Genomic DNA, 134,439 nt, shown 5'->3' on the forward strand with positions numbered 1-134,439 from the left:
TATTCATTAAATTCTTATAGGGTCGAGGAGTGTTTTTGTAAAAAATCATCAAAATCGGAGCTCAAATTACCGTTAAATTGTGATTTTTCGTTTATAACCGTTGAAAACTTTTGTTCCGTTACGTAATCTCTGAATGTTTGTTTTTTATGATTTTTTACGTATGCGATCTCGGAATGTGTACAAATAATTTTGACGGTTGGATCGTTGAAAAAAGTTTGGTATAATGCATATTGCGTCAAAAAGGTAGATGAAACAAACACTTAGAGTTAATATTATACTTCTATTAAGTATAAAATAAGTTTTTGTGGTATCCACTAGTGTAAATACTTTAAATTAAAGATCAAATTTATTCATTACATTCTTATAGGGTCGAGGAGTGTATTTGTAAAAAATCATCAAGATCGGAGCTAAAATAACCGTTAAATTGTGATTTTTCGTTTATAACCGTCGAAAACTTTTGTTCCATTACGTAATCTCTGAATGTTTGTTTTTTAAAGATTTTTTACGTATGCAATCTTGGAATGTGTACAAATAAGTTTGACGGTTGGATCATTGAAAAAAGTTTTTGGACCGCCAGCAATAGATAATTTTGTAGTAGTGAAACCTTAAATTTATTTAACCATTAATTGTTATTTACACTTTATTCTTCTGACTGAATTTCATTTTTAAAATTTTATTTTTTGAAAACATGATCATCTGGTGGATGTAAGAAGATGATATCACGTTTCGATATTTACGATTAACTGAAATATGAGTCAATGTCATATAATTTGTAGAAACTTTATAAACATCAAGCAATATTTTCACTAACCATAGAACTCTAAATATAATATCAACGATCCAAACCGTTCATCTACCTGCACCCTCTAATAGATCATGTTTTCAAAAAAGAAAATCTAAAAAAACGAAATTTGATGAGAACAATGAAGCATAAATGTAAACAACAATCAACGGTTAAATTTTTATCTATGATTTATATGATTATAGTGGCGAATTTCGAAGTTAAGCTCTTCATGAAAGTTATAAAGCTTGTCATTACGAGTGTTTATATATTTTTTTCTATATTTTTTTACACTTCTACATTAATTAAAAAACTATTAAAGACTTTAGGTAAGCGAAAATATACTTAAAACAAAATTGCGTTTTTATGTTTTGGATGTGATAATATGAAATGTATATACTTATTTAGTATTATGTTTTTCATTTGATTATTTATTGGTTTAAAATATATTTTCCTTAACGGGTAACGGGTCGGGTCATATTACCTGTTAATATTATCGGGTCGATTTCGGGTCGGGTCATTTTACCCGTTTATTTTAACGGGTGTTACACGACACGACCCGTTAAGATATCGGGTATGACACGAAAACGACACGAACACGGAAAACACGACACGAATGCCAAGTCTAATTGAAGTTAAGGAGGGTTGCTTTTTTTTTTTTTTTTGAAATAAGATTTTGTAGACTTTATATTTAATTTAATTAATAAATTTATGTTATGTGGATGAGTATTAATATTTACATTAATTATAATTTGTATTTGGGATAATAAATTAGTTTTGTTAATTAATTTAATGTTTAATTAGGTTTGATTTTTTTATTTATAATAAAATAAAATTTTACATTACATACAAATAAAATGGAAAAACATAATAAAAAAAATTAAAAAATATGCATTTTGCGTGATGAATGTTTGTGTCATAGCGCACTTTGTTTAAAATAATAAATTATAAAGTAAATGAAAAAAATTGTAACCTTGCGCAACGATACATTGTTTTTGTCGCTCAAAGGGTATGTGCGCGACAAACACGTTTTTGGTTGTGCAAACTGTATTTGAGCAACGAAGACGGTTGTTCGTCACACAAAATCAATCTTCCAAAAGTTAACTTTATAATCTGGATTCAAGTGTGTAGAGGCAAACTACTGTAAAACTGTAGATTTAGCCTATGCACTCATCCCTTTCGTTTTTCTTCACTCTGACATCCGTTATTTTCATTTTCTCTCAATTTCATCATCTAATGCTCCCTCCATCTTGTCTAGGTTGATCGAGTTGTCTCAGTGTGTCTAGTAAGTTTTTTTTTTCTTTTCTAGGTAAAAGTATTAATGTCAATTCATACTAACGCCATGAATTTCATTGTTTATAGGGATATTGTGTGTGATTAGCGATTACTGGAGAACGATTGAGAAGGTATTTTCTTCGTTTTATTTAAAAAAATTAATTAAATTATGTTGAACATACGTTGTTATGTTTATATTGTGTTGTGAAATTATATTTATATTATGTTGTTAAATTTGTACGTGAAGTACAAATATGTGTTGTGACATATGGAGTTAATTGTAATTAACTTCGTACTTGTTTTTTCTTTTAAGTAAAACTTAGTTTCCCATTCTAGGATTAGTTGGATTTCGCACATGGATGTGAAAGCATGACTGTGGTCCAATTGATTCTTGAATTGTCCCATTATTTGGACAGTTTGGGAATGCATAGTTATCTCTCATAGTTTATGGTTGAAGGATTAGGTTTCCGTTGTGGAGATTTATGTGTCATCTATGTACGTTCTTCGGGTGGCTCATAGGTATTTCATATCTAGAATCCGGTGTCCTTGTAGGAGGTGTAACAACACTATGGGTGCAAAAATTAAGGCTCAAGCAATGAGCCAGTTCCCATGAATCCTAAATTTAGGGGAGTGGAGCTAAAATAAAGGAGCATGAATGTGAACATGGAGAAATACAAGGAGAGTGGAACTTGGAGTCCAAGCATTTTATGCCTATAAAAAGGCTAATAAACAACAAGAACAGGGAAGAGGGTGGTGAGAGATCATTCTATATTTTACAAGTATCCTGAACAAACACTAACTTGAGCGTCAAAGTGTTTTATTCCAGGTCCCCCTCCTCTCTCAATGATGGCGAGCGAAGATGGTGTCTAAAGTTTCTCAACGTGTTCAAAATTACTTGTTGGTGGAGAATTAAAGTACTTGAAATTTTCCGCTCCAACAGTTGGCACAGTCTGTGGGAATTTGTACAAAAGCCATATTTGAGAAGTCATGGTTTCACCCACGCCACAAGGGGGCATAGGCCAAAAACTTGAATAAGTTTTTCTATTCTTCTCTTTGCCCAATTCAAAACCGTCGACTGTCTCTATCCTCTGTTCTCATTGGACTGGATGAAGGAAAGCATAATCACCGTACGTCGTCGTAACCGAGAGCAACGGTAAAACATGGAAAATTCTTCAGAGGGTAAAACATGGGAAATTTTTCAGAGGCGAAGACGACTCTTAACCTCCATCACCGTTGTCGTTGTTCTCTTCCTTGCCCTTGCGATCGATGACGGGTCCCCCGAAGTTGATACGGCTCGTTTACTGCGACAAGAATGGGAAGTTCCGAAGGGATCAAGAGGCTGTCTCCGTTGGTATCATTGGTCATGCCTTCCAGGGAAAGAGCTTTATTCTTAACCAGCTTTTCGAATTTTAAGTGGCATTTACACATCGCCCATGTACAAAAGGGTTATGGTGTTGGAATGCACCATTTAAGAGAACTGCACTAGATGAGACTGAATACAATCTATCACTATTGGATAATGATGCTTTTGATAGGACAGAAACAGGATAATGGAAGGATAACGCCTTGTGAATATCAAGAGCTTGCTTTGAAGCCAGTTGAGGACAAAAAAAGATATAGTTGCTAAAAATGAGGCATGGATGAAAAAAGGAAAGCCCAAGAGTGGGGAATAAAGGAAAGAACACTGCATTCAATCCTATCTTGAGAAAGACAATTGCATGAAGTGACAATAAGTTCCTACAAAGCCAAACAGGACAACCAAGCAAGCACCTATGGGAGATCCATTGTGGAGTAGGGGCACGGAAGCAACTCCTAGCAGATTGAATTATTAAAGTCGGGGATAAGATGAATTATGCTCTTTGCTCACTTGACATGCATGATGCTGATTACTACAATCAAAGATAAGTTGGTTTTTAAATTAAATTACATTTCTTCTGAAGATTCTTTTATTATAGACAATGAATAATCCCCCTGCAAGGATTTTGGATCAGTAACTTGGAAAGAAAAGTCTTATTTATAGAGGGCAAGTTTATCCTAATAATTAAGATAACATCTTGAAATGATATTTTATAGAATGAGCACAAAGATCATGTTTTAGAGAAATTTGTTGGAGACATCTTCCCACGTCATTAAAATAGGGATTGTACATGAAGAAGATCGAAAACCAACGTATACAACATGTGTTCAAGGTTGCAAAGCAAGGAAACATGCTTAAGGTTCACTCTTGCGACACGAATGGCAATGAAATTGCCCAACAGATAAGAACTATCACATTGATTTATAATCAGTTTCATATTCGTCCAATTCATGGTTTTTGTTTGGCAAAGAAAGCTGAGAACACTGAATCACTAACATTGTATCTCAACTTATTTATCATTTACTTTATATATCACTTATGTCAATGAATAATATGAGCATTTCACTATTAATGTTGTGGCCTCATGTTGACAAGGCTAATGAGGATTTCTTGAAATTGTATTGGCAGTGAATCGTTCCAATTTATGAGAATATGGAGAGAAAGTAGAAATGCTTATATTACACATCGTTTGGTTGCATATTGAAAAGGAAATTGTTTGGCAAGCACTTATGGCCTAGGGCATGCTAATACTACATAAATTCTTAATCGAAGATCATAAGACCGTCGGTTGTAGACCAAGAACAAATTAGGACTGTGGGAACATACAAAAAGTTGCCTTGAGAAGACATGAATGCCCTCCAAGCAACAATGGGGGCACGAATTTATATCCCAAACATAGAGAAGAATTTCTTTCCTCTAGCTCTTTTACGATTTTCCATGAAAATATGAATTCTATCATTACATATTTTCGTCATAACATGTTAAAGGATTTGCGTACCAATCCTCTATCGCTTTACAATTTTTCAAAGAAAAATCTTTTATTGGGTTTAAATTCTGCATGAAGATTAATCTTATGTGGGCTCATACTAGATGTGTGTAGTCCATGTTATGTTTTAGACAGAGCTTCAAAACTCTTTCTATTTCTTGAATTGGTCAGGAAATAAATTACATGTCAGTCACTCTTGAATCAGATTCTTTGGAACTTGTCAAAGGATTGAATATCTAGCTTACGTTAACTAGACTATCTTTCCATACTTGAATGTTATAAGATCTAAATCTTTTCAGGTGCTTTTATTTGGAGATGAGTTTCACGATAAGTGAATCGTGTGGAGTACGCACACGGATAGTTGGGTCTGGAGACCCCTATCCTCAAACCATAATTGGCGATGAGACTTTGCATTCAAATGGGATAGATTTACAGTGGTCAAACTACATTGGGTGAAGTTGCAACCTAGGACCATCCTGAATCGTCCCTTTATCCTACTATAAGGAACCAAACAGAGGAAGAAACACTATCCCAAAAAGAGAACGTTGAGCAACATGTGGGGACCATGACAAGCTTGGACCAGGGGCAATTCTACAAGGAAAGTTTGCATGGTGAGACAAGCCACGATTTACTTAGGATGTTGGATTAATTAAGAGAAGTCAGCATGCAAATGTTCAAGGCACGACAACTACGGATGCCGCACCAACCTGCGTATATACTACGGTCCATTTTTTTCTACTATTATTAGAATGCTTGCTTATGAATTGCATGATTTATTATGAACTGATGTTTATTAATTTGAGACCAAACATTGAAAATATAAAATTAAGCTAAGGTTTATGAATTAAGATCGAAAACTCATGATCGAATAAGTTAAGACCGAATTAAGATCGCAAACCCATGATCAAATGGGTCAAGACCGAATTAAATTAAGCTAAGGTTTATGAATTAAGATCGAAAACTCATGATCGAATAAGTTAAGACTGAATTAAGATTGAGAACCCAAGATCCAATGGGTTCAGACCGAATTAAGATCGAGAACCTAAGATCCAATGGGTTAAGACTGAATTAAGATCGAGAACCCAAGATCGAATGGGTTAAGACTGAGTTAAGATCGAAAACCCAATATCAAATGGGTTAAGACCGAATTAAGATCGAAAACCCAAGATCAAATGGATTAAGATTGAATTAAGATCGAAAGCCCAAGATCGAGTGGGTTAAGATCGAGAAACCAAGATCAAATGGGTTAAGACCGAATTAAAATCGAACTCCAAGAAAAAATGAGGTCAAAAGGCTTGAGACAGAACATAAATATAGGTTGCAAAACCCAAAGATCAAAAAGGCCGAAGACCGAAGGTTCAAGTCCCTAGACCAAATTATGGCCAAAGCCCAAGATTGACTGCGAAGACCCTAGATTGAATTGTGGCCGAAGGTTAAATTATCATATAAGCATAGCCAAAGGCTAAACTATATTGTAGCGAAGGCTAAACTCGTGTTTGGTGGTATCATACCAATGACGTCACTTGAATTTTTGTAAAAGAAATATTTTTCCTCTACAAACTAAGATGATATGAGTTTGCAAAGAAAAAAATGGGCATTTGTGGGTGCAAAAATTAAGGTTCAAGCAATGAGCCAGTTCCCATGAATCCTAAATTTGGGGGACTGGAGCTAAAATAAAGAGCCATGAATGTGAACATGGAGAAATACAAGGAGAGTGAAACTTGGAGTCCAACCATTTTATGCCTATAAAAAGGCTAATAAACAACAAGAGCAAGGGAGAGGGTGGTGGGAGATCGCTCTATATTTTACAAGTATCCTAAATAAACACTAACTTGAGGGTCAGGGTGTTTTATTGTAGGTCCCCCTCCTCCCTCATTGATGGCAAGTGAAGATGGTGTCTAAAGTTTCTCAACGTGTTCAAAATTACTTGTTGGTGGAGAATTGAAATACCTGAAATTTTTCGCTCCAACAAACACGTTAGGGGAGACTTTTGAAAATGTTTGATTTCATTTAGTAAGGAATGGAATGGTTGAGACCTATAATACTTGGAACCATCATGGGAAACAATTAGACAATGCTTCATCTTCCAACACCACAAGAGTGGACAATGTTGAACCTATTGTGGATCCTAATGAACAAGTCATGGATATTATAAATGATGCTTTTCCATTTGCATTGACAAACACCAACTAGGAAAGGGAAGATGACATGCCTACACCAATGGACAGTGTAGCGTTCGAACAATATGAAAAACTATTAAAAAATACCAACCAAGAGTTATACCTGGGGTGCGAGAGCTTTTCGGTTCTCACGGCCATTGTGGAACTAATGCACGGAAAAATAAAGTATCGTATGTCGAACAAATGTTTTGATTACTTTTTAGGGGTTTTCAAGAGAATGCTTCCAAAGGACAATTGTTTGCCGAAAGATCATAGACATGCGTAGAAGGTGTTGAATGATCTTGGATTGCGTTATGAAAAAATTCACGCTTGCAAAAACAATTGTATTTTATTCTACAAAGAGAATAAAGCATTGGATAAATGCCCTATATGCAATAAGTCGAGGCTCAAAATGACATCTCAGAATAGAACGACTAAGATCCCACAAAAAGTCATGTGTTATCTACCCCTGAAACCTAGGTTGTAATGATTGTATATGTCAACGCATATAGCCACCGACATGAGATGGCATTCGGAAAAACAGGTAGACAAATATGTAATGAGGCATCCTGTAAATTGGGAGTCATGGAAAAAGTTTGATCGAACGTTCCCTGAGTTTGTTACTGATCCCCAGAATGTTAGACTAAGACTTGCCATTGACAGATTCAATTCGTGCAGGGTTTTAAACCAACACCACAGCATTTGGCCGATTTTCGTATTCCCATATAATTTGCCGCTTTGGAAATGCATGAAAAAAGAATACATGTTGATGACTCTTTTGATAACTGAGGATCTTGGTAAGTCAATCAATGTTTACTTAAGGTCCTTGGTTGATGAGCTAAAGGATTTATGGACAAATGTTGTGTGCATGTACGATAAGTGCACTGGGAAGATGTTCACTTTGCGGGCAGCAGTTGTGTGGACTGTCAACGATTTTCCCACATATGCAATGGTTTCTGGGTTGAGCACTAAGGGTTATATGGCATGCTCTGTATGCAAGGATGATGTAACATCTGGTTGGCACGCTGGAAAAGTTTGTTACCTTGGTCATCAGAGATGGTTGCAATGGCATCATGAGTGGCGGGAAAAGGATAAAGAGTTCGATAGGAAAACATAGTATTACCTCAGACCTAAAGAATGGTGTGATCAAATTTTGGAACAACTTAACTGTTTAGATTTTGCTCCGTTCGGGAAAACAGTGAGTAGGACCAGACCTTCTACACATATGAACTGGACGCACAAGTTTATGTTTTTTAAGCTCCCGTATTGGTCAAAACTAAAATTAAGGTACAACCTATATGTTATGCATGTTGAGAAAAATGTATTTGACACATTGGTGGGCTCCATTCTAGATATCGAGGGCAAGACAAAGGACACGATCAAAGCTCAACTTGATTTGGAAAGAATGGGCATATGGATGGGTTTATGGATGAATAGGGACAATGATAAAGCCATAAGGGATCTTGCATTTTGTTTCCATGAAACCGAATGACAAAAAAAAGTTTTTAAAGTTTGTATCATCTGTAAAGTTTCCCCGATGGGTATGCTTCTAATATCGCGTGTTGTGTGAATGTTGACAGTGGTAAATTTGCTGGACTAAAGAACCATGACTGCCATGTGTTTATGCAACGCTTACTTCCTATAGGTATTTGACACCTATTGCTGGAAGATGTAGTGAAGCCAATCATGTTGTTGTCCAGATTGTTTTTCCCAACTGACGGGTTGTTGTCCAGATTTTTTTTCCCAACTGATGGCAAGAATGTTGCGAAAGATGGATATTAATCAATTGTGCCATGACATTGTCTAAGTCCTATATAAGTTTGAGATGATATTCCCTCCAACTTTCTTCACAAGTATGATCCACGTGATGGTTCACTTGCCTGAAAAAACATTGATTGCTAGTCTTGTCAACTATCGCTGGATGCATCCAATAGAAAGGTATATAATCCTCATCATTTGTTTATGCATCATTAATCAACGCTTACTAATTTGTATCATATCGTTTTATTTAGGTAAACTTCTCGAGGAGTTGAAAAAAAGTGTATGCAACATGGTGAAGCCCGAAGGATCAATTATGGAGGCTTGGGTTCAATATGAGTTGCTTACTTTCAGTGAAATGTATTTAAAAGATGTGGAGACAACTTTCAATCGTCCTCAGCACAATAATGACGGGGGTGTGAGAAAGGATAAACTTTCTGTTTTTGCCCAATACGCACGACCTTTTGGAGATCCTGTATTTAGTGAGTCGTTTTCCAAAAATGACATGGAGGTAGCGCATTGGTTCACACTGAACAATTGTGATGATAAAGCCATACCTAGATGAGCATGAAGAATGATGAAGTGAGAACATCCATCACATTTGTATGCCAAAAAACACTGAGAATTGTTTCCATTGTGGTTTCTCGAATATGTAAGTTATAAGTGTTTTGTATTTGTGATATGTATTGTAGTATTTAATTTTCTCAATTTAACAATGTATGTTTTTGTATAATATTAGTTGAATAAATTGAAAGCATCGAATTCCCCCACTTATAGTGAAGAGTTATATAACTTGGTGTTCGGCCTGATTCACGCTGAATTGTTCTTAGGTTGCCATGTTAATGACGTCAAGTTTTTGGGGATTGCACGAGATGACAAGTTGTGTGTGCAAAACAACGGTGTCTATGTCCCCGATGAAAGCGAAAGTACGGATATTGATTTCTATGGCAAACTAACAACTATCGTGCAATTGCTTTTCAAAGATCGATACCAAGTGATCATGTTTAAGTGTTGATGGTTTGATACAAACCCAAATAGGTAGGGAAGTGTTAAAATTGACTATAGCTTACTATCTGTGAACACTACTAGAACTTGGTACGATGACGACCTTTACATTTTGGCAAACATGGCAAAATAGATTGTTCAAAAGATGGATCAGATGAATGTGTATGCTATACAAAACAAGACCCTACTGACGATGATGTCGATAACGTCACTGACCAACGTTTAGAATCTTCAATAGAAAATGATGCAGAAACACTTCGAGATACAAATCTTATCTAAGAACCGTTTCAGATACAAAGAGTGGCTTCAATCGAAATACTGATTCAGTCAATTACAATTGATCACGGTAATATTCCGCGATACAATGGTGCAGTGGGCTTGAACGACAACAGTGACATACATATCGAAGAGGAGGATTGGGAGACCAAAGGTGATGATAGCGAAAGTTATTATAGTTCGGATGATGAATAATGCAATTTATTTGTGACTTGCCATGTAAAACATAGTAAATGAAATTTTTTGTAATTTAATTATATTATGTTATAAATAAATTGTTTTTATTTGAATAAATATAAATTTAAAAAAATTACCTGGGTAAATTAAATTTTTAGGTCATTGCACGACGAACAAAATATTATTCATCGCATGAATGGCATTTGCACGACAATTAATTACTCTTTGTCGCGCAACGAGCTGAAAATTTGACTTTCTGGGCACGCATGAAAATAATTTCGTGAAATTTTGAATTTATTGCTTGATGAATATCTTCTGTTCGTCGCGTAATAATCTTGGGATTAAATTGAAATTGCAAACACTTTCCCCTCACCTCTCCTCTCTGTAAACTCTCCCTCCGACATCCATCTCCCTCAGCTCTCCCTCGCACTCTTTCTTCCTCCTCCGGCAACCCTCTCTCTTCCTTCTCTGACAGCCCTCTCTCTTCCTCTTCCGACAGCACTCTCTCTGAGCTAAATTTCAATTGACTTAACTCTAGTAAAATTAGGAATTAGGGTTCTACAATTAGGGTTCTAATGTTTTGAATAATTGCTTTGATTTGATAATTGCTTTGAATTAGGGTTCTAATCTGCTTTCGGGTTCTAATATGACCATAAAGAATGGGTTCTAAAATTCACATCTACAACGCATATGCAAACACAAAGTGAAGTTTAAAACTCCAATTTAAAAAAAAATTAAAAACCTCAATTCCAGTCATAAAACCCTAACTTCAGAACATCTAATTCCAAACAATAACATTGATATTAGAAAGATACACATGCTAATTGTATATGATTAAACCTCTGTGTATAATTGAATGTATGTATGCCAGGGCAGTTTTTTGGTGCGTGTTCTTAGTTACAGACAGATCCGTATACATGTAATCATTTAGGTGTTTACAATTTCGGGTCTTTTGGAAAATATTTCATAAATTTACGATGTTGTGACTTTGTTGGTTTCTTATATTGTATGGAATGCAGATTGCAATAATGCAATATCTGCATGCACATTTGTCAGTTTTTCTTGTTCTCTTTCGTTCGGTTAGTGTTAGAGCTTGTGTTGTCATGTAATAGAGGCTATTTTTAGGTTCAGTTTTCATCGTAGTAGGAAGAATAGGAAATTTGCTTCAAATTCGATTTAATATTCTTATTAACTTGATTTCTCTTAAGTGGTATTAGAAGTGGAGAACACAAAGCCTTATTTGACTGATTTTTATGATCTCAAGCTTTATAAGAAAAAAGTTCAAATCCCAAAACCTATATTTGTGGCAGAATAGTAGATCAAAATGGTTGGGATTCTGGAACTTGTTATTTTTAAAGTTATTAAAACGCCCAAGAGTGTTTTAGGGTTCATGATTTCCAATGCTCAAAACATGAATTAGTGGTTCAACTTTGCCTGAGTGAACAACATAATTGATATTTTATGGAATTTGATAACACCACATGTTATAACATTGCTTGAGTTAATTGATATTTTGTGTGCTTCACTTTGATGCCAAGTTATTGGCATAACATGTTTTCTTTTCTTTTTTTAATCAGAAAGATATGCTAAAAAGGGATGGATGGTAAACAAACAAAGAGCTTCGGGCAAGATTTCACCTTGTATGGCAAGGTTGAACTTCTTGCAGTTACTTTTCTGTGAAATTACAGGGTTTATATGCTAAAAAGGGATGGATGGTAAACAATTTTACATGAGGGAATCGATACTACACCACTGAGGGAGATAGCAGAGCTTTTAAACTAGACAAGAGATAGCTTGTTGCTAAAAAGAAATGGGATCTAGGTTGATTACAGCTTTTGGATGCAAAACTGGCTTGGGAGCATAGTTTGTATGTTTGTTTGTTTGATTGGTTGAGTGTCCTTGTCTATGGGGCCTCTTCCTCCTTTTATAGGCAAATTACCCGACTGTTGTAACTTTGTTCTTGCCCGAAAGCAGTTGGGGGGTAGTGAGTCATTAGCTTTTTACTTGGAATGCCACTAAAAAGTGTTCTTTGGCTGGCAGTAGGTTAGTCTTCATCACTTGTCACTTCAATAGTAAGCACGTGGCTTGCATTTTGGTTGAGAATGCTTCAATTTGCCTCTGGGCTTGATACTAGGCTTCATGCAAATCTTCTTTAATTTGGCACCCCTGGCTTTCCTTCATCTAAGTCCAATGTTCAAATATTAACTCAAACAGTTACAATCAATTACAAGTCATAATCCTACCAAATATAGGACTCCTAGAATATTTACAATTCAAGACTCAAGTCAAAACAATCCTCAGTAGGATTAGAGGGGACAAATTTTCTCCCTGGCTAATCCCTTCCAATCATTGTTTAATTAGGTTATTAATCGATGGTTATTGATGATTAGGTTGTGCATAGTAAACATGTGTTTGCAAACGAAAAAGAACAATGCACATGCACCTTCATCCTATCATGAAAGCACGGTTTGTTCACCATCACGCTGACAAACGAACAATGCACATGCACCTTCATCCTCTCATGAAAGCACGGTTTGCTCTCTGTACGCTGTAAATGGCTATTAAGGCATGCATTGTGTTGAAATTCTTGTATTAATTGTAAATATTCATTTATTGATGTTATGATTATTTTCCTAGTATAGGACGTTGATTGTAGGACTTGATTATAGGATCTTGTCTGCTGTTGTAATTTGTCAAACTTGCCTTGTAAAGGTTGTTGCTAGTTTGTATATTAGGGTTGTACTATCTTCATATTTGATATTCAATATTAGAGTATAATCTCTTTGCACATACATACGTACATACGTTCTGCCATTTTTCTTGGCATTAGAGCACCTTCCTGGTGCCTGAAACGCTTCCGCTCAATCTCGTCGTTCAACATGAGTGATGAAGAAACTCCTAAACAAAAACCAAACAAGTCACAACCCACAACAACAATGGACATCACTGATCCATTCTACATCCATCACTCGGATCATCCGGGTCTACACCTTGTCTCCAAACCATTGAATGGTGACAATTATTCCACATGGAGCCGTGCAATGACAATCAGTCTAAACGCCAAGAACAAGCTCAGTTTTATGGATGGTTCGATTGAAGCTCCACCAGAAACTGACGCCAAATATTCCCTTTGGAAACGATGCAACGACATGGTCCTCTCATGGATGGTCAGCTCTGTCGGCAACATTTTGATGAGTAGCGTCCTATATACGAATTCTCCCGCTGAGATATGGGAGGATTTGAAGGAATATTTCTCGCAAGGAAATGTTTCTCGCATATTTCAAATCAAAAGAGAGATCATCGAACACCGACAACGCCAACAGTCCATATCGGTATATTATACCAAACTCAAAGGACTTTGGGACGAACTAGCATCCTATAACACAATTTCAGCTTGCACATGTGGGACGATGAAAGCGGTCAATGAAAAGGAACAGCAAGAACAGGTCATTCAGTTTCTCATGGGGTTGAATGATTCTTATTCGGCGATTCGATGACAGATCATCTTAATGCAGCCACTACCAAGCATTCGTAAGGCATACTCTCTACTTTTACAAGAAGAGAAACAAAGAGAAGTGGTTGAAGGTGGTGAGAGCAGCACTGCACATGCCATGAACGTATCTAAGACCACTGGGAACAAGCCTCTCAAGACAAACAACGGTGGAGGTAAAGATTTTCATTGCACTTATTGTGATGGCAATACTCATACAGTTGATTATTGCTTCTACCTTCATGGCTTTCCTCCTGGACACAAATTCCACGGGAAGGACGTAAAGCCTCCAAACAAAAATAGGCGTGCAGCGGCCAATAATATCAACAAAGAAGAAGCAAAGTCGACCACCACCAAAGTCCCTAATGATTTGAAATTCACAGCGGACGAACTCAACCAAATCAAATCCATTCTCCGAGGTGATGGTATAAATCAGGTTTTTGCAAATGCAACAGGTATTCCTAATGCCCGATGTTATTCTTTTTCCACAAATAATCCAAATTCTTAGATTATTGATAGTGGTGCTACAGACCTCATTTCTTTCTCTTCCAACTTAAATGAAAAAAGGAACCCACATTATTCCTCCGTCAATATGCCAAATGGGTCACAAGCAACAATTTCTTGTCTTGGGTCAATCAAGATCACTCCTAATTTAGAACTAAAAGATGTGCTTTGTGTTCCTGGTTTTCGAGTGAACTTGATGTCAGTTAGCAAAGTTACTCGGGGTTTGAATTGTTTGATCATTTTATTTCCCACCTTTTGTATCCTACAGGATTTGGCAACGAAGAAGATGATTGGATTGGGGAAGGAGCGTGATGGCCTGTATTACCTTGTACCAGTCAATGAAGACGTTATATTTCGACAGAATAAGCTTGGGGTAGATGTTGCCTCTGCATCCACATCAGCCAATATATGGCACCAACGGCTCGGGCACCTTTCCAATGGTCCAGCCCATTTTTTATCTAGTTTCATTCCTTCAATTTCTTTTAACTTTGATTCTCATTGTGATGTCTGTCCAATAGCCAAGCAAACAAGGTTACCATTTTCCTTAAGTTCTACTTCTAGTTCAAAACTATTTGAGTTGATACATTGTGACATTTGGGGTCCGCACCGTTTGCCCTCTTCCTCAGGTGCACGATATTTCTTAACCATTGTTGATGATTACTCCCGATTCACTTGGCTATTTCTCATGCATTTAAAATCTGAAACACAAGAGAAAATAAAACTATTTTTTGCATATGTCAACACCCAATTTCAGTGTCAAGTCAAGCAAATTCGAACCGACAATGGCGCATAATTTCTATCCATGCGCCCCTTCTTTGACAAATCAGGGACACTTTTTCAACATACTTGCACACACACACCACAACAAAATGGGGTGGTGGAGCGTAAACATCGTCACCTCCTTAATGTTGGTCGAGTACTTCGTTTCCAGGCAAATCTTCCACTCAAATTTTGGGGAGAAAGCATTCTCACTGCCACTTACCTAATAAATCGCACACCCACCATAGTTTTATCCAAAAAAACTCCCTATGAAATGCTCTACAAACACACACCAACATATATGCACTTACGGGTCTTTGGGTGTCTTTGCTATGCAACACAAACATCACCTAAACATAAATTTGATGCTCGGGCTCGTAGATGTCTTTTTGTTGGATATCCTTCTAGTCAAAAGGGGTATCGTCTTTACGACCTTCAACATAACCAATTTTTTACTAGTCGCGATGTGGTATTTCATGAACACATTTTCCCTTTCTCTCACCTTACTCAAGACACCCAACCTGATGAACTTGTGCCTGTCTTGCCACTAACCACATCCGAAATCACTTCATTAGGCCCAAACCTGCCTATATTTCATCCAAATCCACCACAAACAAATTTACCTAGCCCCACTGAGTCTCCTATTTCTCCCTTTACCCTTCAACAACCACCAAACACCTTACTTGACCATTCTCCACTCACGGTCTCCCATGATCAACCATAAAACACTCCACCTGAAATATCTTTTCCATCGTCGACCATGTCCCAACCGAATTCTTTTAATCTCCCTAGCCCAGCAGACAACGTCACACCACCACCTATTTTTGGTTGCGGTTTACGCCCCAAGCAACCTTCTGTTTTATTAAAGGATTATGACTGCTCACAGGTCACCACGTCAACTTCCAAATCCACTTCTTCTTCGCGGTCAGGTACTAGATATCCACTATCCACTTACCTCTCATCTTCTCATTTATCACAATCTCACCAAATATTTGTGAACAACATAACCCGTTGTGTAGAACCTACTTCCTTTGCACAGGCCAATCTTGATTCTCATTGGCAGGAAGCAATGAAGTCTGAACTTGCTGCACTTGAACACAATAACACATGGACGCTCACTCCTCTGCCGCCTGAAAAACGTGCTATTGGCAGTAAATGGGTTTACAAGATCAAGCATTGCTCTAACGGTTCCATCGAGCGCTATAAAGCACGATTGGTTGCCAAAGGTTACACGCAGATTGAGGGTCTGAACTATTCTGAAACGTTTGCACCTGTGGCTAAACTTACTACTGTTCGGTGTTTATTAGTCGTGTCTGCACAACGCAACTAGACTCTCCACCAGCTTGATGTACAAAATGCATTCCTCCATGGTGATTTGGAGGAAGAGGTTTACATGTCACCTCCTCTCGGTCTTAGTCGACAGGGGGAGAACTTGGTTTGTCGACTCCATAAATCACTTTATGGCCTGAAGCAGGCTTCTCGCCAATGGTTCTCTAAGTTTTCTCAGGCCATTCAACTTATAGGTTTCAAACAGTCGAGAGCAGATTACTCATTGTTTACATGCATAACTGGGCATTCTATTACAGTTGTGCTTATATATGTTGATGACATGATCATTACAGGGAATGATCATGAGGCTATACAACGATTGAAACATTTTCTTCATCGTCAGTTCCGCATTAAGGACTTGGACCTCTCAAATATTTCCTTGGAATCGAGGTGGATCGCTCACAACGAGGTATTTCTATCTCACAAAGGAAATATATTTTAGACATACTGGATGATGTTGGATTGTTAGGGGCATGTCCGGTTGATTTTCCCATGGAGCAAGATTTGAAATTAAGGCCAACGGATGGTGAATTGTTGAAGAATCCAACACGATATAGAATGATCGTGGGACGACTTATTTATCTCACCATAACAAGGCCAGATATCACATTTTCTATTCAAACTCTTAGTCAGTTCATGAACCAACCTCGCAAGCCTCATCTTGCAGCTGCTATACAAGTCTTAAAATACCTCAAAGGGACTCTAGGACAAGGGTTGTTTTTTCCATCTGAAGATGCATTGCAATTGAGGGGTTACTGTGATGCTTCATGGGCATCATGTTTGACAACTAGAAGATCTGTGACAGGTTATTGTGTTTTTTTGGGAAACTCACTCATCTCCTAGAAGACTAAAAAGCAACATACGGTTTCACGTTCGTCTGCAGAGGCAGAGTATAGATCAATGGCTGCAATCACTTGTGAACTTACATGGCTTCGTTATTTGTTACAAGACTTAAAAGTGCCTCATGCAGCTCTAGCTCATGTTTACTGTGACAATAAGGCTGCTTTACATATTGCAGCCAATCCGGTATTTCACGAGCGAACCAAACACATTGAATTGGATTGTCATTTGGTTCGAGAAAAGCTACAATCAGGAATGATCGCAACAAGGTTTACACCTTCAAGGCACCAATTGGCTGACATATTTACAAAAGCATTGGGGAATGCAACATTTCATTCTCTTCTCAGCAAGTTGAGCATTCACAACATACATGCTTCAACTTGAGGGGGAGTGTTGAAATTCTTGTATTAATTGTAAATATTCATTTATTGATGTTATGATTATTTTCCTAGTATAGGACGTTGATTGTAGGACTTGATTATATGATCTTGTTTGCTGTTGTAATTTGTCAAACTTGCCTTGTAAAGGTTGTTGCTAGTTTGTATATTAGGGTTGTACTATCTTCATATTTGATATTCAATATTGGAGTATAATCTCTTTGCACATACATACATACATACGTTCTGCCATTTTTCTATGCATTGTGCGCCGTAAAAGACTAATTCTGATGTAGTGTTTATAAGGTTATTACCTAATAAAAGAGTACTTTAAAAAATTAATTTTTTACTTAGTTATGGTTAATGAAAGTTGTATTGATACAAACTGCATTAATAGTGGATCATGTGATTTTCAAGATGTAACATTGGATAAGAGAAGACACCTAATTTTTAAAAGCTAGTGCATGCATGCGGTGCTGTTGATACCTCTGCTTTCTAAGTAAATTTTAGGGTAAATTACATGTTACCACCTCAACTCTGGGTCACATAACAAACTCATATCTCATCTTTTGAACATTGCAATGTCATTGCAACGAATTCATAAGTTGATGTATGACATTGCCATGTTCAAAAGATGAGGTATGGGTTTGTTATGTGATCCAAAATTGAGGTGGTAAAACATAATTTACCCCTTTTCTTATCCAAAGACAGACGTCGTTCATCCATACATGTAGCATTACCATGGATTCAAGTGAACCAAGATTGATACAAGGACAAGGAGGAATGTGGCACTAAAACAGGTAAAACCAAGAGTCACGCCCACTAAACGTATGAGCTCAAAGAACGTCGATACATCTCTTGCTCTTCTGAGTTTGTAATTATATCCCGGTGAATAATTCCAACCATTTTGTTGACGTTTGCAGCAATATTTCTCAAGTCTCTCCCTCATCTTCACGACTTCCATCTTCTCTCTTAAAACACTCAAATTTGCATCCACAATATTCCTTGATCTACCTGAGGACAAAAAAAGAATCAAACATATAACATGCAAGTTAACTTTTTTGATATAGGAAGCTAGTTACTGTAGTGTATCACTATAACACGTTTATAAGCATTATTGGAAACTAGTTAGTAGTGTATTATGTTAAGAGTGAATTCAACAATGGGGAGAAGAAGGATCTGCATGTGCTTATAAGGAAGTTGAGCTACTACCCATATTGTCAATTGGATTTATGGGAATCTAAACTTTTTCATGGTATCAGAGCAGGTTTTTGCATGTGTGAAGCCCAACGGCAACACATGCTCCACCTCACCCGATTTGTGTTATCCATGTGTTAGGCTTGAAAATTCACCACACGTGACGTGTTGAGAGTGAATCCCAAATCAGAAAATGAGGGATCTTGCATGTGCTTATTAAATAAATTGTGCTACACCCCATATTGCGAATTGAATTTATGTTGAAACCTCAAGTTATTTATTTTCTTCATTCACAAATATGTATATATACATATACGTATAATTAAAAATAATAATTTTGGTGTGTTCTTATTTAGATTTGTTAAAAGTATACTAGAATATAATACTATATATTATCTTCATGTACAATATTTCTTGATCCAAATTAACAACGTCAAACATATACTATCGAGTTAAATTACTTGAATTTATAACGTAAGGAGAAAAATAAATAATATATAAGTGGATATTATAATAAACATTGAAACAAATTAATTATATGTATACACTGCATGCGTCAAAAACTAAAATGATAAAGGGGATTTCGGATCCAGATCCAAAAACATAGATTGTTTTTAGGAGTGAGTCCAATTATCTAATTATATGTTTTTATTTCTTTTATACTCATTGTATATTTTCTAAAAATATTAAAAATCAATTAAAATCTTCTAATATTATGCATTTTCCAACTCCAAAAAATCTAATTAATATCTTACAACAGAATTCTAACATAAATCTATCTGCAAAACATTCTACCCTAACTCAAGTAACAAATATTAGAATGTATGTTATACCTATAAGCAAGATATGAAACCTAACTAAAAGGTAGAAAAAACATAATATACCCACAAGTAAGACACATTAATTTATGACAGATTGATTATAAAAAAAGAATCTATCATATAGGTAGATAAATAAAATTAAGCTATGATACACGTTGATTATAAAAATTAAAAATAAAATCTATAAATGGGGTTTAAAGCAGGAGGAAGAACAAGAAATAACCACAAAAAAAAAAAAACCAAAGAGATAATTAGGAGGAAATTTGATTTTTATAATAAATCTTATCATTGAAGAGATAATTAAATTTAAGGAATTAGACTTATTTTAATAAACTGGACTATTCCTACTATTGACTCAAAAAAATTGACTTATATCAAGTTTCCCCAATAATAAATTATAAACAAAGGAATACTTTGATTGATGCGTTAGACTATAGCTAAAACTACTTGAAGCAAATATATTCCAGAAGCAAACTGGAAATAGGAAACTAAATTAAGGCAATGAAAGTCCATCCTGCGCATGCATGCATCCCGAAATCATTAACAAAACTGGGGACTGAGAATTTGATAGTTACCTTCTTCATCTAAGCTCTGAGCTCTTACTTGCATGATCCTACGAAGACGAGTACTACAACGGATCTTTATGGTAGATGGCTGTACAAGGTTACACAGAGAAGGTAGAGAAGAAGAAGCCTTCGCCATGCTGCTTCTGTTTATCTATCATCTCATGATCGTGCGTGATTGGGGGATTTAATCCAATTCTTTCGAACTTTCTCTCTTTTGGAATGAAATTTTTATACAAACAAATATTAAAAGAACAACAAAAAAGGAGAATGCACGTGGTCCATGAAGGTTTTGTGAACCAACAGAAAAAGAACAACAAATATTAGTGATATCATGATATCATGCTAGCTAGAATTGATAAAGTAGTAAATCATACTAACATGGAGTTGTGTACGTGGTCCATTGTAGTAAATCATACTAACATGGAGTTGTGTACGTGGTCCATTAAAATGGAGAGTGCTGCATGCAGGCAGATAAATGTACATATCATCACTAAACTTTATTAGCCGTGTAAAGTTTGATGATATTTCTCAAAATGGGATCCCACATTTTGAAGGTCAGGAAGTACCGTATGAACCCAGAACTAGTTTGGTCTGTAGGATTAGATTGATAAATACAAGTCTCTAATTTAAAAGTATGTGGAGGAGAGAAATGTAAAAATTATGTCCAACTAGAAGGTGGAACATCTTTGATAAAAAAGTGAGTGTGGAAGATTGATTACTTAAGAAGGAACAGGCTCTTTAACACTACTGCAGTTTCTTGCAGAGACACTATTGCCCCAATTTTATTATTTTCGTCAACACGTGCTCCCCCTGAAGTACGTATCACATCTTATGGTATCTCTAACCACCTAAGATCACCCTGATTACCACTAGTGTTCTTCCCCTGGTGATCTGAAGGTAATGGGATCGGAGAATAAAAATACTCTGATTCAGAATAAGTAACATCCATGGTCACATACATATGTCGAGTTTCAAGATGATACCACTTATAACCTTTCTGTTGGGAGGCAAAACCAACAAAGGCACATCAACGGGCACATAGATCCAGTTTACTACGATGAATATTGTGAATATGAACATACGCTACACATCCAAACACACAAGGAGTAAGGGTATTGATAGATACTATGGGAACATGTTTCGTCAATACTTGAAGAGGTGTACGAAATTCCACAACCCAAGATGGCATACGGTTAATCACATATATGGCATAAGTAACGGCTTCAGGCCAAAATCGTTTAGGCATGGACGCATCAATAAGCAAGGCATGAGCAGTTTCCAAGATATGACAATTCTTTCTCTCAACAACCCCATTTTGTTGCGCAATATGGGGACAAGTAGTTCCTTGATCCCGAAGAAAAACAGACAATTCGGAACTAATATATCCACCTCCATTATCAGAGTGGAGAGCTTTAATAACATAAGAATATTATGTTGTAATGATTTGAGAGAAGGACCGAAACACCATACCCCTTAAATAACCAAACAAAGCATGTCCTAACCAACGATGCAATAACCAAACTTCTTGCAAATTATTGGTACGGGATGGTCGAACTGCATTAGCTCTACCAGGAATGACGTCATCCACATAATACAACCCCTCTCTCTTAGTACCACGCCCAATTATCTCCTTGGTCTGAATATCCTGAAGTAAATAAAAGAGTGGATACATAAGTACAACACAATGTAATTGCTTAGTAACTTGAGGAATAGATAACAAATTATAAGACAATGACGAAACAAGCAAGCAATGATGAAGGGAGAGGGCCGGTGTGAGGTCCATGGTACTGACCCCAATAACCGGTGCAGTGGTGACATTCGCCATTACTACACACTTTCGATAAGTCATTGTCGTTCAAGTAAACAAATTTTTATCAAAGGTCATATGGTCTGCTGTACCAGAGTCCAGAATCCAACCTGTATGATGTTCAATATCGGAGGCTAAAAGAACACGCCCCATAATACCTGTATTGGATGGTGATTCACTAGGATTAGTCCTAGTTAACAAGCTTTGACTTGGATCTCCAAGGGTAGGCACGACCTCATTGATACTAAGTGCAGCAGTGGCAATGGATGCACGGCTCTCACATGCTCCATTAGCAGCTTGCTCATTTACACGTAACTTGTTCTTCAATTCAGGGAACCATTCAAGGACTCCATGCTTTTGAAAACAAGTATCCTCAGGATGACAGTTTTGACCGTAGAAAGTACATTTTAAATCATCTTTATTTTCCCGAGTAAAAGGATGAGAAGTTGTCGACGAAGGTGAGACATACGATCGGTCAATAGAGAGTGGTTGTGACATCATGGCCTCAAACGGTGTCGGGATTCCTCCTTGGATGCTGACACTACTTCCTTCCATCCTGGTAGCATGACGTTGGACTTCATGCCTAACAACAAAAAACACCCCATCAACAGATGGTGGGGGTTGAGTTCTTAAAATATCACTACGTACTTTATCAAATACGTCATCAAGTCCTAACAGAAAGGCGTAAACCCAGTCCAATTGGATCTCTTCTTGAAGCGTTTTCAAGTCAATAACACACTCTATCTTAATCGGTCTTCTTTAATCTAGTTATTGCCATACTTCTTTGAGATCGGCATAGTACACGCCAATAAGATGCCCTTTCTGACGAAGTAGAAATGACTTTACCTTCAACTCATAAATCTGAGAAATATCATAACCATCATAATATGTCTAAGCAACTTCTTCCCATACTTCTTTAACGGTACGAAAATGGATGAAAAAACCCACGATGGTAGGATCCATGGAATTAATCAACCACCATTTCGCAATTGCACTCCTAGTTTCCCAAGTTTCATACTCGGCATTTTCTTCCTTGGGTTCCTTGATACTCCCTTTCATGAACACTTTCTTACCACACCCAGCGATATGCATCTCCAATACTTTGGAGCAAAGAGGATAATTTGATCCATTGAGTTTTACGGTATTCGATACGTTTGAAGCATCATTCTGTATCACTACAAGGCTCACAACTGAATTGTTAGTGGTTGTACGTGAACCACCTTCCAACTTTAGCTGTGAGTTTTCTTTAACACTAGCCATCGCGACATCACACATAAACAGCAAAAAACACAACTGCAATCCCGGCTTGCTGCAGGGATGCAGCAAAGAACACAAGACTTGTTGATTTTTGCATGACAGTAGTAGCATGGTGGGTTAGACATCTAAAAGGTACCATTCTCTTATCTCGTTAAGAAGTATGATTTTTGTTTTTGAATCACTTGATTTCATTGAGTATTGAAGAAATTATGAACGTTTAAAGTTTACCCAGTTTTCGGCGAGTTTTCCAATTTTCTCTCGGACCAGTCAACTTTGAGGCTATTTTCCGACCACTTATGGCAACCATTAGGCTTCCAAATAGGTATAATCTTATTCTACACTTTCCTATCTTCATTTCGATATATTATAGGTCGAATTTGGTTAAGAAACGATTGAGTTACGAAGCTTTGAAAATTGCCCAAACTTCCGGCCAAGAGCTCCGGGACACTTAACGGAGTTTTTAACGGAATGACCAAAATGATGGATGGTGGACACTCTCAGGGACCACTTTGATTGATTTGAAATGTTAGGGACCAAAGTGATGAGTTATGCAAATCTCAGGGACCATTTTGGCTATTTAGCCATTTTTTTCATAGGGTTACAACTCGGTTCGGATGCCAAATAGAAATATACAGCTTAATTTTCATGTTTTCCATAATTCTGAATATAAGTACATACAATCCTTGTTGTGGAGCCAAAAATAATCACAAGGCGACACGTGGATCTTTGGACAAAAGAGGACAAAAATACCCTTGAGGTACAACGGGATTTCGACGCGCGAACAGCGGGCAATCATCCTTCAACTAAATCAAAAGTGTCCAAAATAGGTAACAATTCAAAACCTATCTCATCAAATCCCTTCTACAAGGTAACTCCCAAAACCTATTTCATTCCATATATTTTTTACCTCACTTTCCCTTTTTTAATCAATTAGCTATTTATTTCATTCATTCCATAACCTCCCAAAAACATTCCTTTTATTATGTTAATTAGCCAATTAATATATTTATTCCTAATCAATATGTTAATGGCTAATTAAATCACCAAATAACACCCAAAAAACAACCCAAAGGCCGGCCACCTTTTCTCCAAAGGGGACCTGCCATATCTCTATAAAAAGCTCTCCATTCTCTCCCAAAATGGACTTCCAACTCTTGCTAAAATTCTCTAGAATTTTCAAACACTTTTTCTCTCTAAATTCTAACTTTGGCATCGAAGGTTCTTCGGCTAAAGCCCCCCCATTCATCATGGACGCGTGAGGCTCTTGGCCTTGACCTAAGGTGTTAATTGTTTTATAGGTGCAATTTTGTCCAAGATCAAGAAGGAAGAAATTTGCAGCCACAAATTGGTGCCTTCATTGAGAGAAGAAATCCACACTCGTAGAAGACTCTCACATAAAAAAGGTTTTTCTCTATTTTCTAGTCTACTTGTATTTTTTTCGTACGTTCTTATTATTAGAATTTTTTATTTGCAAAGATTCTTTGATAAAACATAAAAGAAGAATACAATGGCTAGAAATTTAGAAAATTCCACGAGTGAAAATTCCAATATCCAAGGAATGGGACCACGGCGATCCACGAGGCCAAATGCGACAATAAATGGAGCAACACCACCACCACGAGTTTCCACCATGGGAACCACTGCGGTGGCTACTTCGGTAGTCACCTGTGGCGAGGTCCATGGTGCCTTCACCACGGCTCGAGCAGTGTCATCCAAGACGGCTCACTGTACTAAGGCCACAGCCTAAGCTTCACTATTGCATGCATCACGCACTGAGCAGCCCACTCTCGTGGTCTAGCCTGCTCCCACCAAGCAGCCTGCTCTCACCAAGCAGCCTGCTCCGCTGAGTAACCCACTCTTATGGCCCAGCCTGCTCCAGCTGAGCAGTCCACTCTCGTGGCACAGCCTGCTCCCGTGGCCCAGCCTGCTCCATTCGAGCAACCTACTCTCGTGGCCCAACCTGCTCCAGCCGAGCAGCCTACTCTCGTGGTCCAGCCTGCTCCTGCTGAGCAGCCCACTCTCGTGGCCCAGCCTGCTCCCGAGGCATTCCAAGCAGCCCAAATCAATCCAAGATTAGTTCAACTATCCAAGCTCCAAATTTCCAGACTAATGATCAAACCAGAAGCATTTTCACCACATTTTTCTGCAGATTTGGCATTTCCCAACTCAAATCTCACACCCGAAGTCTACTACACTTCCACTGCTCAAGAAGACGCATTCCTTCCAAGTTATTCCAACCCAAATGGAGAACAACACTTGTCTCGACAAGTCATAGAGTTGACGAGCGCCCCCGCACAGCAAACGACCTTGGTGAACCAGCTCTTGTAGCGCACCGAGATGCAAGGTGCCCCAGATGAGGTGTCTCTAAGTAAGACAAGGGCAGACAAAGAACCTCTCCAGCAACATCTCAGCAAGCAGCCACTCGACCAGCCATGAACCTAGTATTCAGGCAGTGTACACTCCCAATTGGGCCCCCGAGATAGCGTATACTCCTGTCTTAGAGCGCGGAGAAGCATGCACTCTCAACTAGGCCCACAGACAAGTATACATTCACGGTTGGGGTCACACTCTGATAGTCAACATGAGCAACCTTCCAGGAGAAGTGTTCATTCGCGGCTAAGCCCGCAAGAAGCATCATCCACCTCACATCGAAGTAGGCAGCACGACGAACGAAGAAAAGTTATCACTCAATCTAGCTCAAGTTCAACCAACAGCCTGCGAAGAACTCGCTCGCCTACTAGGAACACACTACACGCACCGCATCCGCGACATAGACGAGCCAAAGGCCAAACACATGGAAGAGCAGCCTAGACCAGCAAGTCACGATTGGAGGCAGCCGAGAGCTCCACTACCTTAACAAAGGCAAATTTAAGAAAAAGTAGAGAGACTTTTGACCAAGCGATTGCACAATTTCCAACGCAACGAGGTCACTGACGAGACACTACGATGGAACATGACCAACATAAGCAGGTCACCCTTCACGGACGAGATTAAGCAGGCAGAGCCTCCACACGAGTTCAGCATGCCCATTTCATATATTTCAAAAGAGATGAAGACCCGAAGAGACACTTAAAGCACTACCGAAGCAAAATGATCTTTTGTCGAAACAACGACTATCTCATGTGCAAGATATTCGCCACTACTTTACAAGGCGAGGCGCAACATTGGTTTTACACCCTGCTGCCATAATCCATCTGGAGTTTCAATGAACTTTCTTTGATTTTCACCAAAGAATATTCATCCTATCGCTCGATCAAGAAGAAGTCCGACCATTTGTTCAACGTCAAGAAGAACCCAAAAGAGTCCCTTTGCAACTATATGAAGAGGTTCATAGCAAAAAAGGCAAGGATAGTCAGATGCAACGACTCGATATCTAGAGCAGCCTTCCAAAAAAGACTTCCAGCAGACCACCCATTATTCAGAAAATTGATCATGAAAGAAGATCTAACTCTGGCAAACTCTTTCGCTCTGGCAGAAAAGCGTGCACTTTGGGACGAGGTTCATTAATGCACATTCAAGGACTTGAAGAAGTATCCAACATCACATTCCTACTATCCAAACCGGAAGCAGCAGAGGACTTAGTCGTATGTTTGACGGTATCTAAAGCAACAATAAGCTATACCATCATACGAGAAGAGCTGAGGGCTCGACTACCTATATTCCACAGTTCAAAAGCTCTCATCGATGCTATCAGAAATTCAAAAGCTAACTTTGGCAATAGTTGTTACAACCCGAAAGCTCAAGTTTTACCTTCAAACACACACAGTAATTCTCATGACGCACTATGCCACCCAATCCAAACGCGCGACGATAAAGGTGTAGACCCTGGCGGATGCAAAGTTTTCTGACGAACGTAACAACTCGGCCCAAAAGACATGCCAAGGGCAGACGAACACTGGAATAACACATTTGAAAGCAAGTTTTATCTTCGTCGTCCCAAAAGATTCTACATAGGAGCAACATGTACCGGCAGTTGAGCATCTCCTGCTACGTGTAACATGGTCATAGCTCCACAACTCCCTACCAAGCATTCACGATGCAACAGAGCGGCCCAACGACACCCCGAAAGTAGCTGAGCACGCCCTAGCCGCGCCTACTCCACCCGACGAAAACTTCTAGCATTTGCATGTTGACGGGGCATCCAACTACAAAGGCTCAAAAGCAGGCGTAGTTCTTGTCACCCCAAACAATTCAATACCCGAACAGGCGATCACTCTAGGCTTCAAAGCATCCAACAATCGAGCAGAGTACGAAACCCTACTAGCAGTCCTCTTAATAGCAAAAAGACTTGGCTGTGAAAAAGCTCGCAATTCATTCTGATTCCCAACTAATCACTAGCCAGATTACTTGAGGCATTTCAGATTTACACCATCACTCAAGTTTCATAAGCAGACAATGTTCACGTGGACGCACTAGCCGGCCTAGGCTCTACCCTTGACCACCAACTCAAACGCTCTATTTCGGTAGAGTATCTAGACTAGTCGAGCATAAAGGCGAAGCCAGCAGCCGAGGTGTCACAGGTTAGTATAACTCCAAACTAACAAGATTCCATCGTAGATTGCCTGATCAATGGCACATTCCCCACAAAAAGATTGGAGTCTAAGAAGCTCCAAATCAAGGCAACACGCTACTACAAGTGGAATGGCATTCTCATTCGAAAAATCCTACACCGGAACACATCTCTGCTGCCTAGCGCCTCCCGATGACTTGAATGTCCTAAGCTCAATCCACGAAGGCGTTTATGGAAATCACTCCGAATGTCGATCCTTAGCACAAAAGACTCATAATGCAGGCTACTACTGGTCTACCATGCACCAAGACGCTAAGGAGTTAGTACAAAAGTACGACCGTTGCCAACGCTACAAGCCAGTACTAGCACTGCCTGTCAGCGAGCTACACCCGTAGACGAGTCCTTAGCCGTTCATGTAGTGGGCAATCAACCTGGTAGAACCTTTGCCGCTTGCTATTGGGGGTAGAGGCATGATGATTATGGCAACCGACTACTTCACCAAATGGGTAGGAGCAGAGCCCAAGATGGCCACAATTCAGACGGACATAGAGCACTTCATATGGAGGAACATCATTTGCCAATTTGGCGTCCCTCAGTCCATCATCACCGACAATAGCCCGCAATTCGTGGGCTAAGATGTGGCGAAGTTCTTTCAAAAGTATAGCATCAAGCAGCACATGTCCATGCCAAGATATCCTCAAGGTAGTGGCGGGCCGAAACATCGAACAAGATGATCCTCAACTGCTTCAAGAAATCCCTTACCAACAAGAAGGGAAAATGGCCAGATGAACTCCCCAGATGTCTATGGGCATATCGCACCACCAAAAGATGAGCAGCCGGTGAAACTCCTTTCTCTTTGGCATTTGGCTCGGAAGCAATCATTCATCTCAATGTCATCAAGCCAAGTATCACCACACTACTACTAAGCATTGAGCAGAATAGTAAGGAGGTGACCACAAGCTTAGATCTGGTAAAGAACAAGCGCGAGCAGACCATCACTTGCATCACAGCCTACCAGCAACAACTCATTTCCAACTACAATAAAAAGGCCAAGATCCGGCAGTTCCGGCCCGAATATCTAGTCTTAAGAAAAGCCTTCATCACTGCCCGCAGAGAAGGCTCCAAAATGATGGATCTTATCTGGGAAGGTCCGTACAAGATCAGCAGAGTAGGCGGTAAGAGTAATTACACCCTCGCCACCATGAAACGATAAAAAGATCAAAAAGAAATGAAACACCTACAATCTGAAGAAGTACCATGTGTGACCTCCCGCTACATCAAAGCCTGAAGACTCAAGAAGCTTGACGGGCACCACCTCACAACCCGAGGACTATCCAGTTGTTATGCAGTTCCTACCTTATAGCTAAGTTCTCGTTCGTTTCACTCCTTTTTCAATGGGAAATTCAAAAGTAATCACAACTTGGCTCGGCTATGCTTACAACAACTAATCACTCATGCACTTCAAAAAAAGATTGTGCCCTTCTTAAGGACTCATGGCAAGAATTACGCCCTCCGAGTGACTAACCATGCTCTCCAGTGCGATAGGGTAAATTAATTGATCTCCAGTGCGAGAGGGTAAACCAATTCCCCGACACCCACATAGGTCAGCTCTTTAAGACGGGAGGATAAACTTTACACTCCGAATATACAGACGTGGATAAGCCTGGATGCCCTAGTATAACTAGATGCACGATGGCTTGCGCCGGGATTCCTAGCAGTAGCCACAATGGTCTTTTTCAAGGCTTAGCTAACTGAAGGATTTTGGGTCCTTTGGCCTAATCCGTGAGGAACTGGGCCCTAGAGACAGAGGGGGCACATTATGCAGTACGCCTTGCAGACGGCTGCCGTGGAACCCTAAAGCTGTTACCAAGTGCACTAAGGTAGCCTATGGTATCCAGAAGACTGCCTATAGCTTGCCCTTTGAGCAATAAAGCCGCGCTAGCCTTATACAACCGCACATTCTAGTGAAAGGTTAAACAAGCTAGCGCACATATACGAAGCTTTATCCACTGTCGACATGTTACGTAGTCGATAAGCTTCACCTCTGCCAAGCACGGAACAACCTACTCCAAGTCCTAAAGTGTTGTGATACATGCTACGCAACCTACGGAATTGGAGAAAGTCAAGGTTAACAGCCTAATGGTTACACAGACTTGTCTGCTTCTGTAAGTAAGGTATCCGGCTGCCAACCCTATGGCTAACAACTTTGCAAAGTTCAACACAAACACCTACGGCTGCATAGGCTACGCGAACTTGTCTGCTTATAAAAAAGTAGCATGCCTGCCACTGGTCTATTAAGTCTAAAGGTTAGGGCATAAACAAAAGAAGCAAAGATGAAGAAAAGTGAAGGAAGCATGTTTATAAACAATTAGCAAATGCCGAAAGAGTTCAAGCAAAACAAGAGCTACAAGGAAAAACAAATAAAATCCTAAAGGCTACCTAGAAGACTACAGCAGCTTAGACATCCCACGACTACTCAGTCGCTACACCTTCAGCAGCCACGACACTCTTAGCAGCGGCATCATCCGACGCTTAACCCTCGGCTGCCCCAGCCTGGGCACTAACTTCTCCAACTACGTCACCAATGGAAGCCTCAAAAGTAAAAGCAAGCAAGTCTTCAGGAGAAATAGAGAAGGTCTCGAAACCTCAAGCCCATCATTCTCACCCTTCAGCTACTCATTCTTCTCAAGCAAACCAACACGGACGTGCTGCAGCTCATCCATTTCCTTCTTCAAACTTTCGTTGATCTTCAGTACACCTTGAAGTTCTAACACTTGAGTTTCAAGCCTATCAACGATTCTCTTGAAGTGGATCACTTGATTATAAGCAGCAATCAACTCTTCATCCTTTGCATAAGCAGCGAAATGAAGCTCAGAAACTGCAAACTCAAGATCTTGAATCTGAGGTATGCAACATCCAATCTCCTTCTCTGCACTTTCATACTTAACTTGGATTGCATCAAGCCTAGTCTTCAAGTCAATGATCTCGTGGCAAGTGGTCTCAAGTTACAGAGAAGTAGAGGCAGAAATATTAGACCTCTTCAAAGCAACAAGCTCAAAATCCAACCTCTTGATTTTCTCGGTTGAAAAATAAGCTTCAGCTGCCATAGTCTTCGCCACCTCCTTGGCAGCCTTGTTATATATGCATCATAGCAAGCATAACAGTCCTTCAATATTGGGTCGTATGCTTAGCAAAGGAACTTGGGCAAACAACCTTTCTACTGTCATCAACAAACTTGGCATAAGCATTCATGTCTTCAAGCAGATCTAGTTTCAAAAGCACATAGATCTCAGCAACCTCCCCAGAAGCAGACTTAGTGGATTTCTCACAGCTGACCACGCGAGCAGTCTCCTCCTTCCTAGCAGGCGAATCAGTTTCAGCAGTAAAGGGAGTGGGCCTTCGTGCCACTTTAGCAACAAAGTCCACCTTATCGATATTCATAGTAGCAAGCCTCTCCAAAGGTGAACCAGACTTAGCTTCTAACAGACATCTTAGTACAGACTTCGGCACTAGGGGCATGACAAAACCTTTACGCTGAGCAATCCTATCAGCAATCGTACTAGCCATTCTCGACATGGCAGGCACAACAGGCTCAGATCTAGCAGCCTTATTTTTTCTTCCCATTGGAAGAAGTTATGTTAATCACTGGCATCTCGGTAGCAGGTAGACCCTCATGAACAGTGGAAGAAGTCTTCAATTTTTCTCAACCGGCATCTCTTGAGCAGGCAGGGAAGATCTCTTCTTTCCACCTTCATTCATAGTAGGCTCCACGACAGCGATTAGACGAGCCAATGCATCCGCCTTGATCCTCTTTACCTCATCTTTCAAGAGTAGTCCGCATTTCTCTCGGCGAAGAGAACTAAGCAGCCAACATCATTCACGGTACTCAGCAGAGGAGCTCAACCTAGCATTCTAGCAAGCAGGAGGCATACATACCTAGCATTCCAGCAGCCCATGAGGCCTACGACCTCCTCATTTCTTTCAGTCACCAACTTGGCTCAAGTCAGGTCCAAGAGCTAAAGGACATGAGCCATACGGCTCGCCTAGCACTGCGCCTCAGTGCCACAATCCATGGCCCCAACCGCACAAGCTACCCTTGGCTCTAGGCAAGCCAAGCAGCCTAAGCAGTGGTTCCTGCCACGACACATCCTCGGTCCATGCCGAGCCGGCTTCTGGCCCTTGCTAGTCGACGTGCCACACCATCCCGACGACTGCCCCGCAATAGCACTATCCAAGAAAAAGACAAGAAAAAATTAAATTTTTCATACATCGGTGCGACACGGAGAAGACAAAGAAATCAATGAAAGACGGTCCTTTGCACGGGCAAGATGTAAAAGATTGCTAAAGGAGGGGGAACAAATATCCTCTAAGCTCTCTCTCTTATAGGGTAGAATAAATTGCTCTCCAAAGTTGATTTAATAACCCACTTAAGGTGGACTTAAATACGTCTTGAGAGAAATTTATTTCCCTTTCCTAGAATGACCTAATTTCCTATTAAAGAGGGAATCTACATCAAAATATGAAACAATTCAAAGTTTCCTAATGCAAGAAAATCTCTACACCTGTTGCCCATTTCTACGAGCAACCCAACAGGTGTGGGGGCATTTGTGGAGCAAAAAATAATCACAAGGCGACACGTGGATCTTTGGACAAAAGAGGACAAAAATACCCTTGAGGTACAACGGGATTTCTATGCGCGAGCAGCGGGCAATCATCCTTCAACTAAATCAAAAGTGTCCAAAATAGGTAACAATTCAAAACTTATCTCATCAAATCCCTTCTACAAGGTAACTCCCAAAACCTATTTCATTCCATATATTTTTTACCTCACTTTCCCTTTTTTAGCTAATCAATTAGCTATTTATTTCATTCATTCCATAACCTCCCAAAAACATTCCTTTTATTATGTTAATTAGCCAATTAATATATTTATTCCTAATCAATATGTTAATGGCTAATTAAATCACCACATAACACCAAAAAAAACAACCCAAAGGCCGGCCACCTTTTCTCCAAAGGGGACCGGCCATATCTCTATAAAAAGCTCTCCATTCTCTCCCAAAAGGAAACTTCCAACCCTTGCTAAAATTCTCTAGAATTCTCAAACACTTTTTCTCTCTAAATTCTAACTTTGGCATCAAAGGTTCTTCGGCCAAACCCCCCCCCCCCAATTCATCATGGGCGCGTGAGGCTCTTGGCCTTGACCTAAGATGTTAATTGTTTTGTAGGTGCCATTTTGTCCAAGATCAAGGAGGAAGAAATTTGCATCCATACTTGTTCCATAAGGAAACAATAAAGGACACAAATATATTCTTCCTAAAACATGACTCTAATATTTACACAATATTTACATTCATTTTCTCCTAAATATTGACTCACACCAATAGAACCCATTCCACATCAAATTTCAACGATCTTTACCGTCTATTTTGTAAGCTTCGGTTCATAGATCATCCTTGTAAAAATTCAACTCAATCTGGAACCATTTGACCATTTAATTATCACGATGAAATTTCAATGTTTATTAGACCATAGTGTTTGTCAATTTCTTTGAACTCAAGTACATGCCTCAAATATTTCCGATTTAGCTAATATTTTGCAAGAATGATCTATGAGATGCAACTTAAAACATAAGTGGTTTGGATCATTGAAATTCGATATGGTATGGGACCCACAACTAATCCTCATATTTTTTAAAAATAAAAATTGAGATCCATTCCCTTAAAGGTAGGCTCTCTATGAAGGAAACTCATCAATTTCAATCCTTCTCAAGATGGTCGGATTAGAAGGGATGAGTTTTCTTCCAATCTAATCCCCTCAAAATGAAAAAAGTCATAAAAACTCATTTCTTCTAATCCTACCATCTTGAGAAGGATTGAAATTTATAAGTTTCCTTCATAGAAAGGGGATTGTAGTATTACAATCCCACAATGCCCTCCGAACATTTATGTTATTGTTAGGCCCTCTTCTCTTCTTTGAGTACTCTTTTCACTTTTTTTCTCTTAAGCACAACGCTCACCTGGCTAGCACAAGCACCACAATAATGAAAACCATAATCCACCCACGCCACATTTTAAGGTCATCAAGGGCGTTTTAGTACTTTAACATCAAACTTTGGCTAATCTAGCAGGAAAAAAAATTATGGAGTTATTCATTCTAATCCAATCCATCCAATATATCAAAAGAGCCCAGACAATGAGATCAACAATTTTTTTTTCTTAAATGTTAAACGATCATTGTGTTCTAGGCTAAATATATTAAGGTCATGTGTTTTTGTTGTTGAAATTTTAAGATTTGGCAACAATACTTACATATATTTGATATAATTACCATCTCGATAATCAGATGGTGATTGTATTAAATAAATCTAATCACATGAATTATTTATAACCGTGATTGTATAAATACATATAAATATTGTATTCAGTCTAAAATCTCAAGTTTTAACTAAAATGGATGAACGAAAGTGTTGTTGTTGGGCCTAATAAGCCCAATGGAAATATTACGAAGTCCAATTTCAATAGGCCCAATGTAAGTATTAAAATAGGCACAATACAATTGAAAGTAGGAGGAGGTTTCTATTTGATTCACGATCATTCAACAGAATCAACAGCTGCCGTCGATTAATAAGAATCCAACGCTCCTAAGAACACAAATAAAATTGGATTACCAGCAAACTAAAACTGGTCAATGCAACACGTGATAATTCCTCTCGGTCGCCCTCAACCGTATATATATAACACACAAACCACAAGAGATAACAAAAGCCCACCTCTTTTTCATCCTGGTCAATGTAAGCAAGTCTTCAGGAGAAATAGAGAAGGTCTCGAAACCTCAAGCTCATTATTCTCACCCTTTAGCTACTCATTCTTCTCAAGCAGACCAACATGGACGTGCTGCAGCTCATCCATTTCCTTCTTCAAACTTTCGTTGATCTTCAGTACACCTTGAAGTTCTAACACTTGAGTTTCAAGCCTATCAATGATTCTCTTGAAGTGGATCACTTGATTATAAGCAGCAATCAACTCTTCATCCTTTGCATAAGCAGCGAAATGAAGCTCAGAAACTGCAAACTCAAGATCTTGAATCTGAGGTATGTAACATCCAATCTCCTTCTCTGCACTTTCATACTTAACTTGGATTGCATCAAGCCTAGTCTTCAAGTCAATGATCTCGTGGCAAGCGGTCTCAAGTTACAGAGAAGTGGAGGCAAAAATATTAGACCCCTTCAAAGCAACAAGCTCAAAATCCAACCTCTTGATTTTCTCGGTTGAGAAATAAGCTTCAGCTGCCATAGTCTTCACCACCTCCTTGGCAACCTTGTTATATATGCATCATAGCAAGTATAGCAGTCATTCTATATTGGGTCGTATGCTTAGCAAAGAAACTTGGGCAAACAACCTTTCTACTGTCATCAACAAACTTGGCATAAGCATTCATGTCTTCAAGCAGATCTAGTTTCAAAAGCACATAGATCTCAGCAACCTCCCCAGAAGCAGGCTTAGTGGATTTCTCACAGCTGACCACGCGAGCAGTCTCCTCCTTCCTAGCAGGCGAATCAGTTTCAACAGCAAAGGGAGTGGGCCTTTGTGCCACTTTAGCAACAAAGTCCACATTATAGCTATTCATAGTAGCAAGCCTCTCCAAAGGTGAACCGGACTTAGCTTCTAACAGACATCTTAGTACAGACTTTGGCACTAGGGGCATGACAAAACATTTACGCTGAGCAATCCTATCAGCAATCGTACTAGCCATTCATAACATGGCAGGCGCAACAGGCTCAGATCTAGCAGCCTTATTTTTTCTTCCCATTGGAAGAAGTTATGTTAATCACTGGCATCTCGGTAACAGGTAGACCCTCATGAATAGTGGAAGAAGTCTTTAATTTTTCTCAACCGGCATCTCTTGAGCAGGCAGGGAAGATCTCTTCTTTCCACCTTCATTCATAGTAGGCTCTACGACAGCGATTAGACGAGCCAATGCATCCGCTTTGATCCTCTTTACCTCATCTTTCGGGAGTAGTCTACCTTTCTCTCGGCGAAGAGAACTAAGCAGCCAACATCATTCACAGTACTCAACATATGAGCTCAACCTAGCATTCTAGCAAGCAGAAAGCATACATACCTAGCATTCCAGCAGCCCATGAGGCCCACGACCTCCTCATTTCCCTCAGTCGCCAACTTGGCCCGAGTCAGGTCCAAGAGCTAAAGGACATGAGCCATACGGCTCGCCTAGCACTGCGCCTCAGCGCCACAATCCATGGCCCCAACCGCACAAGCTACCCTTTGCTCTAGGCAAGCAAAGCAGCCCAAGCAATGGTTCCTACCACGACACATCTTCGGTCCATGCCGAGCCAGCTCCTGGCCCCTGCCAGTCGACGTGCCACACCATCCCGACGGTTGCCCCGCAATAGCACTATCCAAGAAAAAGAAAAGAAAAAATTAAATTTTTCATACATCGGTGCGACACGGAGAAGACGAAGAAATCAATGAAAGACGGTCCTTTGCACGGGCAAGATCAAGGAGGAAGAAATTTGCATCCATACTTGTTCCATAAGGAAACAATAAAGGATACAAATATATTCTTCCTAAAACATGACTCTAATATTTACACAATATTTATATTCATTTTCTCCTAAATATTGACTCACGCCAATAGAACCCATTCCACATCAAATTTCAACGATCTTAACCGTCTATTTTGTAAGCTTCGGTTCATAGATCATCCTTGTAAAAATTCAACTCAATCTGGAACCATTTGACCATTTAATTATCACGATGAAATTTCAATGTTTATTAGAACATAGTGTTTGTCAATTTCTTTGAACTCAAGTACATGCCTCAAATATTTCCGATTTAGCTAATATTTTGCAAGAATGATCTATGAGATGCAACTTAAAACATAGGTGGTTTGGATCATTGAAATTTGATATGGTCTGGGACCCACAACTAATCCTCATATTTTTGAAAAATAAAAATTGGGATCCATTCCCTTAAAGGTAGGCTCTCTATGAAGGAAACTCATCAATTTCAATCCTTCTCAAGATGGTCGGATTAGAAGGGATGAGTTTTCTTCCAATCTAATCCCCTCAAAATGAAAAAAGTCATGAAAACTCATCTCTTCTAATCCTACCATCTTGAGAAGGATTGAAATTTATAAGTTTCCTTCATAGAAAGGGACAATGCCCTCCGAACATTTATGTTATTGTTAGGCCCTCTTCTCTTCTTTGAGTACTCTTTTCACTTTTTTTCTCTTAAGCACAACGCTCACCTGGCTAGCACAAGTACCACAATAATGAAAACCATAATCCACCCACGCCACATTTTAAGGTCATCAAGGGCGTTTTAGTACTTTAACATCAAACTTTGGCTAATCTAGCAGGAAAAAAAATTATGGAGTTATTCATTCTAATCCAATCCATCCAATATATCAAAAGAGCCCAGACAATGAGATCAACATTTTTTTTTTCTTAAATGTTATACGATTATTGTGTTCTGGGCTAAATATATTAAGGTCATGTGTTTTTGTTGTTGAAATTTTAAGATTTGGCAACAATACTTACATATATTTGATATAATTACCATCTCGACAGTCAGATAGTTATTGTATTAAATAAATCTAATCACATGAATTATATATAACCGTGATTGTATAAATACATATAAATATTGTATTCAGTCTAAAATCTTAAGTTTTAACTAAAATGGATGAACGAAAGTGTTGTTGTTGGGCCTAATAAGCCCAATGGAAATATTACGAAGTCCAATTTCAATAGGCCCAATGTAAGTATTAAAATAGGCACAATACAATTGAAAGTAGGAGGAGGTTTATATTTGATTCACGATCATTCAACAGAATCAACAGCTGCCGTCGATTAATAAGAATCCAACGCTCCTAAGAAATCAAACAAAATTGGATTACCACCAAACTAAAACTGGTCAATGCAACACGTGATAATTCCTCTCGGTCGCCCTCAACCGTATATATATAACACACAAACCACAAGAGATAACAAAAGCCCACCTCTTTTGAGCCACACTCCCTCCGCGTTGAAACCCTAAATCCCCAAATCTTCTACCTCGCAAACCTCTTCGTTTTCTCCACTCAGAAAGCATCGATCTCGATTGGATTTCAGGTACGAGCATTCATCTTCGATTGTATTTTTCGTTTGATTTTGAATTTTTTTTTTTTTTGTATATTTTATTTACGATTCCAAGTGTTTTGCATCTTATTTATTTTCGATTGTTCATATATTTAAGAAATCTCAGTTATTTGTGTTTTAGGGTTAGTGGAAAGATATTGGATTGATTGATATTTTTGAATTGGATTATGGATTTTTAATTATTATTCCGGTTTTGTTGAGCTGCGGTGATTATTAATGTTAAAAATTTACCGATGGATATTTACTTCAAAGATGATTATATAAACCGTAAGCTCCCAAGGCAGTGGGAGGAGCCCAGGGCTCTGACCGCGTGCCTGTTGAAGAATGAGCCGGCGACTCATAGGCAGTGGTTTGGTTAAGGGAACCCACTGGAGCCTTAGCGAAAGCGAGTCTTGATAGGGCAATTGTCACTGAACCTGGGTGATCTATCCATGATCAGGATGAAGCTTGGGTGAAACTAAGTGGAGGTCCGAACCAACTGATGATACTTACCCGATGATACTTTTGGGTTTTCGTATAAAGTTTGTTGCTTTGAAGTATACGTATAGAGTACTTTCCCTTGTATATGATTCGTATAATCGTGTGCCAATCCGATTGTCGGTCTTTTAACATGTGAGAATCGCAGTAAGAGTGCATTACTTAGTGTAGCTATAACCAGCTAAAGTGCTATTTTTTATATCTTCTGCAAACAGTGAGTTGACAATCAAAGTGATTGAGAAACTTTGGTGGATTTATCAATAGTAATTTCAAATTTTCGTAGAAAGTTTGTTACTTTGAAGTTGATGCATGGAGTATATTCCCTTACATATTTGAACATCTCTCAACGTGTGAAAGTTGCAAGAGCGCATTACTCTGCATAGTTTTATGGTTATACCGAACCAATGAACTTTTTTATATATTTTTGTGAACAGTGAGTTGACAATAGGAGTGAGTGACAAAGTTTGGTGAACTGACTGGTTTATGTTATTCTTTGTAATTATTTATGATCTCCATTGGCATAAATCATCAAGTCATGTTGTTTGAGATGTGGAAAATTATGTGACATGCTGACAATGACACTCTTAAATCTTTAGAATTTAAATTTTCAGTATTCTTGATTCAGGAACACTGCACATTATCTGCTACTTTCAGATTTTCAAGGAAGTTCAACGGTGAAGCTTCTTTTATGTCCGAGAAGGCCATTTTCCATTTGGGATCAATTGGGTTGCTTGGAGAGTACTTTCCTTGGTCAAGGAAGAAGAACAGACCCTTGTTAAAAGGAAATAGCTGTATGCATCAGTTGCCATATCAGGAATATTCTGAGTTTCATGGTTGCTACTGGGTGCAGCCTTCCATAACTGCAGAACATCAATCTTCTCTCGAGTTAGAGGACGATATCGCAGCTGTGTACACTTTGACTTCCGGCATTTCCTTCTCGAGATACCTTTGATATTTGCTTTCTGATTTCTTTGTTCAAGACAAGATGGCTTTACTGAACATTGGTGCTGGGAACAGCGACGATGCCTTCTACAGGTATAAGATGCCCAGGATGGTTACCAAAATTGAGGGCCGTGGAAATGGCATCAAGACAAATATAGTCAACATGGTGGACATCGCAAAGGCCTTGGCAAGGCCCCCTGCATATACTACAAAGTATTTTGGTTGTGAACTTGGAGCCCAATCCAAATTTGATGAGAAAACTGGGACTTCTATTGTTAATGGGTCCCATGACACCGCTAAGCTAGCTGGCCTTCTTGAAAATTTTATTAAGAAATACGTCCAGTGTTATGGATGTGGCAATCCAGAAACAGAGATCTTGATTACGAAGACTCAAATGATTCAACTGAAATGTGCTGCGTGTGGTTTTGTGTCTGATGTCGACATGAGAGACAAGCTCACTACCTTCATTATTAAGAACCCACCCGAGCAGAAAAAGGGATCCAAAGACAAGAAAGCAATGAGGAGGGCTGAAAAGGAACGGTTGAAAGAAGGTGAAGCTGCTGATGAGGAGCTGAAGAAACAAAAGAAAGAGGCAAAGAAGAAGGGCACTTCTTCCTCTGCTAAGGAGGGCCCTGTGAAAGCCAGCTCTTCGAAAAAAAAAACAAGTGGATCTGATGAGGACCGCACATCACCTACTCACAGCCAGGCTGATGAGGAGGAGGCCAATGATGTTGATGATGATGATGATGATGTTCAGTGGCAAACTGATACATCACTAGAGGCAGCTCGTCAACGGATTCAAGAACAATTGAGTGCTGCGACAGCTGATATGGTAATGCTTTCAACCAATGAACCAGAGAAGCCCAAGGAAGCAACAAAGGCTGTGGAGAATGGAAACTCCACTGCTCGAGTAACACTTACTGATGAGTTGAAAAAGAATCTAGATAAAGGTATCTCAGCCAAACAGTTACAATCCCTTCTGCCGTCACTTTCAGGGTCTGCTAAGGAAAAGATGACTGCTCTTTTTGAAGCGCTATTTGGGGGTATAGAGAAAGGGTTTGCAAAGGAGGTGTCGAAGAAGATAAAGTACCTTGCTGTAGCTGCTGCACAGGATGAGGGATCCCAGTTGCTCGTGCTTCAAGCAATTGAAGGCTTCTGTGGGAAGTCAAGCTCAAGTGCATTGAAGGAGGTTGCCCTGGTTTTAAAAGCTCTCTATGATGCTGATATCTTGGAAGAAGAAACTATAGTGCAGTGGTATCAAGGTGGACTGAAGGGAGCCGGCAGGGGCTCTCAGATTTGGAAGAACACTAAACCCTTCATTGACTGGCTCCAGAGTGCTGAGTCTGAAACTGAGGAGGAATAAGGTTTTCTACTCTTTATTTATTGTCATCATCGCATGTGTTTTTAGTTCGTTGTTCGTTTTGCTGTCGTTGCCAACGTCGTGCATCCGCTGAAGGGAATAAACGGGTTTTCTGAGGCCTCTCGCGTAGTCCACTAGTGTCAAGATTTTCAACTTTGTCCTGCATTACCTAGAAATGTCTGTATGTGTGTTATCCGGGATTGATTTTAGTATTGAGTATTATTTTCGGCATATTTTTGCCCCTGGATAGTTTCAAAATTTTAAGGGATATTGTTTGTTTTACTATCTAAATTTCCATTTACTGATGAGATGATTATGCCTCGCGATCCTTAATTGATCTGATGTGTGCCTATGTTGTTATTTCCAGGATGTTTCATTGAAGGGTTAACTCTAAAGGAAAACTAATGAAAAATGTTTCAAAACTTTGAGCTTTAACGATAAGCACAAAACAAAGGGTAAAGTGAATTGTATCAAGATTGATTTTATAGTGTAAAAATATGAATTTTAGTTAAAGTGAATAGTATTAGGAACTTTTCGTTAAAGCTTCCTAACTTTAATCCCTCTTTCGAGCCGGTTATTCTGAACCTATGCTTCGGTTGTTCTTGCAACATTTTCACCTTCAAACTCCCTTTTTTCTTAGCCATTGACTTGAATGTCAAAAGAAAGGAAGAGCCCATTGAATTGAATATCTCAGAAAGGGATTGGGCTATCTCTAGTCACGGGCTATGGGCTACTTGTAGCTCTCGAGCTGACCACATTTAGCCTCTGTACAGACGCGGGATAGGAATTGAGAGACACGACGATGCAGCAAATCTTTCAAAAAATAAAAAAGAACAGACACAGATAAAACATGACGATTAAAATATAATAATTTATAACAAATATTACATATACTTCAAATTAGTAATATCACAAAGAATTCGTGCTTATCAAATTATTCGTTATACATAATAATTAAATCACAAATATAATAATTAATATAACACAAGATTCAAGTCTTAATGATCTTCAAGTCTCTCTTTCTATTTCCTTCTGAACTCCATTGTCGTCTTAATGATCTTCAAGTCTCTCTTTCTATTTCCTTCTGAACTCCATTGTCGTCAGTAAAAATCACGGCCTCTAAATGGAGAGAAAGATGACTGAAGAGGAGGTTGGCAAACTTTTAGGTTTTAGAAGTTTCAATATTTACAAAATTGCCGCAAATTGTGTCTTGACTGTGTTTAAACCGTTTCCGAGGCATATTTGAGATGTAACAGCGTGTTCGAATGGAGAGATTTTTCAGTGTAACCGTCACACAAGACGGTACACCACGTGTCTCTATGTAAATGGTTGGATATGTGTGTTAAAAGGTTAACTTAAAAATTAAAAAATTTCACCACTTACATAAAAACACGTGGTGTACCATCCGTGTTCCCGTCACAATTAAAAATTTTCCGTTCAAATGCCCAACACTTTGACACTTCGAGATTTCAGAATGCCCGTGGAACATTGCATTGATCCCTCCATTAAGTTTTTTGTGTACCCCGCGTTTGTTTCATAGCTTTTTCTCTCTGAAGTCTGAACACAATAAAGTATTAGTGTGCAGTGTATCGTTGGAGATGGAAAAAATATAGTCGAGACTACACATTAAAATATAATATTCTAGAGGGTTAAATTATTAGTTTTTTTTTTTTATCAAAAAGGAATGGAGGATTAAAATATAATGAAAACTAATTAAAATAACTTGAAAACTTTGAGTTTTAATCAAAATGACAAAAAGGTGTTGTATGTGAATAGTATCATGAGTGACTTTTTAGAGTAAAAATGTCATTTTCGTTAAAAGTAAACAATACCATGAGTGTTTCGTTAAAACTTCCTAAAATATAACTCACCACTTTTGTCTCTCCACTGCTAAAGATGGCCTAAGAGACTGCATCTTCCCTTGTTTTATATGAGCATTGGCATAAGAAACAACAAAAACCATAAACAAACTCGCACAAACGGCCAAACCACAGTTAGCCAAGTTGGCTAGAACAATATTCTCTATAGTCAAGTTTAAATCTTCAACTCTGTAGTATTAAGTTATATTTAAATATTCCAAGGCGAATGGGGTTTGGATTGGCCCTTGGTCGGCCAATTCCAAATCATTTGGTTTCACGTCATTGCAAAGAAGAGCATCGCCTCCACAAGCTCATGAGAAAATAGCAAGTTACACCTTTTTTTTGGGGTAATTTGTATATTAACGGTGAAAGCAGGTGAGAAGGATGAGGTAGAAATTGAGTTGCATAAAGCATGTTTTGTTGCTTGCACTGCCAAGTGCAAACTGCTCTCCTTCATAGGATCATTGAATCATGTTCTGGGTCCCCTTTTTGGATGGAAATTCATCGAATTACGGTATTAACATTTACATGTACACTTAAAGTATAGGTTCCTAGTTTTCATATGAAAGTACTTGAAAAAATAAAGGCTAATACCCAATGCTGTCATATACACAGGTTTCCGAATCACGGCAAGCAAGGGGTTTGCGTATGCTTCTGGCACATTGTCCTGAACTGACGATGTAAGAACATTGCCTTCGGCCACAACTTTCATCTGCATTACAAACAACTGGAGAACTTGATTCTCGAGCCCTTTTTCAGGATATTGCAGCAACAGCAAATGATTCTCCGGCCAAGACTAGTGGCTGAATCAGTTATCGAATTTGAATAAAACGTGATGGATATGCAAAGTCATTCTCTTCGTCTGATGTGGCAGGGGAAATCTGAGGATCCTAATGCATAGACACATGAAACAGAACAAGTTCTACTGTTTCAGTAAGAGCAAAAGCAAGGCATTCACAGCTCAACTATGTACCAAATACATGGTCAATGAATTTCTTATATGACTGACCTGTTGATGCCGCCGACGTTGGATGACAGTGAATACTCTAACCATGATATAGATTGGAAAAAGAATTCCAATCGTTCTCAACACCATTAGCTACAGCATAATGAAAATATTAGTACGTTCTTTTTACATTTGCCTGAAGAGCATTTCATCCTTTAAATAAAAAATGGGGTTAGCAAAACTCACTGTGAATAACGTCAATGAGTACTCTCCTGCTCCACTTATTAAGATTGGAAGAGTATGGCGTAAAACCAGAAGAACCATGAACTGAAAACAAACAAAAAATGCTGTAAAATATGACTGAAGTAGTAATGTCCACAAGACCAATTAATTCTTGCTAGACAGGATTGACATATTCGAAAACATGTGTATTCAATTTCATTTATAACTTTAAAACAGAATAATTCCCCCATAGGTTGAAAAAATTCAACAACTAAACCACTTCATCATGTGAACATCTGCATGTTACTAGGTTTTGTAGTTTTTTCTTTTCTTACGTCACCCCTTCTTCCAGTTCTTTCTCTGCCATCATGGCATATTTTTTCTTGTTAAAACTCTTGCTTAATGGGTATTCACAAGTCTCCACTTGTTTTGTGTGTGTGTGTGTGTGTGTGTGTGTGTGTGTGTGTGTGTGTGTGTGTGTGTGAGAGAGAGAGAGAGAGAGAGTACGATGATAGCAACTATACGACAACATAGCAAGCTTCTTGAAGAGGGAGCTGAGTATTCATCAGCAAAGTCTGTATTCAGGTATCCGTGATCAGTAGTAACCATTGCTATAAATCCAGGATTCTGCAGGTCCCTTCTGGAAATCTCCCAGTTCCCCCTAATATGGTAACACCAAATTGAGTATATAATGTTTTTGGTTCTGAAAAGTGAAATTAGATCTTTTGTTGAAAACAGAAAACCATGAGAATATGGATAGGTAGAAAGTACCGGAAGTTCATTGGGATACCACTATAATGATATAGAGGAGGCGGTGCTGTATAATCTGGCTTGAATTGCTGCAATTTCACATTCAACAGGGAAAATGAAAATTCTTAATTCTCCCAAATTAATAATCATCATAAAACACAACTAAAGTCAGAAACATGTTCTGTAAAGGAATGGCATACCTGGTGGCAAATTTCACAAATTGTATCACCCTTCTCATTGCACCACTTCTGAACACATTTGCGGTGAGCGTACTACAAATATGTGAAGATTAAATAAATAAATAACTCCATTCTAAAGCCAGTGGAATTACTTGACATGGACAGAAAGCAGGGGACAGAGAAAGGGAAAGCCAAAGACAATGGTTGTTGTTGTCATCTTATTTTGAGAAAGAAGCAACATTTTACTGCAGAAGACAATAAACATACACAAAGTGGACAAGAAGTCCACAAAAATTCAAAAGCAAACAATGAAACAAACAGAAAACCCAACAAGCTAAGATATCTCAAAGAGCTAACTAATAGCAGCTTTCCAATCAACCCAAATATACGAAGGGGGCAAATTTTAAAATCTGACGACACCGAAGCCCATAGTGAAGACCAGAAACAAACTTTCTCCCACAAATCCCCACCGCTGCTACCTACACAATCCTCAAAGGTATCATCCTGTTCCTTCTGTCCAGGTTTCTCATTACACAGCCAAAACTATACTTCCCCTTAAGTCTTAGCTTTCTTCCCCTTCCCTGATAACTTATGCTCCTCTGACAAGGACAATAGTTGTTTTTGCCATATGATACATAATTGTACCATATGGAATGAATAAATAAGCTACTAAGACAACTTGACATGATCATCGGTAACAAAGTCAGGGACTGATGGCCACAAGGAGTCCAGATTTGGTCTACAGTCTTTACTTACGCAAAAGACTTTCAACCTTTTTTGATCTGGAGTAAACATATTATTGAGAAATTTATCCAATGGCTTTAAGATTCTAAGTGTTAGGAAATCATGAATAATAAACTCCACTAAAGCTCAGAATGCAGTTTTACCTGCTACTATGAAATATCGAACTGACTATTTAACTCTCATTAAAAGTGATGTTCTGCTTCAAACTTGATTTTTTTTTTTTTTTTTTTTTTTGTTAAACTATACTACAATATCCATAAGGAATGATATAGCCAATTGTTCCATTCAACTCGTAGAAACATCACCTTCTCAAAATTTTCCATTTCCCATTTTCCGTGTTCCCAACTTCTAATTTTGTAACATTAACCACTAATTTAAGACAGGTATTTGTAGTGAGGGAACTGTAATTCTGAAGTAGGAGCACAACTAATGAATTTTGGCATACAACGTCGACATCATCAATAAAGTGGGACATAGGCATTTCAGTTTTGTAGCATTGGATGCAATAGAAAGGAATATTTATGAGTTTGATTGAACTGAAAACATAAGAACTTACTGAAAAAGAAGACACAAGACTGAAACTTTGAACATCAAATAGCAGAAGTTTCAAAAAGAAAAGACAATGCACAAACTAAAGTGCAGCGTACCTTCAAGCTGCCACAGCAAGAACATGGTGCTTCCATGTTTGAATCATCGTCCTCATCGTGGCAAATCCTACACTGTACAAATTTACTAGGAGATGACAGGGTATTCATATCTATTTGATGGGAAGATTCCATGATATCTTGGATTGTTGTGGGTGTTGGGTGCTGCAACTGATATGTGCTCTCTATAACAGCTTCCAGGGTAGATTCAGTAATCAACCGATCCACGAACAACACAAAATGATCCCCCATCCTTTAAATGATAAAAACGAAAAGTTCAGTTAAAAATCTTCCACGCAGCCTAACTTGGATTTCAAATTTAATCTCCACCGAATAATAGCAACTAAAATACACCATAACATTGCATAATTTCAAAATGACAACCACTCAAAAGATCCATTAATGAAGTATATGAATCAAACATTGTCAAAAAATGGTGAAATTGAAAAGCCAAATGCTCTGTTCTAATTGATAGCACAAATTAGGACATCAAGGGTCAACAAAACAATCAACCTTAAAGTTCATACAATTAGGTCATTTAATAAATTAATCTATCAAGCGGATAATTTTCTCAGAGCAAAAGAAGAGGAACTCCCATTTGTGAGAGAATGCAATTATCAGAACATGAAAACCCTGCTAGCAGGTAAAAAGCAATTATCATATAAAGACCAAAAAATTGTCAAAGTACAACAACTAAGAACCAACAAAGGTTTGTGAACATCACCTGTACCTCAGTCAAACGGATGTACGCATCACAATAAAAATGAACCCTATTCATCAAAAGAAAAGATGTGAGACGTACATAATTGTGGGACAATAATGAAACCCTAACGATCTTCTAAATTCTAGAAAGAAGGCAAATTTCTTACATTACAAAAGTAAAACAAGATCTAACAGAAAAACCCAAATTCCTATTTTCCTCCATTTCACTCAAATTTTCTCACGGATGAAAGGGATGTTCTGGAAACATTGAGCAGCAATTAACACAGTACAATGAAATCTAATTATCAATGCAACAGATAATATCCATACATTTTCAAAACAAAATAAAAGTGGTGAGAAGAAGAATCCCAAAAAAGGAGGTGTGGGCAAAAGAACAAGCAATCAAGCTGCATCAAGATCAATAAAGGACCATCAGGCAGGAGAGGGAAAAAAAAGGTAAATAGGGGAGAAAAAGCTGAGCAAAAAAACACAAAAGGGGGAAAATATCAAAAGTGAATGTACCTTTTTGTGAAAAATCAGAAGCAGAAAATGCAACTCTAGCAACTTTTACAGAATATTAGTTAAAAACAAAGAATTAACAGCATTGAAATGGCACAAAGAAAACCCAATTTTGAAAATGCAAAACTAAAACCATCCAATGAAAAAAGATTAGTTCTTTTGATAATATGGAAAACAAAAAGAAAACCCAGAATCCAAAAACTCGAAAGAATTGCCCCAAATCAAAATACGCCAGAAATGCCAATGAGAGAGAGAGAATGACGTTGCCCAGATGAATTAATGAAGCTGATGAATGGAAAGTGGGAAAGATTAAATCATGGAGAGAGGGGGAGACTTACAGGAATGGGAATGGGATTCTCTGCGATGGAAGAAAGGAAGAAAGCAGCAATCTTTTTGCTTGAAACGATGGAAGCAAGAGATGGAGTGTTGTCGTTGCACACACTATTACTACAAATTTACAGAAACAATGGAGTGCTGTGAATTCATAATATTAACAGAAAAGAAAACCCATCAGAAAGAAAGCAACCATTTTTACAGTTTGGGTGGGAGAGAAGGAGGAGGAGAAAAGAGAGGAAGCATTTTATCGAGGGAAAGGTGAAAAGGGAAAGGGGATTCTAACCGCAAATAACCCACGTCGCCCAACCAATCGACATCCTCTTTCCTTGTTTCCCCGCTTTCCCCGTTTTTCTTTTTACTCTTTTGACATTCAATTTCCCTCCATATTTTTACGCCGCTTTGCTCGATTTACCGTGACTTCGGTTGGGTCAAGTCAAGTGGGGGTAGGAATTATCTAGTACGCGTTTTATTGTTATTCTGATGTTTTGTTCTAATCAAATAATAGAGGTCTTAAATTCGATGCAAGGCGAAGTTGAATCATATTGTTAATTCATTGTAAGGTTTAGTCAACTTTTTCATTCATTTAGTGTAGATAATATAAAAAAAGTAACGGCAAGTCTTAGGTTCGATTTCTGATACTGGTGAACCACATGATGATGATCCTGAAATGCCTCAAAAAAATGAACGACCGTGACCAAATCACCAGTTAATTTCCAGTCCTCTTTTTATCGTCTAATTAACAATAAAGTTAAATACGAATAATTATTGATTTACTAATTAGTTATAGATCAAGAGGTCAATTACTAATGTTGTGCAGATGAAGATTTCTACCAATGAAGGGGTTCAAGGGAATAATCAACGGGACTTACACGTTGGCCCAATCCTAATTGATAAAACAAAAAAATAAATAATTAAAAAGAAAGAAGAAGGGTTCAAGTCATGTTGAATCTCTTATATCTGCAATACCTAATTTCCTCATTAAATATCTAAACTCAACATATCCAATTTCATAAAACCCTAATAACTTTACACATCCAATCTTTTATAAATAATATTCAAACTCAATTAGATACAAAACACCCAAAAAAATTGAGATTGGTTTCAAAAATTGGGATCCCCTTCTTTTTGAAAGCGTGAACCCTTTTATCCTATGAAATTTTTTGATGTTGGTAAAAAATTTGAAACATGTCCTCTCTCTTTTTCATTCGCAAAAAGGAAAAAAACAAAAACTCAGGAGAGAATGGGAGTGAATTATGGAGAGATGGAGAGAGGAAGGAGACGTGGAGGAGAGAGAGATCTAGAGGAGATAAGAAGGGGGTGTGGAAGAGAGATACAGTAGGGGAAGAAGCAAGAAGGTTTCATGCGAGAAAGTTTTTTAAATTTGATCAGTTCGCATAATTATTGTGTTTCCATGTAAGAAAGATTATTTAAATTGATAGCTTAATCTATCGTAAGATTAATGCGAAAGATCATATAAAAAAGACCTCACAAATCTTCAAAATAAAAAAGGACCTTACGAGAGCACCTCAGCTCGCACTATAAATAATAAAAACTCGGGGTTATTATAGAAAAGTCCAATTGAAGAAATAAATATACAAAATCCCTATCAGTCACATTGTATTTTTACAGTTACAAAGCTAATTGCTATAACCATATCAACCAAAATGATGAATGGTTGACAGAACCCCATTAGCCACCTCCATGAACCGTAGCAAGATCATGGCCGTTGATGCCGGGACGCTGACGGCGAATAGAAGTAGCACAGAAAGGGCTACACTAGGCCTGGTGTTCATGAGGCACGATTGAAGACAACCCACCATGTTACAAACATGGTCATCATAACTTGCGTAACACTGCTTCTCCCAATGCATCCATTCCTGAGGAGGCTCGTAGTTCCTCTCCACCATTTTCATCTCGTGAATGCGTTTTCTCAGAACGATCAAGCTCTCATCGACCACAGATCGCCATGGCCCTTCGCGGTTGTCTCTCGCAGCTGCTACAATGACAAGACCGGTAGTGCCGGCACTAGCACTTGATGATCTCTTTGGCATTGTTCTCCTGTGCAGTAATCCAGTTCTTGTGCACTGAGATTTGCCTGCAGGCAAAAATGGCAAAGGAAGAAGTGAGGAGGAACATAGACAAGTTGCTTCCATGTCTGAGTGAAAGAAAATGAAATTAAAATTGGATGCGAATGCAATGAACCAATTCGATGTTGAGAATTGACTATTGGGCCTGTCTGTATTTATAGATGCAAACTTAGAGAATGGTTTGTTTTCCGCATTTTTCAATTTTAGATCAGAAATTATGGCACCACTTGTCGATACATGGACAGTTCTTTCTTTGTGACTTGGGAAGGCAAGCCGGCCACATGATGGGTCGGCACTTAAATATATTTGTTTTTGGGTCGACGGCGCTCGAGATTAATTCATACGAATTGAAGTTTGAAGTGTACGTACATTCCAAGGTATGCAAGCATTATAATATATAGGTTGTATTGTATCATTTATGGGAGCCATGTGTATTCCTATTAAAATAATATATTTGATATTTGGAGACGAGGATTCGAGCATAGTAGTGGATAAATTCTCTTAAGCACTTAAGTTTACGAGTTACCACATTTGATAACTAATGTTCCGTACAACAAAAATAGGTGACATTCTAAAAAATTATGGGATGAGACGAGAAATTTGAAGTGTAAGATCCCACATCGCCTAGGGATGAAGATCATGTAAGTTTTATATGTATATTCTCATCTCTACCTAGCACGAGGTATTTTGGGAACTCACTGGCTTTGGGTTCCATCGGAACTCTGAAGTTAAGTAGTTAAGTGAGTTCACACTAGAGCAATCTCATGATGGGTGACCCACTGAGAAGTTCTCGTGTGAGTTCCCAAAAACAAAACCATGAGGACGTGGTCGGGGCCCAAAGCAGACAATATCATGCTACGGCTGAGCAGAGCCCAGGATATGGTGGGGGCCCGGGCCGGGATGTGTGAATTTGGTATCCGAGCCAATCCCTGGCCGGTAGTGTGCCGACGAGAAAGTCGGGCCCCTAAGGGAGGTGGATTGTAAGATCCCACATCACCCAGGGGTGAGGATCCTCTAAGCCTTATATGTATATTCTCATATCTACCTAGCACAAGGCTTTTTGGTAACTCACTGACTTCGGGTTCCATCAGAACTCCGAAGTTAAGCGAGTTCGCGTGAGAGCAATCCCATAATGGGTGACCCATTGGGAAGTTCTCATGTGAGTTCCCAGAAACAAAATCATGAGGACGTGGTCGGGACCCAAAGCAAACAATATCGTGCTACGACGGAGTGGAGCCCCGGGCCGTCATTGTGGAATTGGAGATGACTAAGCTATATGCTTAGCTTGCTGGCCGATTAAGTTAAGAGGTGTCAATAAAGTTACATGCAAAATGGGATATGTAGGTAAGTCGTGGCATGAGTTGTATAGATCAGGCAACCATTTATCCACATCGAGATGACAGGTGTGATGGCTACCAATTCATCCAATAAGATGTGTTGTTTTGCTGTCATTCTGATATATTGAACAGGAGCAACATGCACCATAAGTGTAGGGGAAACTGGAGAAAGAAAAACGGGTCACGACGGTGCAGAAGAGAGAGATTTCCCTATTCTTTGCAGAAAGCTAAAGGTTTGAAGATGTGTAGCGCTGCCGTTGCTAACACGGGAGGTGGGCTACTTACAATTGCAGGGGAAAAGAACTGTTGTTTGGAGTCTGAAGTTTGGATTATGCAGAGATGGAGAGAAGACTGGAAAGAAAGGGGATACGAAAAAGATGATGAAAAACGACATATGAGAGTTAAGAAGATAGTTGATATTTGGATGTTGTCCGCTGGTGATGGTGAGGAGTGGCAATTTCAATTAAGATGGAAAAGGGAGATATTGTACTAATGGCACCATCGGTACAACAAGCATGTAGTTCTAATGGCCTAATTAGTTTTATTTAAAATTGAAGGAAAGCTCTTAGCTAGTGCTCTACCTTACGGGTAAGAAAGAAGATTTCAAATTGTTACTTTTCTTATTTAGTTGTGAATTACGATTGGCTTGATCCCTCCGAGGGGTACGTAGGCAGTCTAATGAAAAGTTAGATGCAGCCATAATATAAACGAGATTAAATATTGGTGGAAAATCGTCAAAGAGTGAAATGTTAGTATGGTTAATATAAAGGGTAACTATGACATTTTTGGGCCTATCACCATAGTTAGCTTCCGTATAAAATTTCCGGGACATGTGACATGAAGTGTCAAGTGTCAAGGTGAATTTGAACTATATTACTAATTTATTGTAAGGTTTAGTCCACTCTTCCACTTTCTTAGTGTAAATAATATTGAAAAAAGCAACAACAAGTCCTATGTTCAATTTCTGGCACTGATAAACCACATGATCGTAGCCCTGAAATGCTCTAAAAAGATGGACTACCGTAATGAAGTCACCAATTGATTTCCGATCCCCTTTTTATCATCTAATTAATAATAAAGTTAAACACGAATATTACTAATTAGTTATATACCAATGGTCAATTACTAATTTTGTGCAGATGAAGATTTCTGCCAATGAAGGGATTCAAGGGAATCATCAACGGGACTTACACGTTGGCCCAATCCTAATTGATAAAACAAAAAAAAATAAAAAGAAAGAAAAAGGTTTCACATCATGTCGAATCTCTTATATCTGCAATACCTAATCTTTTTATTAAATATCTAAACTCAGTAAATCCAATTTCATAAAACCCTAATAAATTTACACATTCAATCTTGTATAAATAATATTCAAACCCAATTAGTTACAAAACACCAAAAAAAATTGAGATACCCTTCTTTTTGAAGGCGTGAACCCTTTTACCATATGAAATTTTTTGACACCGGTAAAAAATTTGAAACATGTCCTTCTCCCTTTTTTATTCGTGAAAATGAAAAAAACAATAACTCAAGAAAAGAGAAGGGGAGTGAACGATCGATCGAGAGAGAGCGATCGAGAGGAAAGAGGAAGGGGATATGGAGGAGAGAGACGGTACAGGAAGAAGAATGAAGGTTTTCACGCAAGAAAGTTTTTTTATATTTAATCACTTCACATAATTATTGTGTTTCTGTGTAAAAACAATTATTTAACTTGATAGCGTAATCTATCGTAAAATTAATCTAAAGGTTCACATAAAAAAGGACCTCATAAATCTTCAAATAAGGACCTTATGAGATCAACTCTAATGGGCATTATACTTAAAAATAATAAAAATTCGGGGTTATTATAGAAAAGTTTGATTGAAGAAATAAATATACAAAAAGACTATTAAACACATTGTATATTTACATTTACAAAGCTAATTGCTATAACCATATCAACCAAAATGATGAACGATAGACAAAGCCCCATTAGCCACCTCCATGAACCATAGCAAGATCATGGTCATCGAGGTCGGGATGCTAACGGCGACGAGAAGTAGCACAGAAGGGGATACAATAAGCCTGGTGTTTATGAGACACGATTGAAGACAAATCACCATGTTACAAACGTGCTCATCATAAGAGCAGCTTCATCGTTGTGGATAGCCTGGTGGACCGAGGAGGTTTTCAATCCAATTGCCTTCCCTCCTTGCTCCAGCCCATGTGCAAGATTGGGTTGAGGAGGGTCCGAGTGAGAGGGCGGGCTCGAATCGCAGGCTCAAGTGCCTTAGGGCAAGTTGATGCAAGGCTGACGTCATCCTAACGTAAGCCATATTATAAAATTAATTAAAAATGTAAAAAATTAATAAAACAATGTAAAAAGCAATAAAAATGTTAACAATTAATAAAAAATCCGAAAAAAAAGATTTAATTTTTCTATAAATATCTTATCATTATCTTCCACCTTACACCATAATTTTATATTTTCTCAAATACTTTGGGTTGTAATTTCTTATTTAATGAAACGTGGTTATTGATCATAAAAACTACCAAGCCTACGTGGCGCACATGCCGAGTAATTAATAAGCTAACTACGTCCTTCGGTTGTGTGCGGGGTGTACCAACTCGTCGGCTCGGCCAGGGAGTAAAATGTGTTAATGTTGCATTGAGCGCGCTGCTGACTTATCGATCTTGCAACTGCGGCCAAGGAAGGAACACGTCTCAGCCTTCGGGTTCTAGAGCCTGAAGACATGGCTGCTAGTCTTGCAAAGTTCACGAATCGTAGGTGCCGAGTTCAGTCACGGTTATTATATTCGTAAGAGTATAAGCATGCCGAATTGGCACCAAATTGTATGGACACAAGTACTCAAAAGAGATGTATGTCTTGATGGTGAATGTGGTTCGGCCGTCAGAATGCCGAACTCTAAAACTTACTTGTGAATATCCAATCGTAAAACAACTTGGCGTTCAATACGACGAGCCCAATAATCTGTAAAACCTCACTTTTCCAAGAAGGCTAGTGAGATGACCTCTACCAATAAGGACTCAAAAATCCTTCTTGACCGAAACTTGGATAGATAACCAGTCGGCCTTGATGCAGTGTTGTTTATCCAAACTAAATGTGCTCCACGGTAGGTTGATTCTACGGCAACAGTGTTGTTTATCCAAACTGAAGATGCCACTGATTGACTTCACAATGATGTTTATCCAAACTGAAGATGTGTCGGAAAGAAAAAGAAAATAAAAATCTCAAGGTTGTTAAGAGGTTTCACGTAGAGTGAGAGTTTGCGCAGGGTAGTTTGTGTGTTGAATTGGAGAGACTTGAATGATGCTCTCCCTCCTCTATTTATAGCAGCAAAAACTGCTATGGCTGAACTAGAGATATATTAGGATTAGAACTCTTCAACCCAATCTGATTAAACTTCGACCAATCTTAATCTCCATAGGACTTTGAACCAAACCTTCAAACAAACCAAGATTCGACTACTTCACCTTTATCCGAAATAATCTTCTTCATAGCAGGATTCGCCCAATCTCGACAGGGCCAGCCCATGACAAGATTCTAAATACACCATTGGGCCGAGAATATTTCTAAGCTCGGCCCAAAATAACATTTTGGGTCCAAACAGTGGTACAACGAGATCGATAAAAAATCATATCCGAAATTTGAAATAAAAATATTTTTTATTATTTTATAAAATAAAAAATACTAATGTTTTATTGCATATTGTCATGGCTATTCAGTTTAGTGTGGAGATGCAAAAAACAATTATTATTCATTAAAGACAATTACTGTTCACTATAGGGGATTCAATAAGTAGTTGCCCTGGGGGGGTGCTCTCCACCATTTTCATCTCGTGAATGCGTTTTCTCGGAACGGTCAAGTTCTCATTGACCACGGATCGCGGTAGTCCCTCGCAGCTACTACAACAATAGTGCCGGTACTAGCACTTGATGATCTCTTTGGCATTGTTCTCCTGTGCGGTAATCCAGTTCTTGTGCACTGAGATTCGCCTGCAGGCAAAAATGGAAAAAGGAGGAAGTGCGGAGGAATATAGACAAGTTGCTTACATGTGTGAGCAAGGTGTTGAGAATTGACTGCAGGCGAATCTCAGTTCTTGTGCAGAGGAATATATGCGTGCAGAAAGAGAAGCAAGGTGTGCAAAAATCATTTACCAAGAAGGGTAATGAGAAATTTGTATTCAATTTGTATTGTATATAATTTAAGCAGCCTTGGGGCAACAAAAGGTTGCTCCCTTGTGACCAAAAGGTCACGGGTTCGAGTCGTGGAAACAGTCCCTTTATACAGTAAACGTTCATCTCCCGAACCAAAGCGGGAAGTCTTGTTAGCTTAAGGTCGCCCTTTAGTATATAATATCAGTGTATACTATCACTTCATTGCCAAATATTAACAATTTCAACATGTCATTACTTTGTACACAATGATCAGAATATTGAAGAACGATTAGTGTTTTGGCCTAGAAACAATTCGAAGCTTCAATCCGATAGGTTGAACACAAAAGGAAAAAGACCAAGAACTACACCATTTTTTCGGTAGAAAAATGATGGAGAGAATTCATGCTAGCAAACAATCGAGTATCCAGGTGACGTTGATCGTGTGTTGTTGCAGAGGACAGAAAAAACATCAGTCATCGTAGGATGAGTGAGGAGCAGCAGTGCATCCAGGGTCAAAGGGATCTTCAGACCCACAGCAATGCCAGTATTGAACAACTTTGCCAGAGTCAGGAGTATTCATGGTCCCCCCAGTGTGTACACTCTCAAACTTTCTCTTTGTTTCGCCTGTTTGATTGCAGATGTTACAAGCATGACCAGAATTGAAGTTGCGTTAAAACCAAAGTATATTACACAAAATCGAAGAAGTGATGATGATAAAATGAAACTAAATATACAAACTTTACCAATCATTCTCACCCAAAACAGGACATTATTACTGTCAAGGTATTTATTTAGCGAACAAGTTGAACACCATCGCGATTTGTTCAAATTTGACCTGGCACTCTTTGTATTAACTTGAACATGAACAACCCTATGCAATTTCATTAAGTACTCTTGGAAAACCTAGGATGTCTTATAATGTACATGGGTTTGATCCCATAGCTCTTTCTCTGAAAAATTGTAATAACTTATGTACTAAAGCAAACTAACAACTAGGAAGCAAAAAAAGACTACAAACTTAGCCTTTCACAATGGACTAGTAATTACTTCTTTTGGCATCAACGCAGTATAAATTAAGTTGTCTATCCTGCTTAAATTACGGTTCTTTAGTTGCAACTGATAAACGATCGCAGAGAGTAAATTCTGAACAAGAGGAATGCTAACGGACTTGCTGCCTCCTCAGGGTTTTGGATCAAGAATTAAGCTTGACCCCCACTTTACAGGAAGTCCACCTAGGGACTCTCTTTTGAGCAAGTGCTGTAAGCATTTCTCTTTGAGCAATATGCGGACAGTACTGAAACCTCTTCAGTTCTGTCGGAATCTGAAGTTCAAGCCAACAACCAAAACCTAATTTGAATTGCTTTTGATATGAACTCATTTTCTACTCTCATGAACAATCTTTTAGAGGTGGAAGAACTACCGATTCATGGAAAAGATAAAAAAAATACATCAACAGAGCCTAAAGCACTTTAATTTGCTAAACTCTTCAGTCAGTCACATTGAGAAACATCTTAAGTAAAGACAAGACGTTGAGATTCTTTCTTCCTGCATTCAACCGCCCTTTGCTAACCAACTTTAGCTCAACCATTATCTCATACTTGCGGGTTCAGCAGAACCTATTCGTAAATGTTTCAGAGTCTTGTATTCTCTTCCAACTATCCATTTCCACCCACACAAAGACGCGACGCCTTCTTGCAAATAGATCATGCTTAAGAATTTCCAATGGCTCGAAACATTTATGAATAGATGCCATTTCCTATCCATCTTATGGCAAAACGAACGAAAAAAGTTCTCTGCTTATTGAGCCCAATAGCCGGGCAGGTTAACCTATTGAGGAAGATCCATTATAAATTACTTATGACTGCAAAACCAGTAATGCATTCATCAACAGTTTCATACCTCACAAAACTGCCCAACTGCTAATGCATAATCACAAATTCAACAAGGAATTCACAACAAATTCGATTCGAAAGCCGGTATGGTTTCAAAATACAACTACAATCTGTGTGTAAATAAATTTAATTCAACAAGAAGATGCAAAAATTGATGGCAAGTATAAAAGCTAAACTCAAGCTTTCCTTTTCATCCCACTACGTCCCGGGTTCAAACCCTCCCGCTCCCTTAGTCTAGCTTAGATTAGTAATATCCCTCGTAAATTGTGATCAAATCCATGTAAAATTATATAGGAAAGAAGATAATGGAAGAAATAAGCAGGTACCTCCGAAATGAGCGGTGTGAAAGCGGCAAGCCCGGGGGTTATTGAGGGAGGGGTCGAACTGGGTTTTGCAATTCTTGCAGGTCCTGAAGGTTATTTGGTTGCTGGGTTCTGCCGCAGAGCATCGAAAGGCGGCGAATTTCAATGTGGGTTTCGGCTTCCGATGAAGAGGAAGCAGAGGACCCGGTGACTGAGGAAAACCATAACCCAAACCCAGCAGAGCCATCACAAAGCTCACAACCCGCAAAACAAAACTAGCTGGTGTCTCCACTTTAAGAATCGTTAAAAAACGGTCGGGGGGTAGAACCGGGCATTTCATCCGTGTGAATGAATAACCATGAATAATCGTCTGAATGGAATGAATTTGAGTACGAACTCTCGGGTATATTTTGTATATAGGAAAAAATCATGAAGATTATTCATTTATGATTTTAGATATAGTTATAAGGTTCCTGATCTATATTCGTAGCTGAATTCGATAAAATAATATATAATATAATTATATAGAGTATAATAGTTTAAATATATATATATATATATGTACATTAATTATTCATCGAATCATTATTTTGAGAATACAAAAGTTGCATTGCTTGAGCTATATTTTGTGAAAAAGTTCAAAAGTTTAGAATCAAAATCAATAATAATTCAATGGTGTTTATGACAGATATCAAGTGGTAGTCAAAGTCCTCAATGTTTTATATTTAACGCTTTAATTTTTGGATAATCTAAAGAGATCAAATTTTTTAAACTAAATTTGAAACTCAAATAATGTGGTTGTTGATAATTGAATTATTATTTGAGCGTTAATTAATGTGCTCGTTTCTTATTTGTGACACATTCTCTAGTTTGCAAATTTGGTTTAAAATTTTGATCTTCATAGCTTAACCCTTAATTTTAAAACGTGACAAGATTCATTCATTGAATCATTTTATACATCAAATTTTTAATAATGAAATTAATATCTACTAAATTATAATTCACCAACTGAACGAATATATTTTTTGTTTAGACGAAGATTGATATAATCGTTAACCGATGGGAAATCCATTATCTGGTGGGTATGGTTATAGATAATTCTTGATGGTTAATTTGTAGTTATAGATATAATTAATTTTCATAGTTACCGGGATAAATATAACATTTATGTCCCCAAACCAAACCGCTACCATTCCTATTTGGCTCGCTTTTTTAAGACGATATTTTGCATTACTCAAATCTGTTGGATAGAATTAGAAACTGGCTGGGGAATAAGATTTTTGGAAATTTGTGGAAAGAGTTAAGAAAGTGGAAATTTTCGTAGCTGGATAGTTCATAAATCAACACGTTTTGTGAGATTGTCCTAAAATTATTAGATATAACATGGTTAGGTTCACCTGTGTTATTTTTATTTTTTTTTACAAGACGATAAAAATATTCCATCTACATGATTAAGCGAGCTTAGGTACCCTATTTAGTTTTACATTATTCATCTATTTTCTTTGTTTAAATAAAAAAAAATCTTTGACAAAAAAAAAAAAAATCAAATCGACCATTATAGTCAGCCGAATTGATGTCCACTCTTATTAGTAATCGCATGTGACATCCGAATCAATTTTGGTTCGGTCTCTTTACATCAACATTCACAAGAATTCAAAACCACAAACCGAACAATTACGATCCGATTTAGTTTCCGACTATTTAACTATTGTTTAAATCAAATAATTAACTGCGGTTTATTCAGTGAGCAATGTTAGGAGATCAATAATTTGAACTAAATTTTGTAAATCATATAAGATGGTTGTTGATTATTAAAATATTAAATATTAATTAACGTATTTATTTTTTATTAATAATACATTACTTGATTCATAAATTTGATTTACGTAGTATTACTGTTATTCATTTCAACCGGTTTCGGTTTGTTAACGTCACAATTCGCCACACACTGAAACGGTCCGAGTTCGACCTGAAAATACAAGGATCTAATCAAGAACTGCAGGGAAAAGACTGAACTGCCCTCTTTTCTTCTGCAGGTACTTGTCGTTTGCAATCCCTAGGGTTCTAGGGTTCCCAATTTCAACTTTCGATTTGGTACCAAAATTCAGTTTTGATTTGAATACTAAAATTGCGTAGAAATTGAGCTTTGCAGAATGGCGACGAATCGGAAGAGCAACGAAGACGACGAGCCAAACGGTGCTCCGGAGACCGACCGGTGGTACAGCCTAACCCTAGGTTCTTCCTTGGTGGACCACCGTCCCTCCCCCAAGTTCTGCACCTTACGCTGTAAGTTTTAGTAGCTCAGTAGCTTACTATACTTTCTGTTTGTTTCCCGAGAAAATTGAGTAAAATTAAAGCTTTGGGAGTGTACTAGTCTTGTGTGAAACTACTTTTTTATTTTTTATTTTTTTAATTTTATATAAAGCGATATTACTATTCTAAGCTGAATTCAAAAGACGGTAACCACCAGGGCAATCTACCACCTGAGAAACTAGTTTGTTTTGTTACACTTTTGCACCATTCAAAACTTGTGAAGTTAGAAACTTCTGTTATCAGTTTGTTGTTCGTAAATTTGAGTGTTTTTGCTACCAATTGGATCCATATTGTCAAAATTTGTTCGAAGTTTGGTGATATATTTTTATTTTTCAGATGAATTTAAACCGGCTTCAATTGACAAGAACCAACCAGGGTTGTTACACAAGAGCAAGGACAATAGAGTTGCATTAGAATTTCACAACAACCAACACGGAAAACCCAAAGTGACTTTTGAAGGTGTGAGTGAGGATCACAAGAAAGACGAGGCCGTTTTGTTCTTTGACGGTGAGGGTTTTCGGTTGGAGAGGTTGCACCGAGCAGTGAAGCGGTTGAGGCATGTCAGGCTGCCTGGTGAATCTACAGCTCCAGTGGCCGCAGTCACGAGTACATCAGTTTCAGCGGTGGAATCTTATTCTCCACCAACCGGTGGCAAAGGACCAAAGCTTCAGTCTTTGTACAAGGACATTCTTCCTAATATGCCGCCGGTAAGCTTCTTTGATTTTATGGTTGTCATATCTGTTGAATGATAAGAAGGGTGAGGTGTGATCCATCTCAAAAGGGGGTAATTGTATATGCACTTGCATACGCATTGCATATATAGGGGGACTTTGCAGAGTATTGCATCTTGTGACTCAAGCTATGTAATCTGAATTCTCCCACATTAGAGTTAGATTTCACAGATTGAGTACAATTAAAGTCGAGGAGTCAGCAATATCTGGGATTTAAACGAATTTTGTGGAACTTGCTTCATTTAATATATAAATTTGAACACCACGACTGGAATTCAGAATATGAGAAATCTTTCTATGCTGGAACATGTGGCTTGTGAGCTAGTTCTTTGTTGCTTGTACTGACTAGTTGCAATCACCTTCTGGTGAACGGTAGTGGCAACACTGAACAATCATACCCTCACTTCTATCATTGTGCAAAAATCATGGCGTCAAATGCAATCTTGCTTCTTTATTAAATAAATATTTTTGTATTTTATTTGATTTCGTACGGGGTTGAAATCATCTTCTTGATGTGCTAATTGCTATTATGGTATCTAGAGAAGATATATCTTTTCGAACTACTTAACTTATAACCAATACTATTTAATGCTGCAATCTTTTCCCTTTTGTTAAATTGAATTTGTGAAAACTGGATTTGTTGAATAGCATGAGCATCTTTTTTTAGTACACATTTCTTTCAGGAATTCCAGTAATTATGTGATGGTTGAAACTAATTGCTTAAAATTTAATTGTACAGGTGGAGATGAAAGAAATTGATAACAACAGCTCAGCGTGCTTAGGTATATGATCTTAAACCCTACTGTTACGATGTTGAGTTGTTTGATGGAAATTTCGTTCTCTCCCATTATAGATACAATTGTGTAATGTTTGAGCTTCAGGACTACATTTCTTCATGTTCCAATTGATCATAATGTCTTAGTGATACTAGTTTTTCACAAAATAAGATGATAAATTAAGTAACAGGTGTATGATGATTATCAACTCTTTTATAACGATGAATTTGTTCTTATATGCTTAAACCTTTGTTGTGCAAAAAAACCATGCATTTTTCGTTGGTATTTTGATGTTCAAACATTTTTTCTGAATTTCATTTTGATGGCTAAACAATTGTAATTACATTATGTTCCTTAGTAATTGCAGCTATATTACCACCTAGCTTTTGGTTTTTTATCATGGTATTGATACATTTTACAATCTTCTTTCCAGACCCAGGGCCAAAACCTGAAACCGGCGAGAATTTTGACTGTCCGCCTTCCTTACCAAATCCACCAACTGCATCTCCTGATGCACAAAGAAGCGATGAAATGGAGGAAGAAGTGGATGTTGTCATTGATGATGATGACAATGAAGATGACGGTGATAATGATGATGATATATCTGAGAAGGGAAGATCTCCTGGAAAGGAATTTCACACCGGCATTGACATTAACTTACCTCATCCAGGAGTTATGGATGATGAGATTGCTGATGCGGATGTAAGTGATGATGTGATGTATAATGGCCCAAATGCTGCCAAAGCGCTCAGAGGTCAGGTTAATGCTGAGGTGGGAGAGAAGCACACTGATATGGATGATGAGGTTGTGGATGTAAGTGATGATATGATGGATAACGGCCCAAATGCTGCAGAAGCCCTCAAGGCTCAGGTGAATGCCGAGGTGGGAGAGAAGCAGACTTATCTGGATGATGAGATTGTGGATGTAAGTGATGATGTGATGGATAATGGCCCAAATGCTGCTGAAGCCCTCAGAGCTCAGGTGAATGCCGAGGTGGGAGAGAAAGAGACGTCAAGCTCAAATGATACTAGTGAGAGTGAGAGTAGCAGTGGAAGCGGAAGTGGAAGCGGAAGCGAAAGTGAAAGCGAGAGTGAGAGTAGCAGCAGTGATAATGAAAGCAGTGAAGGTGGCGACTCAGTAAATTCTATCTAGGTAAATGAAAGAATGCATTGCATATAGAGGTTTCATAGCTAAGTAGTTAGTACATAACCTAGCCTAGCATTAATGCGATCATCCACAAACCAATGCTCCTCGGAAGTGCGGATGCAGATCTTAGGACCGACAAACTGATTAAGGAACTTCTCTTACTCTTTACCGCTAAACTCGAAAAAGTGATGTGAGGTGTAATTTAGTTGGCATGGTACTAGATCTTACAATTTGGTAGGAGATTAACCAAAATCTAGTAGGAAGTTATTATGTATAGTTGCACTACTATTTGTAAATTGTTATGTATACTGCACTATTTATGTAAACTATTATGCAGGTGAAATTTATTTGTCCGACCTTTTAAATGTTTCTACTTCCTTTGGATTTGCTCAAGTCATATCAGCTGTGACAATTGTTTGCCTTCTGACTTGATTGAATTAAATTTGGAAGAATATATGCTATGGTTTAGTTGCTCACGTGCGCATTGAAAATTTTGACAAATGGTGTGTTATCCACACACCCCAAATTACTTCTCACATACCCTTATTAATTTCTATCTGTTGATCTTCTTCAATTCATCCGATCCGACGGCCGAAAATTAAAAGGGTGTGTGAGAAGTAAAATGGGATGTGTGGATATCACACCCCTTTTGACAATTGATGCGCGTAAGGCCCATTCTTGAATGCTGATATAGGCAAAGCTCAATTCTTGCTATTGAGAGCTCACAATGTATCAACGGTCATATTTTGCCCGCATGCACGCCCAACACTAGGCAAAAGTAGAGATTCTGTTATCCGGCGAACTTGGAACAAGAACACTGGTGAGCGAATTGGCAGAAGCACTCGGTGACTGAGCAAATTCACACACCCAAACCTCAGAAAGCAAGCAGCCGCGACCTCTGGTCTGCAAGCATCTCTGGTCCTCGCTGACTGAGCGAATTCATAAATAAGCGATGAATTAACATTGAATAACTGGAGCAGACATTCGGCTATAGGGATTCGGATAAACTTGGTGCATATTAAAAACGTCTTAGTTGCATTCAAATTATTTGCCCAAAAACGGAACAGTTTTACACGTTTTCCTTCATCTAATTTATAAGCACATAACAAAGTTAAACAGTAGGGCATCGACGAAGATCGACTCCATGCTACAGAACTTAAACCCACTTGGATAAATCATGAACAAAATTAACACGATCATAGGTCAAACAATACATCAGTTGTGCAGTGTTCCCAGTATATCCTCATCTCGATATAGATGGTACCTAAAACAGCAAAAAAAATAATTTAATGAGCATCTGATCGGACAAAGGAAGTGAATGTCGAAAGAAATAATACAGAAGTAAATGTTCTCAAAACTGCATCTATTTCTCAATCCTGACTAGTTTCGCAAGTTCTTGTAACATACGTAACATGGCATGCACTAATCAAGGTGATTAGCTAATTATTAAGAAAAAATTAGAAAAATTATAAGACTACAAGGTGATTATAACATTAGAGATATCATTATCACTAATTCGTCTGCACTAATCAAACTAAGCCAAGATTGGCTCTAACTTGCCTGAAAAGTACTAAACAAGCTGGCATGCCATACAACAATCTCGGCTCAAGTTACCTAAAATTTCTCAGTTAAAAAACTTAAATCCTTCTCTGGACTAGAATGAATATGAGATGAGAATTATAAAGCAAAAACACATGCTAACTAAAGCACACCTCTGCCTTACAGCAAAGATGCCTACTTGAGTCAATTCGCCAAATTGTAATCTTAGTAATAAGATACTTACAATGGATAAAAGCACACCTGTTTACAGAGAGCGATACAAATAAGACACATTCATACATACCACATAGACAGTCATTCGTGTATGAGAAACAAGTAACATTTTACCATGTATTGTATCCATATATCACGGAAAAATTCATAAAACATACATGCGCAAAATCATGAAATGGAAACCATGCCAGCCTTATTATTCAGAATACTTCAAGTCACTGAATCACGTATGGAAGGGAAATCATCCGCACAAAATCTAAGATCTAGTTTTCTTCACAGTTCTTCCATAAGAATATTTTATCTACGTGATGTGAAGGCAATTTATAAAACAAAAGTCCCTGTGCTTAAGTAAGTGTTTCCAAATCAAGTTTCAGCTTCCATTGTATCGCTCGATTGAATTAAGGTCAGCAATGGTTTAGTAAATATGCCCCAAAAACTATTAGAATCATGACAGAAATCTTTCAGAAGTTTATACATAATTAAAAGAAGCTTAAAGTATCGCACATCTAAGAATACTAGCAATAAGGCCTTGTGAGATACGTACTCTTTGTCACCGAGCTTCACTTCAGTTCCTCCATACTCTGGCAGCAGAACAGTGTCTCCTTCCTTCACAGTGGCGGGGATAAACTGCCCCTCCTTATTGCGAGTGCCAGGACCCACAGCAACAACTTTTCCAGAGTTCAGCTAAAAGCGTAATGCACCAAGATTTCAATTTAGAAATTAATTTTTATCCAGACAGCAAAGCCTGACTTTCATATTATATTGCATATATTCTTTACCACAAAAAGTTTCTGTAAAAGGGAAAATTTTAATTAAGCAAAGCCCCATTTGAACGAATAATGAGGCGAATTAGATTTAAAAGAAGACCCTTGTTTGCAAGCATAATAGTAAAACGGAAACCTGTTTGCACATGCTTCTAAATTAACTAAAAGCGCTTCAAATTACCAAAGCTCTACTAATCATGTTTGGAAGAAGCACTTTCATTTTCATTCAATGTGCCTCTAATAGAAGCCGTTTTACTGGAAGTGCTTGTGAGTTATGAGCATAGGTGCTCTTCAAAGAAGCAGCTCCAAGTAAGCCCTACATATATTCATCATTGCTTTGATTTAGTGGTCCAAAAATGATAATACCTGTCCAATTTCTGATTGCAAAAAGTACCCAGATACAGAAAACACTCATAATTCGTAAAGAGAGCGAAAAATCGAAAACCCGAATTATCAAACATTCCACAATTTCCACTACTAAAAATCAAAGAACACCAAAACCCAGAAACCAAATCCTGCTTACATTTAAACTATATTGCATTATCTCGAGTTTCTCAGGAAACAAATACACAAAATGAGAAAGTGGGGAGAGAGTATGGGTAAAATGATAAAAGTATATACCTTGGCGGACTTCTCCGGAAGTAAGATTCCGGTGGCGGTTTTCGACGGAGGGACGATTCTCTCAACGAGAACGCGATCCAAGAGTGGAACCAGACGCTTCGCCATCACAAAACTGGAAAGTAACGGCAACGCACGCGCAGAGAAAGAATCGTAAGCAGCTAAACCCCTTAACTCTTTCGTTTTTGTGTAGGGTTTAGGTCTTTAAAGGGTTCCACGCAAAAACATTGAATAAATAAATTTAAAAAAAAAAAAAAAAAAACTGATATTAATAGTCTCAAAATTTCATTTTGCATAACAAATTTTTTCAATTATAGAAAGTTTAAGGGGGTGTATTCAATTAGAATTTTGAAAGAGTTTCAGGAAATTAATAATTCTAGGGGTATTAAATTAGGAATTTAAAAGATTTTATAAAAATCTTGGTATATTCATTTGAGATTCTTAAAGACTTCTTACAATTCCCTATAAATTTAGGTGTATTCAATTATAAATTTTTGAAAGTCTCTAAAAGTTTAGGTGTATTTGGAATTGGATTTGAACGGATTTGTGATTTGGTGGATTTTGGAGGATTTCAAGGTGATATGTATAAATACCAAAGTGTTTGGCAAATCTCACCTCAACCTTAGAAACTGTGAGAGATTTTGAGCGTGTTGCTCTCTCCTTCAGAGAGTGTCTTCTCTGGTCTCCTTCCGATGCCCTCTCTTCCTGCGATTTGGGTTTCTCGTCGTTTCGAATTGTTTGCGAAGGTACATCATTTCTTCCTTTGCAACTTCTTCCCATTGTTTCAAATATTCTAAGCCCGTACGCAGCGGCAATCTTGTTCTTCGTCTACTTTGACTCTAGGGTCTCCTTGTTGTGTAATATTGCTTTCGTGCTCGTTTGTGGTATAGGATTATGGGTTTTGTTTCTATTTTTTTGGGTTTTTTTTTCCAGCGATTTGTTTATTTTTAGGGGTTTATTTGGTTGGCATTGTTTATGTTATGTGCGGGTTTTTTTTCTTCAGCGATTTGGTTATCTTTCAGTCTTTTTTTATAGTCATTTATGCTTTTTAATAATATGTCAATCTGTTGTTTATACTATGTCTTTCGTGCTTGTTTGTGGGTGGTATAGGATTTATGCTTGTAATCCCTATTAATCAATCTGTTATTATCATGTTATGCCTAATTATACTTGTTGCGTCATTTACACTTGTAATCCCTATTAATAGTATGTCAATCTGTTGTCCCAATCCTTTTTATAGTCATTTATACTTGTAATTCCTATTATCATATTATGCTTTTATTGTCATGTCTCATTGTTTTATTATAATGCATCATCTAGTAAGATTATAAATGGGAGATTCACAACAAGAAAAGACAAAAGAAAACTATAATCAATGGTCTGTGCAAGAGAACAACATGTTGTTACAACTACTTGTTGATGCCGTAAACAATGGATGGCGTGATGCTAATGACATAATAAGTAAGCAGACCATAGAAGCCAAAATTGTTCCCGTGCTCAATGAAAAACTTGGGTGTAAAAAAACTGAAGGTCATGTTAAGAACCGAATTGACACACCCTGATCGGGGATGTCCATTAGGACTCCGAATCGAGCTGTGTTGGCCGACACCAGAAAGGTGACGAAGCCATAAAGTATATTGATGTGGAAAATGTGAATAAATTTAAACCTAAAAATGCCTAAGTACAAGAGTGTGCGGTGAGTGGGTATGAACCCATTGCACACATGATGATAAAGCATAAGTACAGTACAATAAAATAGGGTAAGAATTATACCATCGATGGTAATCGTCTACCCTAGGCCTGGGCACGGGCTGGGCCGAGCCGGGCCGAACCTAAGTTTGAAGGAACCGGAGCTTAAACGAAACAGGTCGGGCCGGGGTGGGTATTGGAGTTTCTAATATAGGAACCGGACATTACTCGGCCCGTTTAAAACGGGCCAGTTCGGGCCAGGTCCACGGGTCCCCCTTTTTTTTTTGAAAAAAAAATAATAATCAAATTTGTACATAATACAAATTGCAAACTGCACTGCACAGATTGCAAACTGCACAACACAGATTTGCAAACTGCACAGATTGCAAACAGCACAGATTTGCAAACTGCACAGAATGCAAACTGCACAGATTTGCACAAATTGCAACTGCAGAGAATCACAGATCACAGACTGCATTTATGCAAATTTTCCACAAATTCACCATTATTCACATCCAATCTAAATACAAAATCCAACATCCAAGTTCATAAATTAACAATACATCCAAAATAACAAAATTACATCATCCAACAAGGAAGCAAGCTGCAAAACCCAAGTATTATTAAGGACTGTCATACATTGGCATACTTTGCCAAGATTCATGCCTTATTAAAACTTGTAATAAGAATTCCACATTTCGCATGAACAAATATTTAGTCATCTTGGCGTTACTTCATCTGGTTTTTTAGCTTACCAGATAAAACAAGAAAAACCAACCATCCATACTTCAAAGCACTCTCGGACCTGCAAGAAGATAAAATTATTCGCTTCTTCAAGTCATCTTGGCTACTATTCACTTCTTCATGTTCTGCTATCTATCACAACAACCAACTACTTCAATCTAAGAGACAAGCTAACTTTTGATCTCAACCATTTCGTTTAACAATGGATGCTCATGCAGCTATCTCATTGACTTCCCTATTATTTACATAAACAATGCAACAAAAGCCAATCCTTATACCACAGATAAAATTTCAGCTTTGGCATCTCTTATCCATCATAAATACAATTCTCCAAAAGCACAACTAATTTGCACAAATCAACATACGAAAACAAATTCGGCTGCAAAAATCGAACCTATAAACCAAACTGATCCATTCCAAATAGCAAAACCAAACCAGAAACGCAGTATTGTATTCACATTTCTATAACCAAAGCATACAAATCAAAAGTACAAAATCTTACATTTAGGACACGAGAGATTCCCTGAGTCTTGAGAAGTTCAGACTTCAGAGCGAGAAGCTTGCCAAATTACTGCAAAATTATCAATTCAATCATCAATCTACTGCAAAATTAACTCTAGTAACCTAGTTCGAAAACCCTAAAATCCCAAATTCCAATTTAAAAACCCTAAAATCCCTACACCCAAAATTCAAAATTTCAAATTAATAACAAAACCCTAATTCAAATTTACCTAAATTTTAGAGGGATGATGACTGGTACCAGTGTCCTCGACGACGGTGATGGGGTGATGGCGGTCACGACGGCGGGGGTCGCTGACGAAGAGGAGAGAATCGACGGCATGGGTGATGGCTTGGCCCCTGGGTTCTCTGGGATGTTGTCGAGGAGGATGATGGGTGGTGGTGCCGTTGTCTTCACCGAGGAGAATCGACAGTTGGTGAGGGGGAGGACGATCAGATTCGAGGGAAATATCGAGGGACTGAGAGTCTGAAAGTGAGAGAGCAAGAGTCGAGATGAGAGACATAGAGAACTTAGGGTAAAACTAAAACTAACGGTTCATATTAGATATGGTAGCTTATTCATCAATCTGGTCCGTCAATTTTAATTACAAACGGGCCGGTCCAGGTACCCGCGGTTCCTATACTCCAAGAACCGGCTCGAACCGAAAATCACAAAGGCCCGCCCCGGCCCGCCCCGTTTCTCATTTGTAAAAGTAGGAACCGGCCTGTACCCGCCCCGAACCGCCATTACCCGCCCCAACCCGCGATTCCTGTACCCGTTTGCCCACCTCTAGTCTACCCCAAGATTTACCGATAATCCTCGTCGGTATGAAAACTCTGCTACTAGAACCTGGAGGGGCGAAAAATAAGGGTGAGTTTGCAGCCAATTTATGCAAAATCTTCACAGAGGGGTGGCCCAACCGTTGATGTCATACGTTATTGGAAGCTTTAACAGTTGCAGTCAAAGCCTTGGGATGCACAACATGAGATGAAAAGGGATGAAAAGGATAGAAACCTTCGCTGACAGGACCTTTAAAAAGCGTCCTCCCCGAAGAAAGATCCTTCACATTGAAGTGAAAAGGATAAAGATGCATTGAGCACCAATTGTCAATCAAAAATTTGTTTGCAGAAAGTAGATTGTGCTTAAGATCAGGACCATGAAACACATTTTGTAATTGAAAATTATAATGTGCAGTAGGCAAAATAGAAGAGCCAGAATGAGATATGGATAAACCTTTTCCATCGCCAATATAAACTTGTTCAGGTCCGGTATAGGCTTCTGGATTCTGAAGATTGCCATAAGAGTTGGTCATGTGAGATATAGCCCCTAAGTCTACAATCCAAGTAGGAGCAGAAGTAGAAGTGTTCGCCACCATTGCAGAGGGAGAGGATTTCACACCATAATTTGCATTCATGCGATGAGGACAATCCCAAGCTTCATGATCAAATTGTCGACAGATTTGACAAGGAACTTTCTTGCCAGAAAATTGAAAATTATGTCGACCTCCACGATTATTATTATAGTTTTGCCTCTGATTAGTGCGATATGAATTCTGCCGCTGATTGTTATTGTTACTTGAACGAAAGTTGCCTCGATTGTAAGAGTAATTCCTTGAATTTCGATCCACACCACGGCTGTTAATTGTGGAATTGGAGAAATTCTAGGCAGTGAATGCTTGAGGTGGTGTAGGCAGAATACCAGCAGATGATGAATAAGCCTGAAAAGGTGTCGCAGATGACAATTTCTTGCGACTATTGAGTTGAATTTCTTTACTGATCAAGAGGCCATGAAGTTCATCAATCGTTGTAGATCCAAGGTGGAATTGTATCGCATCAACAAACGAATCAAATTCAGGAGGCATGCCATGCAGAGTGACAGAGATTAGATCAGAATCATCAACCGGTGCGCCGACACTGGCAAGTGCATCAACAATCTCTTCAATTTTCTGAAGTTATTGAGCAGCCGTGGATTCACCTTTGGAAAGATTGCGAAGGCGAGATCGGAGCTCATGAATATACGACTGAGAGGCGGTGGCAATACGTGATTCCAATTTAGCCCAAAGCTCACGAGCAACGGTGTAGGGAATGAGAGACTCCGAGAGTGTTGAATTTAACCAGATGAGAATGTTCTGATCATTCTCGAACCAAGTCACAAAGTCCGGATTCAATGTCTTAGTACGATTTCCAGAGACATCAAGAAGAAATTTAGGTGGTGTCGCCATGGATCCATCGATCAAACCAGTGAGATTATACCGACGGAAGATCGGAGCAAAAAGAGCACTCCATGTCAGATAATTCGTAGTAGTGAGCTTAATCGGGACTAGAGATCCAATATTCTGAATCGTGATTGATGTAATTACAGAAGAGGCGGAGGAATTTGGGCTTAGAGTCGCCGGAGAAGAGTGATGAGAATCTGCATCAGAGGACGGAGATGCACCAGTCGCCATGGCTAGGGCTTGAAGGTTAGTAATTAGTAAGAAGACAAATCAGGGAAGAAGATTAGAGCGGGAAGCAGAACAGTTGGGATCGAAAAAGAGAGGCGGTCGTTAAACCAAAAAAGGCGGTGATACCATATTAGAAAATGTATTTTCATTTACTTGACCTCAATAATATTACATTTTGAGTATATATACATGTAAGACAAGCCTAACAAATTGTCCTAACAAATACTAACAGTTACTCACTGTCCTAGCAAACTGTAACAATTACTTAGTCTCTAAGTTTTATCTCTTGAAGAGATATTTACACTTTCATCCTTAATAAAGCTAACATATTTTTCATATTCGACGAGGTAGCAAGATTCGAATATTAGGCTCAAGAACCAAGAATGCTTACATCACACGTGTGATTAACGCAATACTGCCCAACTTATGCTCTGATACCAAACTGACATATCCCAACCCGAAATGTCCAATAAGACTCCGAATCGAGCTGTGTTGGCCGAACACCTAGAAGGTGACGAAGCCATAAAGTGTATTGATGTGGAAAATGTGAATAAATTTAAACCTAAAAGTGCCTAAGTATAAAAGTGCGCGGTGAGCAGGTATGAACCCATTTCACACATGATGACAGAGCATAAGTACAGTATAGTAAAATAGGGTGAGAAATATACCATCGATGGTAATCGTCTACCCCAAGATTTGCTAATAATCCTCGTCGGTATGAAAACTCTGCTACTAGAACCTGGAGGGTGAAAAACAAGGGTGAGTGGGCCTGAAAATAAAGTTTTAATAAAAACCGTTTGAAAGCGTTATAACCCCTCGTCGTAAAACCCGTATAGTTTCCAAAAACTAATACTACATAGGTATGAAAAATGAATGCACGGGTGTTGTAAAAAACAGAAGCATGCCATGCCATAATATCTCAGTAATAATAAATGTAAGCCAGGTGTGAGATCAGTCTAAATTAATATGCCAGTCGAAGTCACCTGATGTGACCTGTATGACTGGACCTATTGCTCATCAATCTATGCTAGCACACGAGTCAGAGTCACCTAGTGTGACCTATATAACAGGCTGGGTGTAAATATATACGCTCAAGTGCTACGATCACGTGAAACTAACGCTATGCACGGGTCACCTACGAGTCGGAGTCACCTAATGTGACATGTACAACAGGTTAGCACCTAACTTGGATCCAAGGCGAGCATGCAGTGTGGGAGGTGAACAATAACGTGAAGGTTGTGCCTTAGCTCGGGGCGAAGGCACTAACACCGGGGTGCAGCAATGATGAACTCTAAATGAATATATGCATGCTCATATAATTCAACCATTTCAATCACATAATAACTCACCTGAACTTACATGCGCCTCCGTAGGATCATTTGGCATAACCACAAATCTGATCACAATACAATATTTAACCATAACACATTTAAATCATGGCATGCTATGCATAATCAGTTTAAAACATTTTTGGAAAACCGTAAGGTGTGTGTATATATATATATATATACTATAAAAAGGAAAAAGACCCATTCACCTGAGATCCATGCTACAACTCCCTAGCACGAATATCAAGGCATCACGAACCATTGGTGCTTAAAACAATTATCAAATCACGTCTTGTAATTCTTATCAATAAAACATATAACTTACATATCCTATTCGGGAAGATCCATAAATCGGATTCCTAATCTGAAAGTTTCTAATATCCTCAAATATTACATACTATAACGTATCAAAATTTGGTGACGATCCAACGGTCGGATCGTCGATTGGTATAATAACCAAGTGGTGGACCTTAATGGAACTAGGATCAAACGACGGAAATTCGTCGATCGGACTTCATGTATGGAATTGGAGAATCAAATTTAGCCTAGAAAGGTTAGAGGATGCCTCGATCCACGCACCATTACCACGCGTCGCCGTACACGACGGTCGGCCGCCCGACTCGCTGGAAAAATTAACTATTTCTAAAAATTCTCGAACTTCACAGAAATGAAGATCTCAATGAGAGGAATAACTTTTATACCTGTGACTAAGGCCACTTTGGCCAGAAAAAGCCTTAATTTCACCCAAACATGTCAGAAACCCTATAAAGGGTGTGCTTTAATTCGAACTCCGACGCCCCCAAAATTTTTTGGGCTTTGTTTCTGGGTTCAAAGTGAGTGGTTTGATGGTGGTAATGGTCGATGATGCTTTCACGATGGGCGGATCTATGTCGTGACACCTTTGGAACCCACAGGTTTCGTTCTTCCTCAAAACGTGGTCAATCTAGGTGGATTTTATGTGGAAATGAACGAGGGGAGGTCAGGTAGATGTTTGGTAGTGGGGGTAGGACGTGATTCACCGGAAAAATCGCCTGAATGGCATCGGAAAGCATAGATGCCGCTGGGTCGGGTACAAGTCAAGGGGAACTCGGCGGGTTCCTCTCTTTCTCCTCTTTTCTCATTTCTCTCCTTTCTCTCCTCTCTCTCCTCTCCCATTGGTCACGCTCTTCTCTCTCCTCTTTTGAATGGGCGTCTTACCCCTCCTTTCTTTCCTTTATTTCTTCTCCCAACCATCTGCTTCTTCATTTATTCAATCTGAGCCACACATGTGGCTTTCCAGATTTTGCTCCAAAAATCTGGAGCCTTCTAGAAATTAATCAATTTACTATTTTGTCCCTGACTTCATTTGTTAATAACTCCTTCGTTATAACTCCAAATTACGTTTCGTTGCGCTTATTGAAGGATTTATTTTGAAAAACATGTTCATTTGAGCAACATCATATAGCATGCAATTAACAATTAAAAGGCGGAATCATGCTTGCATGCACTCAAAAACAAAACATTACCATGAAATTCAAAGCCTAGTAGATTGGTGAACCAATAATCAACTCAAAACAAAGTGAGTTGAAATTAATACCTTTGTAGATTCCTCTTTGCATAAGCAAAGGCTAATCACCCAAAGAGATAGGGCCTTCATTCCTTGCTTCTTAGATCCATGGATTTGGATGGAAGAATAGGTTCTCTAAGTTCCCAAAAGTGAGAACCTCTAAGTCTCTTCACCAAGGTTTGATTGTAGAAGAAATGAGTGACCTTGGAGTAGTAGGATTGCTAGATGTACCCTCCAAGGTGTTAGCTTCTTTAGAGAGAAAATGGAGAGACAATTCTCACCCATTTTCACCCAAAATAAACCCTTAATCACCTTAATGAATATTTGGCTATAAAGTCCTTTATATAGTCACTTCTTTAAGTGACCTAAACAACCAAAACCCTAATTCATCACCATATGGCCGGCCACCTAAGGAATTTTGGGCTTTTGGGCTTTAATGAATCTTTATTCATTAAATTGTCATACAACTTAAGTTAATGGGCTTGACGTTCGAAGCCCATTGGGCCTTAAGGTCCAAAACTATCCCGAGGTCTTTAACGAACTTATTCGTTTGATTAATTAACATATTAATTAATCCTTGCCATAAATAAATGATTAAACCATTTAATCATTCTTACTCATTTCCGTTTAATCTTCAATCTCCACCTTTTATGGTGTGCGATCCATTAGGTTCCTTTTAGCGAGGCAGTGGGCGATTAAAACAATTTTACATCGATTGTGAATTGAAACAATTTTCAATTCTCCCTTTAGTGGTTATACACGTATAGGGCTTCCACAAACCATGGTTGACGCCTAGCAGCATGTCATGGTTATCCAAGCTAATCAGAAGAGGTTAGAGAACCTATTCAGTTCGGGATTACAAATGCAATACGGTCCTTCTCTAATCTAATACTCTTGACCACATTGTTTGGTATGATAGTTTATTTACTCATGTCTACTATCCAATGTGAATCGTTTGCTTATATGATTTCCTTGAATGTGATTTGGAACGCATTCCCCAATCTCATTCATACTCTGGCCAGAGATTCCAAATCATATCATAGAGTATTCTCCCTCAACTGTTTGAAGGTTAGAGATCCCTTGTTGCGCATTTACTTGTCTCCATAGCTAAGTGGCTTAACCCCAACGATGCCGTGACACCCCTAGGGGGTGAATTAGACATAATCAAAGATTAAGGACTTAACCACAAGACAACTGTGATGCCTCAGGTCAAAGGACTACTTTGCATTATCCCAACCATGAGTTCTCATGTGACATGGAATATAAGAACTCTTCGTTGATCACGTTCAGTGAACTCATTCTCTTATTGAGCACCTACGTACTTGTCTTGATGTCACACACACCAATGACTCGAGACTAGTCACTCTCCCTGAGAGAAGACACAGTACGTACTGATCTTAACGGACTGTCAATGCCCAATTGGTAATCCTATGATCAGGAACATTTAGGATGTGTCTACGAAAGAATGGTCTCATTAATCTAACTTCATTAGATTGCATTCTCCCAATCACATATTCCTTGGACTTTATCGTTTAAGCATATAACATTTATATGAGACGGCTCAAACAATAATGTATGCCCTTTATATGTAAAACTAGATTAGTTTAACATGTGAAATGTCCGTAAAGTATCATCACATGATTGGCTTTAGGGCACATTTCCAACACTTATGCGCTCGTAGCAACAAGTATTATGAGGATACGCGAAGAAAACAAATCTTACATGACACAACAAGGCAGTCAACAAAAGTCAATGTATTTGTTTCGAAGGGCATTTTCATAAATTCAAAAATTAAAATTATTAAAACCTTAAAATTTGGGGATGGGTCATTACACGCATGAAAACATTGAAGGGTCGATTTCAATCAATTTGCCAGCTTTTTAGATACAGTTCTGGATTTGGTTGGGACCCTATCACAAAGAAGTTCACAATGTTAATTTTTGAAGATATACAAATGACTATATAAAAGCTTTTTAAGCAACATATTGACATATTATTAAAAAGCATAAATGACTATAAAAAAAGACTAAAAGATAAACAAATCGCTGAAAAAAAAACCCGTAGAACATAAACAATGCTAACCAAATAAACCCCTAAAAATAAACAAATTGCTGAAAAAAAACCCCCCAAAAAAAAGAAACAAAACCCATAATCCTATACCATAAACGAGCACGAAAGCAATATTACACAACAAGGAGACCCTAGAGTCGAAGTAGACGAAGAACAACAGGACTACCGCTGCGTATGGGCTTACAATATTCAAAACAATGGGAAAAGTTGTAGAGGAAGAAAGATTGTACCTTCGCAAAGAATTCGAAACGACAAGAAACCCAAATTGCAGAGAGAGAGGGTGTTGGACGGAGACCGGGGAAGACGCCCTCTACAGGAGAGAGCAGCATGCTCAAAATCTCTCAAAGTTTTTAGGGTTAAGGTGAGATTTGCCAAGCTCTTTGGTATTTATACATATCACCTTGAAATCCTTCAAAATCCACCAAATCACAAATCTGTTCAAATCCAGTTCCTTTTTCAATACACCTAAGCTTTTAGAGGCTTTCAAAAAGTTATGATTGAATACACCCAAATTTATAGAGAATTGTAAGTAGTCTTTAAGAATCTCAATTGAATACACCAAGATTTTTATAAAATCTTTTAAATTCATAATTGAATACTCTTGAAATTATTAATTCCCTAAAACGCTCTCAAAATCTTAATTGAATACATCCCCTAAAACTAGCTGAAAATAATGCAATAACAAAAATTAGAAACAAAACAGGATTAAAAATAAAAAGAACAAAAAATAATTACGTGGGGGAAAGAATCACCACGTCCAGCACGTTTGTTCAAACTGCATAGCAGTTCCAATCAGTTTTCAAACTCCCACGTCCATTTATGAAATCGCTTCAAAGTTTGAGTTTTTTATTGACGTGTTTTTGGGATTTTAGGTTGCTAGCAGATCGTCTATACTTTCAATGGGAAGGACAGTTTCGATCATTTTAGCGGATCATCCAGTTATAAGAAAGGTTTATATTTGTGATACAAACTAATACAACCTGGGTTGTGTGCAGTGGCTGCTCATCTTACAGGAATTCACAGTGTCATCAAGATGCTAAATAGCAGAATTAGAGTGCTTCATCACTATCTTCTTGCCATGCAGAAAGGTACGCACATACTTATATTATAATTACAAGGTCCATAAGTCCTAGCTATGGTGTCAGTGTTGTCCAATCCACAACCCAATTCTGTATGGTCCACTAATTTCATGTTTTCTTTGTATTCAGTTTCCAATTACATGTTTGGGAATGATCAGGGTTTCAGTTTCTGCTTTAATCTTTAGCTCAAGGAAGATATAAAGGGGAAGAGGGCTGTCGAGAAAAAAGATGATGAGGGACCGTCAATTCACCAAGGACACTAAGGACTGTAGCGACAATATAGGATAAGGAATGCACCAAAGCATCTCGGGGACACACTTTGATTAGGTTTGTATCTTCGTTGGTGGATGTATTTTATTTTTTTGTATTCAATTGGTGGGATTTTTAATTTTCTTTACACCCTTTGATTAGGTTTGTATCATTCTTAGTTTTAATAGGCATAAGAGTTCTACAATTTTTTCAGTGATTTTAATTATGCTTTTACATGTACAATATAATTTGGGAGGAAAAAGAACGAGAAAGAATGCTACCAGTATAAAACAAAAGAAGAAATCGGTAGAGAAATTACACATTATGAATTCTAAAGCAAAAAAATATGAGTTAAAGCAAGATTACAAATAAACATTGTATATTTAAAAAAAAAAATTTAGGGGTGTATAGCGCCCGCGAGAAATAAAGGGTCTAACAAAAGAAGAAATCGGCAAAAAAAATTAAACATTATGAATTAATCTAAAATAAAAGATAGAGGGACTTAGAGCAAGATTGCAAATAAACATCGTATATTTAAAAGATTTTTAAAAGGATGTAACGCTTGCGATAAATAGAATCTGTAGCGTATCGCGCTATGACGTAAAAAAGATTTTTCGAACTCAAGTTGGGTGCCGAAAGGGGGGTAGTTTTAATAAGTGCTGCTCAAATTGGCTTATTTCTAAATTTCTCTTATTTTATTGGGGAGAGTGAGACTGAGAGAGAGGAATGGCGAGATTCTCGTTAGGCGGAGATGAGGACGGAGAAGGCGAGGGATCCCGCAGCCCCAGGCACAAAAGACCTCGTCTGAACGGTCTGAATTCTCGTCGATTTAACGCATCCACCTCCGCCAGCACCCCCACCAGAATCGTACAACCGCCGCCGCCGCCACCAGAACCACCACAACAGCTACAGATCGTCGAGGAAGAAGATGAACGAGTATCCGCAGAAGAAGATGATAGTGAGAGCGAAAACGATGTAGAAGAAGACGACGACGAAGAAAGTCCTGGAAATGAAGACGCCGACACCGGAGACAGCGACCAAAGTGATGAAGAGGAAGAAGCAGCTGAAATTACCATCTTACCCCAATCACCACCACGCATTCCGCGGCGGCTTCTCGTTCGTTCTCTTGCCCAGTACCTCGCAAGAGACAACGACCGTCAAGTAGGTTCTGCTTCGGGCAGCCTTGCATCCACCGCCACCGCCGCCGGAGTCCAAGAGGCTCCTCCTTCCATCTCACCCGCCCCCGCCCCCGCCCCCGCCACCGCCACCGCCATCGATGCCTCTGTTGTCTTCACCCTAACCGACTCAGACGTCCTTGATTGTTTCATTTGCTGTGAGCCCTTGACGGTCCCTGTCTACCAGGTATGCTCTCTCCCAGATTTGAATTGGTAGCCCTTTTCGTTTCTCATGTTGGGTCTGCACTGAGAATCTATTGTCTGCGATTTTATATGAGCCGTTCGTTTGTTTGCTTTGATTCGTGTATCAGATTAGGAAATTCTCGTGATTTGTCTGCTAGGATTTAGAATCGTCAACAATTCAATTCCGGTTGAATTCGATCGGGGATTTTGAATGTAGTGATGTAGTTTTTTCCTTGTTTTGAGGTTAGCTCTTGCGGCGATATGGTTTGGGGGCTAATTTAAATGTCTTGTTTATATGCTGAAACTTAGAACATCCTATAATTCAATCCTGATTGAATTTGATTTAGGATCGTCATTGTATTGATGTAGTTTCTTAGTGTTCTTAGGTAAGTGCTTGCGGCAATATGGTTTAGGGGGTTAATGCATATAAAAGTCTACCTACCACAAACTTTAGAATAGAGAGAGAAAAGGATACCCCTGAGAGGGGTACTTCAAGGGACATTGGCATGAGCTCCTTATTTACTGTCATTGACTGATGCGCACAAGAGTGTTGCTCTTTAAGGAAAGTCAGCCACTTTCCCAGTAAAGCTGTATTTCTCTTCCCTAAGTTTCCAAGTTTTATGCCCGACCATTCTCCTTTGGTTTTTGTAATGAGAACCTAATTTTTGCTAACACGGATCCCAAAATGATAAGGGACAAAGATTACCCCCCAAGGAAAGATCCAAATAACTTAGTCTCAAGACAACTAACTGCATCCAAATTCGTGGTTTATTGTGAATTGATTATGGGACCTCCCATGGTGATTAGTGATGCAATAAAGTTGTAGTAATTTTCAAGGTGTTTTTCGATAAATTTATCACGTACCTTTTTGAAGCAACATGTTTTTATACTTGTTTGTTGTCTATTAGTCAATATGTACGTTTGCCTAGTAAAAGGATACTACTTGGTCTAAAACAGCACCCTCTCTAAAACTCCTCCAAGATTATGATTTGCAGCATGTTAGGGTTTTGGCTCAAAATTAGGATGATGCAATAAATTAGGTTTGTGTTACCTATTTGGTTTTGGTGTCCTATTTGGGTTTGGTTTTAACTTCTTAGTTAGTTTCCTTGGTGGAGAGATTTTGTTAATTACCTATTTGATTAGGATTTGAATTTATTTCCTATTAGGATTCCTATTGTAACCTAAGTACTATGCACTATAAATAGGACCTTAGGGTTAGTGTATTTTGTGTGACTCATTCGTGTGGCAATTTGGTGAGAGTCAATTTGTGAGTTTGTGAGTTAGAGAGCAATTTGGGAGAATCTTCTCCATTTGTTTTGAGTTCTCTACTCGTTTGGTTTAGGGTTTGTAATTTGTGGGATTTGGGTTGTGAGAGTTTAAATACTCTTTTGTAATCTCCGTTTGTTTAGTGAAATTCCTTGCAGTGCTTCGCCCGTGGACGTAGGCTTTACGCCGAACCACGTAAATCTCGTGTTAGTTTGAGATTGTTTGTTTTAGCTTTCACCTACGACATTGATATTGGTACTTTGTTAGAATTCGATTCCGTTTGCGCATAAAAGTACAACACAACCAAACTTCATCAGGGACTCCTCATTAGTCTAACTGGTCTCCTTACAAACAAAGACTCCTCCTTGGCTTGAACCACACCACCATGCCACACGTTGCCCTTGGTTTGAGGCTTAGCATGTCTGAGAGTTGAGTGGTTTTGGTTAGAAGTTGAGCAATTCCAAGGTTTTGACTAATAACTTTGCTTAAAGCTTCATCTGGGGTTAAAAGACACTCGTAGCGTCTTTGCACATAAAAGATCCATTGACTTGGCAAAGAGCAATCTTCTTTCTCCGAGTTGGTTAGTAGAAAGCTTGGAGCCTGAATAATAATTCTCATCATTAATAAAACTGCTCTATTTTGATGTAAAAATAAAAGCAGCATTCTGGAATCTAGATGCACTCCTCTCTTTGGGCATCTGATTGGTGTTAATTTTATCACCTCTTCGGGTCTCAGTGTCTAATGATTATAGGGGTGTGAGTTTGCCTACCTTGTTGCTAGATTGGAAGACAGCTATTTTATTTGGTGCTTCTCTTTTCTTTTGTTCCTATGGCTAGTTTTTATTTGATCTTGTTTTGTTGGGGTTGCTGTAAACAAATGGATTTCTGACCTCGGAAGTTTTTGGTAATAAAAAAAGACCCTAATCTTTTATTGTGGTCGGTTGTTAGTTACATGTTTTCATAACTTTAGGACACAAGTACAATAACTTTGGATCTGGAACCTGAATTAACGATGGGCATGACATGACCCAAACGCTTTCAATTATGCTATATGCGGCTTAAAAATTCATGAAAACACAGGAAAGTTTTTCTGCAAAGGAAGAAGAAAGGTGTCGTAAGCGCAAAAGCATTAGGAATAGTGGTAACTTCCTTAATAACCTGTATTGTCTTGAATTACTTGAGCAAGCTCTAATTATTGGTGTGCTATGTGTAAAAGTGGGTCTGGATTTGGACCATTTGCTTCATCCTTGTCCTGTTTCATTGTCTTTGTAGTCTAGGATGTTCGGGGAGGCTGATTTTAGTTGAATGATTCCACGTTCATCAGCTGCTTTTAGTGTGAGAGGTATCTCTTTTTTTTTTTTCAAGGGAAGTGTGTTGTGGTACTTTGGGTTGAAAGACATATATGTGATATTTTGACCATGTTTAGCGGGGAGGAGGTGGATAATTTGTGTGTGAGAGTCTGAATTTGGGCAGCTTTATGGGCTTAGGTTCTCCAGAACTTATAGACTATCCTTTTCTGTTGTACTGTCCAATTGGAAAGTTGTGTCCTAGATTCTTGTTGTGGTAGCCTGTTATTTTTAGTTTTCGGTGACTCTTAATTTTATAGAGATTGCTAGTTAGTTGTTCTGGTTTTCTGTCTTAAATATTCTTCTTCTTCTTCTTCCTCTCTCTCTCTCTCTCTCTCTATTTGCCAGTGCAAGATATATAAGAGTACATAAACTGAGTAATATAAGTATCATAGGGTGACAGTGCTACTTTGCTTATGTAAAATTGAACTAAAGAGGCTTAGTTTATTTGTATCTATTTCGCTCTTGATATCCCTTCCAGGCACATAATTCATGCCTTAGGCCTCGTTTGGTCATTAGTATTGGATTGGAATTGAGAATCCTCTAAATTCAAGGCATTTTGAAGGTAGAGGAGAATGAATTTTCACCTTGAGGGGATTAGGCATGCAGGAAGCTTCTCTCTTCTAATCCTACCGTTTTGGAGGGGATTGGAATGGATAAGTTTTCTACTGAGCAATCCATCTTCTACCTCCAAGTTGGACCTTCCATTTCTTCCTTCAACAAACGTTGAAAATATTACCTTGGTCCAATACAATCCTTTATACCAAACGAGGCTTTTCAAGTTAATTAATCAAACCTCTAACTTTTAAATGCTTTTCTGGAATTCAGTGTGAAAACGGGCATATAGCTTGCTCCTCTTGCTGCACCAAGAGTAAAAATAAATGTCCCACCTGCTCCTGGCCCATTGGTTATAATCGTTGCCGAGCCATTGAGAACGTTCTGGAAGCAATAAGAGTTTCATGTCAAAACATCAAGCATGGCTGCAAAGAGTCGATGACTTACAACAAGAAAAATGAACATGAAAAGGCATGTATATTTTCACCTTGTTCATGCCCCCAGTCAGGATGCAACTTTGTCTCTCCAAGCAAGCAGTTGTACCAACACTTCAGCAGTAATCATGTGAACTCTGCAACGCGCTTCCGGTACAACTGTGTTTTTTCCATCACGTTATTTCACAAGGAAAAATCCCATACTCTTCAAGAACAGAATGATGGCACATTATTTATCCTCGACAACGTGGAAGAAAGTCTTGGAAATATAGTGTCAATTAGTTGTATTCAACCCAGCTTCATGGGAGGCTTCTACTATGATCTTCTTGCTCGAACCAAGAATGGAAAGGGAAGTAGTCTCAGACTTCAGTCTTTCGCAAAGAGCATTCCTGGCCAGGTTAGCAACCCTTCTTCGACAGATCACTTGATAATCCCATGTGGTTTTTTCGAAAATGGTGGCAGCCTCAAGATGGATCTCCGCATATGGCATAAAGGTAAGCCCCCCCCCCTCAAACTTACTATGGCCTAATCCGCCCCATACCAAAGGCTGTAGTATAAAATGAATAGCATGGTTTTACTTAAACCATTGGTCGTAAAGGCGTATCCTCAAAATACCGATATCACTCTGAACTGTTGGATCCGCTGTTTTTAATGTTTCTAAATGTTACTGAAGATGGCCTTTTCTTCTTATGGACTTCATTTCTTGTTACTGACTGTGCCCGCGGTCACACCCACACCCACACCCACACCCACACCCACCGGTTATGCCTCTCGATATGTACATGTATGCAATAAGTCGCTGAGTTGTTGGTTCTTTTCTGTATTATTTTTCGGTTCTGTGAATCTGTGATTAGGACCAGCAGCAGTATGCCTGAAAACCATGTCCCATGTAAAAAAGAACCGATGAAGTAGAAATCCGGACAACAGAAACAAAGCACCATTGTTTGTATTAAGATTGAAGATAAATATGGTTGAGAATTGGTTATGTTTATTTATTTTTTGGGTAAAAAAATTCTTTTTATTCCCATCTAATGATATATAATGATATATTTACATTAGAAGGCCGGGGAATAAATTAGTTTCAAATGCGTTATTTGCTAGATTCGAACTTATGATTTTTTACCTGAAAGTGGAAAAATGGGTTGAAATTCCTTAAATGCGGGGGGATAAAAGACTCTTGTTCCTTTAGTTTAATTTGGTAACGTAATTTGGTAATGTGCTCCATTGATTACCACTTAGATTTCAGTGTTGTGTAACCATTATCAAATTTCGAACTTGAGATGCATGAGTAAAAATCTGACACGCTATCTATTAAGATATTGAACTGTGTGCTTTCAATTTCTTATTCTTTATTAATGGAATAGAAAGGGAATCTGAAAGTCTTGGGATGAGTACTAGTTTAATTTTCACACTCATAACATACAAAAATATCTTAAACATGCAGTTAAATAAACAAATAAAATGTGCACACCGGATGTAGGATTTAGTGAAGTAAAACTCACCGCTCGAAAAGTCCTCGAGCTTCCAACTAGGACAGGCACTAAGAGAAATGAGAATAGGAAGACTTATAGAACTCATCAACTAGACACATATACTAGTAGGCAGTTATGCCTTTGCACTTTATTACTCGATCTCTCTTCAATTTTCGAGTGGAAGTGGTACAACAATTAACATGGCCATCGATTACTTTCTTGTTGAGCTTTTTAAGAAACTAACACGATTAAGAATAATATGAAATGTAATGATTTTCAAAAATCAACCAATTACACTAATCACAAGGCATATTTTCATAATTGATTTCAATTTTCTTTTTTAACAAACGATATTGTCTACACTAAGAGAGAGGGATAACTTAGCCTCACAATAGGTTAGCAATAATTAGGTTGAAAATTGCCTTTGGCGAGAATCGAATCTAAGACCTCTCACTTTCAAGTGAAAAAGAAAACCATTAGATAGTAGTACTAAGTGGCCGTAGTTGATTTTGAATCAAAGCCAAATAAAAAAAAAACATGAAAAATATGATTTTCACTTAAAAACACATGCAGCAGATTAGCACATAAAGGTCTATGTGCTTGCAGATTGTTCTCTCTCAGTGGCAATATTTGCAAGTGGCCCTTTACCATAGTGGTGAAAAGTGTTGAGCCCTTACATGACGGCGTGGGTTCAAATCCCTTTGGTGACCTATCTAACAAAATTTATCGTTTGACAAAATAAAATAAAAAGTGGCAATATTCTTCTTTGAATTAAAAATTTTGTTGATTTTTATTTTATTTTTTGAACAAAAGGGGTGGGGATGCAACACGAGGACTTTCAGCCTTTCAGGAGGTCACTTATTCTAGTAGTATTTGCCTAAACTTGCTTAATTTCAGAGTTTTAATAGGATCCAATGCATGTGAGTTTGTATGATTGGATCCTAAAAATATGTTAATTTAGATCATTGAATATAACAAAACATTTACAATTGGTCTTTTGTGGTTATGTAAAACAAATTTGTTAGTTAGATAATGGCACATGTGGATCCCACATGGCTCGTATAATTGGATATGTGGGACCCACATGTGGCCGTATCATCAAACTAACGAAATTTCATACATAAAACTTTTTTTTTTGAAAAATAGTACGGAAGTTCTCTACACGAAGTGGTTATCATTTGGCACGTACTTGTGAGGAGGTAACAGGAAATGAACCGAGGGGGTCTTCTTTGGGACCTGAAACAAAATTCTTGTGGAAAGCTTCATGGAGGGCTTGTGTACTAGGAAAAGTTAAAATTTGTGTATGACGGAGTTGTATGGATGCATTACCAACAAGGGCGAATCTGTTAAAATGGAGAATCATCACGGATGCCTCATGTATGTTTTGTGAAATTTGTCACATTTTATTCATGAAATGGGTTGGTATTAGGCTGGATACAGCTAAATAATTCTATTAGATCTAATGTACTTATTAGATCTAATAAGTACCTTGTGTCAGAATTGAGAAGTTCAATGACTCAAAACTTCAATAATATCTTATTTATTACCTGTGTCTACTATTTAAGCATAATACTGTCACCCATTATTACCAAGAAACCTTAGAAACCTTAGAAACCTTAGAAACGGAAGAAATGGGGGAAAGAGTGAAAGAAACAGATGTAGAAATGGAAACAACTTCTTAAACGAAGGGGACTAGACAAGACATGAACAAGAGGGATTCACTGAAGAAGATCCTTCCCCTTCCCTATTTTCGGACTCACGCAATGGCAAGGGAGAGCTTTGATATGGTTTTGATGCTCATTTGGAGTATTTGGTAGGAACACAGCTCCTTTTATTGGAGTGGAGTCTCACAGCAGCCAATGGATATCCATCGTAGCATTCAAGCTTGGTCGCATAAATACAAAAAATGGCACGGAAAGAAAATGGCAATAAAGCAAGTTACTGCAAAGAAGTGGAAGAAGCCTGAGGTTGGGGGGTTGAAATGCAATTTCGATGGGGCGTTGGAGGAAAATGGCGAAACAGGAGGAGTGGGCTTGGTGTTCAGAGATGAAATGGGAGAGTTTGTGGCAGCGATGGCACTCAAGCAAGCTGGAGTTTCTTCGCCTTTGATGGCTGAGATGATGGCAGCTCGTTCAACAGTAATGTTTGCACGAGATGTGCATGCCGCATCAGTGGAGTTCGAAGGAGATGCATAGTTGGTTCTTACGGCGCTACAACGTAATACAGAGGATGATATGTCTCCTTTGCGACATTTGGTGAATGATGCTCGACACAACTTGCGTTCGATTCCCCACACAAGGCTGACTTTTACTTAAAGGGAGGCTAACAAGATTGCATACGGGTTGGCTAGATTGGGTTTATTCTTGGATTAACAAATGATGTGGTTTGAGGAATCTCTTGATGTAATCACTGATCTTATGTTCAAGGATAGCATAGCTTTGTAATTTTCTTGATGTGAAACGCTCTTTTTTCTTCCGATCGGATTGAAGTTCCTAGCAATGTTTTTATTGAAACCCTTTAATACGCCATATTCTCTTCTTATGCGCTTATATCATTATCGAATCAATGAATACCTATTTTCTCTCAAAAAATAATACGGAAGTTAACTGTAAGAACCAATTGTCTACCTTTTTATTCAATTCAAGGATCTAAATTAACGAATTTTTATTTTAAAGACAAAATCTAAAAAGCAAATATCATTCTGTTAAAAGAAAAAAAAAAAGAATAAAAAGAAGACTAGTTACTCACCTGCTAAATGTGAAAGGAAAACGAAACTCCATAGCGAAAATCCAGTTTGTTTCTTTCTCGTTCGATTCCCACTGGCATTCAGCAATCTCTCGTTACTTTCTCGAAACCCTAGCTTTTTTGAATTCTCCTTCCCAGTTCGCCCTCTTGACCTCAACCGCAGGCTGCAAATCTCCGCAAATCTCCGAAAATCTCCGAAAATAGTACGGCTTCTCAAACTCCGCAAAATTTTATTACGTATTGATTGTGTGTGTGATGATTTTGGGTTCGTTACTTATTGATGAATGTATAATTGCAGTTTTTGCAATGGAATGAGACCCAGAAAAGCACTTCTGGTAACCCTTATGCATTTGGGCACGCACTGTTTGGATAGTTTGATTGATATGTGAATTCAATTGTTTGATGTAGTTAGATTAAGCGGAAAGAGAATTTAGAATGATTAGAGATTGAAATCTGATTACTTTGAGCGATGGGTTTTGATGGGGTTTACATACCTCTTGCTATACCACTGATTTCTGAATTGAAGCATCCTATATTCTGTAAAGTTTCAATTTTGAATTTTTGAAAGAAATCTAAGAGTTGTGATTACGTTATAGAAACAAAGGGAAAACAATATCGCAATGCGTAACTTTGAAAACCATAAGGTGCCTAGAAAAAGAGAAAAAAGGTTTGATATTTATAATGTTAAACACTTAAGGAATCTTGTTTATTTCCTTTAAGAGTTTAATTCTCGGTGGCTGAGGTTGCTGTTTAGTTTTCGCTGATCGAACTGTTTCTAGAGCCTCGGACTTATTACTGAAGAGCATTATGGCTACTTATAGTTTGCTGTTTAGTTAGCGTTGAACTGCTGTCTGTTGAAGCACGATGGCTGCTTATCGTTTGGTGAATCATGGTGCTTTATAAGAAAGACATATATTCCATTCAGCAAAGAATGGGTGGATAGATTTTCGAACAAACTTATCGTTTGGATAGCCCTAGGGTCTGGCTGGGCTGCAATGCAGTGTAGTGGTAGTTCTCGGGAATCAATTGGTCCTTGCTTCGTGTCTTGCTTATTCGTAATTATGAAATGATTGGTAGAGCTGCTGCTTATGGAAACATGTTGTGGGGTTGGAGCAGAGTAATGCATAAATGACGTAGGAACAATTTCTTATAGTGCATATTCAAGACCCAGAATTCTTGCACCTAAACTTAAAACACAGCACAATACTTGTAAAAGCAGCCTATTTCACATAGTTTATGATGTCTCTGGCCAACTACCTACCATGTATGAAACCTTCTGGAAGTAGAACTAATAACTCAGATACTCACAAACTTAGACACAGAGAGACATACATGCATGTAGTTTTTTATAAGGTGCATCCAAATCTTTGTGGAAAGTGACCCGTTATATGGGATAACTGAGATTACCTACTAAATGTAACATTTTTTTAAATTTAAATACTCAACATTTTTATATTTAGGGTTAATAGTAGTAGCAAATTCAGGACATTTTTTTGACAAAGGCATGGACAAAAACGTAAATCTAGAATGAAAGTTGTGACTTATTCTAAATGTTTGTGACCTAAACTAAATGAATACATTAAACTTAAGTGGTCCAAGCTATGAAGCACAGATACAGGTACAGGGACGGCGCTACAATACGATTCGACTTTCAGAGCTCCTAAGAACGACGAGGGCAAGAATGAAAGCAGAGCAGGTCAAACCCGCTGCGTATTGGAAGTAGCTGTTTCATGATTCGCGAGTCGATGCGAATCGGTGGAGAATCGGAAATGTCTCCGTACCCGGATGTGACGAATCAGTGCTTCATATGGTCCAACTGAAAAAAAAAAGTGGCAACTACTGTTTTGTCAACAAAAGAAAGCAACTTAGTATTCAGTCTAAATTTTCTGTGTATTGGTTTGCCTATAAAAGAAACACATTTACCGCTGTACCATTTTCTTTTGTTCTTATTGTATTGGTTTTCCTATATAGAAGATCTTCACTAGCTCAAATTGCTTGCTTGCTTGTTTTATTTTATTTTATGCTTCTTTTCTAAATCCAAATCCCCAGGTGCCAAATGAAGGAGATGTTATGATGGTAAGTGCTGAAGAAAATGTTGTGTTACAAGGGAAGACCAAATGGAAGAAGAAGAAGCAAGTTACCACTCCTCGTCCTGCATGCTCATGGGTGTATTTTAGGTAACAATCAGTTTCTGTAACTTAAATTCCTTTCATATTACTGTATGTCTTCTTCTCCACATATTGATTGCAAATGTTGAAACCAACTTTTATAGTCGGGATTTCATCAAGGAATACAGCGCTTCCCATCCTGAATCCTCTGGCCTTAAAGCTGTGAGTCTCGTTCTCTTTACTCTCCAAATGTTTGGCAGCGCCTAATCTACTTTCATAGTGCAATTAAAATATATTAAGAAATCATGACCTTTTATTTCAGGCCACGAAGGCAGCTTCAGATGCATGGAAGTCTATGAGCCTTGATGAGAAAGAAAAATACACAAGGCGTGCTCGTGAAGTGTGGGATAACTACTTGAGTACAGCTCCAACCCGCACTCCTAAGCCAAGAAAACAGGTATCTTTTGTTTTCTTGTGACAGTTGTTTATTTGTTCTTTGGACTGGCTGAATCTTTAGCTTTGACAATGCAGGCTAAACTAGTCACAAGATGTTCTCCTGGCCGCTTATTCAATGTGATACAACGTCTTACAAATGAACAGAAGGCTGCAGTGAAAAGCATGGGATTTGGGAGCCTTCTTGACCTCAGATGCCGAACTCTCCGCCGCAGCTTGTGTCTTTGGCTCCTGGAGAGGTTTAACACTACACGACGTAGCTTGGAGATTTGTGGTGAGCGTATTCCTATAACACCAAAAGATGTGGAGCTTGTGATGGGATTAGCAGCTAGTGGGAAGGATGTGGTAAACTCAGGGTCTGATGACTTGATTGCGGATTTGCGGCACAGTTATGATGCTACAAATCATGGTATTTCAGTCAGACTCCTAGAGGAGAGGTTGGCAGAGCCTGAAGCAGGAGAGGAATTTAAGAGATCGTTTGTCCTCTATGCACTGGGCACGCTTTTGTCCCCAACAGCAAGGCTGGATGTTAGCCCTTCATTCCTTCACTTTTTGACAAATATGGAAGTTGTCCATCAGTACAATTGGGGGAAATTCTTACTTGACCGGCTAGTTTGCGAGGTATCTCGTTTTCGTCAAGGGAAGCAACGTGCGGTGGGTGGCTGTCTTTTGTTTCTCCAGGTAAAATACTCCTAAAATTGAATTCATCTTAGTTATTGGTACAAACCAAACAGTATTTTCTGAAATCTTATGTTTTCTCAGCTCTTTTATTATGAAGGCATCTCTGTTGAGGAGAATGGTGCATTGGCCCCTGCCCTTGTTCCATCCTTATCTTCATGGGGTGAGGACGAGATTACTGAAAGGGAGAAGCGGGAAAGAGAGCTTGGTGGCTATGGATGCGGGGAGGTACATTTACATTTGGAAAGTTTGATACAAAGCCATATATTGGGTTCTCAATGCTTGTTGCTCCTTTGCAGGTGGTGTGCAAGGAGAGGTGTCTTGATATGGATTCTTGCGAGTGTATGGGCCAATTGGATAGGCCACCACCAGCATGCAGTACAAATCATGGGGTTGAGGATGATACTCTCCTTGAGCATAAGGAGAACAAGGTAATGATGGATAGATTATGCTTGTTGTCCAACAATGGGGTTGGGCATGATGCTCTCCTTGTTGGGCTTATTTTCCTTGGTTTGGTTGGTTGGTTAGCTGTGGTGATTGGTTTCTCCTTTCTCATGTCTGTCTTTTGGCTTTTTTGCATTAGCTGCTCTGGCAGGTAGGTTTGTTTTTTGCTATCCCTTTGTTGTTGTTCTTTTGTTCTTGCTTCCTGGGTTTGCCTTGTCCCTGAGTCTCTTAATGAATTCATGTACTCACCAAAAAAAAACTCTTTCTTCTGTTGTAATTGTTTACCAACATATCTTCCCTCGACAGATTATGAACCCGCAAAAACTCATACTTGTTTTTGGGACTGCCTCTTAATGAGGTTTCTCATTTTCATTTTGTTGTTGCACCATCTGGTAATTCACTTATTAACTGTACAACAACAACAACAAAGCCTTAATCCCACCAATCATGGTCGGTTGTATGAATCCTAGAACGGCACTGTGCTGGTTTTTGCGCCAAGTCTTCTGTTAGAACGCCACTGCGCTCAATTAATATTCTCTTATTAACTGTAGGGAAAGAAAATGACATAAATATTTACAATGTGCTTATGTACTCTGTAAGTTGAAGAGCAGATTGGTGAAATTACTTCAGAGGAGGTCATAAATTCACTGCTTTTTCACTTATTCCTTCCATATTCCATGTCTTCTCTTGGATATGATGATTTTGTTTGTTTGTCATTTTTAAGCTTTTGTAGTATTTTCCCTTTATGTGTTTCAAGTACGTAGTAGTGAACTAGCAGATAACCCTGAATGTGAGAAAAGCAATCAATAACAGATCATCCTGCCATGAAAAGTTTGAGGAAAAGAAGCGAAAAAGGAAACAACAATAGAAATAGAAGATTTAAATTTATTTTCTGTCCATTGTCTTGCTCTGTCATTTCCCTTGATAGAGTTCTCTTCCCAAGGTTAGTGTAAGTGTAACAGGAAACCGTTGTGATATTTGCAATGTTTGGTAATCGAAGTGATAAATTTTGGGTCCTAACCTAATGTGCTTTAAAGAGAGAAGAAAAGACAGAAAAAAATATAATGAGAGTTCTGTTTACTAGGATGTCTTGGTTACACAAGTAAATCAATACGTCAGTAACAGTTATGTTACCAATTTTGAATCTTTAACTGTTTTGTCCCGCATTATCTTGTTGTAAATAATCTTCGTTAATATGTTTCTACAGGAAAATATGCTAGTCTTTGTTGGGAATAAGGACAGTGTGTGTGGTGACATTGAACTAGTAGTTGAATCAGTCAGAACACCGTGTCGCAACAGAGAGTATGGGTGTGAGGAAATAGTGGATTACATGAAGAATATTGACCATGAAGAAACATGCATCTATGCACCATGTCCATGCCCACTTCCAGACTGCAACTTTGTAAGCTCATTTGAACAGTTGTCACTGCATTTCAGCAGTAAGCATTGGGATTCTGGAAGGCGTTTCAGGTACAACACCCCTTTAGCTGTCTCATTGGGGATAAACGAACAATTTCTTGTTCTTCAAGCAGAGGAGGATGGCGCTCTCTTTCTACTCAACAAGGGTACAGAAAGTATTGGAAACACAATCATGATAACTTCAATCAGACCAATTTCTTCAGGGGAAAGGTTTGCGTATGACCTTGTATCAATACGTGGAAGCAGTTCTCTCAGATTAAAATCAGTGGCAGAAAACTTTCCGGGCGGGGTGGAAGGATTTCGCCCAATGGACTTTCTTCTGGTTCCATTTTGTTTTCTCACCGCAGCCGGGCAACTGAACCTAGATGTGTGTATACAGAATTCTAGTGAGCTCAGTGCATATGTCCTTGATTGAGTTATTCGTTGGTGAAAATTGTAGTGAAGGACGTGACAAATAATGTTACCTCAGCTTTCATTATGTCCAAGCTAGGTTTCCTGGAAAGTCACTTTGTAAATAGCGATTCGAAAGTGACTAAATGTACAACAGCAGGGAAATGCCGTTCACCAGCCATATAAGGCATGTGTTGAGAATTCGCGACAGGTGTGACCAAGAGTTGATCTGCCTATAAACTACAGTTAAAATGGAGCTTGCAATTCTTCCTGCTTCCTGGAAACCCTCTGCAGAGCATCGCTGTGAAGTTTGATCGGTGACACGTTGATCTGTATATACGATATAATCCAGCACGAAACTGATGAAATACATATGCAGATTAGGATTTAGGTTACAGATGCAACTGGGAAATGACGGCGATGCGATTTGTACCATGTAGCACAAATCTTGAGCCTTGTTTCTTGTACGGTAAGTTATGTTTGTCCAAATTTCAGATGAACAAGTTGATCAACGTATCAAGTAGTCACACTTTTTAACTTTTAACAGATGACAGAGCTGTAGATTAAATTGTGTAGATGTTTGATCCATTTCTCCGTCTATTTGTTTTGCTCAACAAACATTACTCTATCAGTGCTATTCTCCCTGGAATTGAGAATCAGCAGCCCCCGTTCCTATTCTCTCTGTTTCTTAATTCGTCGTAACCTTCCGGCTTGAGTGTTGGGGTTGAAATCTTCTCTGCAACAACAAAATGGTTATGCAGGACTTGTAACATTCGCGTCGGACTTCCTCTCACGAAGTGGGACGGACATCTACGTAGTTCCGGTATCATTGTGTGAGGAAGTCCTGTAATGTCAATTTAGTTAACTAGCTAAGGGCTTGTTCACGTAATTGTAATTAAATTTGGAGAAATTGAATTAAGCCTAAGCTAAAATGGTGGGGAATCAAAATCAAATTCCTGATGAAACAGTTTACTAAAATTATCAAAAGTTCGAGTAGGAATAGTACTGGACCATATAAGCGGTTTACTAATTCACATGAATTGAAATTAAAATTAATGTGATTATTAAAATGATCCTATTCTAGTGATTTATTTCATAGAGTAAATTGTACAAATGGTCCCTCAACTTTAATCAAAGTGGAGCAATGGTCCCTCGACTAAAAATTCATTACCTTTGGTCCATCAACTTATCAAAACGTGCAGCTATGGTCCCTCAACTAAAAATTCATTACCATTGGTCCCTGAACTTTAATTCAAGTGGAGAAATGGTCCTTTAACTTTAACCCAATTGTAGCAATGGTCCTTCCAATATAACTCGTTTTAACAAATTTTTTGACATAGTTGACGAAAAGAACCATAATTATACACTTTGATGAGTTAAGGGACCCTAATTATATAAATAGTCATTCCAACATAGCTTATTTTGACAAAATTTTGACAAAATTGATGAAAATGACTATAGCTACACATTTTGATAAGTTGAGGGACCAATGGTAATGGATTTTTAGTTGAGGGACCATTGCTCCAATTTGACTAAAGTTGAGGGACCATTTGTACAATTTACTCTATTTCATATGCAAATTATTTTTTATTTATTTTTTTTGTAAAACTTTATTTTATTAGAAAAACTTTAATTCTTTTTATTTTTAATACTTGATTTTTTTTTGCTGAGAGAACAAAATTTGGTGTCGGGTTAATTTAGAAATAAGTGAGGGTATAATGGGAAGGAAAAATTCATTCCGATTCCCTCAATAATCTGGAATTTAATTCCCACCAAAATGTAGGAAATCCGATTTCTCTAAATTTTAGTGTTGGATCCCAAAATTTGCATGAGTCCCTCCAAATTTTTAATTCCCCAATATTTAGTAAACACCAGAATATTCCGTGATCAGAATTCGATTTCACTTTTTTTATCCCAATTACCCTTCCGTATATGTGCCATCAAAGTAGACAGAGGAGCTGGGTGGTGCCGATAAAGGTGGATCAGATGAATAATTACTTAATTAGTGCGGTGGTGTGAATGTGAGTTGGGAAATCCTGCAAATCCAAGTCCTCCATTGCCATGAAAACTTGCATTATTGCCCATCATAGAAAAAAAATTGCCATCAGCTCCAATTGCATTTCCATTTCCATTTCTGTCCACAAAAATGTGATCGAATTCAAAATTTTGTCCTTTCACTGCCAATCATATTTGGTTGGTGGTGGTGGTGCTTGCTCTTCTGCGATCTCCGTTGGTGTGGATCATTTGTTGGTTGGAACTTGGAGACTAAAGAAAGTTGGGTTCCTCAATAAAACTAATTAGTAATATGGAAAATAGTTCAACTACTTATAAGCACATTCAAGATCTCTCGTTTCTCCGATGAAGGATGATACTCTCCACACGCCCCCTTAAGTGTGGCCGTTGGGCTCCACATGAGGAACAACCTACTCTGATACTAGAATTTCAACTTTCTTCATGGTACCAGAGTGGGTTTTCAGATTTGGGCCTAAATTATTGGGTTCACTTACAAACATAATCGATGTAGCTCCACATCTAGCCAACTCCAAAGCAGTTCGACGTGAGGGGGCAATGTTAAATAAAGCAAAAGGTCCCACATCGTTCTTCTTACAAAATAAATCACAACTTTTATTAAATGATTCTACTTTTAATTGTATCGAGGTCTTTTGCATAAAAACCTCACACCTATTGATTGCACAAATAATTAAATAGAGACAATACTAATGCTATTAGTAGTGGACCAAAGCCCTTCTCTCTCAAACTTTAACAGAGGCCAAGGCTCTGGATGTTTGCCAGCTCTCACCAACGTTGTAATTGAAGTAGAAAACTCTACATTTCCTATCATTGCGATCTTCTCTTCTTCTGCCTCTATGTTTACACTCTAAACACCTAAATTTACTTCAAAATTCAAAATGTGAGAAGGGCATTCTGATAAGTACACAATTAATGTTTATAACTAACAAAGAATCTGATAAAATGTTTATGCTCCAGATGTGAGTAAGACGAATTAACTAAGGCAATGTGACCGTTTCTTTGCATTGAAGTTTGAATCACACTCCCCATAACTTAAATGTATTTGGAATATCACCTTGTCACAAACCATGAAGTTAAAGATTCTAACAAATTTGCACATACCGTACTCCATCACTGCTAGGGCTGACTAAAGGCTTCCTATGTGCGTTTTCCCTCACGTAGTTACTAACAAAAACATCCTTTTTCTAAACGCAAGGGACTAGTCTCAATGGTTAAGAGTATTTAACTCTGCATCTGAGATCTAATATTTGATTGTTTCCCAATCCCGAATATAGTAGTATGATGGTAGGTTGCCTTGGTGTATAGAACTTCTCTTCAAGATATTGTGTCTTAGGTTCAAACATTCTCCATTCTCATAATTTAAATAAATTAATATAAATTATCTTATCGTTTATGAAACAAACAAAAAAAAAATTATTCTTTTACACATTCTAAAGTCAGCTGAGATCTAATATGGGGGCTAGGGTTAGTTGGAAAACCATTATACACAATAAAATCCAAAATGCCACCCCAACGAAGTGTTAGAAACCAACCAAGAAAACTGCTAGTTTGCAACAGTCATACAAACAAGGGAAAACACAAATACCAGTAAAATCTATATCGAAAAACAAAAACATGGGGCAAGTGGTCCTAACCTCATCAATGGCTAATCTAACATCTAATCCAATACGATACATCGTTTGACTGATGAAAAAAAAAAGGAAAAAGTTAGGGCATGTTCAAGATGTATAGAACCTTGGATCTTCCGGAGGAGTTTTTTAGCTTTCTGCTCACATCCTTCACAGTTAATGTATTTATCCATCCTCATAATACACTAGTTGATTAAAGTTCATAATTTATCAAAATGGATGGGGTACATAAAAAAGTGAGTGCTGAGTCCATGACCATTTTGGTCTGTTCATATTCAGTCCTTCACTTCGTTGGAAGAAGTATTATAAAAAAAAAAAAATCAAAAACAAGGAAGAAGAAAAACTCAAACCATTAGTCTTATTACATTGATCAAAACAAGGAGGAGAAAAGAATTATAAATTGCTAAGCCTACAACATCATGCAAAAAGATTACATTTTGCCTTGGCAAAGTTACATGGTGAATGTATTAAGGTTTAAGTAATGCACGTAACGCAGCTAATCTCCATTTTATGAACAAATTACAAGGTATAGTTATAAAGACTTGATCATGAACAAATAAAAAACCAAACGTAAAAATCTTAAATGCTGAAACATCCTAACATAAATGTAGACATCGAAATTTCGGTAAATAAATGTTGACCGATAAATCAAAGTGTCAACGCTCATGTATTACATAAATTTTACACGTAGCATGTGACTAAACGAAAATTGAAATGAGTTGGAAAAGTCATCAAATAGGACACGTGTCAACACCTGGCAGAAACAACTTATTTCATCTGGGATATTATATTCAAGATTAGGCCTTGGAAAATTCTATAAATACAAGCCCATTTCATTCATTTGGGGGGGGGGGGGGACCAATTCATATTACACCTTGAAGCTCTGAAGCTCTGAAACTCCGAAGCTCTCAAGCATCCAGGTTCCTGAAGAATCAAGAAAGCCTTCTTCGTTCTTCGTTCATCGTTCTTCCAAGATCAAGCCCCGACGGCCTTTGGATCAACAATCATCCACCAATTCAAGATCAAGCCCCGACGGCTCTTGAAGAAAGCACCATCGTTCATCATCCGTTCATCCAAGACCAAGCCCCAACGGCCCTTTGGATCAACAACGTCGACAAATCCACACATCCAACCATTCTTCAAGATCAAGCCCAAAAGCCCTTGAAGATCCGTTCATCACTGTTCTTCAAGATCAAGCCCAAAAGCCCTTGGAGATCCGTTCATCACTGTTCTTCAAAGATCAAGCCCAAAAGCCCCTTTGAAGATCCGCTCAAATCCACCTTCAAGATCAAGTCCACGGCCCTTGAAGAACGTTCATCCTTAGATCAAGCCCAACGGCCCTTTGGATCAATCACACATCCACAAATACACACCTTACGGAGATCGAATCAGAGGATCAAAACAGAGAGAGATTGTAACCCAAAATCATCTAAATACAAATATTTGTTTGTGCACGTTGTTCTTGTCTCTTTCGTTTCAGGAATTTTCCGTGTTCACAAATTGGCACGCCCAGTGGGACAATCTCTACCTCTCATCTCTTTCTCCGTTCAAGAAATTCGAGCACACTTCCAAAATTAATGGCATCAAGGAAGGCTTAAACTGTTCCCGCAACTGGCGCAAAGAACAAGAGCGTCCTCGTCGCAAGTGGTGTCACTTTAGGCATCACGACTCGAAGCAAGGCAAGAGCTACTTCTTCGGCCTCTTTCACCTCTGCATCAACTCTGCCAAGGGAACAAGAACACCCAAGGCACGAGCCTTTGATCACCTTAGCCTCACCAAGGGCACCAAGGGGTGAAAGTCCAAGGAAATACTCCGAATCCATGCTCTCCGATGCCGATTCGAGCGGCAGTTCAGCCATGCAAGTCATGACCATTGGAGCAACTTCAATCGATGAGCAACTGGCTCAAATGAATGAAGCAATCGCAAGGCTAACCCGAACTGTGGAAGAAAAAGACTTGCAAATTGCAGCACTAGTCAACCGACTGGAGGCGCAGGACGGCGATAAACCCGACCCAGAGGATGATCCACTAAAGGGAGGAGCTGGCGGAGACGAAGAACCCCCGGTGAAGAAAATCGATGGGAAGCCGAAGCCGGACCAAGCAGCGGCACTCATGGGATCTCTTTCTATCCAGCAGCTGCAGGAGATGATCACCAACACCATCAAGGCACAGTACGAAGGGAGCTCATATACCTCCGGGTTGTACTCAAAGCCGTATTCAAAGAAGATCGACGCCCTAAGGATGCCGAGGGGTTATCAACCACCAAAGTTCATGCAATTTGATGGAAAGGGAAACCCGAAACAGCACGTTGCCCACTTCGTTGAAACTTGCAACAACGCAGGAACCGAAGGGGATTACCTCGCCAAGCAGTTTGTGCGCTCGCTAAAAGGAAACGCCTTTGAGTGGTACACAGACCTAGAACCTGAGTCCATCAACAGCTGGGAGCAATTAGAGCGGGAATTCCTCAACCACTTCTACAGCACCCGCCGCACTGTGAGCATGCTAAAGCTAACGAGCACAAAGCAGTGGAAGGACGAGCCAGTCATTGACTACATCAACAGATGGCGCACTCTAAGCCTCGACTGTAAAGACAGGCTCTCGGAAACCTCTTCAATTGAGATGTGCATCCAAGGCATGCAATGGGGTTTGCAATATATCCTTCAAGGCATTAAACCACGAACTTTCGAGGAATTGGCCACTCGCGCCCATGACATGGAGTTGAGCATCGCCCATCATGGGAAGAAAGAACCGATCGCCGACTACAAGGACAACAAAGTTCTTGGGACAAAGGTGGAAAATGCTGCATGGAAACCCACCAAGGAAGCAATGACGGTCAACACAGCTCCCGTCAAAATCTCCACACGAGGCAAGGCGATTCAAACCAAAGCTTTTCGTGATCAAGAGATGCGTAGACGCACTTTGAAGGAGCTTGAGGAGAGGACTTATCCATTCCCCGACTCTGATGTGGTTGCCATGTTAGAAGACTTGCTGGAAAAGAAAGTGATCAGTTTGCCTGAGTGCAAACGGCCAGAAGAGATGAATCGCATTGACAGTCCAAGGTACTGTAAATTCCACTGCTTCATCAGTCATCCGACAGAAAAATGTTTCGTGCTGAAAGATCTCATCATGAAGCTGGCTCAGAAAGGAATCATCGAGCTAGATCTTGACGATGTGGTGAAGTCAAACTATACCACCTTCACTTCTGGCTCTTCCGACTCAAAGTTTTCACCTCAACCGCTGGGGGCATCCTCCAAGACAAGCAAAGTTGAAGGATGGACTCAAGTCACTCCTAAGAAATTGCATAAGAAGCATACGTCTCCTCCACATGTCTGCCAATCGGAAAGGGGGCAAAGCAGCTCTTGTCAACCTTCAAAGCAACATGAACGTGTTGAAGATGATGAAATTTCGACACATAGATCGTCCATCCCCATCACGATGCGCGATTTCTTTCCTGAAGACTTCTTCAATCACTCGGTCAAGGCTCCTTGCTATGAAGATTGCGAGGAACGACTCTCTCAGATCGCTTGACGAACCAATGCTCCTTGTTCGCATGAGCCTAAACTGCACGAACCAAAGCTCCTTGTCTGCATGAGCCTAAACTGTAGGACACAAAGCTCCTTGTCCGCACGAGCCTAAACTGTAGGACACAATGCTCCTTGTTCACACGAGCCTAAACTGCACGAACCAAAGCTCCTCGCCTGCACGAGCCTAAACTGCATGGCACAACGCTCCTGGTCTGCACGAGCATAAAAGGCAACACCAACGCTCCTTGTCTGCATGAGTTGAAAAACGACACCAACACTCCTTGCCTGCATGAGCTGAAACTGCAAACGGCACAAAAAAAAAAAAGAAAATACCAAAAAAAAAAAATAAAATATATGTATTCGAACTACGTTAAGACTTGATCTCTTCTTTGGAAGGGTACGTAGGCAGCTTGAATATTCAATTTCGAGTTCAGTCACATCAAAATAAAAAATAAGGATTTTATTAATGAAAGTCAATTTCATTACAAAAAAAAAAAAAAAAATGAATACATATGTATTTACAAAAAAAAAAAACAAAAAAAATAAAATAATAATACATATGTTATAATGTATTATAAAAAAAAAAAAAATAAAAAAAAAAAAATATATATATATAATCAATGGTGGGCTAGATTGTTGAGGATGAAGCCAAAACCGTGAGCCCAGCTACAAAATCAGGCCCAGTTCTTCACCTCCAGCAAATTCTTCAGCGCGTGGCACATCTCGGGGAACGAGGACAACTTAGATTCCCTCATTTACACCTACACCAACTCACACTCTCAGATTACAAAGATCCAACGATTATCAGTCACCGAGAGTTCGATCTCTGCTTGGTTTGATCTTGTAATTAAAGTGAGAATGGAGGGTAAGGAAGAGGATGTTAAGCTGGGAGCGAGCAAGTTCTCAGAGAGGCAGCCAATCGGGAAGTCGGCTCAGACCCAGGACGAAGGGAAAGACTACAAGGAGCCGCCGCCGGCTCCACTGTTCGAGCCCGGTGAGCTGACGTCATGGTCGTTTTACAGGGCCGGGATCGCCGAGTTCATCGCCACTTTCCTGTTCCTCTACATCACAATCTTGACGGTGATGGGAGTCGTCAAGTTGAAGTCGAAGTGTACGACGGTCGAGATTCAAGGCATCGCTTGGGCTTTTGGCAGGACCATCTTACCCTCTTCCAGAACTCACCAACCCGCTCTGCTCATCAAGTCCGTCCGCCCAATCGTCGCCGTCAGGCTCTTGGAGCTCATCAAGCAACGGGTCTCTCCCTCTCTTCCACCTGCAAAAGCAAGGACCATGCCCAAGTCTCCATGGCTTCTCCCAGAGAGAGCACGACATCACCTTCTTCAGCCCTTTAACCTTTATCGTCGGCCCCAACGGCGGCGGCAAAATCACCCTCTCCCTTCGTCTCTATAGAAATTTGGGGCACCCAAATTCAGTCTCTCTCTCTCTCTGTTAACATCTCCAATCTTTCCTGGTTTCCTAAAGAGTCGAGAAAAACCCTTTTCTCTGCACTCGGTCTTCCTCTGCTTTGACAATCCACCTTTAATTCAGCTTTAAAAATCACAAATCATTCAATTTAGCAAAAATAAGGGAATCTGAACAAAACCCAGTTGCAGATTTTCCCGGTAGATGGAGAACATTTCCGGAAAAAAAAAGCGACCCACAATCAGTCTCTCACTTTTTACTACTTTTTCCGAGTCAATTTCCTCTGACAAGTCCCCCAATGCAATCAAATCCCCCCGAAATTTCCAAGAGGGGGTTGTTGGGCTTGGAATAGTGGCTGCCATGATTGATTTGGGCAACCCCAATGAAGTAGCTTTGTCTGACAAGTCGCCTAGGTCGAACCCGATCCCCATAGTCTCTGCAGCTAAGCCCGCAGCTAATTTCAGAGGTGGGTTTTGTGTGGAGAGGGCAGGGGCTGTGGTGGATGAATCGGCCGAGAGCTATACATGTGTGATTACGCATTTCGGAAACAATTTGACATCGAAAAGGGTTTTCGATGATGAGCTGAGTGGGGTTGTGGATGATCCTAATGCTGGTGTGGTAGAAGCTTTTTCAGATGTTGTCCTCTATAAATCCGTCTTCCCTTGCAATTCCGGCGGTCGAGTTTAGACCAGATCCATCAAGCTTCTTATTTCCTCATCCCCGCTGCCGTATGATGGTGGAAAAGGTGAGCAAAAGCATAGGCAAGTTCAGTTTTGTGGTAGTGCTCAACAGGTGGCACTCGCAAAGCAGAGGGCTGATGAGTACATATATTCTCAGCTGGTACAACAACCTGGCGCTCAACAGCCAGTTTTACAGTGAAGATGAGGCAGGAAACATCGATCTCGTTCATCAATTGCTCCAATCGCCACCTTCCTCCACGCCAGCCCGTATCCTCCACTCCTCCTCTCCAGCTTCAGAGGCCTAGGTTGCGCCACCTCCGCCTTGCAGCAAGTCTCGGTGCCGGAGAAGATCAGAACTCCGCCGATTGGAAGGGAAAGAAAGTGAAGAAGAACAAAGAGGTTGTTGACCACGGCGGCTTTGACTTTTCGCCACCAGAAGTTCAAATCCGTTCTGACGGCGTGCTCCGCCGTCTCTCCTCTCATCTTTGTCCTCTCCCATTCTCTTCCACCTCTCACTTCCTCTTCTGCCCTCCATGGAAGCTCTCCGTGCCTTCCACTTCTGCTGGTAAAATGTGGCGGCGACTGCGACACATGCATGGTGTGCGTGAAACGGTTGACGGCGAATATGAACAAAGCGAGGGGGTTGCGGGACTGCAGCTACTTCATCTTTTCCTCTACAAGGCACAGCAACATGTCGGCTCGTCCTTAGGCAACAGTGCGTCCTCATCTTCGCAGGAAAACAGCAACGGCAGTGCATTCTGGCCACCATGATCACAAGCGACGAAGAACTTCAATGATCGCCGTCAAACGACTAGCCGATCAGGAAGCTTGAAGCACCATCTTCTCCGTCCTCCTTGCTCCTTCCCTGCAAATTCCTCAACCCGTCATCCAAATTTATGCAAAAAAATTTTTGTGGAACACAACACCATGATTAAAGAAAAAAAAAAAATATAATAAAATAATAAAAAGATGATGAAGGAACATGGTGCGTCTGGCACCATATGAAAAAAGGGGGAGGGGTGCAGCTGTCACTATAATTAAAGGCAAAATATATATATATATATATATATATATATATAAAATAAAATAATAATATATTTAAAGAGTGATGGTGCATCTGGCACCACGTGAAAAGAAAAAAAAATATATATAAAGAGTTATGGTGCATCTGGCACCATGTGCAAAAAAAATTAAAAAAAAAAATGTATCAAGAGAAATAAAAGTCCATTTTTATTTCTGGAAATTTTTACATACCTTTGCATTATACATACCTAAAAAAATAAAAAAATAAAAAAAATAAAAAAATATTTACAAGAGGGGATCTTCAAGGATGATCAGGTGCCGCCTCACCACTCGGCAGAGCTCCAGAAATGAGAGGCGCTGGAGGTTGACTGTTTGAAGCCTCACCACTTGGCGGAACTCCAGGAAGAAGAGGAGCCAAAGGTTGATCATTCGGAGCTTCACTACGCGGTACATCCCCGGAAGACGAAGGCAAATGTTGTTGAAACAAACCCACAAACCTCCGATGATCAAGTAAAATCTGACCATCAGATTCCTGCATCTGGTCAATTTTCCTCTTCATGTTTGTGGCATAGTTATGTGCAAGCTTGTGCAACTGTTTATTCTCATGCTTGAGCCCTCTAATCTCCTGTTTGAGACTCATCACTTCAGCCACCAACGATTCAACTTGACGGGTTCGAGCAAATAGGCGTTGGGCCATGTTGGACACAGAACCCGCACACTGCACACTAAGAGCCAGAGACTCCTTAACAGCCAACTCATCAGACCGCCTGGAAAGTAGTCTGTTATCTTTGGGAGTGACAAGGTTCCGGGCCACCACCGCAGCGGTCATATCATTCTTCATCACCGAATCCCCAACGGTAAGAGGACCGGTAGTGGATATGAAGGATGGACGCCATATGTTGTCGGGAGAAGGCGGGACTGCCTCTTCACCAAGGTTCAAATCAAAACGACGGTCGGAGGGTCCAGACATTTTCAAAGGTGTTGAAGAAAGAAGAGGTCGGACGAATCAAGATCTTAGAAGTGCAAGAAGGGAGTTTTCACAAGTAAAATTCAAGTGTGCTTTGAAACGAACAGCATGCCTCTATAAAAAATCAGCACTCGACGGGATTTCAGAGATCGAAGAGGCGAGCTCAGAATTCGAAGAGGCCATTCAAAAATCGAAGAGGCAAGCTCAGAAATCGGAGAAGCATTTTGCTTTTCCAGACGCGTCGGCACCCGTCACACGCAAACTCAGCTTTGCGAAAATCACGGGCAATTTGTCGAAGCGCCGATCCTAAATATCGAAGAGGCGCCAGTCTTTTTCAGCCACGTCAGCACCCATCGCACGCAAACTCAGCTTTGCGGAAATCACGGGTAATTTGTCGAAGCGCCGATCCCAGTTATCGAAGAGGCGCCAGTCTTTTTCAGCCGCGTCGACACCTGTCACATGCACACTCAGCTTGGCAGAAATTACGGACAATTTGTTGAAGATTTCTGATAAAGAAGAAAGCACGTGAAGCCATATAGATCAATCACGCATTGGTTGCCGACACGAGTGAAAGAATAGTACCTCTACAAGTATCAAAGAACTTCCTATAATTGTCTACCTTCGCCTTCCATAGCAAGGCAGACATACAGAGCATTTCTTCATCTCCAAAAAATGCTTTCCCAACGAAGCCTCTCGAGTCATTCAATGTTCCTTATTCCTTGGGGTACCTCTGCAAGCCAATGACTCCAAAACAAAAGTATCTTATATCACCAGGGTAGAAAGCAAGAGTATCTCATATCATGCGTTCTCCTTGTCCTTTCCTTTGTCCTTGTTCTTACCTACAAAGACAAGGATAAAGAAAACAATATGCCGGAACTTCCACTCAAACTCGGGTAAGGAACCGATTGCTTGGAACCCTTCCCTGATTGCCTACCTAGCACTGCTCTCGAGTACTCGTTTCCCACTGCTGCTGTACTTCCAAAGAAGCTGCCACATCTGCCTGGAGAACAGATAAGGCAAGTGAAAATGATACCTTGCAGCATGTGGAGACAAGGTGCAGAAGGAACAAGCAGAGAAGAATGCAGTCTGCACAGTCAACTCAGCAGAAGGAGTCCGAGCTGAAGAACTCAAGAAGCTGCCATATCTGCCTGAAGAAACAAGTAGAGAAGAATGCAGCATGCTCAGTCAACTCGGCAGAAAGAGTCTGAGATGAAGAACTCATTTTGACCCTCAAATTCTTGGGTCGACTTACTAGGCGTTGTGGGCTGCACGTACCGATTCACCACCCTTGAATCAAATCCTTAAAGATCAAGTCACCAACTGGAAGAAGAGTTCATCAATCTTAAAGATCATACCGTTGACCAAACTGCTCAGGTGTGAATTAGAAAGATTGAACAAAGAAACAGGTTGTCACCTTTACCTCGTGCCTGCTTGCCATGTGTTCGAGTCAACCTTCAAGAATCAAGCCTCAACGGCCCTTGAAGAAGTTTCCAGCCAAATTCAAGATCAAGCCTCGATGGCCCTTGAGGAAATCACAAGTCCGATTCAAGATCAAGTGTCTACCACTCTTGAATCAAAACCTAGTTCAAGAATAAGCTGTGGAAAATCAACAATTGGAGGAATCCAGAAGATCCTCCAATCCAGTTCAAGATCAAAGTTGTGGAAAGTCAACAAGCGCAACAAAATACGTGCCGATTCACCCACTACCAAAGCCAAAGATCATCTACCACATGAAGCTCCTTGTGGCCCAATTTCAACCTTCAAGATCAAGCCTCGACGGCCCTTGAAGAAATTTCAAACGAAAGTTCAAGAACAAGCCTCAACGGCCCTTGAAGAAATCTTAAGCCCAATTCAAGATCAAGCCTCAACGACCCTTGAAAAAATCTCCAGCCCAATTCAAGATCAAGCCTCGACGGCCCTTGGATCGACATCTACAGTAAGGGACTTCAAAACGCATCTCCTACACGTGACAAGCACATGTATACGACGTGCCTTGAAGTGGGGGCATTTGTAGACATCGAAATTTCGGTAAATAAATGTTGACCGATAAATCAAAGTGTCAACGCTCATGTATTACATAAATTTTACACGTAGCGTGTGACTAAACGAAAATTGAAATGAGTTGGAAAAGTCATCAAATAGGACACATGTCAACACCTGGCAGAAACAACTTATTTCATCTGGGATATTATATTCAAGATTAGGCCTTGGAAAATTCTATAAATACAAGCCCATTTCATTCATTTGGGGGGGGGGACCAATTCATATTACACCTTGAAGCTCTGAAGCTCTGAAACTCCGAAGCTCTCAAGCATCCAGGTTCCCGAAGAATCAAGAAAGCCTTCTTCGTTCTTCGTTCATCGTTCTTCCAAGATCAAGCCCCGACGGCCTTTGGATCAACAATCATCCACCAATTCAAGATCAAGCCCCGACGGCCCTTGAAGAAAGCACCATCGTTCATCATCCGTTCATCCAAGACCAAGCCCCAACGGCCCTTTGGATCAACAACGTCGACAAATCCACACATCCAACCGTTCTTCAAGATCAAGCCCAAAAGCCCTTGAAGATCCGTTCATCACTGTTCTTCAAGATCAAGCCCAAAAGCCCTTGGAGATCCGTTCATCACTGTTCTTCAAAGATCAAGCCCAAAAGCCCCTTTGAAGATCCGCTCAAATCCACCTTCAAGATCAAGTCCACGGCCCTTGAAGAACGTTCATCCTTAGATCAAGCCCAACGGCCCTTTGGATCAATCACACATCCACAAATACACACCTTACGGAGATCGAATCAGAGGATCAAAACAGAGAGAGATTGTAATCCAAAATCATCTAAATACAAATATTTGTTTGTGCACGTTGTTCTTGTCTCTTTCGTTTCAGGAATTTTCTGTGTTCACAATAAATTACACCAAAATTCTAATTTTCCAACAATTTTGATTCAAAAGTCCGAAAAATACAATACTATAGAAAAATTTACCGTTGAATTCTTTTTTATCTACTAGAGTGCTGATTATCAGTGCCACTGAAAGAATTATGAGGTAAAAAGCTTCCAGATGCATAAAGTGGTTGGCAAGTACCAAGCAAGTACTTGGTTTGTGCCCTCTCCTAATTCTTTTTTTTTTTTTTTTTTTTAAAAAACATCCACGGTATGAAGTAAATTTAATTAAAAACGAAAAAAAAAAAAGAGTTACAAAAGGGCCTTTCTTCATCATGATGAGTGAACCCCCAGTGCATATAATAGTTGGATGCATCAAATTAAAACCCTTTTATTAAATAGTAGAATATTATGAAAAGAAGGCAATTATTCATCCCCACTTTCATCCTAATCGAGTGCATAAAACTTTAATGTGGCCAAAAGAGAGTGGAGAACATATAGAACACAGTTGAGTTGGCCTAAAGCATTTGGATGTCGGAGATTCCGGTCTCTCAGAATTCAAAAAAATTAATTTCAGTACTGTGTGGTTATCAATTTTTAAAGGGAACTTTAACGAAAAGCACCCGGTACTGTTCACTTTAACGAAAAACCACATTTTTACACTAAAAAGTCAATCTTGGTACTATTCATTTTATCCTTTATTTTGTGCTTATCATTAAAACTCAAAGTTTTCAAGCCCTTTTCATTAGTTTTCCTATTTTTAAAATTAATGCATGATTTTTTGAGAATTATTAACTCTATTTTTTATTAGAAGTTTGTCATTTCCTCAGTTTTTAGTAGAAGTTTGTCATTTCCCGAATATATGGAATTTCACCTTCTGTTTTATCCACTTTAGGTCAAAGAAATTCCCCGATATACTGGCACAGAAAAGAAAACAAGAAGAAGGAGATAAGTGGGCAAAAGAGAAAGTCAAATATGTAAACTTATTGGTTAGGTTTAGGATGCCAAGGACATGATTAGTGGTGCTTATTATAATGCCAGTTTGATTGGTAAAGCAGGATCATGACATTGACTCCCCTCCCTAAAAGCAACTCCACCCTTGGTGGTTGCTCGGGGGACAAGCGAAGGGAAAGGGCCCGAGGGCTGGTGGATAGGCCTCCAGCCTTGGACAACTTGAGTGAAGGTGGGAGCTCAAGGGCTAGGCCGGTGGAGAGTTGACAGGCTTGCAGCCTGAGTTGTGTATGATTTTTTAATTTTTTTTGTGTCAGGCGCGTGCCCCTCACTCGCGAGTGGGCGTGCGTCAGCCGACAAGTTTACAGGGCACAGGGCCCGCGCGCTAGGAAATGCAGGTGACCGTTGGGAAGCCACGTGGCTTCCCACGGTCTGTTCGATCCCAACGGCTCTTTAATACGAGCCGTCCGATTTCCAACGGTAATAAAAAAAAACTGATTTAATATCAACCGTTCGATCTGAGATCAACGGTTGATGTTAATCTGTTTAATAAATTAAAAAAATAGTTTTAAAATTAAAAAAAGTTACCGTTGTGACACGTGGCACAATCTGGAGTGTTGGATTTCAACTTTTTTTAAATCCAACGGCAGAGATTAATTATTTGAATAAAAAAATTTAAAAATTGTAAAAAATCCGAAAAAAATCTGAAAATTAAAAAAAAAAAAGTTTCTACTTTTCTATAAATACCTTCTCATTATCATCTACCTTACACCACAATTTCATATTTTCTCAACTACTTTCAATCAAATTCCTATCTTTCTCTCAAAGTTTCAATCCAATTTTTTTCAACAAAATGACTACTGCTGCAGGTACGAATTGGTCGCTTCTTGAAGATGTTGCGTTGTGTACTAGCTGGGTTAAAGTTACTCATAATTCGCTTACGGGTAATGAGATACAGTTGCGAGAAATGTGGATTCTTATTCATACCAATTATCTTGAGAAAATGAATGGGAGTAGAACCAAAGAATCGATGTCTAGTTGTTGAAAATTACTTAGCCAATCGTTTACTATTTGGAAAGACGCCTTGACACAAGCTAGTAGTAATCTTCGAAGTGGGGAAAATTACACAGATCAGGTAACAATATATTATTTATTTGTTTGTACTATACCCAAATTTACATTGTAATTATTTGTTTGTATTATTTATTTGTTACCTACTTTAACTATAATTATTTGTTTGTATTATTTATTTGTTACCTACTTTAATTATAATTATTTGTTTGTATTATTTATTTGTTACCTATAATTATTTGTTTGTATTATTTATTTGTTACCTACTTTAATTATAATTATTTGTTTGTATTAGTTATTTGTTACCTACTTTGATTATAATTATTTCTTCTCCCCCATTGTGTAGCTAATTCAAGCACAAGCTTGGTATGGTGCCAAAACCAAAACCAAAAATAAATCATTCAACCGGTGGGAATGTTGGAATATTGTCAAAGATTGTCCTAAATTCAGAGTTGTGCCTATCGGTCCAGAAGTTGTCATGAACAGCACCCCGCAATACTCTACATCTGATAATGGCTCGCAAGAAGAAGATGCAGAAGAAGTGCCCGAAACGCCCATCCCTGAACGAGCGTCGGGTTCATCCCGTTATCCAATTAGGCCTCAAGGTAAGAAGGCTTCAAAGAGAAAAGGAAGTGTTTCCAAGCATGATTATGCAAAGTACATGGAAGAACTTACTCGCCATAGTGAATTGACTTTGGCGCGGGAAATGGCAAAATTTAAGGCTGATAAGGCTAGAGAGGAGACAAAAGTTGCAGCTGTTGAGAGAGAATTTCAAGCTAATCAGAGAGAAAGAGAGCTACTTAGGCAAGAAAGGGAATTGGTTAGAGAAGAAAGAATGGCTCAACGAGATCGTGAGATTATGAACACGCCTTTAGAAGGGAAGTCTCCAAATTCTAAATATTTTTGGAAGTCGGAGAAGGAGGATGTGGTGTGTAGGAGGCGTGCAAGAGAAGCGAGAGCAAGAGGAGATTGTCCTAGCACGACAAGAGAAGATCATCCTAGCACCACAAATTGGTTAAGTGATGATGATTAGAGTACTTTTTGTAATCGGAGCCCATACTTTTCCAATCACCTTGGGTTGTAATTTATTATTTATTGAATTGAGTATTTTATGTTGTTTCTAATTTATTGAATTTAGTACTTTATTTAAAGTGAGAATAAATTTATGACCAATAATAGTTGTTTTGGGTAATTGACACGTGACGCAACGAGAATGATTTAAAATATCTTATCCGAAATTACAAATAAATTTATTTAGTATTATTTTGTAAAAAAAAAAATAAATATTTTACTGCCTATTGCCAGAGCTATTCAAGTGCAAGGGTGGAGATGCAAAAGGCAGTTACTGTTCATTATGGCGGTTACTGTTCACATGGTGGATTGAATAGTGAATTGCCTGGGGGAAGGACTCCAAAGGTGGAGTTGCTCTAACAGGAACTGAGATGCTTTATGGAACACTATGTTCAAAGCCAACGGATTTGAAGATTCAAATCACTGATCACTCGTTTAAATTCTGCGGCCTCTATTAGCAAATTTCATTGGTTTACTAACGTAAGGTTAAAGATTCAGATCTCTCTCTTTTAAACAATTCAAATCTTTAAATCCATCGACGTCCGACACTGAAATCTGGAAAATATCTCGATTCCGCTAACAGAAGCTTCAGTTCTTTTGTTCTAATCTTCGTTTAAAATAATGAAAAGGTTTATTGTAAACAAATGGTGGTGCTCTTATAATCATTCTCCCTTGCATTTGAATAAAACATATTGGAATGCTGTCTCCATTGTCTATTATTGTAATCATACTTAGGTCTGGTTTGGTACTGAGGTAATTCTAAAAAAAGTTAGTATAAAAAAAAAATTGTGTTTGGTAAACATTCAGCTTCAGCTTTTTTTTCACAGTTTTGAGTGAAAAAAAGCCAAAACTTGCATTATTTAATTAGTGCGGTGGTGTGAGTGTGAGTTGGGAAATCCTGCAAATCCAAGTCCTCCATTGCCATGAAAACTTGCATTATTGCCCATCATAGAAAAAAAATTGCCATCAGCTCCAATTGCATTTCCATTTCCATTTCTGTCCACAAAAATGTGATCGAATTCAAAATTTTGTCCTTTCATTGCCAATCATATTTGGTTGGTGGTGGTGGTGCTTGCTCTTCTGCGATCTCCGTTGGTGTGGATCATTTGTTGGTTGGAACTTGGAGACTAAAGAAAGTTGGGTTCCTCATTAAAACTAATTAGTAATATGGAAAATGGTTCAACCAGGATCCCTCATTTCTTCGATGAAGGATGATACTCTCCACACGCCCCCTCAAGTGTGGCTGTTGGACTTCACATGAGGGACAACCTACTCTAATACTAGAACTTCAATTTTCTTCATGGTACCAGAATGGGTTTTCAGATCTAGGCCTAAATTATTGGGTTCACTTACAAACATGATCAATGTAGCTCCACGTTTGGCTAACTTCAAAGCAATCCGACGTGAGGGGTCAATGTTGAATAAAGCAAAAGGTCCCACATCGTTTTTCTTACAAAATAAATCACAACTTTTATTAAATGATTCTACTTTTAATTGTATCGAGGTCTTTGGCATAAAAACCTCACACCTATTGATTGCACAAATAATTAAATGGTGACAATATTGATGCTTTTAGCAGTGGACCGTAGCCTGTCTCTCTCAAACTTTAATAGAGGCCGAGTCTCTGGATGTTTGCCAGCTTTCACCAACGTTGTAATTGAAGTAGAAAACTGTTACATTTCCTATCATTGCGATCTTCTCTTCTTCTGCCTCCATGTTTACACTCTAAACACCTAAATTTACTTCAAAATTCAAAATGTGAGAAGGGCATTTTGATAAGTACACAATTAATGTTTATAACTAAAAAAGAATCTGATAAAATGTTTATGCTCCAGATGTGAGTAAGACGAATTGGCTAAGGCAATGTGATCGTTTATTTGCACATACCGTACTCCATCACTGCTAGGGCTGACTAAAGGCTTCCTATGTGCGTTTTCCCTCAAGTAGTTACTAACAAAAACATCCTTTTCCTAAAAGCAAGGGGCTAGTCTCAATGGTTAAGAGTATTTAACTCTGTATCTGAAATCTAATATTTGATTGTTTCCCAATCCCCAATATAGTAGTATGATGGTAGATTGCCTTGGTGGATATAACTTCTCTTCAAGACATTGTGTCTCAGGTTCAAACATTCCCCATTCTCATAATTTAAATAAATTAATATAAATTATCTTATCGTTTATCAAACAAACAAAAAAATTATTCTTTTCCACATTCTAAAGTCAGCTGAGATCTAATATGGGGGCTAGGGTTAGTTGGAAAACCATTATACACTTTAGAATCCCAAATGCCACCCAAACGAAGTGTTAGAAACCAACCAAGAAAACTGCTAGTTTGCAACAGTCATACAAACAAGGGAAAACACAAATACCAGTAAAATCTATACCGAAAAACAAAAACAAGGGGCAGGTGGCCCTAATCCCATCGGTGGCTAATCTAATATTTAATCCAAGAAGATACATCGTTTAACGAAAAAAAAAAGAAAAAGCTAGGGCATGTTCAAGATATATGGAACCTTGGATCTTCCGGAGGAGTTTTTTAGCTTTCTGCTCACATCCTTCACTGTTAATGTATATATCCATCCTCATAATACACTAGTTGATTAAAGTTCATAATTTGTCAAAATGGATGGGTTACATAAAAAAGTGAGTGCTGAGTCCATGACCATTTTGGTCTGTTCATGTTCAGTCATTCACTTCGTAGGAAGAAGTATTTAAAAAAAAAAATCAAAAACAAGGAAGAAGAAAAGCTCAAACCATTAGTCTTATTACATTGATCAAAACAAGGAGGAGAAAAGAATTATAAATTGCTAAGCCTACAACATCATGCAAAAAGATTACATTTTGCCTTGGCAAAGTTACATGGTGAATGTATTAAGGTTTAAGTAATGCACGTAACGCAACTAATCTTCATTTTATGAACAAATTACAAGGTATACTTATAAAGACTTGATCATGAACAAATAAAAAACCAAACGTAAAAATTTTAAATACCGAAACATCCTAACATAAATTACACCAAAATTCTAATTTCCCAACAATTTTGATTCAAAAGTCCGAAAAATACAATACTTTAGAAAAATTTACCGTTGAATTCTTTTTTATCTACTAGAGTGCTGATTATCAGTGCCACTGAAAGAATTATGAGGTAAAAAGCTTAAAGATGCATAAAGTGGTTGGCAAGTACCAGGCAAGTACTTGGTTTGTGCCCTCTTCTAATTTTTTTTTTTAAAAACCTCCACGGTACGAAGTAAATTTAATTAAAAACGAAAAAAAGAAGTTATTCATGATGAGTGAACCCCCAGTGCATATAATAGTTGGATGCATCAAATTAAAACCCTTTTATTAAATAGTAGAATATTATGAAAAGAAGGCAATTATTCATCCCCACTTTCATCCTAATCGAGTGCATAAAACTTTACTGGGGCCAAAAGAGAGTCGAGAACATATAGACCACAGTTGAGTTGGCCTAAAGCATTTGGATATCGGAGATTCCGGCCTCTCAGAATTCAAAAAAATTAATTTCAGTACTGTGTGGTTATCAAATTTTAAAATTAATGCATGATTTTTGAGAATTATTAACTCTATTTTTTATTAGAAGTTTGTCATTTCCTCAGTTTTTAGTAGAAGTTTGTCATTTCCCGAATATATGGAGTTTCACCTTCTGTTTTATCCACTTTAGGTCAAAGAAATTCCCCGATATACTGGCACAGAAAAGAAAACAAGAAGAAGGAGATAAGTGGGCAAAAGAGAAAGTCAAATATGTAAACTTATTGGTTAGGTTTAGGATGCCAAGGACATGATTAGTGGTGCTTATTATAATGCCAGTTTGATTGGTAAAGCAGGATCATGACATTGACTCCCCTCCCTAACAGGAACTGAGATGCTTTATGGAACACTATGTTGAAAGCCAACGGATTTGAAGATTCAAATCACTGATCACTCGTTTAAATTTATGCGGCCTCTATTAGCAAATTTCATTGGTTTACTCACGTAAAATCAAAGATTCAGATCTCTCTCTTTTAAACAATTCAAATCTTTAAATCCATCGACGTCCGACACAGAAATCTGGAAAATATCTCGATTCCGCTAACAGAAGCTTCAGTTCTTTTGTTCTAATCTTCGTTTAAAATAATGAAAAGGTTTATTGTAAACAAATGGTGGTGCTCTTATAATCATTCTCCCTTGCATTTGAATAAAACATATTGGAATGCTGTCTCCATTGTCTATTATTTTAATCATACTTAACGGCGCGCGGCGTGCAACGAAGATAAGCGAAACACCATGATATGAATAATGCTAGGGGAAACTCGATTTGGAGGCTAAATTTTGGAAACTAAAAGACATAGAAGTTGATGATTGGTTTATTAGTTAAACGTTGATGGATATGCTCATTTTTATTGGTGTCACATCATTTAGTTTGTAATTTTAGTCTCCAAATTTAGTCTCCCTAGCATTACTCCCATGATATATATCTCTGTTTGACCCCACGCATGTTTCTTCCACACATTCTCTTCTCTTCTTATTTGTCAAGATTTTAGACTGATGGGCTAGTGGCCAACTCCTAACTATAATAATATTGCGTCCTAACTTGCACCCATATCACCTGCACAATACGATATGTATGAGAGTTTAGAAATCGAACTCTTTAAATTTGCTATCATGTGACCTAGTTCAATAATATTATGTCATGTAAAGAAAAATTTACATATGACATAACATTTTTAGACCAGGATATCACAACAGCAGTGAACCCATACTATATAAGTCATTCTCAAAAGAAGGTCACGGAAATTAATATCCAAAATTTTATAGCGATAAAGTGATTCTAACAACCACCTTACCATAGTATAACAATTAATGATGTCACTCCATTCGTCTAAAACCCTAAACTTAGGGATATGTTGTTGAAAAATGGACACTATGAGGCGCATTAATTATTAAGCCAAGCAAACACTTTTTGTTGTTTTGATTAAAGGATACCAAAATTTTAAACGAAATTCGCAAATCAGATGATTTATTGATAATAAAAAATAAACACGTTAATCAACGTTTAAATAATAATTTAATTATTAACAACAACATCATTTGATTTGTAAATTTGATTTGAAAAATTTTGTCTTCCTAGTATTATCCTTTGATTAAAGCTTCTTATTTGATTAGACACGAAGAATTTTGTTTAGTTTAAGATATTGCTTTGTATTGTTCCTGTGTGCGTCTGTATATAATTGAAGACATCATTGTAACATTATTAGAAAGTTACCAAATTTGAGACAAGTGGGTGACTTACTATTGTTGAAAGAAGATGGATAGATAACTCATTTTTTATCTCGTGATATGTCTCTGTTCAACATTAGTAGATTTTTCAAGTTCAAATTCCTTGAGAGGATATATAAATGTCAAGTTAATTTGTGTTCTTATGAGTGGGGGAATGAGTTAAGCCTCACAATAGACCATTAATAATAAGGTTCAAATTCGTCTTCGGGAGAATCAAATTTAAGACCTCTCACTTACAAGTGAAGAGGAATACCACTAAATCGTAATACTAAGTTGTTATATGTGTATATAGTTTCAATATGAAGAAATAAAGCATGAGATGAAACAATCATTAGAGACAAAATATTTAACTTTCTTGACACATACCACGTAGCTAGTTTCTTGCATGCTACTTTCTTTACCTGGTTTATAATCTTCTATGTTTCAAGTGGCATATGATTTGAGTACATGGATCTTTATGCTTTTGACTTTGCCTCGTCATACGTTTTTGTCACTCTAACATGTTTCACATAACTAATTCCAAACAAGTAAGGTTAATTACTTCAATTATCTCACTGTTCATTGTCCTATCATATTATCTCATTGTTCATTGTCCTATCATATTACTTTGAACCATTACACTGAGTCTCATTCTCGTAGATTCTATGATTTAAGAAAATTATAGTCACCCACTGTACGGATCAAAGGCAGAGAAAAAAATACAACAACAAAAATTAATGACCACCTACTGTTAAATTAAAATCGAACAGCCAGTGATACAATTTTCTTGGACCATAGAGTCTACGAGAATGAGAGTGCCATCAAATTAAACTAGCGTTCTTTGGCACATGTTATAGCTTAAGCCATGCGAAAGTGCATATGATTTTAAGTACATTTACGTACACCATCAATTTTTAAAACCATTCATCATCATTTTTTTTAACCATCTTGTCCGTGCCCTACGTACATACGGCAAATGTGTTTTGATTATTTTCACATCATGATGGGTGACTAAATCTATCTAAATTTTAAGGATGGAGTTTCAAACTTGAGTGTAAAGGTAAATTCACATTATTTTAGTTAACTTGATTAAATTCAGATCTGCGTGTTTATTGGTTGTTATAGCTAGCCGGTCCCATAAGATTAAAACAAATGCAAATCAAATCAAAGCATAGTGCATGATTAATGAACTAACTCATCTCAATTACACACCTCCCTTAAGGAACAGGGATTCTCTAACCATCAAGCAGTACGTTGCCTAATTAAAAAGAACAACTTCAGCTTTCATGCAGGAAATAACTGTTACTGCTACATTATGGAACAAGCATTGACATTATCATCACTGAAGAGGGTGACCATGTTCTCCTCAGGTGCATTTATAGACGCCGGAAAAGCTTGAACCACATTCCGGACATAGCCTTTTGGCGCCCGCCAGTCGTATACTCCAGAGGCGTAGGGATAGCGTACTAGATGTTGATCAATGTAGGGCCAAAACTCAGCTCTTTTCTTGCCTGTGCTTTTTACTCGCTTCAACACCTTGTTCGGTTCTACATACCCGCTCACTGTCACCCGGCTTTGTTTCCGGTTCACCTCCACAGTTTTTACACCTAATTTAGACACCGGTATACACAGCAAAAAACAGTTACTCATTGATCATGTATTAGTCATGACTAAACAAGTATACAATATATACTTCCGTGAATAATAAAAGAAAAAGTTTTTTTTAATATGTTGGTTTACATATTCTAAGAGTGGTACGCAAGTCAATAAAAACATAGCACTTCTTCTCCACCTTCCTTTAAAATCCATGTCTTTATGGAAAGAAGGAACTATGCTGTTATGTATGAGACCAACCTGCTGTGTGTTTTCTTGTTTTCTCTTACTATTAATTTCTTTCAGTTAATTAACATGCTCAGTTTCACCATTATTTTAGAGGCTATCAGCCATCGATTTATATATAAGAACCGATGTAATGAAGTTTCAAATATAGAGTATGGTTAGAGTAGAAAAATTTTAGAGTTGGAACATTATTATGAAGTTTCAAATATAGAGTATGGTACGAGATGCTCTTAGAGCGTTAAACCTAAAAGATGGTTTTTTTTTTCTTTAAAATATTGTTGTATCCAGTTCTTGTGGTTGGTTTTCTGAATATGCCAGAGAACTGCAACTGCAACTGTAGAACCAAAGCTTGAGAGAGAGAGAGAGAGAGAGAGAGGAAAATACCTTTCATAGAGGTAACAGCATGCTTGACTCTTCTTTCACAGCCATCACAGTCCATTTTGACTTTGATCTCAACTGTCTGAGATAATTCAAAAACAAGAGAAAGCCATCTTAATTAACTACTTTTAGTTAAGAGTTAATCCAAACAAACAAACTAGTTTATAATTAACCCACAATAAACGCAGATTAAGTAGTCTAATTAAGCCTCTAAAAGTAGTGATCAGGGGTTAATTGGTTGGTGATGAAGATAATTATCAATGATGAGTACTGACTGAGTAGTACCTGCATTGCTTTACGCTTGCTTCTTGTGCTGGTGACTGTGCAAAAGTTTGAAAGATAATCAAGAGCGCCCATTTTAATTGCTTCTCCTTAATTAGTACGAGAGCGAGAGAGAGAGAGAGAGAGAGAGAGATGATTGATAAGGTGAGAGTTGGTATCTATATACTACTTTGTTGGGGTGTAACGTATGAAACATTTCTGCTTAAAAGTGCTTTGGCCGAAAGCACTTTTTGTTAGATATGAACATCAACATTTTTAATAAAACCGAATGGATCACTTTGGAAGTGCGCGTGGAGCCGCTTCTTGATAGACTAGTTAGTAGTTATATATTGAGGGAGTACTAATTTTTATAACTCAGGTAACAATTTGTTAGACTGAAAGTACTTATCGTATTCTAAAATAAAAAACTTTCGTTTTTCTTTTTTGATCAGGTGAGAAGGATTCCAACTTTAAACATCTTTCAATATTATGAATAAAAATACTCCTGAACCAATTATTTGTTCGTTAGTTTCGAAACGCTCTCAAACCTAAGAGAGCTTCATTTTAGATTTGAGGAGCCTAACCTAAGGAGATGAGCAGGCAAAAGCAGTATCTAGCGAATAGAAAGTCAAATTGTATAACATAAAGTGAAATGAAATGCCAAAAAGCATAACATGCTAAAAGTTATAAGAGGTCAACAATGCTTTTGGATATAGATATGAGTTTAGTCAAGTTAACTAGAAGAAGATAAAAACTACAACAACAACAAAGCCTTTTCTCACTAAGTGGGGTCGGCTATATGAATCCTAGAACACCAATGCGCTCGGTTTTATGTCACGTCTTCCGTTAGATCTAAGTACTCTAAGTCTTTTCTTAGAGCTCTTCCAAAATCCTTCTAGGTCTTCATCTACCCCTTTGGCCCTGAACTTCTGTCCCGTAATCGAATATTCTAACTAGAGCGTCAGTAGGCCTTCGTTTCACATGTCAAAACCACCGTAACCGATTTTCTCTTATCTTTCCTTCAATTATGGCTACTCCTACTTTACTTCGGATATCCTCATTCCTAATCTTATCATTTCTCGTGTGCCCACACATCCAACGAAGCATTCTTATCTCTGCTACACCCATTTTATATATGTGTTGATGCTTCATCACCCAACATTTCGTACCACAAAGCATTGCCAGCCTTATTGTTGTCCTATAAAAAATTTCCTTGAGCTTCAGTGGCATACAACGGTCACACAACATGCCGAATGCACTCTTTCACTTCATCCATCCAACTTGTATTCTATGGTTGAGGTCTCTATCCAACTATCCGTTCTTTTGCAAGATAGATCCTAGGTAGTGTAAACGGTCGCTTTTTGATACTCCTTGATCTTCAATCCTTATCCCTAACTCATTTGAGCCTCCATTTGCGCTGAACTTGCACTCCATATACTTTGTCTTTGACCGACTTAGGTGAAGACCTTTAGATTCCAACACTTATCTCCAAAGGTTAAGCTTCGCATTTACTCATTCCTGAGTTTCATCTATCAACACTATATCGTCTACGAAAAGTATACACCAAAGAATATCATTTTGAATATGTCTTGTTAATTCATCCATTACTAATGCAAAAAGGTAAAGACTTAAAGATGAGCCTTGATATAACCCTACAGTTATGGGGAAGCTTTCAGTTTGTCCTTCATGAGTTCTTATGACAATCCTTACTCCATCATACATATCTTTTATAGCTTGGATATATGTTACTTGTACTCTTTTCTTTTCTTAAATCCTCCAAACAATGTTTCTTGGAACCCTATTATACGCTTTTTCCAAATCTATAAAGACCATGTGCAAATCCTTTTTCATATCTCTATAGCTTTCTGTTAGGTTTTGGCTCGTCAATTAGTGTCCTTTTCTGTTTAGGATTGTTATAGGGAAAAAAGGGGTGCATCGATTCTTCTCCTAAAAGGGCTAGGAAAGAATCTTGGTTTCCTTATTCAATTTAGATTAGAAATCCTAGAAGTCTATTTGGAATTGGAAAGGAAGTCTAATTTCCTATTCCACATAGAATAAGAATTATAATCTGTAAAGGACATGTAAACTGCACTTTATGCCTATAGATAGGGTGCGGCAAGGCTTAAATTTCAGAGAGAGAAAAACTGTGACAGTCGTGACAAGTGAGAGAGATTAGTTCTAAGGTTTGCAAAAGTTCTGTAATCTCTATTATTAATCAAAGGAGTTGTGATTTCTCTACCTAAAGAAATCACAACTGGACATAGGTAAAAGTTTTGCTGAGCCAGTATAAGTCTTGTGTGTTTTCTAGTTTTCTCTATTTTGCTAAGTTTTAGTCTATTGTCGTTGGTTACATTAAAGAACAAGGTCTAGTGAGCGTTTTTTCAACAAATTAGTATCAAGAGCTAGGTTCAAGGTGTTCTATGATGTCAAAAGGGAAGATGAATGCGGATCTAGGACCCGCGTTAAAGCTCTTTGACAGCAAGGATGACTTCACGGACTAGCAAATGATGATGAAGAATGTACTGATACAGCAGGATTTGGATGATGCACTCGATGGTGAGAAGCCAGTAAACATGATAGAAGCAGCATGGACTAAGGTTCTCAAGAAGGCCAAGAGTTCCATCGAGATCCATCTCACAAGATCAGTTTGGTCACACATCACCGAAAAAATGACTGCCCAGGAAGCTTGGTAAGTCAAATGGGAATCATTCAAAGATTATGTGAAGCTGAAATGTGATAGTCAAAGTGCTATTCACTTGGCAAGGAATCAGGTTTTTTCTGGAAGATCAAAGCACATTGAAGCAATGTATCACAAAATCAGAGATTGGGTGGAGTCTAAGGACATTTGGATTGAAAAAATTCATACAGATGACAATGTCGCATATTTCCTTACTAAGATAGTGCTAGCCAAGAAGTTCAATCATTGCTTGAACTTGATCAATCTCATTGATTGATTAAAGTGGAGCACCTCTTCACTTGAGGTGCAATGAGGCAAGAAGAAGATTGCCAAGGTGAAGACTCTTGAAGATTTATAGAGCTACTTCAAGAAGGTTCAAAGATACTCTGGGGTGCAACGATCAAGACTTGGTTTGACTCACCAAGGTGGAGATTGTTAGGTTTTGTCGCGTCAATTAGTGACCTTTTTCTGTTTAGGATTGTTTTAGGGGAAAAAAAGGTGCACTGATTCTTCTTCTAGAAGGGTTAGGAAAAAATCTTAGTTTCCTTATTCAATTTAGTTTAGAAATCCTAAAAGTCTATTTAGAATTGGAAGGAAGTCTAATTTCCTATTCCACTTAGAATAGGAATTATAATCTGTAAATGACATGTAAACTACACCCTATGCCTATAAATAGGATGCATCAAGGCTTAAATTTCAGAGAGAGAAAAACTGTGACAGCTGAGACAAGTGAGAGATTAGTTCTAGGGTGTGCAAAAGTTCTGTAATCTCTATTATTAATCAAAGGAGTGTTGATTTCTCTGCCTAGAGAAATCACAACTGGACGTAGGCAAAAGTTATGCCGAACTAATATAAGTCTTGTGTGTTTTCTAGTTTTCTCTATTTTGCTAAGTTTTAGTCTATTGCCATTGGTTACATTAAAGAACAAGGTCTAGTGGGCGTTTTTTCAACACTTTCCATCAATCTTCGTAAGAGATAAATTGCCTCAATGGTTGAGCGCCCTGGCATGAACCCGAATTGGTTATCCGAGACCCGTTTTTCTTACCTTAGTCTATGCTCAATTACTCTCTCCTAGAGCTTCATTGTGTAACTCATTAACTTCATACCCCTATAGTTCATGCAATTTTGTATGTCACCCTTATTCTTGTAGATAGGCACCAAAGTGCTTTTTCGCCACTCATTTGGCATCTTCTTCATTTTCAAAATCATATTGAAAAGGTCTGTGAGCCATGCTATACCCGTCTCCCCCAAGATTTTCCACACTTCAATCTGTATATCATCTAGGCCCACTGCTTTTCTATGCTTCATCTTTTTCAAAGCTACAACCACTTATTCCTTCCTAATTCGGCAGTAAAAGTAGTAGTCTCTACACTTTTCTGAGTTACTCAACTCCCCTGAAGAAGTACTATTTTCATGTCCTTCATTGAAAAGATTATGAAAATAACCTCTCCATCTGTCTTTGACTACGTTCTCTGTAGCAAGAACCTTTACATTCTCATCCTTGATGCACCTTACTTGGTTTAGGTCCCTTGTCTTCTTTTCCCTTGCTCTAGCTAGTTTATAGATATTCAACTCTCTTTCTTTGGTATCTAGTCTCTTATACATATCGTCAAAAGCCGCTAGCTTAGCTTCTCTCACAGCTTTCTTCGCCTCTTTCTTCGCTATTCTATACCTTTCACCATTTTCTTTGGTCCTATCCTTATATAAGGCTTTACAACATTCCTTCTTAGCCTTAACCTTTGTTTGTATTAATTTGGGTCAATTCAATTGTGTATTCTTCTCTCCTGAGTCATGACGAATGTTGTTAAATCATTATTTCACACCAGAAAGTGGCTTTGTTCGAAAGAGACCACTTCGAACTCTATTAAATATATCATTGAGTTTAGCAAGAAATTCATAAAGTACTTTTAGTTGAAAAACATAATACGTAACGGAAGAACATATAATTTATGAAACTACGAATATTATTGATGGAAAACAAATAAACAAGAATGTTGAGACGATTACAAACTGAAGACTACATCTTGACTAACTTGTTCTCAACTAAATACTAAAACATCATATTTATAATTGTTGACCCTAAAAACTACCAAGCCTACGTGGCGCGCAGGCTGAGTAATCTATAAGCTAACTACGTCCTTCGGTGAATGCGGGGCGTGCCAACTCATTGGCCGAGCTCGGTCGAGGAGTAAATTTGTTGATGTTGCGTTGGGCGCGCGACTGACTTCTGCATCTTGCGATTGCGACCGAGGAAGGAACACGTCTCGGCCTCTTGGGTTCTCGAACCTGAAGACAAGGTTACTATTCTTACGAAGTTCACGAATCGCCGTCGTCGAATTCGGTCACCGTGATGTTATTCGTCAGAGTAAACTCACGCCGAATTGACACCAAAGTATAAGGGCACAAATACTCAAAGCGAATATAAGTTTTTATAGTGAACGTGGTTATGCCGTCTGAATGCCGAACTCTGAATCCCACTTGAGAGTATCCAATCATAAAACAACTCGACATGCAATGCGCCGAGCTTAGTAAATTGTAACACCTCACTTCGCCGGGAAGGCTAATGAGATGACCTCAATCAATAAGGATTCAGAAATCCTTCTCGACCGAGACTTGGATAGGTAACCAACCGTCCTCGCTGCAGTGCTGTTGATGCCAACGGAAGATACTGCGAGATCGGCTGATTCTACGGCGACAGAGTTATCTATGCCGACTTAAGGTGTCACCGGTTGCTTTCACAGTGCTGTTGATGCCAACGGAAGATGTGTCAGCAAAAAAAGAAAATAAAAATCTCAAGTTGTTGAGAGAGTTTGCGCAGGGCAGTTGTGTGTTAAATTTTTGAGAGCTTTGAATGATGCACAACCTCTTCTATTTATAGCAACGGATCCCCCAAGGTCGAGTTAAAACCCTATTCGGACTAGGACTTCTTCTCCTGATCAAACACTGACTCGACCAATCCTACTTTCATTACGACTGTGAACCTAGCCCCTTATTGAACCGGATTCGCTTTCGGGTTATTAATCCTGCCGAGACTCCTTATTGCACCAGGACTCGACTTGTCTTACGTCATGACCTAGCCGACCTAGGTTTGGAGGCCCACGTACTGAACGATCCATAATACCCTTATCGCAAGGCCTTCCGGGCCGAGAATGATTCTATACTCGGCCCAAACTATCATTTTGGGCCTAAACATTACCCCCTCGCTTCTGAGGCCTTCGGCCTGAACCCTCTGGCCGAGCTCCGGCCTTGAAGAAGCGAAATTAAAACTCAAAACTCAAATACTCTTATTCCGAGGTACATTTATTGAACACGATTACACGATCTTGATTCTACTAACCACCATTCTACGTGGCATTTTTCTGTAGGGCTAATCCCTAATAATGACGTTTGGAGCGTGTAGCTCCCTGAACCATCATATCATCATGGTCTTGTTGCTGAACACCACCATGCCACCTCGATTTACGAACCATTCAGCATCGTGCAGACGCCAAATCGTCTTTCACCATAAATCTCACCGCCACACGCAATCGTGCGTCCCCCGAAACACGAAACCCTCGCTCTTCTCAACTGAATTTTCTGAATGTTCATAATGATTAGCGAATTTCTCGGTCGATTCTACCCTTCATTTCGAATTTCGAACGATTGCCCTTCCCTCCATCGTCCTATAAATACCGAAATCCTCTCATTTGTACTTTTACGAGTTCAAATTTTCTGAATTTCTTGCCATTGCTCTCTAGCGCATTTTTTTTTTCAGGTCTTCATCTTCAAGTCTCCCAACCCAGAAAAACCCCTTTCACATCGTACTTTTTTAACCCTCCTACAATGGCCTCCTTCATCTCTAAACTTTCCAGGGAATGTGATCAGTGTCAGAAAATTCTTGATCGAAGCTCAATCAAAACTATACGGTTTGAAAGTGACATGAGCACTTCTCACCAAATCTTGGGTCATCTTTTTAAAGCGGCAATACTATCAACCATTATTGGACTTCTCTAGGAGCATTGCCTATCACCCTTGCTCCAAGGGTTTGAATGGTCGAGATGGGATGCAACAAGGCCTCAAGGCTCTTGGCCTTCGACCACTACAACCTGGGCAACTTGGGTTGTACGAATGGAAAAGCTCTTCGGCGAGCAATGGAAAGCCCTTGGTATCTACAACGCCATTCTCCTCTCGTCTATGGATGTTGTTCTTGACAAGGAGTTTCTCCTAGCCGCCCTATGCTTCTGGTGTTCGACCACCAACACCATGGTCCTCCCTCTTGGTCCCGTTGGCCCCACCATTCTTGATATCACCGCCATTTTGGGAACTTCAGCATCTGGAATCCCCATCGATGCTGCCCTCTCTGGGTACCCGTCGAACCTTGACCTGAAGACGTTTTTCGACAGATGGGCCTTTGAGACGTTGAGCAGTAAGGGTTAAACCCCCTCGAAAAAAGAGGTTCAAAAACTCCACAAGAACTTTTTCAACTACAACACCCTCTATCTCCATTTTACCGGCCGAGGAGAAGAGGCTCTGCGAGAAGGGGAACATGAGGCTTTCCTCTTCTATTGGTACAACAAGTACATTTGTTGTACTAAATCTAACAAATGCTTGGTCGAGAACATGCCGGTGGCCGAAGCCCTAGCTAGTGGTCACGCCCTGTCATTTAGCTCCAACATTCTTGCCCATCTCTTCCGCTGTCTGGCTGAGACGACCCTTCACAAGATCGACCCATACTAGAACGGTCCCCTCTAGGTCTTTCAACTCTGGCTGCAAGTTTACTTCGCCTCCCTTCGGCCAGCAATCGTCGATTTCTTGCCAACGGAAGCGCTTGGGCCTCAGCTGGCCTCCCGACCAACACCCCCTCACCAAGCCGAAGAGGTATTTAGATACTTTTTCGCCCTTGATGACCTTTCCAACGACGAGTTCTTGATATGTCGTCGTCGAGAATATCCTTCCTCAATCAAGCTACCTACATCAATGTGGGGCGCGGACGAAGATGCCGACCTTCGTCAGTCTTGGGGGTCATTCGTGCTCACTCGCAACCTTCCTCTTGGCTGTGACGGGAAACGAGCGGGCTGGGAAGTGTACCATCCTAACTTCCTGGCTCGACAACTTGGCTACCTCCAAGGCTGCCCGGTCCCCCTTCTCTCCTCACGAACCGTCCTAAGCCGTGGACGCGAGCCTGGTTCCTCGGAGAAGGAATGCAATATCGCCAAGAGGGAGTTTCAAGAGCAATGCCAAAGTTTCCACCTTCGACCGGCCATCCCAGAAACACTTAGCACCGATACTTTCGACGAGTGGTGGGAAAAGTATACCCATGAGTTCTTTGGTGTTCCGATCGAAACCGTTTTGGACAAACTTTTTAGTGATCGACCTAAGAAGGCTTCTGTCTCCTAAGCCCAAGGTAACTGTTTATTTCTCCCTTCTTTCTTTCAATTTTGAACTATTGATCGGTTTTGCTGATTTGCTTTTACGTTCTCAGGTAGTTGACCGTTGAAAAAGGTAAAGGCGATTGCTGCAGCTGTGGCCAAGAAGAAATCGGTCGTTTCTAAAAAAGCAGAGGTTGCCATGCAAGCTTTGCCGAGTAAACGGCCTCGTCGAGAAGTCGAACCGACTGTCGAACCCCCTCGGCCCGCCAAACGGGTCAAAAGGCTGGCGAGGAAAGGAGAACAGGAGATTCACGTCATCTCTAGTCAAACCACGGGAGCGACGACTCCCAGCGTTTCCCCTTCTCCCCCCGTTGCCCAAGCCTTGGTCGGGAATCAGCCAATTTCGGCCGAGGAAGCAGTCCAACCGCGGCCTGTTTCTAAGGTTAGGAAACCAGTTATTGTCCCCTTGGTCGAGGTTGCATCTGTCTTAGAAAAGGCAGTTCCCCCGACCGAGAAAACTTCTTCTGTAAAACCCTCGGTCGTCGTTCTGAAGGAGAGTGAGGGGAGCGACGAAGTACCTCTGGCGAGTCGCCCTCGTTCCCATCGTCGACTTCCTCCCGTGTCCGAGGCGGCTGTCCAAGTCGGCCTTACGACGACCGACCATAGCAAACCACCGGCCGAAGAGCCAGCAGCGGCGATGGAAGCACCCATTCACCCGCAAGACCAGGACCTCCACTCCATGCCCGAAGCTGCTGTCCGAGTCGGCCCGTCTACGGCTGACCGCGGTAAACAACCTGTCGGGGAGCCAGAAGCGTCGGCGGAGACGCCCGTTCATCCGCAAGACCAAGATCTCAATATTCCTTCGCAGGAGGTTACTTCGGCCTTTGTAAGTACCTCATTCTGTCTTTTCTTGGTTAGTTTTATGCCGTAAAAACTCTAAACCAGGAAAATACTAAATGTCAGGTGCCTGCACACTCTTTTCATCAAAAATTCTATACGCCGAAGGGTGTTATCTATATTTCTTGGCCGCCTCAGTGGCCATCGAATGTAGATAACCTCAATCGGCCGCGTGAACTGAGAAGCAGCCTAAGACACTGGGCTTGGTCATTAAGCTCTTTAGGTTCGAGCAACGATCCTAAAGACATGGCTGAAGTCTCATCTCGGCAGGTTAAAAGAAACAAAAACCTTCTTGCTATCTTTTTAGGATTTCTTTGAGCTCAACTTTATTTTTGTGTGCAGGCTTCATGGGAAGTCGAATTCAAAGCCCTCATGTCCAGCACAACTGGAGGGGCTGGTCCTTCGGCCGCCGCGACTGACGCTACTGATTCAACTGCTCTAACTCAGTTGCAAGGGGTCTTGTCGCTTTCGGCGTCGCAAGTACTCGAGCGCAACGGTCTCGATTTGCTCGGTGCATGTCTAAACGACCTCGGAGCGGATGGTTACCTGAGCGGCGAGGCTATTGTTCAGGCATCGTCTGCCTTTGAGCGGGTTCGGGAGACTTTTAATACCTTCCAGAATGCTCTGAAGGCTGAACAAGACCTACAAGCTGCCACGACCGTCCAAGATACTCTCCGTCCAAAGATCGATGCTTTAAAGGCAAAATGAGAGGTCTTGGCTGACCTTGACCGTCAAATGGCCGAATTGGCGAAACGCAGGTTGGCCATTGCCTCCGAGCTTGCTAAGGACTTTGAGTCGGGCGGCAAAGCTTGCTTGACCGAGTATGCGGCGAACACAAAACGGGTCGAGCAGTTGAAGCTGGAGAAGAAAAACCGGCAGGCCGAGGTCATCATGGGCGAGGTGCGGTGGTTAGAGCTGAAGGCCCTGCTCGGCACTCTTCTACCCTCTTCGCCTTGAATTTATTTTGACTTTTATGTAAACCGATCGACCAGCTTACTTTGTACTCTATCAACTTTAATGAAATGAATGTTTTACTCCCGCATTTCCCAAGTGACCGGATAGTACTTCTTTAGAAACTGCCCATTGATCGGTAATTTATGAACTAGATCGGTCCGATCTCTAAGATGATATGCTCCTTCGCCGTATACCTTATGTACGACAAACGGCCCTTCCCAATTTGGCGACCACTTACCGAACCTAGGGTCTTTTAGTCCTACGGGCAACACCGTTTGCCAAACCAATTCTCCCTCACTGAATGTTTTCTGTCGTACTTTTTTATTATAGGCTCGCTCGGCAATCCGTTTTTGTGCCACCAACAAGTTATAAGCATCAAGTCGCGCTTCTTCCAAATCTTCTAACTCTTGTCTCATGGACTGATTATATTCGGCGCTAAACAAACTACTTTGTTCAATTAATCGCAACGAATTTATGCTTAACTCAACTGGTAACATTGCATCGTGTCCGTAGGTTAGTGCATACGGGGTCGTTCCGGTCGCCGATCGGGGTGATGTTCGATACGCCCATAAAGCCTCATTTAACTTTAAATGCCACATACTAGGCCTTTCCTTTATTATTTTCTTGAGAATGCCGAACAACACCTTATTACTTGCCTCGGCCTGCCCGTTTGCTTGTGGATAATATGGTGTAGACTGTTCAAGCCGAATTTTCAAAGTTGCCGTATACTCTCTAAACCTTTCGGCTGTAAAAATTGTGCCATTGTCGGTTATGATTGTTTCTGGTACGCCGAATCTGGTCACAATGTGTTCCTCCACAAAGTCGCAAACTTCTTTAGATGTTAGCTCGGCATATGATTTCGCTTCGACCCACTTAGTAAAGTAATCGGTTGCTACTATTATCCATGCGTGCTTGGCAGGCCCGGACGATGTTGTGATTTTACCGATCACGTCCCAACCTCTAAATGGCCATGGTTTAATGACCGAATGCAACGATTCGGCTGGGACCCTTTGTATAGGCCCGTGTATCTGGCACTGTATGCATCCTCGTGCAAACTCGATACAATCCTTTAGTATTCTTGGCCAAAAATAGCCGTGTCGTCGAAGTAGCCATCGCATTTTCCGTCCGGATTGATGAGCTCCGCAAACCCCTTCATGGACTTCTGTGATCGCCTGAGTACCCTCTTGGGGGCCGAGGCATAGCAGTAGCAGTCCGTCCTCGCCTTTTCGGTATAACTCGTTTTGATACATGACATAGTTCGTGGCGTGAACTTGTGTCTTGTGACTATGTTTGCCATTGGGATTGTCAAGGTACTGCATAATGGGCTTTCTCCAATCATCTGGTATTGCCTCGACATCACAAACCTCTATAGAGTCTTGTCGATCTAGCAACGAGGGTAAGGACATGACTCTGGTGCGTATCACGTCGTTGCGTCGGAGGATTTGCTGGTTAACCAAGGCCGGGTATAACTGTCGTAACACCGGTATTTCTCGGCCTAGCTTGCCCCCCAGGAGTTATGCATCGGAGGTGATTTGAGCCAACTCGTCCGCGTCGGTATTATGGATCCGGGAAATATGCTCGAAAGTAATACCGTCGAAGGATTCGGCCAAATAGCTGGCAACCATGTGGTAGGGTGCCAGGGTACAACTCATGCAGTGGAAAGACCCATTAAGTTGGTTAATCACAAGTTCAGAGTCACTGAGGACGAGGGCACGGGTGGCCCGCAAGTCATGAAGGAGGCCAAGGCCGATGATAAGGGCTTCATATTCGGCCTGATTATTGGTGCAGTCGAAATCCAACTTAAGTAAAAAATACCAACAATCGTCATTAGGAGATTGAATGACAATCCCAACGCTGGCCGAGGATGAAGTACTTGAACCGTCAAAATACATCGTCCAATAGTTGTCGGGTGTTTCAACCATGCCGATTTCGACATCGGTGTCCCCAAAACCATAGGGGGAAGGGTGTTGAGCAAGGAAGTCGGCCAATGCTTGGCCTTTGACAGCTTTCTGGGGCACGTATTGCAAGCTAAACTCGGACAACGCCATCGTCCACTTCCCAATTCTACCTTTTACGATTGGCCGGGTAAGCATGTACCAGATAACGTCGGTCTGGGCAATGACTTGTGTGACCGACGGAAGCATGTAATGCCGGAGCTTGGAAGCGGCGAAGAACACGGCAAGACAGAGCTTCTTAACGGCGGAATAATTGGTTTTTGGTTGATTAAGATTTCGACTGAGGTAAAAAATAGCCTGCTCTCGCCCGACATCGTTATCTTGGGCGAGGAGGCAGCCGATGGACTCTTCAACCGCCGAGATATATAGTTTGAGAAGTTTACCGCCCTGGGTGGAACGAGGACAAGTGGTGTCGTGAGGGAGACTTTGATTTGTGTAAACGCTGCCTGATGCTCGTCAGTCCACACAAACGTATCTGAGTCCTTAAGTTTCAAAAGCGTCGAGAACGCTTTCATTTTTCCTGCCGAGTTAGCTATAAATCGGCGGAGAAAATTTATATTACCGAGTAAGGACTGCAGTTGTTTCTTCGTCGTCGGGGGTGGAGCATTGATGATTGCACGTGCTGTATTCTGGTCCACTTCAATTCCACGGTGATGCACGAGGAAATCGAGAAAATTACCGGCCGACACACCGAATGCACATTTGGCAGGGTTCATCTTGAGATTGTGTTGACGCATACGAAGGAAAGCCTGTCGGAGATCATCCAAATGAGTCCGCTGTTGTTTGGACTTAATTACAACATCGTCAATATAGACTTCGATGATGGTTCCAATTAAATCATGAAATATAGTGTTCATTGCCCGTTGGTATGTGGCGCCGGCGTTTTTTAGGCCGAATGGCATGACAACCCATTCGTAAGTGCCGAGTGCCCCCGGGCAGTGAAAAGTAGTTTTGTGCACATCAGCTTCGGTAATGAAAATTTGGTTGTACCCGGCGTGTCCATCCATAAAGGACAAGATTGCATGATTCGCCACGGCATCGATTAATAGATCCGAAATCGGCATTGTATACTCGTCTTTAGGAGTTGCCAGATTCAGATTTCTGAAATCGATGCAAATGCGCAATGCACCATTTTTCTTTAAAACAGGAACGATATTGGCCAACCATTCCACATATCGAGCTGTCCGAATGAACCCGGCTTTCAAAAGCCGAACTAGTTCATCCTTGATACCGAGTTGAACTTCGGTCGAGAAGCATCGAGGTGGTTGACGGAAAGGTTTACATCCAGGTTTAATACGCAACTCATGCTCGACAAGAGTACGATCTAAACCAGGCATTTCATGATAGCTCAAAGCAAAACAATCTTTAAACTCCTCCAACAGGGCACGAAGTTCGTTCTTCAGAGGTTGGGGAAGTAAAGCACTAATAAATAAAGGCCGTGGGTCATCGGCCGTCCCAACATTAACTTTTTCCAAGGGATCTTTGACTTGGGGCCGATTATCTTCGAGCTCGGCCGAGGCGGCTTGAATTTTGTCAAGAGATAAGACAAGACCATTATCTCATTCGGCAAGGAACTCGACGAGGTTAACGCCCGAATTTGGTTGTTTCGATATAGTATACCAATAGGCCAGCAGTCGTTCCATAGTAGATGAAACTACGACCCTACGTTTTTCCCGATCGGTGTCAATCATTAGCTTCGGGGATAAAATTAGCTAAACCGAGTCTCGCCGAATCCTGATGGACAGTTTCGACGCCAACCTCGATAGCTTTTTGAACAGAAATCTGAGTCGGCCGTCCCTCGTCATTGAAACCCTATAGGGTGATATAGTCGACGTGGTCATCGTAATACCGTGCTTGGATCATGTTAATTTCGAAGGGCTGACTATCGGCCGGGTGAACGATGATCGATTTACCGTCCCAAAAAACTAGCACTTGATATAAGGATGAAGGAATACAGCTGGTTTGATGAATCCAGTCTCGACCGAGCAGAGCATTATACTCGGTTATGGAGTCGACGATAAAAAAGGCGGTCATGTGATTTCGACCGGCAATATTTACCGCTAAAGGAAGCACCCCTTTGGTTTGTGATTTGTCTCCGACGAAACTGCTCATTGTGATCCCGGAAGGAATGAGTTCGTCATTGGAGCGACGCAACGCCTTCATGATGTTTACAAGCATGATATTGACCGTCGCTCCGCAGTCGACAAAAACTTTGGAGACTGGATACCCTTCGATATGGGCCGTGACATACAATGGCTTTAAATGATGAAGTTTGGCCGATGATGAGCGAGGAAACAATTCGGCCAAAGCTGCTTTGATATTGTCATCTTTTGTTGTAGAGTCGTCATCGGCAATCGTTACAAAGTCAATGTGACCGGCTTCCTCGGCAATTACGTCACCATCAAGGAAACTCGGTTGAGCTGTGCTTGACTGAAAATCGGCTGGCAAAACATGAACCATACTGATTTCCATGTTATCCAGAACTGACGGGCCCATCAGGTTAGGATCTTCTTCGACCGCTGCATCTCTTGTCTGGTCGGCGACTGCGGCCTCCACTGCCGTCAGAGTTGGACAAAGAGACTCTTCTGTTCCTTCTTCAATGGTTTGATCCTACGACGTCTCTCCGGCAGCCTGTTGGTTCTGTGTAATTGCCTCAGGTGAGGTTGAGATTGAAAGTGTGCTTCGGGCCAAGACCCGAACTTGCTCTTGGTAATGCATCCGGGCGTCTCTGGTGTCGAGATAGGCATCCAATCGTGCAACACGTTCTATTTCATCGGCCGTAAGGCCGAAGAGAGACACAGCCGAAAATACTTCGAAGTGATATCGTAAATACTGAAGGTCCTCTATTGAGAAAGGAAGGTCAGCGGCATCGATATCAGTATATGGGTCGACTTCAAATCCAAGAACACGAGCTTCTCGTATATGTTAGAACCTTGCTTTCAATCCTGGGTCTGAGGTCTTCTGAATGATTTGCTCGGCATCAGGGCAAGTTTGGACCAGATCAATTGTGTCTTGACATGCCTTCGGCAAACCATACAGATCGTTGGCCGAATGTTTCTTATGAAATTCTCGCATATATTCCAAGGCCTTCCCAAGGAATGGTGGATGCAAATTCCGTCGAATTTTGATCAAAGGCTCTTGAATGGCCGGCGAGGCTAATTTGCTTTCAGCTTCTTGCCTGAAATGCTCGAGGCATGCCTTCATCTCCCTAGGCCGAAGAAGCAGTTTGATCCGTTTATCAGCCTCTTCGAACGTGGTTTCGATATCTCGATTGACCAGCCGTTTCCCTTGAACCAACTCTGTCATAATAGCTGGAGGTGGTCGTTCATCGTCAGTGACAATTGTGTCTTTCGACCGCCATTTAGGGACCGAAGTTTCTTGGGCTGCCCGTCGGCGAGCCATGCAATTTATCCTTTGGTGCTGGCATTTTTGAGATTTGGACAGTGCGGTATAGACGCCTTTCGAAGAGTGATACGTATACCAACGTTGATCTCTAGGTTCAGGAGGTTTGAAAGTTTTTTGGCTCCGAGATGATTCCGAGCTGCTAGAGTTACGTATATAGTAGTCCTCGTCATAAAATGGAGCATCAAAATCAAGGCGCCGCCTGACTGAGGGTGTCTCTTCCATCCTCACTTTAAGACCGAGCCTATCAAAAACCCCTTGATGATGGCCTATGTTGGCTACCTTTTGCTCGGTTGCGGCCGTAGGTCGTTCCGTTATAAGCGAAAAGGGCTTTTCCTCTGGCTCACTGTTGACCTTTGCTCTACATTTACTGCAAAAAACCGCCGTCCCACTGTCTTCATCGATGCTGTAATCCATCATAGGTTTGACAATAGCGGGTCCCGTTAAAGCTGTAGGTGGTTCGTTTGAACAAAAATCGGCCATGAAACGGGGTCGAGAATTCTGATTCCGAAAGCGTTGCGTCGCAACAACTTTGGCCTTCCCTTTCCCTTTGTCCTTAGGTAGGCACGCGTCGACCATATTTATTGTTACCGTGGGGAACGGGTCAGTATCAACGCTCATCTTCTTCTCTGGAAATTTCAGTTTGCCATTATCAATCCAGCTTTGGACGTTGTCTCGAAACACGACGCAATTGTTTGTCGTATGTTTGCTTGAATTGTGGTATTTGCAATATATTTTTCCTTTAAGCTCTTTGGCCTTGGGAATGTTGTGCCCAGGCCGAAGTTTGATGATCCTCGCTGATAACAGTTGGTCAAAAATTGCATCGGCTTTTGTAATATCAAAAGTATAAACTTTTGACGGTTTCAGTGTTCCTTCAGTGGCCGAGCGGATTTTGACTTCCTTAGAGTCAACTTGAGTCAGTGCCTTGCAAACGTAAGGCTTATCTATCACTATCTCAGCTGCATCCACACTAACGCATTCATCCTCTGTTGATGCATAATTGATAGTAGGATTTTTGTAAATCGTCCCCCGAGATGGAGCTTTCGAAATCTTTTCCTCGCGGAGCAAATAATCATACTGCTCGACATGTTGGGCTAATTCGTGCATATCCTGAAAGTTTGCCCCTAAGAATTTCTTTTTGTATTCGACGTCAAGACCGTTCAGAGCAAGCCTGACGAATTTGACTTCGGAGAGATGTACTCGGCACCAATTCCTGGCTGATTTAAATCTGGTAAGATAATCCATTGGTGATTCGTCAGATGCCTGAGCCATCCTTGCTAGTGAGGATACTGACATTTCCATTCTCGGTCAATAAAACTGCTCATGAAATTTCTTGACCAACTCTTCCCAACTCTGGACGGAGTTCGGTGGGAGGTTAATATACCAAGCGAACGCTGAACCAGTCAGCGAAAAATTGAAAAGTCGCAGCTTGTGAAAGTCACTATTGACGTCTTCGCATTGCGCGGTGAAACGAGCTACATGTTCTAATGATGATAAGGATGATTCTCTGGTAAAAAGGCTAAAATCTGGGATTTTAAAACCTCTAGGGTATTCGAACTGTTCCACATAAGCTGGATATGGGTGTATAAACTTAGGGAACTTCGGCCTTTTCTTCATGGCCGAATCGATCATCCGTTGGACCTTGGTCATATCGACGGGTGGTGCTTCCACTCTCCGGTCGGATCCATCTGACCTGCTATTCGATCCTCATCCTCTCTCCAAGTTAATTGGTTTGAGCCGAGCAGGGATTGGCTCGGCTGGTGCACTTGGTAACAGATTGTTCCTCGGTGGCAAATGCTGGAAAAGATCGAAAGTTCTACCGTCGCTGACTTTACTAACCAGTATTTCGAGTAATCTGGTTTATGCCTCACTGGTATTGCGTAACACGTCATGAAGTTTATCGATTCCTCGACTAAGCGTCTGTTCAACCGTTCGAGATTGTTCGTCAAGCCGTTTTCGAAGAAACGACTTTGTTGGTGGATCAGATCATTCGCCACCATCATCGTCACAATCCTCCATTATCCCTTCATTGAGGACACAGGTGTTTCTGTCGGGGATTTCGAGATTGTGAAACTGACCGCCGAGATTAACTTCCCTTTCTCGGCGAGTTGCGCTCGTGGACTCAGGTGTCCCGGCACTGATGGGATTCTGCGCTTATGGCACATTGTGTCCTATGTTCTGAGTTGGTAAATCGGCTGTCGACTTTCCCATAGCTGTTTTCTTTTTTACCGATCGTGTTTTAATTGGCATGAACTTCGTAGTTTAGCACTGGGTCCCACTGGGCGTGCCAAAATGTTGACTCTAAAAACTACCAAGCCTACGTGGCGCACAGGCCTAGTAATCTATAAGCTAACTACGTCCTTCGGTGAATGCGGGGCGTTCCAACTCGTCGGTCGAGCTCGGCCGAGGAGTAAATTTGTTGATGTTGCGTTGGGCGCGCGGCTGACTTCT

The 134,439-nt window shown here is 39.4% G+C and overlaps 11 protein-coding genes and 1 pseudogene across 16 annotated transcripts; 5 read left to right on the top strand and 7 right to left on the bottom strand.

Moving 5' to 3' along the window:
* Positions 1-17,927: 17,927 nt before the first annotated feature.
* LOC126634115 (uncharacterized) lies at positions 17,928-20,461 on the bottom strand. The gene is made up of 2 exons (XM_050304603.1): positions 20,167-20,461; positions 17,928-18,587 (listed from the first exon to the last, which is right to left on the bottom strand). The coding sequence occupies exons 1-2, from the start codon at positions 20,291-20,293 to the stop codon at positions 18,310-18,312; spliced, it is 405 nt and encodes a 134-aa protein (XP_050160560.1). The 5' UTR covers positions 20,294-20,461; the 3' UTR covers positions 17,928-18,309.
* Positions 20,462-30,779: 10,318 nt separating this feature from the next.
* On the bottom strand, positions 30,780-35,826 carry LOC126583815 (uncharacterized). Its single transcript, XM_050248339.1, has 2 exons — positions 35,736-35,826; positions 30,780-31,547 (listed from the first exon to the last, which is right to left on the bottom strand). The coding sequence occupies exon 2, from the start codon at positions 31,353-31,355 to the stop codon at positions 30,900-30,902; it is 456 nt and encodes a 151-aa protein (XP_050104296.1). The 5' UTR covers positions 31,356-31,547; positions 35,736-35,826; the 3' UTR covers positions 30,780-30,899.
* A 1,891-nt stretch (positions 35,827-37,717) lies between these two features.
* Positions 37,718-40,957, top strand: LOC126582418 (eukaryotic translation initiation factor 5-like). Of its 2 annotated transcripts, none has more exons than XM_050246563.1 (2): positions 37,718-37,866; positions 38,996-40,957. In XM_050246563.1, exon 2 carries the CDS (start codon positions 39,356-39,358, stop codon positions 40,673-40,675), a length of 1,320 nt encoding a protein of 439 aa, XP_050102520.1. In that variant the 5' UTR covers positions 37,718-37,866; positions 38,996-39,355; the 3' UTR covers positions 40,676-40,957. The 2 variants fall into 2 exon arrangements, with proteins under 2 accessions (XP_050102520.1, XP_050102522.1); XM_050246565.1 differs by having other exon boundaries at positions 37,724-37,866; positions 39,025-40,957.
* Positions 40,958-42,932: 1,975 nt separating this feature from the next.
* LOC126583870 (uncharacterized) lies at positions 42,933-47,846 on the bottom strand. Of its 5 annotated transcripts, XM_050248404.1 has the most exons (10): positions 47,241-47,540; positions 47,049-47,125; positions 46,741-46,786; positions 46,020-46,269; positions 44,650-44,721; positions 44,471-44,538; positions 44,207-44,360; positions 43,724-43,804; positions 43,541-43,630; positions 42,933-43,421 (listed from the first exon to the last, which is right to left on the bottom strand). In XM_050248404.1, exons 4-10 carry the CDS (start codon positions 46,266-46,268, stop codon positions 43,344-43,346), a joined length of 792 nt encoding a protein of 263 aa, XP_050104361.1. In that variant the 5' UTR covers position 46,269; positions 46,741-46,786; positions 47,049-47,125; positions 47,241-47,540; the 3' UTR covers positions 42,933-43,343. The 5 variants fall into 5 exon arrangements, with proteins under 5 accessions (XP_050104361.1, XP_050104363.1, XP_050104360.1 ...); XM_050248406.1 differs by lacking the exons at positions 47,049-47,125; positions 47,241-47,540 and adding an exon at positions 47,576-47,846 and having other exon boundaries at positions 42,933-43,412; XM_050248403.1 differs by lacking the exons at positions 47,049-47,125; positions 47,241-47,540 and adding an exon at positions 47,576-47,844 and having other exon boundaries at positions 46,747-46,786.
* Positions 47,847-49,146: 1,300 nt separating this feature from the next.
* LOC126583892 (uncharacterized) lies at positions 49,147-49,837 on the bottom strand. Its single transcript, XM_050248435.1, has one exon. It carries the CDS (start codon positions 49,724-49,726, stop codon positions 49,229-49,231), a length of 498 nt encoding a protein of 165 aa, XP_050104392.1. The 5' UTR covers positions 49,727-49,837; the 3' UTR covers positions 49,147-49,228.
* Positions 49,838-55,356: 5,519 nt separating this feature from the next.
* Positions 55,357-57,744, bottom strand: LOC126633712 (uncharacterized). Its single transcript, XM_050304286.1, has 2 exons — positions 57,374-57,744; positions 55,357-55,779 (listed from the first exon to the last, which is right to left on the bottom strand). The coding sequence occupies exons 1-2, from the start codon at positions 57,687-57,689 to the stop codon at positions 55,625-55,627; spliced, it is 471 nt and encodes a 156-aa protein (XP_050160243.1). The 5' UTR covers positions 57,690-57,744; the 3' UTR covers positions 55,357-55,624.
* Positions 57,745-59,279: 1,535 nt separating this feature from the next.
* LOC126583925 (uncharacterized) lies at positions 59,280-62,680 on the top strand. Its single transcript, XM_050248471.1, has 5 exons — positions 59,280-59,385; positions 59,502-59,635; positions 59,999-60,369; positions 61,133-61,175; positions 61,603-62,680. The coding sequence occupies exons 2-5, from the start codon at positions 59,503-59,505 to the stop codon at positions 62,319-62,321; spliced, it is 1,266 nt and encodes a 421-aa protein (XP_050104428.1). The 5' UTR covers positions 59,280-59,385; position 59,502; the 3' UTR covers positions 62,322-62,680.
* A 632-nt stretch (positions 62,681-63,312) lies between these two features.
* Positions 63,313-65,665, bottom strand: LOC126633738 (10 kDa chaperonin, mitochondrial-like). The gene is made up of 3 exons (XM_050304310.1): positions 65,474-65,665; positions 64,633-64,772; positions 63,313-63,579 (listed from the first exon to the last, which is right to left on the bottom strand). Exons 1-3 carry the CDS (start codon positions 65,576-65,578, stop codon positions 63,531-63,533), a joined length of 294 nt encoding a protein of 97 aa, XP_050160267.1. The 5' UTR covers positions 65,579-65,665; the 3' UTR covers positions 63,313-63,530.
* Positions 65,666-77,781: 12,116 nt separating this feature from the next.
* Positions 77,782-83,070, top strand: LOC126582107 (E3 ubiquitin-protein ligase SINA-like 10; annotated as a pseudogene).
* A 3,202-nt stretch (positions 83,071-86,272) lies between these two features.
* Positions 86,273-92,372, top strand: LOC126582106 (uncharacterized). The gene is made up of 9 exons (XM_050246108.1): positions 86,273-86,495; positions 86,591-86,627; positions 88,342-88,469; positions 88,565-88,622; positions 88,723-88,857; positions 88,932-89,534; positions 89,616-89,759; positions 89,831-89,962; positions 91,183-92,372. Exons 2-9 carry the CDS (start codon positions 86,604-86,606, stop codon positions 91,807-91,809), a joined length of 1,851 nt encoding a protein of 616 aa, XP_050102065.1. The 5' UTR covers positions 86,273-86,495; positions 86,591-86,603; the 3' UTR covers positions 91,810-92,372.
* A 15,303-nt stretch (positions 92,373-107,675) lies between these two features.
* Positions 107,676-109,078, top strand: LOC126583416 (uncharacterized). Its single transcript, XM_050247760.1, has 2 exons — positions 107,676-108,018; positions 108,301-109,078. Exon 2 carries the CDS (start codon positions 108,433-108,435, stop codon positions 108,985-108,987), a length of 555 nt encoding a protein of 184 aa, XP_050103717.1. The 5' UTR covers positions 107,676-108,018; positions 108,301-108,432; the 3' UTR covers positions 108,988-109,078.
* Positions 109,079-115,436: 6,358 nt separating this feature from the next.
* LOC126582921 (heavy metal-associated isoprenylated plant protein 21) lies at positions 115,437-116,924 on the bottom strand. The gene is made up of 3 exons (XM_050247147.1): positions 116,780-116,924; positions 116,501-116,576; positions 115,437-115,884 (listed from the first exon to the last, which is right to left on the bottom strand). The coding sequence occupies exons 1-3, from the start codon at positions 116,849-116,851 to the stop codon at positions 115,586-115,588; spliced, it is 447 nt and encodes a 148-aa protein (XP_050103104.1). The 5' UTR covers positions 116,852-116,924; the 3' UTR covers positions 115,437-115,585.
* Between the last annotated feature and the right edge of the window lie 17,515 nt (positions 116,925-134,439).

This window comes from Malus sylvestris, chromosome 9, assembly GCF_916048215.2.
Source record: "Malus sylvestris chromosome 9, drMalSylv7.2, whole genome shotgun sequence".
Taxonomy (NCBI): Eukaryota; Viridiplantae; Streptophyta; class Magnoliopsida; order Rosales; family Rosaceae; genus Malus; species Malus sylvestris.

Coding starts and splice junctions, on each gene's coding strand:
- LOC126634115 (XM_050304603.1), bottom strand. CDS start 20,293: ATGGCGAAGGCTTCTTCTTCTCTACCTTCTCTGTGTAACCTTGTACAG. Junction 18,588..20,166: donor TCAGAGCTTAGATGAAGAAG/GTAACTATCAAA, acceptor TTTTGTCCTCAG/GTAGATCAAGGAATATTGTG.
- LOC126583815 (XM_050248339.1), bottom strand. CDS start 31,355: ATGGGAAGAAAAAATAAGGCTGCTAGATCTGAGCCTGTTGTGCCTGCC.
- LOC126582418 (XM_050246563.1), top strand. CDS start 39,356: ATGGCTTTACTGAACATTGGTGCTGGGAACAGCGACGATGCCTTCTAC.
- LOC126583870 (XM_050248403.1), bottom strand. CDS start 46,268: ATGGGGGATCATTTTGTGTTGTTCGTGGATCGGTTGATTACTGAATCT. Junction 44,722..46,019: donor CTTGCTGTGGCAGCTTGAAG/GTACGCTGCACT, acceptor ACATATTTGTAG/TACGCTCACCGCAAATGTGT. Junction 43,422..43,540: donor AACGTCGGCGGCATCAACAG/GTCAGTCATATA, acceptor TCTATGCATTAG/GATCCTCAGATTTCCCCTGC.
- LOC126583892 (XM_050248435.1), bottom strand. CDS start 49,726: ATGGAAGCAACTTGTCTATGTTCCTCCTCACTTCTTCCTTTGCCATTT.
- LOC126633712 (XM_050304286.1), bottom strand. CDS start 57,689: ATGAAATGCCCGGTTCTACCCCCCGACCGTTTTTTAACGATTCTTAAA. Junction 55,780..57,373: donor TCACACCGCTCATTTCGGAG/GTACCTGCTTAT, acceptor GCAATCAAACAG/GCGAAACAAAGAGAAAGTTT.
- LOC126583925 (XM_050248471.1), top strand. CDS start 59,503: ATGGCGACGAATCGGAAGAGCAACGAAGACGACGAGCCAAACGGTGCT. Junction 59,636..59,998: donor CAAGTTCTGCACCTTACGCT/GTAAGTTTTAGT, acceptor TTTATTTTTCAG/ATGAATTTAAACCGGCTTCA. Junction 60,370..61,132: donor TTCTTCCTAATATGCCGCCG/GTAAGCTTCTTT, acceptor TTAATTGTACAG/GTGGAGATGAAAGAAATTGA.
- LOC126633738 (XM_050304310.1), bottom strand. CDS start 65,578: ATGGCGAAGCGTCTGGTTCCACTCTTGGATCGCGTTCTCGTTGAGAGA. Junction 64,773..65,473: donor TTCCGGAGAAGTCCGCCAAG/GTATATACTTTT, acceptor TTACGCTTTTAG/CTGAACTCTGGAAAAGTTGT. Junction 63,580..64,632: donor GTGAAGCTCGGTGACAAAGA/GTACGTATCTCA, acceptor TTGCTGTTTTAG/GTACCATCTATATCGAGATG.
- LOC126582106 (XM_050246108.1), top strand. CDS start 86,604: ATGAGACCCAGAAAAGCACTTCTG. Junction 89,535..89,615: donor GCTGTCTTTTGTTTCTCCAG/GTAAAATACTCC, acceptor ATGTTTTCTCAG/CTCTTTTATTATGAAGGCAT. Junction 89,963..91,182: donor TTGAGCATAAGGAGAACAAG/GTAATGATGGAT, acceptor ATGTTTCTACAG/GAAAATATGCTAGTCTTTGT.
- LOC126583416 (XM_050247760.1), top strand. CDS start 108,433: ATGAACAGCACCCCGCAATACTCTACATCTGATAATGGCTCGCAAGAA.
- LOC126582921 (XM_050247147.1), bottom strand. CDS start 116,851: ATGGGCGCTCTTGATTATCTTTCAAACTTTTGCACAGTCACCAGCACA. Junction 116,577..116,779: donor GCAAGCGTAAAGCAATGCAG/GTACTACTCAGT, acceptor GAATTATCTCAG/ACAGTTGAGATCAAAGTCAA. Junction 115,885..116,500: donor TGCTGTTACCTCTATGAAAG/GTATTTTCCTCT, acceptor TGTCTAAATTAG/GTGTAAAAACTGTGGAGGTG.